Below are 118,008 nucleotides of genomic sequence, written 5' to 3' on the forward strand. Positions count from 1 at the left end.
GATTTGGGATGCAGGTGGTGATGCTCCCCAGGGAGGTCGAAGAGCTCCTACGAACCCCCCAAGGGTGGTGCAGTGACCCTGAGGAGACCTCTGGAAACCAAGCGCTACGCCTTCTCAGAATGACCCCACGGTGCTAGTACCCCACCTACCTGAAGGGCAGCCCGGCGCCTGGGAGCAGCACCACGTAGAAATGAAGCTGATTATGAAGACCCCTCTGAAGCTACCCCACTTTGACGTAACGGGCCCCCTGGAACCCAACCTGACCCAGGTCCGCCTGGGTCTGGACTACCTGAGCTAGGTCCTGGAGTGTGTGGGGACCACGCAAGAGCTGACCTGGGAACATCAGGACACGGTCAAGGGCCTTCCAGCCTGGGGACCCGGTTTGGGTGTACCGTCCCATCAAGAAGAAGGGGGTGGTCATCCAAGCCGGTCTGCCACTAGAGGGGCCCCAAGGAGGTCCTGGAGTGAATCTCTCAGATGATGTACAGGGTGCAGATGCCAGAGCGGCGCAGGACTGTCATGCTGCATCGCGACTGCCTGGCTCCATACCAGCCTCTGGCCACTTGGAGCAGCCATTGCTGGGACCTGGAGTGAGTGCCCCAGCAGCTGGGACTGAGCAGGATGGTGTATATGCTGGGAGTGCATGGTACAGATGCAATAAACCACCATGTGGTTAAAACTCTAACTCTAACAAACAACATGGCCCATCTGCCCATTGCAATACTGTCAATGGATAAATAATGAACAGCATCTGTGCACCTAGTTTTATTATTCTCTATAATTCCATCTAAGATTTCAATCATCATCATCATCCTCATTTTCCTGCTGCTGCTTCTGGTGATGGTCATACTGAGCAGGTCAGCCCAGAGCTCTCGTTCTGTGGCCGCAGACTCTAGCTCATTTTCTCCCCTGTTCTAATCTTCATTTATGTGTGTTATTTTATCACTTTTATAAACATAACTTCTGGCAGGTCACAATTTCTGTGGACGGAGAACACCATATACCATTCTGTATTTGACTTACCATTGTGCACTGTTTTTCCTTTTTTTAAAATTTTTTTTAAAAGAAAGTATATCTCCTGTGCCACTTCCATTCTGGAGTATTCTCAGCCTCCAACCATTTCCCCACCATTGTCTCTGGTGTTCTCTGTCTTTAACCCCATCTGTGCTCTTTTGGTATAAAGTCAAGTTAGGTCACATTCCTGTGTAACACTAACCATAGGAGTAATGGCCTTTTTTCACATGTGTGTACCACTTTATTAGGTACACTTGTTCAGCTTCTTATTGAAGAAAGTATCTCACCAACCAATCATATGTCAGCAACACAATGCAAAATATCATGCAAAAATAGGTCAGACGCTTCAGTAAATCTTCACAACAAACACCGGAATGGGGAAGAAAGGTGATTTAAGTGACTTTGAACGTGGCAGGAGTGTTGGTGCCAGACAGGCTGGTATGAGTATTTCAGAAACTGCTGATCTACTGGGATTTTCACACACAGCCATCTCCAGGCTTTACAGAGAATGGGCCAAGAAGGGAAAAAACATGCAGAGGAAGAAAATGCTGGAAGAAAATGCCTTGTTGATGGCAGAGGTCAGGCAGGAACAGGCAGAGTGGTTGAAGCTGATAGAAAGACAACAGTAACTGAAATAGCCACTTGTTACAGGCAAGGTATGCAGAAGAGCATCTCTGAATGCACAACATGTCAAACCTTGAAGCAGATGGGCTACAGCAACAGAAGACCACACCAGGTGCCACTGCTGTCAGCCAAGGACAGGAAACTGGGGCTCACCAAAAGTGGACAATGGGAGATTGGAGAAACATTTCCTGGTCAGATGAGTTTTGATTTCTGCTGCAATATTCAGTTGGTAGGTTCAGAATTTGGTGTGAACAACATGGATCCATCCTGCCTTGTTTAACAACTGAAGGTGATGGTGTCATGGTGGGGGGATGTTTCCTTGGCAGACTTTGGCCCAATACCAACTGAGCATGGTTTGTAAAAATAAAAAAAGGGTCGGATTTAGCAGCACTCAGTTTAAACAGCCATGGTCACGTCAAAAGTTCACCACCTGCTCTGGCCAATACTCTACAGTTGGTGCCCATGTCAGAAGATGGGCTGACTTTGTCTTTTAATAGAAAGTTGTTTATTTATATATTTACAATACTTTAGGCACCTTTCTCCACTATGTTTCATAAACATTTTCTTTAAGATGTGAATTTAGATATAGATCACTCTGTATAGATTGATTCTGGATTATTTAATTTATTTTTTTGAGTGAAATTTAAGTTAGACTACAATTTAATGTAGTTTTTCCAACGTATTATACGTGCATACATATTGTTCGTGGAAAGAGCAACAAGTCAGAGACGTAAGATACAAAAACACACAATACAGTACGTGGGGGTAACTTTCACTGAACTACCCTCTTTGGCGACGTCCAATGAAAACGCACCCCTTTCATGTCCGCGTTTCTGATTTGCTGCTCTTTCTTGTTCGTGTTCTGAATGACAGTCCCTGTGAAAGTTTTTTCCCCTTTCTTTTATTATTTCCAAGATCTTTCAAAGTCTATGCAGACAGAGGGCATCACTTCTGATGGTAGATTCAGAGTAGTGTAGATCGGAAGATCCGTAAGAAGGGAAAGAGCGTGGAAGAGAAAGAGAGGGTGCCCTATGAACTAGCCCTCGGAGGAAACTTGGCTACGAACTTATGGCTGTATGAAAAACTAACGTGCTTTTTAAACTCTGGGATCTTCTCTACGAGTTTTCTTCTGATCTAATATCCAACGTTGTGTTATTTCTTTCAATCCACATTTGTTGTGGATGTCAATGGTGATCATGGATACTCATATAAGATGGAAAATAAAACGGAGGATAAGGAACATGCACCTTGCCTTAGTAATAATTCTTTTTTTTGTAAGTTCACGAGCGAGTTCAGGTAAGTGCTTCTACAATCACGTAACACCTTTGAAGCAGACATGCCTGCAAACTTTTGCGTTTTGTGATGAATTGACAAAATATGGTTGTTTTTTTTTCAGTTTAGAGGGGCGTGATCCACACCGTTTTATCTACATGCAACTATGATTTGCGTTCTAGCGGTCCCCTTTAAATACTTTAAATTCTTCTTGTCTTTGCTAACCAGATTTCCACGCCCTATTTCAGATTTAGGGTAAAACCTCCAGTATTTCTTTTCTTTAGTCAATTATTATTATTATTATTATTATTATTATTATTATTATTATTATTATTATTATTATTATATTGCTCATGGTTGTTGAATGTGTATATAATATATATGCATATGCATATATAAAATTCAGCATCAAAGGTAGAGTGAATTGTGCTGAGATTTTCAAAAGGTTTCAGCGTGAGTTTTGCTTCTTCAGTGAAATCGTGTTGCCTCCACGCGTCTTTCCCCTTTACTATTAGAGTTAGCATCCTAGCTGCGTCATCTATTGTATTTCATTATTCTCTGTGCACAGGAAACGAACCGCTATCGACGCTCCTGTCAAAAAAGATACGCGCTTCGTAGCCCACAGACCTTCTGTTTTTGATTGTTATATATAACCCGCATGGCATGGAATTTTAATAGGATCAGCAAATTGTGAAACTATTAGAAACTTTGTTTTATAAATATATGGAAAGGTATTTCTAAGTGTCAGATGGAAACATGTTCGGGGTATTGTCTGTAACAGCTGGTTGGAGTTGCTGGAGTTGTTCGAACTTTTGCTCAGTGATGGGCGTAATGGCTTAATATTACCAGTTTTGTATTTCATTAGATGAATGAAATTGAAAAAAGACAGATTTTGAATTCCGAAAAGACTTCCATACAAATAGATACATGATGACTAGATTGGCATCAATTTAACAGTACAGTATTCGTCCCACTATGCGACATATTTGAGTAACCCCACATGCGACGCATAAGCATTTTAAGACAGTTTATGCATTCGTTACATTTTCAGACGAGACTTAATCTTTTTGTGTCACGTGACAAGACTGTACGGCGCTGAGCCAAAATATGGTATGAATTATTACTATAAACATCATGAGTTGAATGACTAAAAAAATCTAACCATTTTATGCGGTCTACGAATGTTAAATACTTAAATTATAATTTTCAATGCAAAGTTCGGTGAAAAAGCCTCTTCAGTCCTATCATTCTGTTCAGCTTTGCCGTCGTTCCAGTTAGTACATATATGGTGAAATAACCAAGAACTGCTTAAGTATGACTTTAATGATGTTTAAGATGCAACGCAGCGGGGTTTCCTGCCCTGCCTCTTCTACACCTTTAAAGTAGTGAAAGGTTCACGCATTCTATGAGTTCTGTTTTAATAATAATAGTTAAAAAAATTGTATAGGCCTACCCCAATATTATTGTGTATTGAAATCGCATTTTTGTTAAGGGATAAATTTACAGTTTTGAGTCCATGTAATTGTTTTTGCGTTTTGGTTCCATCCAAGATTCAGGGTTGGTTGGCTGCAAGAAGCATGATGACTACAAGCAGATATCTCGATAAGTGTCTGGTGAAGTTTTTGTAACATAATACATGGTCTCATCCACAGCCCAATTCAGAACACGCACAGCACCCATCCTACAATGTCTGTTTTCTGTTGTTTTCAATATGTTTCCAAAGCTAGAATGAAAGGAACAGAGCCAGTGCAGATTATTACGGAACCAGATCCAGACATAAAATACCCATTGGGTTTCAAATATTGGCTGATTTAGTCTTCAAAACAAGGAGATAAATATAGAACGCTGGTGTCCTAACCCATTAAGTCCTATTGCAAGAGAAAATGTTTGTGTTTCTTATATGATTTTTTCCTGTGTCCCAGCTCAGCATTGTACTTCCATGTAATCCTTTTAGACCAAACCTTCTTCTCTGATAAGCAGCTAGGGTTTAATAACCACTAGTGACGTTATTTCCTTTTGATAATCAGTGGTTTTCAACCCAGAGAATATGGAGTCTCCTGCATTGCTCTTTAAGTCTTCAAATAGGGCTATCTTTCACGATTGGTGCTGGCTGTAACCCCTTGGATAGCCATTTGATTTAAACAGCCTATGGGGGGAAATTGAGAGGAATACCTTTTCATCAGGGCTTTGGTCTGCAAACGCAATTAGTTACTTGCCTGGCTGAGTTGGTGGTCTGTTTTTCCTACAAGCAGCTGTTAAGCACAGCCTCTAGCAGCAAAACCCCCACTTTCCCATTGTCCATTTTTAGGGCAGGGGCTATAATGGCATTTTGGAGTCAAAGAAAGAATGATTTAGGATACATTATATCAGTGTAACACACACACACACACACACACACACACACAATTGGAGAAGATTGCTATAGTGCAATATCAGCAACAAGGATTTCAGAACCATGCAGATAAATGAGAACTATTAGGAAAATTCCTTTATACTACAAGGAGTGGAAGAATTTTAAAATTTAATAACAACAAACAGCTATCCGGATGAAATTTTAGAGGGGAAAAACTTTATCCATTGCATTATGTTTCTTTTTTTCCATGGAAATGTTTGTTGTTTCCTAAAACAAATGACTTTCAGTCTATGACTTGTGGCTGTCAGTCTATTAATGAACACATCTCTCATGGAGGAAGACTAGGACTGTACTGTACTCATCCAATGACATGAATGGCCTCCGTCAGAATGAGACTCAGAAACTCTTCCACCTACCTTCAATCATTAATTAAAACTGTCCTGGTGCGAATATATTGGAATATCTTTCTTGCTACTATGCCACATTGATGCTTATGCAGTAAGTATAAATGATTTATGGGTAGGCTTTAATGATGTTATTAGCATGTTTCTATTAATGACAAAAAAACAACATTTTAATGGTACGCAAATCAACCTCTAGTCATAAAATAACTGAATAGCAAGAACAGAATTGTAAAATATTTTAGTGTAATGTATTTTTAAATGCATTGTTGAATAAATATGGCTTTGTGGTCTCCAAAAGCTATACGTGATCCAGACCAGTTACCCAGATTTTGTAAGACATGTTATTTTTTTAATGAAGAGCAAATATAAAAGTATTGGTCCATCTCCATGGCGATATTTTTCAGTGTCCATGAACACATATGGAACCAATGAGTTCCAGATGTTTTTGTTCCACTCGTGGTAGGACAGCAACTGTGAAATAAAATACGGTTTCATTAAAAAAGAAAATACTCTAGTCTTATATTGTACAGGAGATTGCTCAAAAATACTTTATGGATGCTTTTGGTATACTCTAGAAGGATGCATGCTTCAAAAACACAATTAATTCTGACCAGGTATGTTTGTCCATACAGTTTGTCCAGAATTTCCATGTGCAAATATATGTTTTGCATGCAAATTCTGGACAAACTGTATTATTTGATCACCTTGATTTTGTCCTAGAAGCCTTTTGGTATTTGTGGCGGGAGAGGTGTGTGCGTGTGTGTTTATGTGTGTGTGCGTGTGTGCGTGCGTGAGTGTGTGTGTGTGTGAGTGTATAAATCTTTGATGGGCACTTTGACAAGCATAACAGCATAGTTTTACACCAACATAAAGATCACTTAAACATCATTTTCTTTGGCTACCTAAGACTTCTACACAGTCTTGTACACACACACAGACACACACACACACACGCACACACACACATATTATATATATATTCTATAAGTGCTGAGGGATACCCTTCTTTCCCTTATTTTAACCAATTAAAAATTAATAGCTTAAAACTTTAATATTTCTGCAAATGAGACACACCCTTGCTACAAAGTTTTTGTTTCATATAAAGTTTCCTTTAACTGAGCAGGGTAACATGTTATTGCATTAGAAAGCAAAATATATTAAACTGAAGTGTAAGAAAAAAAAAAAATGCCAGTGCATGTCTTAATGACAACACGAGACCATGGAGCCATGACAGTTAAAGACAAAAGTGGTGTGAAGTGTAACGTTTGCAGTGCATGGTAGGAAATGAAATCAACTCATACTTCAAAGGGCAGCAGTGCCTGTAATTTCAACTGAGTTGAGCTGTTATCAGAGTAATAGCTCAACAGCTGCCTAATGTAGGACTAACTCATTCATTCCAGACATTTTACCACATCAAGTCCAATCTATCTTTCATTGTTTGTCTGATTTAAAAAATGGACTTTTCATCCAATTGTATTATACATCACCTCTCTAAAGTCCCCCTTATGTTTAAAGTTTAGTAAACTGCTATGTTTAACAGAGACAGATGTTTGTGAGCCATAAGCATTGCCTGTAATGACTCTGGTATTTCTGAGAGTCTGTGTAGACACTGTCTACACATGAAAAATCTATAACGTCATCATTATTTTGCTCTTCTGTGTAGTATATATTAACATAGCTGTAATTGAATGTGGCAAAAATCTATGGTAATTGGCATGGAACTGTCATTGGATGTGATGCAGCGTGGATCATAGAATAGGCAGTGTTTTTAGGGAGAGGTTCATGGTATTGCAGACTTACCATATGGATGAAATAATGTCCTTTTTCTTTAAATTCAGAATTGAAATTCAGCGTTTGCAGCACATAACCACATGGAACAATGATGTCAGATGCCTCAGTTATGTGCTTTCCATTTATTGGTAGAGAATTGCAGAATTTTCCTGTGTGGACTGCCAGCTCTGCTTGAGGTCATTTTATTTGGTGAACAACCTATGCATTAAAATAACTCCCTAATAGCTGTGCTAAACAACTAAGTAATCTGGCATTTGCTACATTAATGACAGCTTCAAACATAAATACTTACAAATTTCTTGTTTTCAGCATTCTGTCCTAAAATTTTCTTGATCAAGCAGATGTAAGAAAGTGGTGTTATGGCTTAAAATCATATTTAGTGCATGAAAATGATATTATGCAAAGCCAATAACAAGAAGATTCCCTGGGATATATACAACTAGTACTAGTCTAATTCATAAACCTTTACCAAAGTATTTCATGGATTGTGTTTCATAACCTGACATTTTTGATGCTGTCTGACCAGAAGAATACTATTTATTTATGCCTCCTGGGATATATTCTCTCGTCAGGCACTTAAGTAAAAAAAAAAGCACTTAAAAAGTTATGCTGCCTTGGAGTTAAGGCTGAGGCTCATTCCCACCCTCCTTTTAGCTGTCTGAAGTCGAAAGTTTATGAAGCTGACGAGGGATTGACCGAGTGAGTGAGCGAGGAAGGTAGAATGGACAAAAAACAGTATCTGGACACACTTAATTCCTCGATAAGTTACCATGCTCCACCTGTATGTATGTCATAGGCTTTCAAAGGCTCCTTCAAATGCGTCACAGCTGTGCCACAAGGCCGTCCCATTTCTAAGGCTCCTTCAAATGCATCACAGCCGTGCCACAAGGCCGTCCCATTTCTAAGGCTCCTTCAAATGCGTCACAGCCGTGCCACAAGGCCGTCCCATTTCTAAGGCTCCTTCAAATGCGTCACAGCTGTGCCACAAGGCCGTCTCATTTCAGAGGCTCCTTCAAATGCGTCACAGCCATGCCACAAGGCCGTCCCATTTCAAAGGCTACTTCAAATGCGTCAGAGTGGTGCCACAAGGCCGTCCCATTTCAGAGGCTCCTTCAAATGCGTCACAGCTGTGCCACAAGGCCGTCCCATTTCAAAGGCTCCTTCAAATGCGCCGTAGCGATGCCACAAGGCCGTCCCATTTCAAAGGCTCCTTCAAATGCGTCAGAGTGGTGCCACAAGGCCGTCCCATTTCAAAGGCTCCTTCAAATGCGCCGTAGCGATGCCACAAGGCCGTCCCATTTCTAAGGCTCCTTCAAATGCGTCAGAGTGGTGCCACAAGGCCGTCCCATTTCAAAGGCTCCTTCAAATGCGTCACAGCTGTGCCACAAGGCCGTCCCATTTCAAAGGCTCCTTCAAATGCGTCAGAGTGGTGCCAGAAGGCCGTCCCATTTCAGAGGCTCCTTCAAATGCGCCGTAGCGATGCCACAAGGCCGTCCCATTTCAAAGGCTCCTTCAAATGCGCCGTAGCGATGCCACAAGGCCGTCCCATTTCTAAGGCTCCTTCAAATGCGTCAGAGTGGTGCCACAAGGCCGTCCCATTTCAGAGGCTCCTTCAAATGCGCCGTAGCGATGCCACAAGGCCGTCCCATTTCTAAGGCTCCTTCAAATGCGTCAGAGTGGTGCCACAAGGCCGTCCCATTTCAGAGGCTTCTTCAAATGCGCCGTAGCGATGCCACAAGGCTGACCCATTTCAAAGGCTCCTTCAAATGCGCCGTAGCGATGCCACAAGGCTGTCCCATTTCAAAGGCTCCTTCAAATGCGTCACAGCTGTGCCACAAGGCCGTCCCATTTCTAAGGCTCCTTCAAATGCGTCAGAGTGGTGCCACAAGGCTGACCCATTTCAAAGGCTCCTTCAAATGCGTCACAGCTGTGCCACAAGGCCATCCCATTTCTAAGGCTCCTTCAAATGCGTCAGAGTGGTGCCACAAGGCCGTCCCATTTCTAAGGCTCCTTCAAATGCGCCGTAGCGATGCCACAAGGCCGTCCCATTTCAAAGGCTCCTTCAAATGCGCCGTAGCGATGCCACAAGGCTGACCCATTTCAAAGGCTCCTTCAAATGCGTCACAGCTGTGCCACAAGGCCGTCCCATTTCTAAGGCTCCTTCAAATGCGTCAGAGTGGTGCCACAAGGCCGCCCCATTTCAGAGGCTCCTTCAAATGCGCTGTAGCGATGCCACAAGGCCGTCCCATTTCTAAGGCTCCTTCAAATGCATCAGAGTGGTGCCACAAGGCCGTCCCATTTCAGAGGCTCCTTCAAATGCGCCGTAGCGATGCCACAAGGCCGTCCCATTTCTAAGGCTCCTTCAAATGCGTCAGAGTGGTGCCACAAGGCCGTCCCATTTCAAAGGCTCCTTCAAATGCGCCGTAGCGATGCCACAAGGCTGACCCATTTCAAAGGCTCCTTCAAATGCGTTACAGCTGTACCACAAGGCCATCCCATTTCTAAGGCTCCTTCAAATGCGTCACAGCCGTGCCACAAGGCCGTCCCATTTCTAAGGCTCCTTCAAATGCGTCAGAGTGGTGCCACAAGGCTGACCCATTTCAAAGGCTCATTCAAATGCGTCGCAGCTGTGCCACAAGGCCGTCCCATTTCTAAGGCTCCTTCAAATGCGTCAGAGTGGTGCCACAAGGCCGTCCCATTTCAGAGGCTCCTTCAAATGCGTCACAGCTGTGCCACAAGGCCGTCCCATTTCAGAGGCTCCTTCAAATGCGCCGTAGCGATGCCACAAGGCCGTCCCATTTCTAAGGCTCCTTCAAATGCATCAGAGTGGTGCCACAAGGCCGTCCCATTTCAAAGGCTCCTTCAAATTCGATCTAGAAATGCATACTTTTTTTCCGCTACATGAACGATGCACCATAAGTACAAAGACTGTGTCTGAATTCAGGGGCTGCTTCCTTTGAAGGACTCTATGAAAGTGCAGCCTTTATAGGCTACATTCTTTGAAGGTCGAACAGAAAGCACTTGGCCTACGGATAATTTCCTATTTGCGGCACCTGCTGATCCTGCTCTTACTCCAAAGCAAAACTCATGTCACCTAGCCAGGACACACCCACTGTGTAATGAATCTTGGGATATGTTCCATTGTGTGGATCCTTCACGACTCAGCAAAAGAAGGACATACTCTATATCTAGACTGCATTTGAAGGAGCCTTTGAAATGGGACAGCCTTGTCGCACCTCTTTGCTACATTCGGTTTTCGCATGCAGCCTTAGCAGGTTTAATGTGACCTATGCATATTCTCCCTCCGTCAGCGCAGTCACGGCCACTGCACTTGGAAACTGAAAAGGTGCAGCCATGAAAGAAATATAGTTAATTCAAGCAGGAAAAGACAGGCCATCAATGATAATGGCAGCAAACAAAACATGGATCATGAAATATATCATTTACATTGTGAACCTAATAGAAATTCGCAGAAACGGTTTCATTTTGAAAATGATAGAATGCTGTAGCTTACTATGCTTATATTTGGTCATTTTCATGAACGTGAGAATCATTCAACAAAAATGAAATGTAACAGTGAAATACAGTGTTTTAATTTTGCGCAGAGCAATTGACATTACTTTAATTATTAGGTAGGCTATATTAAAATTATGTAATTTTAAACTGATTCTTCAACCATCTTCCCCAAATTGGCACTACTGTTGCAGTTTTAAAATTAAATAACACAAAACTAGATAAAATGTTTTTAATCTTTCAGCTTTATTGCATGTAACCCACAAAAGCCAATCAATTAGTATAGTAAGATGTACTGTCATTTTTTCCGTTGTTTTGTATTGTCACTTGTGTTACTCCACAGACTGTTATCCGTATCCGATCTGGCTTTGGACCGATATGCAAGCAGATTCAGACCAGCATTCATTTTACGGATCTGCACTATAGATATTGTTAACTCTGAAACGTATATGGAGAGGTGTCCGTTAGCTACCAGGGTAACTATCCCTCAAATTCGACACTTGAGATAGTAATATAATGTGAGTCTGTCACTGAGCTAATTTAAAAAATTAGAGAAAACTGATGTTACGGTGATGAGTTCATGAGAATGGCCCATATTGTGTTTAAGAATGAATCCATATGCCTCCATTTTTCCCTGTTTATTAAGGACAATTATGTAAACAAGCAAGTATACCTAACCAATAGATATGGTGTACATGTTTGTATTATTAGTTGCATAGACTGAAAGTTTAGAATGCCTTGCTGATAAAATAATGCAACCATATGCATGGCCCAAACAAGCTTATATGCTACAGCTAATTTTGCAAGAAATTATTCCACACTGACTGCTAATCAATGCCACTAAAATCCCACACATCTACTCCATTAAGCATAGAATGGTTACCAATTAGGCGAGTGTCCTGGTCAGGTAGTTCTGTTGTGGACTCCTGACATAGTGTATGTAGTGCAGGATACCCCTTACTGCAGGTCCTGTATGTATGAAGTGTATGGATATGTACGAAAACAAATGGCAAATGGCACCCCGCCCCGGTATGGGTTCAAAACAGATGGTTTCATGATCCACCTGGAAACAAGCGATGAAATGAATTTGCATGTGTTTTGGATTGTAACATTTGTTTCTAAATACAGTGGTACCTTAGAACTCGAATTTAATCCGTTCAGAACTCTGTATTTTATCCGCATTTCAGTTTCCCCAGTCTGGCCATTGTATTGTCCGTCTGCGGTTTGCCTGCCTTACCTGTAATTAAACCCCGTATTCCCCGATACCCTGACGTCTGCGCCTTTGTCTCTGTTCCGTCCCCGATCGGCACAACAATATTATTATAATTAAACGTATTAATGGGTTATTATTAATATTAAAATAATGAATAAGAAATGTTCATTTTAAAATGTATTTTATTATCGTCGTTGTCTAAATGTATTTTTACTGTCTAAATATATGTATTCAGCTAGTGTAAACATGCACGTTGCTATCACAGCGAATGCGAGGCTGAGAATGAAGCTTTACCCTTTGTTTCCACTGAGAGAAGTGCCGCGTGACTCATTTCCCCACGCGAACAAGTTAACTGTGAAAACTGTGATATTGCATTTGTTCATGTAAAGACACATGACTTAATACAGTCCTTCTTTGCATGTAGGGAAAAATGCCATTAAAAGTGTTTAAGTCAGTGGCAAAATGCACACAAGGGCTATTTACAATACATGCGACACGCCCATATTTTGCCGTTTCTCCACTCAAATGTGCATTTGTAGCCTTGTGCATGGGAGAATCAGCCCCCATTGTGAAAATACATGCAAGTCTTTAGTGTTTTGAGTAAGTTTCTGCTTCTTCTGTTGTCTGAGTATAGCATTAATGCTAACAGTTTAGATCTAATGGTATCTTCATAACCTATTGTTTGTCACCGAAGTTAATCAAGCTAAAAGCAGGAAATTGCGTGTCTGAACCTCTGTAGTTTTTTTTGAAGCCTTCTTGTAAACTAAGTGTTAAAACCCGCTCCCAAAATCAGTCTTTCACATTTTAACTTGTGTTCTTTGGATTCCAATTTGTCTTTCCTGGAGAGACAGTGAAGTAAAATAGTCCTCTTGCAGGGATCACGGGGAGAATAGAAATCAAAGTGAGAACAAAAGGTTGATCCGATCTTTAAAAAAGTTTATAACCCTGAGACACATTTTCTCCAGCGTTTGGAATTTGATTGTATTATGGTGTTAGGGCAATTCCAATAAGTAAATAGAGAGATGAGAAGAACAGAATTTACAGAAGAAACTAAATTAGAAATTTTGTTATAAGAATAATAATAATTATATATATATATATATATATATATATATATATATATATATATATATATATATATATATATATATGTATATATAAAATTTGTAAGGCCAGAAAGCCAGTATGGCATGATTATACAAAGGTTACAAGAAAAATTATACTTTTGTTTGATTTGCCTCCATGGTTTGGTACGGGAACTTACACTGCCAGCATTCCTCTGGTCATGCTTATACAAGTGCAGTGATGCAGTGATACTTAGCTATACATATATTTATAAGTTCCTTATTTTTTCTGTGCATTATGAACTAAAGAAATTAATAAAAGTGTCTGCATGAAATGGAAGACGTTACATTTCATTTTAACCAGAGGGAAGATAAAAACAATTTTTGATAATCAGCCGTAAGCCTATAGTTACTCCCTAAACTCTCTACAGAGCTGATCCATAGAGTAAAACCGGCTAAATAGTTCCAGATTTTCGGTGCATAAAAACAGAATGCAGCTTCACCACTCTTCTGTAATTGACTTTTTACTATTTGCAGAAGATCAGCCCTAGCAGATTTAAGAGCATGCAATGGGACTTTTACAGACAAACATTTAGCTATACAGTATGTGTGTGTACTATGCATTCTTAAGGGTTAATTAATGCTATAGATGGTTAGCTTGGTGATAAAGACTCATGGCATTTTAAGATTATAATGATCATAAAGATTCTGAGCTGAAGGACAGGAGGATTTGAGAATTCACTCTGCAGTTTTCTGGAGTGTGTATTTGGTGATCGCCCAGGGAACATTGTACTCCAATAGCCAGAATCCAATAGAGGAAATTTCTAGAGGTGCATCATTTTGCATGAAGCATTTTACTAGCATGATCTGGGCCTGCTGTTCAATAGGTTAACTTCTTTAGTTCTTTTTGTGATTCCCATGAGTGATCATTTCTCTCTCCTTGGATGGAAGAAATCTCCATTCCATGTAGCACTTTGTCCAAGTTTTGAGGAACACTGAGGGAATTTTCATAGTCCTCCTTAATCCCAATGACCATCAGAAACCTCTGGAATCTCTGGAAGGCACTTTTTGCCTTCCTTAAAGCAGCATGAAATTGACACATTTCTTATGAATTTAGATTACTTTTCCAGATCTTTGTTGATCTTGTATTTCATGGCTACAATTAATGCCATTTTTTCCTGGCTACACATTGTGGTCTAGTGACCTTGTTTGCTGATAATGCTGATATATGCCTGATACTGCACTTGCTTTGTCTACTGCATGGTTACTGTGTTGCTGCTACCTTTGCTGTCTTTGCAAATATTCTGGCCCTTAAGAGCGGAGGTGCATCAACATGGTCACTGGGCCCAGGGTGATTTGACGTGAGAGAGCCCCCTACAATTTTCTGTGATATTTTAGCTCTTTCTGCTGTTAGTCTTTTATGTGTATTACCAATTATGTCAAATTAATATGGAAATTTAATGTAATTTTCCACTTTCATATCACATAAAGACAACAACATTTACCTTCGCCACCTGGACCCGGGTCAATAACTGCACTATAGTCAAGAAGGTTATGGGTTGAGCCACTCTGAAGCTATACCTCAACATTATATAACATAATTTTAACTTCAGAACACTGTCAAAATAGTTTATCCCTCATGAAAGTGATTGTCATTGTTGACACACCACAGCACACGATGCACAACAACAAAACGTGTCCTCTGTATTTTACCCGTACATGACTTATCAGTGGGCAACTGTTCATTTAGTACCCAGGGAACTTGCTCAAAGAGCACCCCCCCCCCCACCTTAGTGAAATGCAAGAATAGTGTATAATTAACAATGTTAAAATATTTGAATTGTGATATCGTCATTTCATTCAATCATAGTCACTGTGTGGAAACAGAAGTACTGAGTGGTGTGTGGTTTATCTGAAAATGATGTACTGCACTGGAAATGTGGTTATGGAAGATGGATGAATAAAAATATGTCATCTGATCCAGTCCTTGAAAAGCTTTTTATTTAAAAATTCCAGACCATTTTACAGGACAATGAATTTTATGCAGCAAAGGTTTTGACTATAATGTAGCAGTAGAAGTTAGTCCAGTGATAACACACCATGGACTGAGTTTGATCCAGCTGCTCTGTGTTTCATAGATGGGAAATTCAAAAAAAGAAAAATGAATATACAGTTCAGCACAAAACAAAATGCAGCCGTCTTTTATCTACAACATTGTTTCCCAACCCAGTCCTTGGGGAACCCCGGACAGTCCACGTTTTTACTCCCTCCCAGCTCCCAGCCATTCAGGAACACTGAATACCTGGTACAGCTGAGAGGACTGGATTGGGAAACACTGATCTACAAATATGAATTTCAGATTGGCCTCTTCGTGAGTGAAAATCACCTGAAAATATTTTTGGATTTTTTTAAACATTTGGTGTGATTAACAAGTTCCAGTTCAACAGTAAAGACAGAATGAATGCTAAAACATACTTATGGTTTTCATGATATAGTAGTTATCCATTCTTAGTGGTACAGTATAGTAGCTTACCAGTTTAGCTCATTCTAATGTTGTCGTGTTAAATATTATTCAGTATTCACCATTAATTGTTACAATGTCAGAATAATTTGTGATTTAACTGGATAGAGACATGCATTTTTTGAGAGATGGAAATTAATTTGAGTATTCAGTGCAACACAAGGTACAAGGTACCAATATACTATGAAATAATATTTGCAGTTTTAGGTAACAATGATGTTAATGTGTGAGATATGTTAAGCATTAAATCTCGGTTATAAAAAAGGTTGATTTGCTTCCACATTTTTCTTGACCATGGAAAAATGTGTTTTAACATTTTAAATCCATGGCTGATCCTGGAGGAAGGGAAGACTTTAAGTAGATGGGAGCGTGACATCATGCTTTCAACACCATGTTGGTTTTGACTTAGATGACTAGGGGCTCTTTAGTAGACATTATGGCCGGTTTGAGGCTTCTGCACTGTAATCAGTGCTCTGCCGCGGGGCCTGTGTGGTTGTTTTCATATCGCTATATGTTTTGATGTAGGGCTGTGATTCAGCGCCTCTGCTAGTGGTAAAGAGCTTGCCATTAACAACTGGCAAAAGGCAGGGGGGAGGAAGCTTGTGTTGTGGTCACCTGATAGACTGTGACTTTGTAATGTAGAGGAAAGAAAAAGAGTGAGAGAATGAGTTAAATGAGTTTTTGGAGAATGAAAGGAAATATGGTCATAAAATTGCTTCTACTCAGTGTGATCCTATATAATAAGGAAGGCAGCATTTGTTTTGTAGGGCAACATAACCGTAAATGAACAGAAAATGGTGCTTGGAGTTGTGAAGCTAGCTAGCTGCAGATTATCTATCTGTCTGCCTGTCCATTTGTCCATCTGTTTTTAATTTTTCTGCAAATAACACCACAGAACAAGGGGGGGAAGCATCTTTCATGCAGTTCTAAGGGGCCTGTGTAGCCTAGTGTTTGTCTACTTTTTTATTCTAATGAGGGAGAATGAGGCAGAACTTCTGCACAAAGGCAGTAATGTTTTTACACGCTGGGTTGCTCCCTTGTAATAGAAATTGCATTAAGTATGAAAACAACAAGAAAGTGGGAAAGCAAGACTGTGTTTGAGGATGGGATCCCTGGAGATGCACATTGAGGAAAGTCAGTCCTGTGTGATACACGTGAAATGTATGTATGTAATATAGAGAGAGTAATAAGATTAGACTGCTAGAGTACAAAGCACGCCAGCAAATGTTATAAATGTATACTAGCATTATTTGTGATCCAACAAGAGCATTCTTTGCATTTGTGAACATCAGAGCTGGAGTATGTGACCCCAGTACCCACCATGATTTGGCCAGCAGCCTGTGATCTGTTCAGCTCCAGCTTGATTCATGTTAAACTCTGGTTGCTCATGTATTTCATTTTGGTTTCTTACTGCCGGTTGACACAGTTGAAATGGTTTTTGCTGATATCTGCCAGACCTTGGTTTTCCACACATAGAAGACTTTTTATAACTTGTTCCTAAGTTGTAGCAGCAGATTTCTGTTTGGTTCTAGTGGCAGGGTTCTCTTTTCATCACTGCTTTCTCAGTGTAGTGCCACTGAGAGCTGCAGCCCTGCCACAGTTTCCTCCCAGCATGTCACTAACCAGACTGCTCAAATCAGCAGTTTCCCCAATGGAGGATGACCTTGCCACCTTTACGGTGTCATAGCATCAAAGTTACATCTCTGTGCATTTTTTAAAAAGCACTACTGTTGTTGATGATGATGCTGATGATAGTAATATTATTATTAGAGGTGTATCGATCCGAAATCCGGATCGACATCGGCACTGATCCATATCTATTAAATGGATCCGTTTTCGGCCATTTGCAATGATCCACTTACGTATTTGGTTTTCGGCAGTCTGTAAAAAGATAGCTCCTATTTTGCATTAAATCAATTTGTACAGTCAATCACACTACAGCTCTTTATTATTTTCGTTGTTTGTTGCGGCATTCAAGCTGAACACTAACGCTGCCACTCATTCTATTTCTACTCAGTGAGTGTGAGCGCAGTGACTTCCGCCCGCTGTGACGTCATGCGCATACCCTTTGCAGCAGGGGGAGCGTAAGAACATTAGAGAGGAGGGTAATGATCTGCGAATATTTTACGTTTTTAAAAGCAACTAGTAGCGATTTGCAGTCTTTGTAAAAACTAAGTTTTGAGAGGTGGAAGTAGCTTTTAGTGGAAAATCCCACGTGATTGTTCGAGACGCGAGTAATATGAAAAAAGCCAGCTTGGGCTGTTTTGCGCACTCGATACAGCTCGTGATACAGTATACGAGGGGCTGCGGTCGCAGTGAAGTGTGACGATGTGGGAGAAACATTGTGAGTCATTTTAAGCATTCGCCACTTGTGTATCCTCGCTTGGATGAAGTTCTAATTGAACTGCAAAATGACTCAAAAACGCTTAAAACAAGATGTACAAACCAGGTGAAACATCATGTTATGTATGTTTCTAGTACAGACACTCCTCTGCTTATGACATTTTGACTTACGAACTTTCAGACAGAAGAGGACTGTAAGTCCAAATTGTGCTCATTGGGCTCCCGTTTCCTGTCCGCAACATCAATTTTTTTTTCTGCCCGTCAGTTGGGTAGTATGATTTCTGGCCGCTACTCCCACCGCGCAGCAGTGTAGCGTGCGTACTCTCAGCATCCTAGTTCTTTGTACTTGCGTATACCCTTAAAATGATAGAATAACGACTTACGAACATTTCAAGTTACGAACGGCCGTTCGGAACGTATTTCAGTCGTAAGTAGAGGAGCATCTGTAGTCTAAATATTTTTTGGCATATGTGTATTTACTAGTTTAGAGATATCTATAATATCTGAAATATAAATATGTATATATTATATATTAGTAAATAAAGTTCTTGTATCAGAATCTGTATCGGTATCGGCAGTTCTGCATCTGAATTGGACCGGAACTGAAAAAATGTGGATCGGCCCATCCTTAATTATTATTATTCTTCCACTCAAAGCTTTTTATATTTTGCATGAGAGGTTTAATACATCTGTTCTTATTTCTATCTCATTTAGATACACCGGCCACAGGGAATTCTATGTAATCCCTGTTTTACTCTCCTCTGAATCACACTTATCTGAGCAAAGCAATACCCGGGAAACTTAGAAAATTTGAGCAAACACATCATGCCGTTAAACAGATGCATACTTAAAGACAAACATGTTCAGTCACACATTCACATATCGTTTATTAGTGGAGTGGGAGATGTTAAAATATATGTATATATAGTGCTCACAGAAAGTCTTGGGGGGCTTATGGGGCTCAATTCTGTAAAAATGTTGCAAATGTACTGGTTTGACAAACAATTTTAAACATCTGCACATCTTACGCACAGACATGTTCTTTTCATTTAATGTCAGAAAAGTTCTGTTCTTGCCTTTGTGCTATTAATTGCAATTGTAGTCAATCGCTCCCAAAAGGTTACTAAACACTATCCATCCATCTATTTTTTTGAAACCGCTTGTCCTATTCAGGGTCGCTGGGGGTCTGGAGCCTATCCCAGAGGCTATGGGTGCAAGACAGAGAACAACCCAGGATGGGGCGCCAATTCATTACAGGGCTCACTCACACATCATTCACTTGTACAAGCACCCCTGTGGGCAATTTGGCAACTCCAGTCAACCTCAGCATGTTTTTGGACTGTGAGGGAAAACTGGAGTATCTGGAGGAAACTCCACGATGACACGGGAAGAACATGCAAACTCCACACACAGAACCCTGGTCCCAGACGTGTGAGACAATTTTAACTCAAGAACAGCTCTTTTAGAGATATAATATGGGTTTCAGTTTGCTACTTAATTTTTGACTAATGTGATATATATTTTATTTAAAGCAATGAATAAACTAATGAATTTTGTTATAAAACCAATACATTTGCAATATTTTTACTGAATTAAGCGATAGTCTCAAGACTATCTGTGAGCAATTTTTATCCCATGATATGATGCCAGAATGTGCATTCTGTACACACATACTTCATTATTGCTAATAACTCTCCATGAGCACCACACTTATAGGCAAATATCCTTTCAGGGCAATAGCGTGTCATAGTCATTCTAAGCAGGGAACAGAGGGAACAGTTGTGCACACAGCCCTGGTTTACATGAGGTTAGGCTGAGAAAGGGGCAACTGAGCAATCATCAAGCAGCTAGAATCAAAGAAACTTGGCATTTACTACTGGGGATGTCAACACTGCACTTTTCTGGGGTCCAGCTGTAAAAGAACAAGAGAGATGGTGAAACAGAGGGGGGGGGGGGGCAGCATTGTGGGGTGGGCAAGGGGGGCAGGGAATTAAGTTACGGGTTTGTTTCTGACCAGTCAGATTTTCTCTGAGAAACACTGATAAAATGCGCATCTTGTCATAAAGTCACTGTGTGAAATGGGTGTGAAGTGAAGCACCGCAGACAGGGGTGGCACATTTAAACAGACCTTGCATTAAGATAGAGTAAAGAAATGCATGAAATTAACCAGGGGAGACGCAGCGTAAACCAACAGAAAGGAGCCCAGCCGCCTGACTCTCCCTGCTGCAGTCGCCACATCCCTCCCCTGTTCACACAGTTACTTTTGCGATGTTGTCTCATGCACGGTGTCTGTCTTTCCGGTCCTAACACAGATCTTTCAACATGAGTTCACCAAATCTTTCTAAGTATGCCACATTCATTGTATTTTTATAACCCAGACGTATTTATTGCACATCAATATTATGTGGAAAAATCTTTGCTTGATTTACAGACTAGCTAGCATTCATCAGCACAGGAGGGTGGCATTAATGTAGAAGAATGCCTTGGGAGAGTTTGATGCAGGTTAGAGTTATCATCTGAGTGTGGTCTGTGGAAGATTCACTGATGTGAATCACCAAAGAATGGTCCCAGACAGCCATCTGGACAAAATGTTCTCAGGAGCATTGAGAATCCACAAACCACTGAATAAGTTTTTGCAGAGCTGGAGATTTGCACAGTGTAATGACAAGCACTTAATTATACACGGCCAATTATATGCTGTCAATTATCAGGCTCCACATTCATTCTGCGGTAATTGACCCATCCCTAAACTGCAACTGAAGTTCCTGTGTGAGATAAAGGGAATATATACTTTTTGTTTCACTTAAGTGATGCTGTATAATTACAAAATGCTGCTTTACTGCCAGTATTTTCAGCCCTCAATAGCTGCACTTAATGTCAGACATTGTGAGACAACACCTGTTGTCAAGATTAATTAGAATTTATAGCAGTGGAAGGCATTCTGGGCTGGCTGAAAAATACTTGTCTTCTTGAAAGACTGCTTGCAGAACTGTGCCCTCTATGTGAGGCAAGGATAGGGAATAAAACTTCCCTGCTGCCCTCAGGGCCTTTGCGGTGCCTTCCCTGCTGCCCTCAGGGCCTTTGCGGTGCCTTCCCTGCTGCCCTCAGGGCCTTTGCGGTGCCTTCCCTGTTGCCCTCAGGGCCTTTGCGGTGCCTTCCCTGCTGCCCTCAGGGCCTTTGCGGTGCCTTCCCTGTTGCCCTCAGGGCCTTTGCGGTGCCTTCCCTGCTGCCCTCAGGGCCTTTGCGGTGCCTTTCTGGTTGCCCTAAGGGCCTTTGCGGTGCCTTCCCTGCAGCCTCGAGAGGTCACATGGCCCAAACGGGATGTTTGTCCCCACTCGCGTTTAATGAGTAACACAGAAGATACCAATAAGTCTAGTTCAAGGCAGGCAGTTTAGCAAACTCAATCAAACTCATTAACTGAGCAAGTTCTCTTGGGCAGAACCATTAGGTCTGGAATTTATTAAAATCTGCTGTTATTTCCAGGCATTCAGAGTAATTCATCCAAAGATTTTGTTCCCTGTTATTTTCCTCAGTATGTATGCATCTCATTGTTACAGCCAAAGTTTTGCTGTTACAGTTAGCTTGTACTTTGTAACTAATATGGGTAGTAGTAAAGCACACGATGTAGCATGCTAGGCATTTCAGTTAAAATAAGGTTTATCTTCTATATTACTGCTGTGTGATGCATGTTGCATTCTTTCAAACTTTTCCCCCCAAACCAAAAGGCTATGCTTTACGCAAATGTATATGAATTCCTTATGATGATGGTGCCTGAAGTACTGGAGATGAACAACACTCCATCTTGCATCCACCTTTGCTGGCCTGCAGTTTTGGCTGCTGCTGGAAAGCCTGTCTGTTGTCAGACACCTCAGGAAAGCATATTCTTGTTTAGATTGTTTTCATATCCAGAGCAGGTCTCTGAGCGCCACACATTGCTGCGGCACCTTGACGCTAATTTCAAAGCGCTGCTGAAGTCACAGTCACTGATCTGCCAAGTATATGGTGAAGAACGGACCATGAGTAACTACCCATAAAGAAGAGGCATCTCATATTACAAGCATGCTTAGTGGTGACAATGCAGTCTGCTATCGATCTGATGTCGGTATGACTTCAGTAATGTCTGTATGGTGCCTGGACCTTTCATGCTTACTGTGGTCGGTGCAATGAGGATTTTTCAAGACATGGAAGATTGGGGTAAACATTGCGGTCACGTAGTGTAGACGCTGAGATGGACTTCAAAGGCACGTTGGCACAGGAATCGCGGCATGGAGAGTAATCAGACAATCATATAAACCTGGTTTTGGACATGAAATATGTACTTTTCTTGACATAGTAACTAAAGTTGTTATCCATACCCATAGCTAATAGTGTGTTAAAATATTCAAATTGTAAATTAATGAAATAATAACTATTATATCCTGTTCTAATGCTCAACACTGTACTTATTAGACAAGACAAACAGTGATTCAGTAATAAAGTACAACGTCCATTCATTTGTTACTAAAATAGCAACTGGAAGGCCGGATTCGTGGACCCAGTAAGAGAACAGCCTGCATTCTTTCTCTAAAATCTAAATCCATGCTAGGCTAATGATGGCTATAAAGTTTGTCCAATTAAACGGAGATGTACAAAAATGTACAATTTAATTTGGAATCCGTAGATCTTTTATTCTGACAAATGTATTGCTAGCCATATTGAATAATGTAGAAACCTTCACAGAGCATGGCTCATCCAGTTTAGAATAATATAACTTTAGATTGGTAATCTGATTGCTTTGCTGTATTAGTCTGTATTGATATGTTGATTTGGTAGCTTGTATTACCTAATGTACTATTTTGTTACTAATTGCTTCCACATTAGCATGAGTGTCGATCCAGATGGACTCTCAGTGAAAGAAACCCTGTGTCCAGTGCTTGGGGAGTGTTTTTTTTTATTATTCACACGGTGTGGGGTCTTGCTTTTTGGACATCCGATCCCTCTTACCTGCATCTGTGACTATGGGAATGCCACAATGCCCTAGCTTTTCCCATTTTTATTTATTTCATTTTCTTTTTTTTTAATAAGAACTCAGACTAACGCTGAAGAAAGCTGCTTGCATTAAGCTGATGCTAGACACTGATAGACAGGGAATGTCACAGTATACAGAGAGGTTTTCCAAGGGGAGAAACCTTAGGCTCCCCTGGACCTTGTGCTGTAACTGCAGAAACACTTCATGGTCTAAGGTCGACTTTGGCGTGAGGTTTCAAGTCAAAATTTTTGTATGATCAGATTCAGACCTTAATCTCTGTGTATTGAGTTTTGCTGCTTTTATTCATTGCTTATAGAAAGAAATCTAAACATAAATCAGTAAATCATGTACCTATGCTAAATTGGTTCACGCTTAATATTTTTTTCTTTTTCTTTTTCTTTTTCTACAGAACCTGCAGATCTACTTAAGATATTAGACTTTCACAGTTTACCCGAAGGCGTAACAAAAGTAACAGGTTTTTGTGCACAAAGAAAGTCGTCGTCAGGACCTGATGTAGCTTACAGAGTAGCCAAAGATGCTCAACTCAGCGCTCCTACCAAACAGCTCTATCCTGGTGAGTATTTCGTCATGGTGGAATACCACAGTGCAGTGACTCATATCTAAAGAACATTTCCTACATGTCTCACTTCCCAAGACGACTGCCATTAATAGAAAGCCTTGACTTCAGTTCTCCTACATCAGCCCAGTCAGATAACAGTTTTAATTCTGACTTTCTGGGACTTAAAAATTATAGATCCTGTGCTTTATTCCTGGAATATTTGCAAAAAATGCTACTGCATGTGTCAGAAATATATCAGATGGACTGCATTTTAGCTACATGCTAGCTACAAAGTTATATAATTAATTTGTTTTAAGTTTGACCAGATTGCATGCCAAAATAATATGCACAAACATATGTTGTTTACAGTTACACTGATAAAGATAATACTTTTTAAAGTTTTATGAAATATTTTACTTTAGAGTGTAGTTTTGCTATACTGATTGAAACACATAATGGGGTAACCCATTTTGGTAGTATAACATTATCCATTAACTTCAATTAAAATGGAGGTATCTGGGAAATTCAACCTTACCTAAGCTATGTTTAAAGTTTGAACTTTTAGCCTTTACCACCTTGCTGTTTGTCAATGATATGCATGACCGCTAGATCAACTAAAAAATCACTCCGTCATTTATGGCAGTAACATCAGTGTTTCTGTGCCAGAACAGCTGTTCTGTCCCCCTCTGGAAAACGCGAGAATTCTCTTTCAGACTAAAAGCTTTACTTAAGTTAACTATTAGCCAATTCCCATCTCTTGAATGATTATACTTTGCCATCTTTAAAAGTTATAATGCTTAGAAAAGAAGCTTTAGTGTAGCCTCAGCTCTCCGGCAGACTGGGAATCCCCCCAAAAGGCAGCCTTCCTCTAACATGAGTCACGCTTATTCTGTTGCTCACCCAGACTCCAAAAAAAAAGATGCAGATGAGAAGCAGACCAATGATTCCCCTTTTGGATATTGAGCAGACGTTTGCTTGCTGTGAATGACGTGTCAGTGGAGAGCAGAGGGGGTGTGGCAGCTCTGTAGGGGGTATCAGCCATGCTGACGTGGCAGTTAACCTCCTGTTTCTCATTTCTCTGCTGCTCAATCAACTCATTCCTATTTTCTATGTTACTCAATTTTTTTTTACAAAATGGTGCAATCTTGGCAGTATTCGTGTTTCTTTAAAAAAAACATTATTTTCATTCCTTCAAAATGCAAGCTTTAAGAACACAGCTAATAAAATCTCTTACAATCTATAAAAAAAGGCTGTACCAGTAAATGTATTTTTTCACTTGGTGTCCGTATTTCATCTACAATGTATACTTTACATGTATTTATTAATCAGACACTTTTATCCAGAGCAGCATACAAGTGAGAAAGCAGGTCAGCTGGAGTTAAGGGCCTTGTTTAATTTAAGGTCAAGTGGTGAAATCACTCTGCTAGCCATAGGGTTGGAACCAACAACCTTTTATGTATAAACTGTGTAGAATAAGCATATGCATTGCTGATAAGTTTTCAAAAGACATGGGCCTAGTGCATCTGACATGCATTATTGATGTGACTGTCTTATTCACACTTATTTAGTCAGTACATCAGTCTTTCTTGCATGAAGACTGCATGCTGTATGACCTGCATGGATCGTTGAAAGTATGAATCAACAATTATTACATGCACAGCTGCTTCCAATTCCCTCTGTCCTGGAACTCCACAGGTAGGCAGCTCTGCAAACTGGTGAGGACCTGCTAGACCTTTCTAGCAGATTGGATGTTGGATCTGTTTTAACAAAATGTATAGTTAATGTTTTCCAGAAGGCAGAAAGTGAGATCATTTATTGCAGTTTGGTATTTTCTTTTCTATGCCACTCAGTATTGATTCAGGCCAAGTCTCTGGTTTTAATTATTGCCACAACTGTCTTACTTCAACTGCTATGGTAGAAAATGGATTTTTATAATGTCCCTAGATTGCAAAATTAGGGATATTGTACTCTACTGTAACACCAAATGAAAAGACAGAATTGATCCTTGCATAGATTAGTTTGTTGTGTCAGAAGGCGGCCTTGTTCCCACATTTGAAAAACTTAAAAAATGACTACTGATTTCTTTATTTCAATAATCCAAAGATGTTTTCAGGTGGGGGCGTGGGGAATAAAATTTAAGTGAAAGCTTAAATTTAGACATTACTTGAATGGTTGTTGTAACTGTAAGCTAAAAATGTGGATTCTAGAATATTCACATGCACGGCCCCTAGGAACCGCTTAAGGTTCTTGTTCAGAGTCAAAACCGCAACCGGCTGTATTCCGCTGAGCTGGTTCTTTACAGTGAAGAGAAACTCTTGCGGCGTGTACTGGAGACTGTCCATTACATGCCCCCCCTCCCCCCAGCTGCCCTCCCAAGAACACGCTCCGTTGCTGTGCACTTTCAGTCCTCTCTGCACTGCTGGGATGGATTCCCCTTGGATGAGAACAGTCTTGTCACATAGCCCTCTCACATGTGTGTGTTGGGGCGGTTGGTGGGGGCAGGATGGGTGATAGGCAGCAGGAGCACAGCCCTCACCCCAAGCTGTCAGAGCCTGGCTCCATCTTCTCCACGCCATGCAGAGTCGGCAAGAGGGGCTTCAAGCCTGTAAAAACACTGCATGGGGAAAAAGTGATACACTGTGTTCAAAACGCACAAGCCTGTAATTATCATCATCATCATCATTATTATTATTATTATTATTATGTGCTGTAACACAACAGTCAAAATGTCACAGTAGATAAGTATCTTTCATAGGTTTTAGCTCTTCCTTAATCTGGCTTCTCCCTAAAAATAGATCTGAGACCTATTTTACTGATTTCACAGTTGTCATCCCCCTCAGCCACCCTTTTTCCCGCGGCTGACATGACATCCATCATTCTCTTATCTTCCTTGTGAGTAGGATTCCCCCTTCCTTGGGGTCTGACTGAGTTCTCTAAGCCTCTGGCAGTTTTTCCGGAATGTTCCTTGTCCCATTACAAGAATATTTTAAATCTGAGATGACAGGTATGTTGTTATCACAGAACACTCATGAACGCTACCTGCTTGACTTAATGAAATGTTAGGAGAGGATGCTCTGTCTTCTAGCTGTATATGCAATCCTGCTCTTGTCCATTTGAAATCGTCTGCCTACTCGAGTGGAAAACCAGCCGGCCACATGTTTTAGGTTGTGAAATGCCCATGGAGTGAAATTGGATATTCGCTACCATTCGTAGCTTCTTTTTCTGCAGCAGTTTTCTTGAAATGCTACTCCTGTCTTTTAAAGGGAGCTTAAGTTATATATAATGCAATTTTATATGTTCTTACAGTGGAGCGGTCTGTGGACTAATAAAACAGGCAGCAACAGGACTTTTCCTGAAAGAAGTGCGATTAACGCATTCAGCTTTTATCAGACTATTAAAATGAGGTGATGGTTGTGTTTTACCAGGGACAATAGTAGAGATTTTAGACCCCATGAAAGTGCATGATATTGGTTCCGTAACCCAGACCAATCCAATTATGTTCCAAAATGTTTTGGGTTCCCCCCACTTACGGCACTCCCAGTGATTATCTCAAAGCCTTTGCAAAGACTGCAGGGATTTTCAGACCATATTCTACTCCAAGGGCATTAGCACACTTTGCCAGAGAACTGACTGTAAGCTGATTAACCAGGTTGGAATGAACATGGACACGAACACCTGCCCAGATTATTGTCTTAATGATGAATCATTAGGAATTTTCTCAGGTGTATTTTCTCATGCCAGTGTGTTTGATGTGTATTAACACGTGTGTGTGTGTATATATGTGTATTAACACGTGTGTGTGTGTGTATATATACATGTTTGTATGTATATGTGTGTGTGTGGAGGGGGGGGGGGGGATCCAGAACACCCTGAAGAATGGTCCCCACAGCGTCAAAATAACTGATTTTTTATTACCTTGTGGAGGAACATTTGGTCCCACACACACACACACACACACACACGCACACACACACGCACACAGACATGATCTGGCATTTTAATACAATCTGAAGAAACTTGTAACCCAAGCTGAATTCCACTTTAGCCACTGGAAAGGCATGTTCCACAATGAAGCGGATTGGTTTATTATTTAATGTGTATTATTTAATGTGTATTTGACAGTAATAGGAAAGAAAAGACGGGGTGCTGGAAGGGGGTGGAGGCCATCCCACCCTCCAGAACCGCCCCTCCCCCACCGTGCACACGCTCCTCGACACCCACGCAGAAACACAGAAAAGCCAGCAGCAGGGGAATCGCTTATGGAAGCTGGAAGATATTCAGGCTTCCTGGCACCCTGGCCTCTTCTCCAGTCCTGTATAGAGTCGGGTGTCGCCCTTAGCAGGCTGTTTTGACACGAAAGCACTTCCTCATTACGCTGTCCAGGAGTAGAGATGTCAGATTATTAAGTGACATTCTGAAGAGTTTACACCGTCAGTGCCATAAAGGGAGAATGGCGATTAACCGGCACTCAATGGAATCTCCAGGTCATCTGTTCTCCATATGTCTGTCAGGAAATAATAGGAAACATTGAAAATGGCAGAAATGTGAAAGTGCCAGGGATAGCAGATGGATTGACTGAGGATGGGAGTGCTTTTTAAGGCAAGACCGTGACCTTTACCCTGTTTTTTTCAGGGTGTACAATGCATCTACCGTGGAAAGTCTCATGACTTTTACCTTTTGGCACGGTCTTGTACTTGAAATCTGAAACCAGACCTGATATTTTCCAGTGTTACGAAGAGTGTTACATCTATTTGTATAATTTCTTCAACTATGCATCATAATTATATGGCCAATTTCTTTCAATTCTGAAGTGCTGTAGTAAAATGTAAAGTGTGCATTCAGTCATACAGACGTGCTTATTGTGGAGGAATCTTTGACTCTGCGAAACGTAGCGAGTGAAGCAAACCCCAAAGAGAAACAAACTGGGAACTGACACTCCAGCACCTCCCAGCTGGCCCTCTCCCAGTGCGTGCTGCCAGACCACCACAGCTAAATGGAAAAGCCATTGCCCACGTGCGCTTTGGCCAAAACAAACCCAGGCTCCTCCTTTCCTTGCATCCCCACCACTGGCTGGCGGTGGCTCAGTTCCACTCGGGGCAGAGAGAAAATACTCCTACAAACTCAGGTTGGCTGATAACCTTCTCTGTCCTCAGCTTCATGGTCCTGCTCCATGTTCTCCTTTTGTTAGGTCAGTCCGGCCTGGCTCCTCATTTCTTGTCAGATTGTGGCAAATTGAACTACTGGCCGCTAATAAAAAAAGATCCATAATTTTTCAGATTCCAAGATGAACGTGCCGTCGCAACAAACAACGAGCCTCTCTGCAGTGGTATAGCTCGTTTCGTAGTCTCCTTATTAGTCTATGATTTACTAGTCTATTATTGGTTAACAGTCAACAAGATTGCAAAGTATTTCAGTAATAACACAGGATTGTGACCCCAAGTGAAATGCTTTAAGGCCTTGAAAATAACATGGTGTCATTTTCCTGTTTTTGTTTTTTTAACATTGTAATTTTCCTTTAATTTCCTCGCATATTCCTCCCCGGCAGCCTCGGCGTTTCCTGAAGATTTCTCTATCCTGGCCACGGTAAAGCCGAAGAAGGGCAGCCAGGCCTTTCTGATGTCCATCTACAATGAGCAGGGCATTCAGCAGCTGGGCATGGAGGTGGGGCGCTCACCTGTCTTCCTGTACGAGGATCACACAGGCAAGCCAAGTCCTGAAGACTACCCGCTTTTTAGTGGCCTCAACTTAGCGGATGGGAAGTAAGTCCTGCTCAGTCGCTCACTCACGTCACCCGTCTGCTGCTTAGTCCCAATGCAATGCAATAGCTTCATGCTCAGATTGTATGAGTTGAAGTAGACTGGACTTTGAAATTCCAGTCAGAGACATAAAAAAAGAAAGGAAAAACTGCGAAGTCCTTTGGATCCATTTTCCCAGGAAGGGGACGGAATGCACATTGATAGTTTTAACATTGCATCTATCCCAAGGCTCCAGAAACTGTAAAATAATCTTGAGAGAAATAAAGGCTGAAACCCCTCATTCTTTATTGACTTTGTCCTCTTCCAAATGATCACTGTATTGTTTTCCATTGGGTTAAACCAGGCAGTGACTGACAAAACAGTATATGGGAGGTAGGACACTGCCTGTGGGGAAAATACTAACATTCTTAAAACTGTAAATCACACTACAGTTGTGCATATCTGCTATGTGTCTTCTGTTCATTAGAAGCCTTGGTGGATAAACAGTGTTGTAAGAATCCAGATTTTCCTTCTGACTTATGATGTACTTATTCAGAGGACAGAGACACAGGACTGAATGTAGTTTTTCTATGGGAAAAACCTTAAGCCCAACAATGTCTTAACCACTACCCAGCCCTAACCATAACCATAAGTAACTAAACAAAATACAAGACTTTTCGTTTTTTGTTTTTTGATTGCAGTCATGGATTTTTATAAAATTGAGTTTCCCCCTCTGGGGACTGAAAAGGTGGTCCCCACAACGTAAAAACAACAGGTTTTTATCACATTGTGGGGACAAATTGGTTATTACCTTAGGTGATAATGTTGATTTCAAAGTTTCTAGTTTGATATGGTTTCAAACAATTCTTGCAGTAAATAGATATAAATACATGCCAGTGATGTTCTAGTATCACATATGTTTTTCAAAATGTGAAGACGACCAGCGTCTGTCTTTCAGATGGCATCGCGTGGCTGTTAGTGTACACAAGCAGACCGTCTCCATGATACTGGACTGTAAAAAGAAGATAACGAGGCAGCTGAAAAGGAGCGCACATCCCATCATCGACACTAAAGGAATTGTTGTTTTCGGAACACGGATACTTGATGAGGATGTCTTTGAGGTATGTTTATTTTATTTGTACTCGTATAATTATGTCTTATGAACAGGTTTGCTGTTGTGGTTTTTTCATATTTCCTCAGAGGAATAGATTATATATTCAGAACAATTTGGCTGTTTATGGAATTATATTAGCAACATCGTTGCAGGCATTCCAGTTTTTTTAAATTGTTTTCTGACTTGTCTCAATACTGTTTCCCCCTTTTCAAAAGACTTAATACATTCAAAACCTTTAATACATACTTTTGCATTGCTTTGATACAAAATGCATTCAATCACCACTTCATGAATTCATGAATACCTCTAACAGTCAATGTTCAACACCAGCAAAATTCTGTACAACTGTAACAAATTTTTCAGACATTTACATACTCTGTTCAAAACTTTCAGTTCAAAACCTAACAAATTTCAATCATTGTAGGTGGAAATATGGTAGTTGGAATATATTTTGACAAATTAAACTAATAATTATACATATGCTTGAAATTAGATTATTCTGAATTTAGCAAAGGATTACTCATGTTTTAGCTAGCAGTCGTATTACTGTCTGTACAAAAATTGAAATATTTGCATTGAAATGTGTATGTATGTAGATAAAATGTTGATGCCGTTGTCGCAGAAGAGATTTTTCCACTATTGCTGCTGTATATGTTTAAAATTTGCAATGCAACACCAAACTATGCATAAACAGAAGACATAAAGACACATACTGTAATATATGTATTTCGAGATGCTACTGTACAATTTGTGTTTTTTATTTGATGGTACAATGAATGACACAGTAGTCTTATGTGAGTGAGCATATGCTATAGTTATGGCAGCATCAATCACTTTTGGGTGAAGTATGAAGTGTTTGGTTGGCTGAAGTGCATTTTGCACCAATGGTTGACTGGTGTGCTCAGGTGTGTTTTGTGAATCATACTGTGTGGAGAATTATGATAAAGTGGACATGATTTGCCATTACAGTGCAAAACTATAATGGCTCTTAGGATTTATTTTTTAACATGTTTTTGATATGAAACAGGAGTCACAATAAATTCAGTGCTTCTCAGTAAATTCTCAACAAACTGCAATTTTCTATGCTTAATGAACACAATGAATGAACCTTACAGGTTTCCTGCGGCCTTCAGAAGGCAATTACTCCCATAATGGCCAACAACTTTTTTTTAGTTCCTTTACATTCCTATGTTAATGGACTTGGTGCGGACATGCCTCATGTGTTTGATGTGCTGCCAACTCTCACCTGCATCTGCACTGAGTAGCCATGCACACACAGTCCACCTGCATCTGCACTGAGTAGCCATGCACACACAGTCCACCTGCATCTGCACTGAGTAGCCATGCACACACAGGCCACCTGAGGCTGCACTGAGTAGCCATGCACACACAGTCCACCTGCATCTGCACTGAGTAGCCATGCACTCGCAGGCCACCTGCATCTGCACTGAGTAGCCATGCGCACACAGGCCATCTGCATCTGCACTGAGTAGCCATGCACACACAGGCCACCTGCAGCTGCACTGAGTAGCCATGCGCACGCAGGCTACATTGCATCACAGGATTTCTTTTGGTGCTGGCAAGGATATCTCAGAGTTCGAAGGCCTGATGTATTCTGTGAGCAAAATGCTGAATTTGTGAGCAAAATGTGCAACCAAAGTCATTTCATATCTTTTGAAGTTTGTCTTTGGCAGATAGGAATTAAACAGTATGCTTTGGGTGTTATGTTTCTTTTTTGCCTAGGAACATTTCAGTTTTTTATTTATATAATGCCTTTTAAATGAGTATGCTTGACGCACAGTCTAAAAATGCACTTTAGATCAGTAGTCTCTATCACATTATATGCTTAAAAACACAGATGGGATTGAATTGATGATTTTACTGTCACAGCAGAGTGTGATATCGTGGGAAATGGCAGAGCTGTTCTGGAAAATATAAACTATTCCTTATGTTATTCCAGCACCAGCTGGAAATGATGGGAGGGCTGTCCTTGTTGTTCATAATGGAAAACAGGCCACATATTTTCCAAATTACGGGGTGGGGGGGGGGGGCGGAATAGAATGAGAGGTTGAATAATTGATTGATTTATTGGGTAAACTCAAGGATTCAAGTCTTCAAAATTCCCAGAACAGAATAAAAAGATCGATCTCTCAACATCAGCTGAAACAGGTATTCTACACAATCAAGACTGGGAATATTACATATCACACCAAACAAGCCCAGAAAATTAATACTGAGAGGAAAGAGAGCAGATCTCTTCAGGATGAGCTCCAGCAGAGCTCTAAACTTCATGGCTTGGATGCCTGGGAGATCTGCTGCCAAGGTTTGTTAAGTCTGGGGATGTTCTGAAGAGTTATCTCTAATACAGAACAGTGAGAGGACATGAAAAGCTCTTCCGATTTCTCGTGCAGTAATTATCTTTCAGTTCTCTTTTGCTTTAACCTGTATGTGTCTGTGTGGTGGGTATCTTTGTTCTTGACCGTTTTTGACTTTGCTGTTCACTTTGCCAGAAATGTACAATCGGGTATGGAATAGAACAGCACCATTATCTAGCGGAACTCTGAGCATGAAGCTGATCACAAAATAGTCATTTAGCAGACTTTCTCAAGTCTCTAGCCAATTGCTCATCTTCTACACCACGCAAGAGATGATTTCATATTTTATTAATTGATGTTCTTTTCACTTTAGAGCAAGTTCTGTTTCTGTTGCTTTTAATGATTTTAGCTTGAGGTAATCTTCTTTAAGAATTACCCACGTTGTCTTTTTTCTCTCTGAAAAGCAACTTAAAAAAAACAACTTGATTCAAGTTAAGTCAAAGTAAGGACAGAAGCAGAAAAAAGTACATTCTGAAAGAATTAGACAAGCATGTTGCAGTTGTACAGATTTTGAAATCCAGAAGGAATGTGGCTATGATAGAGGAGGCTTCTGCTTCATTTAGGGGGGTTTATGTTTTCAAGCTTTGCCACTCAGCAGAAGCTCTCCTCTCTAGAACTAGCCATGTAAATGCAGAAATGGAAAAGTAAATTTGTCACTCATACACAATGTAAGAGGACCTTTGTACACGTGTCTGCTAGGGCAATCCATAATACGGTTCCTGAAACTGATGTACCAACCTGCAGGGAGGAAATGGGAAAACAAGGCCGTGTGCTTAGAGGGAGGCTCACGATTTATGTATCTGTCGGGCTCTAACGATGGAATCAGCCGACGGAATCCAGCAGCTGCCGGGCCCCAGCATTGGGGTGTACCTCTGAGCCCTCAGGCAGGAGGGAACGAGCAGATACAGAGGTGAACAGCAGCTTGATCTGGGACCTGGAAAGTATGAGGCGCTCTTCCCATAGACATTGATGTCAGCTTTGGAAGGGCGACTATGTTTGGATGACATCATGGTGAAGATTTTTCAGAGGGAGTGCCTGATAGGTAGAGTGAAAGAATGGGAGGTCCCACAGAGTGCAAAGAACAGGGGATTACTACGGGCAAGTGTAAACACTGCGCTGCTTTGCCAGCACAGGGAGCCAGGAAAAAGCTGTAAAACACAATGTTGACTATGTTGTGGAAATCTCACCACTAAAAGAATTTTATTTAGAATGATCCTTATCATTAGTCCTTCTATATTCTCCCTCACTTGCCAATTTCCTTTCTCCCCACCTTTCCTCTGTTACTAATTTGCTACTCTTCATAGATACCAGTTCAGAGTGATACATTTATGAAAAACCATTTCATTACAACTGAAAATGAATAGACTTGCAATTATGTTCATAATTTAAAAAATTAAAAAATCAGCTGAACTTTTATGTGAAAGTTAATCTCTGCAGGGTGTGTAAACAAGCAGTCAACAACTGACAGGTGTCACGGGCACTGAGTAGGACCTTATGTTGTACAGTTTCTCTGTGAGTCCTGGAACCTACCTGTGGCAGGTAGAGAGACTGCAACTTGGAGGTCATATCGGCCAAAGAGGGGGGCAAACACCCATGCTGGTGAGGGCCAAGCATTTCCTAAGAAAGGACGTTTATCTAAATCCCATTGCCTTTCCTCCCTCTGTCTGATTTCAGCACCAAAAGTTCGTGACACCAAATTTGTATTATGTGAACCAGTGTTATGCTAATTAGTCAAACATCTGGAATTAATTTTAAACATCCTTTAGCTTGCTTTGTGTTGAGGACCCTATCATGGGAAGATGTCACTGGACATGATGGAAAATAGGCTGTGCATTCCAAAAAAACAAAAAAGGTATAAACAGTACAGCTTGAAGCTAGTGCCAGGGGCTAGGTAATCCTTCAGTATGGTTTGAAATGTGGGTTTCTATCATTTGATCCATGTACAGATATCCAGTTTGCTGGATTAAGTTTTGGGGACTACAAGCACCACTGGAATGGAAATCATATGTCTTTTTTGAAGCATGGCTTAACAAGGAAAAGGAAGATGGTGAAAACCTGCAGATTTACTTGTGCCACATGGTTGTAAGGTAAAAAATCCCACCTTCCGGTACCCCCGGAGAAGGATGAGGTTACTCCTGTATAAACAGAGACATTTCCTTAATTCATCACAGATGTCTTCTGTTCAGGTCTTAATTGTCATAGCAGGCCCCAAAGTGCTCCCTCAGCACTATTTTTTATTATTTTATTTCATTTTATGTGTGGGTTTCATCAAAATGCCAAGTACAACATTCCCAGCATGCAGTTCGTCTATATGTCTACACTCTGTTCCATCAGCTAAAAAGCAGGAAAAAGAAGCTGGATCTGAATGGAGCCTTCCACGGGCATTGCTTGTGGTCTCATGGGGTTTGCCACTTGGGGGAGGAGAGGGGAGAGGGGTGGCTTTCATTGTTTCTTTTGGTGGCCTTGGAAGGAACACAAAGAATATTTATGGTCACTGTGCTAGTCAGTCTGTACAGTGTGTTATTTGGTCATATGGCTGGGTTTGAAACACCTCTGCTTTAGCTGCACCAGTGTTTAAGGTTTAACTTTGAGAAACTCTAAAAATATGCTTTTCGTAATGGCTTGACATTGGCCTTTTGGACACCACATTTCAGAGCCTTTAAACTCTCCGACGAATGAGAAACTACAGGCTAAAAATCATTGCATTACTTATATGAACTATTTTCCCACTGACTTCACAACTGCAGTACAAAGTTACTTTATGAGGAAAAAAAAAATCTTGTGTGACTGACAGATGAGCAAGTAACAACCATCCTGGAGAGCAGGGTTACGTTCTCCTCGTTCAGCATGTCTTTTGAATTTTGTAGCACTCAGTGGGCTACTCCATAAAATTAGCTCAAGGCAAATAAACTATAGAGCTAACAGGATGTCTGCTGAAATCAAATCTTACCCACCATGAAAAGAAGTGGCAATCTTCTGCTTTCTCACTAATGGCTAAGTAGTATCATCGATAAGAATTGTTAAAATTTTTTTCATATTTTCCACTCCAACTTCCCTGCTGCTCTCTTTGGCTGAAGCTGTTTCACTAAAGCTTCTCCTGTAGCTGCATACCATATGCTACACCCTATGCTGTATCCTACACCTGACATACACAGAAATGTAACTATAGGCTTTAGGTATGGCGTTGGGTATGGCATAGAGTATGGCGTAAGGTACGGCATTAGGTACAGCATTGGGTACGGCATAGGGTACGCTGTTGGGTATGGCATAGAGTATGGCGTAAGGTACGGCATTAGGTACAGCATTGGGTACGGCATAGGGTACGGCGTTGGGTATGGTGTTGGTAACAGAATATTGTACGACGCTGGGTATGGCGTAGGGGACCGCTTAGAGTACGGCATAGGGTACGGTGTTGAGTACGGCGTAGGGTACGGCATTGGGTACAGCATAGGGTACGGTGTAGGGTGTGGCATTGAATATGGCGTAGGCCACGGCATTGGGTATGGCATAGGGTATGGTGTTGGGTACGGCATTGAGTATGGCGTAGCGTATGGCATAGAGTACGGTGTTGGGTACAGCACAGGGTACAGCAGAGCCCTGCACTGGGTCGGGTACCCGTGGGTACCCAACGGGTACCCGCAGATAGTTGCTGCAACGGGCGGATTTTAGTATTCTGGAATTTTACAGGTGGGTATGCGGGCCGGTAATTCATTACACACAGGCGGGTAGCAGGTCAATCAAAACGGTATTGTAGCCTGCAAAAATAACATAAGCGAAAATATCTATGTATTAGACTATCATGTACAAATTGTCATCATCACAGTGTGTTCAGTATGTCAGGGCTACCTTATGGTGCTTTTTCTTTTTAATTCAAAATTATATTATTTGTCTCCAAGTCGGCATTCGGATGAAAACGTCATGAAACGTCACTTCCCGTCGGAAACATGCCTCTTTTATGACGTTGATATCGGACAAGATTTTGTTGTCCAAGTTGCCCCTGTGATGTAATTTCAACATGGCGGCTTACACACTCAATAGTAATTCTATTTTATAAATCTTTAAAAATGTTTATTAATAGTTATAAATGTAACTGCACGTGTTCGATTTAGAGAATACCATATCATGACCGTAAACAGTATCCTATCATGCAATATCAGATTTTTACCAGACTTGTTAGTGTCTTCGGTTTGTTTGTAGTTTGTTTGCCTCTCGAAAAAAGAATATTGCTATGAATGTGCTAAAATATTTTATAAAGCTTTTAATGTGGTTTGACTAGTTCGTGTTTCTTGTTTGTTTGTCTCGGAAAAAATAATCTCATTCCAAATCTGCTAAAATATAAAGCAACAACACACAGCAGCGTGTTCATGGAGGCAGCCATGTTTGTTCCGAGATGTGGTAGCTCGAACGGGAGATTGTCGGACCTGATGTCACTCAACTCGGAATTTCCGAGTTCCGAGAGAAAAACAAACGCACCATTAGATAACCGCCTCGACAAACATTCACATCTGAATCCTTGCTGAAGCGTGTCGTCGTGTTCTCTCTTTCACGCTCGTTACAGTATGGATAGCTTAGATCTATCTGATTTCATTTTGTGTTAAACAGACTTTTTCGTTTCAATTCAAAATTCATGTAGGCCTAGCGCTTGTCCCATTGAGAGGTGCATAGAAAAAATAATTGTGTATAATTTATCACGGGTACGGGCGGAATGTTAACGGGCCCGGGGGGTGCGGATTTAACTTTGAAATTATCACGGGTGCACGGGCGGGTGTGGTGCTGTACTGTGCAGGCACGGGTCTCCAAAAGTGGACCCGTGCAGGACTCTGGGGTACGGCTTTGGGTATGGCGTAGGGTGCAACATTGGGTACGATGTAGGGTACACCGTAGGGTACAGCATAAAGTACGGCATTTTGTATGCCCTTTAAATCAGCCTTTATTCTACTTTTGCTTATTTGTTTCAGCAAAAAGAGTGAAAGAACAACTGTAACTATTGAATCTTATTTTCAAGCCAAAACATCACACAGGTACGCTTTTACCAAAGGGCCTCCACTCTTCTCTATTTATGCACCAGGTGAACTCTTTACTGTCTCTCCTGTTATGAGCTCACAGGTGCAGGCCTGTTTCTTTGTAAAGCTCAATAGTCATTTGTTGGGACAAAGATCCTGTTGCCTTAGCAGAGGGGGCACCAGGAGTTCCAAAATCATATACAAATGACAGGACTGAATGTTTTTGGTCTCTTTGCCATCTCAGAGTGTGCCTCATTGCAATAGTTTGTGGAGTGATGTAACATTTCGTCTGTGCAATTTGTTTGAGTTATGAAATTTAAATTTAACCCAAAAAAGATCTAGAGTAGAGATGTAATTAGAAATAGTTTACGTTTAGAGTAAACTTGGGACTACAGTAAGTCCATCGGTTAATGTCCAACTTACAGAAAACTGCTACTTAAGAACTGACTGCCATAAAGCATGTTATATTACAATTTGAGTTAAATGCAGTGGTTCATGGTGTGGCATGGTGGTGCAGTGGGTAGCACTCTCTCCTCACACTGCTGAGACCAAGGTTTGAGTTTCTGCCATGGCTCCAACATGCTGGGGTTAATTGGAGTTGCCAAATTGCCTGTAGGTGTATATGTGTGAGTGAATGATGTGTGAGTGTGTCCGGTGATAGGTTGTTCCCACCCTTGCATCTGTAGGCTCTGGACCCCCCACCCCCCCATGACCCTGGATAGGTGGATGGACAATGGTTCATAATAATGAACACACTATCATGAAAACATTACATGGCTTCAGCAGTTCATCAGTTCATGAATATAGATACACACACACACACACACACACACACAGTTATTGGATTATTGGGATTTACTCATGCCACACCCCAGCAGACACACTTGTGCTATAGATTATTATATTGTACATGTAGTAATCCAACTTTACCTGACTGTTGGAAGTATATATGGCCTATAAGTGGTTATACGTGTATGGTACAGTAGTAACCTTGACCTCATTGTTTACTGCATCCCTCCAGCTGTGAGCGTCGTCTGCGAATCAGTGTTGCCTGTTGTTACGCCATGCCTACAGATGTGATTTAAAGACTCAGGAATAAATCTTGTTTGTAACCTGGGGACTGCCTGTAATCATGCAACAAAAATTGTATGAGAACTATGAGGACAAAAAGAAGGTTTGTTCGGACATAAACAGAACGGTGTTTCTACACATGCAGTCTGCTGTGGTCTCAATGTCTACTTTGTCTTATGGCAATTGCTCTTTCTTTGGTACTGAGAAAAACTGTTTCACTATAAAGAGAATCTTTAATTTAGAAAGTAATTTAAAGGATCATCCTAGCTATATTTGAGAACCCAACAAAAAGTTTGTTGATTGTATTTAGAAAGAGCTACTTAAAATGGCATTTGGGAAATGTGGGTTTGCCTTAAAATTGTGTATCATGGGGTAAGTCACAACTGAAGTAAATTCATCCATCAGAATGAAAAAACACGTGGGAGCGTTTGGCCACTATACTAAACATACTCCCATTCACGCTTCACCGAGAGTTGATAGTGGAGAAGGTGTTGTTGTGGAGATATGGTTTCTAAATGATATGCTGATGTCCTACATGGCCTCAAAATTGAATCTCAGTAGTCAACCATAATTTCAGATGACAGGCTTTGTCTGTGATTGCAGATGATTGAGATGAAAAAGAGAAAGTGCCGGGTGCATCTGTTATATATTGTAATTAAAGGACCTTTTTCAGTTTGCTATTTCTGCCTGCATTCCAGGCCTTTCCACACAAAGCTACAAATGCACAGTGATAAATTGCTTATCTCAAGCTCAATTTTGAATGAAGACAACACATTTATTTTCATTTTTTGGAAGAGAGTAGTACAAATCCAAACTGGCTATCCTAAACCATTCTGTGTCCAGCAGAGTGTCCATATTCCACTTTCTTACCCAGTACTAGATCCAGGAGCATTTCCCTTTTCCTTTACAGTAAATTCTGAGGAAGGTACCTACAATATATCACGGTTTAATGGAATCTTTTGGTAATGGGTAATATACCTAATTAGAAATGTTAGTCACCATGAATGTTAAAAGAAGAATTGTGTTTGTGTAAAGAATTAGTACCATTAATATGGTGCAGTGACAGCATTAATACTGCTCATTACTCCTCAGCCTGGCTTCTTACTTTGACAGAATTAGTACCATTAGTATGGTGCAGTGACAGCATTAATACTGCTCATTACTCCTCAGCCTGGCTTCTTGGTTTGACAGAAATAGAATCATTAGCTTGATTTTTCCTAAAGGTGCTTGAAATTTTTTTCATTTTCCTGTTGAACAGACAGAGACAATTATTCTTGTGCCATCTTGTTTTCTTTGGAAAACAATACTTATCACTGAAAACAAGAGAATAAATTAGTCAAAATCAGGGACAATGTCATGTCAGTGAAAAAGGGATCATAGCAATAATTGATTGAACACTTGCTTGTTATTAATACCAAATCTTCTATAATTGAATATCCCACAGCATTTAAGAAAAACAAAAGACAATGCAGTACATGATGAAGATTTCTTTCTTGTGCGGCCTTTTCTGGCAGTACTTCAGTGTCCATTAACCTTAAATTATTGGCAGCCAAATACAGATTGCAATAAAAGTGAGATAGCCTTGGGCTTTGGCACAAACAGGGAAGTGAGGTATTGGAATATATAACATGCACAAGCATATACTGTAGAAATGTTTCGTATGACAGAACCTCTTTGGTAAGTGTTTAAGAAAAGTTAGTTAGTTAGTTAGTGGTGGTGTTCTCATTTCCGTAGCAGTGTCTGTACTGCATGAACTATGATAAATGGGTCCGAAAAAGCTGGGATAAATTAGCATTAATAGCTACAAGCTACAGAGTTCGGCTACATTTATCTTACTCTTCCTGGAGGGTCACTGTCTTACTGCACATCTTTGGCATACTGCTAGCATACTGTGTCTGCTGTGTCCTCATGCTGTGGGAATGAGTCATTTACCATCTGGGTTTTAAAAAATGAGTATTAGAAATCCCCAAAGACTGAAAGGATGTATTTCTAGGTTCAGCAACTAATATCCATCAGAATTAGTTGGGCAAATACCCTTTAATGTTGCATTTGAACCTAATCTCTTCTCTTGAAGAATAAGCCATGAGCTATTATATATGTCTGATTGTTAGTTTTGCAGTTTTCTGTCATTACCATTTTAAGCCACAAGATTAGCTACATTATTACAGAATCAGGTTTCATATTTCTTTTTAAACCTGAAAACACAAAAAGTCTCTGAACATGCCTTTGCTTATTGAACATCTGATACACCTATAATGTATATTTATTGCAAATATTTGTTTCTAAATGTTTAATTTTGATTGGAGAGTTTGAACAGAGTCATTTTTAAAACCCACTCGGACACAGCTTTTCTTTATCTTGCATACCAGAAATACATAGATGTAGGAATGAATACAAAACAATTATACATGCTAGTGATGCTGTTCTTTTTAAATTTGTGATTACGCAGTTGTTATGTAGCTGCTGTGTAAAAAGGACAGCTGTGTCTGTAGCTGTGTCTTTCTGTATTTATGGGACAATGGTTAAACTAGTACTGAGTCATTAGCCTCACTCTCTATCAGCAGAGTTTACTTCATTTGTGGTCTGAGGTTAAGACACCGTCACCCTGCCTGCAGAGGTTTATATATGCTGCTTTGTTATAAAAGTGCCTATTTCAAAAGCAACTTGACAATGTGTACAGACGTGCATGGTCTTCATTTTAATAGGACTGAAGGAATTCAGATTATGCACCTTGCTGCAGAGTTTAGTAAAGCAGCCCTTCTTGGGTCCCTTTGATAACACCTTCTCCTGTCTGCACTGCCCTGACTACACTGCTGGCTCCCTGGCATTCAGTGCTGAGATCGCGAGAGACTCCTCAGTGCGTGACTCAGAGCAGAGCACGTGCACCCTGCTCCCCATGTAGCCTGCAGGGCCTGCAGCTGAAAGACAAAAGCCTGCAAAGTCACAGCCCCAACTTTCTCTTTTTCATGCTTTTGCCTGCTAGTTTGTTCACTTGCGTAAATGAACACCGATTCATTGGTCGGTTGCCTTTAAATGTATGACATTAACCACAAAATGATGCTGATTTTTATTATCGCTGTTGAAACTTACATTGTGTGCTTTGCTTTAACGTCATGGCAATGAGAAGGGGCTATGCGAACACAAGCAGGCACTAATACGCAAAGTCTCATCTCCAGATTTGCTGCTAATTTACTTTTTGTCTTGCTTGTGTTTCTCTATGGGCTATAGAGTCTGTGTTGATTGGTTAATATTCCATCAGTGTGAAAAAAAAAGTATCAGGAGAGCTTTTCTGTAACAAAAATGAGGAGAGGGTATATTTGTGTTCTGTTCCTGCTTTGAGATGTTTGTTTGTCTGCTCTTGTTCTTCCCAGGGAGATATCCAACAGTTGATGATTGTAGCAGACCACCGAGCCGCCTTTGACTACTGCGAGCATTACAGTCCTGACTGCGACATGGCTGTTCCAGATACGCCCCAGAACCAAGATCCCAACCCCAATGAGAAGGTGAGCGCCTCCTAAAAGCTTTGCCTTCATTGATAGAATGCGACAGACTAGTGCCTCTTTGCCCAGTACCCAGTTCAGTGGCAGGTTATGTTAGGTTCCAAAGTTTTATTTCATTCCGTGGCACTCCGCTGGGGATTTTTCGTCAGCCGGATAAATCCGAATAAATTGGGCGCTGAGAATGGAAGGGATTTGATCGAGAGCCACAGGCAGTGGGAAATGCTGACTTTCATTTCTGAGTGAGATGACGCATTGGAAGCACTCAGTTAAAAGCCTGTTAAAGCCTGCATCCCAAGGCCCCCTCTCGTAAGTGGGGCTGTGTTTTCGCGTTCTGCGTCCTGCTATATCCTAATTAAGTCACGGTGCCTCAGCTAGTCAGCGGCCTTGACATGAAACACACTCCCCGCAAAGCGCAGCTGCTTCCACCGTGCCACACTTTTTTCCGCCCACTGCTGTCCCGAAGATGACCTCACCGCTCCTTTAATCCAGTCTAGACTAGTTTGGAGGAATCCAGGTTCAGTGTAGCAGGATACATTTTTCGCAGTATGTTAGTCTTTAGTGAATTACAGCGCTATAACTCATCAGAGGGTTAATGATCAGACATACATCAATTATTTGCTAGATTTATGTACAGATAAATGCACAGTTCTTCCCTTACAGAAGACCAGTTTTACTATTAAGTCTTGCGAGGAAGTGATTTTTTTTCTAATGTCTGTTTAGACAGCTACAGTTCGACTTCAAAGTAGTTTTGTCTCGATTTGCCAGTATTTGAAAATGCTGCTTGTTTCGATACATGTTTGTGGCCTTAAGATGAACAGAAAAAAATTAGGGTTTATGATTGGAAAATATTATTATTACTGTATGAGGGATTTAAAGTTTTGTATTTTGGGGGGTTTTATGCTCTTTAGGATATTTTGAAGTTTTGAACCTGGGTCTGGGTTCCTAATTTCCATTGATAAGTACATGCCCTGCAGTGGGTTGGCACCCCATCCTGGGTTATTCCTTGCCTTGTGTCTGTAGCTTCCAGGATACATAATGGGGCTTCACAACCCTGCATAGGTCAAGCGGGTACAGAAAATGGATAGATGGATGGATGGATGGATCAACACGTGTTTGTGGATGGTGAACAAAAATTGCATTTTATCCTTATGCTCTCAGAACCCCGAGAACAACTATTACTACGAGTATCCTTATGAGTACTACGAAAAGGAATCTGAGGAGGTGTCCTCCCTCAATCCAGACGTAACAGGGACTGTAACGGAGGACAGCGAGGTATGCATGTTTTGGGTTGCCTATAGTTCTGTGTCTGCCACGTTTGCTACTCGTTTTTTGTCTTTGTCGCGTTATTGTCCGAATGCATTTGGTTGCTTGTTTCAGGTAGAATTTACAGCTCCAGATGGCGGCCAGGAGCTTCCATCGACTGTAAGGGAGGTACCAGGGGAGGCAACAGGAACTGAGGAGCACACCACAGATATCGGAGACTATGGCACCGAGGATTCTTACGTCTACTACGACGAACATATGTCGACTCCCAAGCCATCTAGGAGGATCACGATTAGCGGCAGTGTGGACCACGGGATGTCTACTGATACTGAAGTGGATCTGGGACTCGGGAGCAGGATTGACTTGGGCTTTGGAGGAGAGCTAGAGAAGAAGGTCATCACAGGAGATGGGCACACGACAGTCACCATCACACAGAACAGCACCCATGTTAGTACCAACCTTAGTTCATCAGCATGAAAGCAAAGAGTGGAAGTAGTGAATAGATCGGGGTTATGTTGTTGATGAACTTTACCTATGACATTTCCTAGTTGTGTCTGGGTAATATATTGTTATATCCTTTGCTCCCATCAGCAGGTTGACAATTATGACTACTACAAGTACGACTACGAGGAGTACAATCCTGAAGGTGGCATTTCAACCAGCAGCAGTGGTGGTTCGGTCAGCACTGGAGGCAGTTCTGTCAGCATCGGAGGTGGTTCTGCTGAAGGTGGTTCTGTCAGTATCGGAGGTGGTTCTGCTGGTGGTTCTGTCAGCATCGGAGGTGGTTCCGCTGGTGGTTCTGTCAGAGTCGGAGGTGGCTCCGCTGGTGGTTCTGTCAGCATCGGAGGTGGTTCTGCTGGGGGTAGTTCTGTCAGCATTGGAGGTGGTTCCACCAGTGGTTCTGCCAGTGTTGGAGGCGGCTCGTCAAGCGCCGGTGGCAGTTCCAGGAGAGCAGGGAGCGCTGCCAGTGGCCAGGGGGGCACCGGGCATGAAAATTACGAAGATTTCACGGAAGAAGCCATAACAACTGAGGATTTAAACACGTCCTACGATGACGTTGATGATTATACCTATGAGCTACCTGCAGTCACTGATGAGCAACATGGCCAGGCAGGTTCCTCAGCAGCTCGCTTGAATGTAGACTGTTTCGTAGAGCCATTTATTCATTCAATAAAAAAGAACACAAGAACAAGTCTGTGAATGAAGAAATGTCAAATGAAAAGCAGATTGATATTTAATCTCTACATTTTTTCAAGGACAATAAATATAGTACAGTAAACGTGCAGGGCTACATTAAAAATACTATAGAGTGATATCTCATTTTTGTGTTTCCTGTATAAGGTTGATGGAATGAGAGGAGAAAAGGGTCAGAAGGGAGAGCCAGCCATCATTGAGCCGGTAAGTATCCATCCTAAAACACATGCAGAGACAAAGAGAGCACAGACAGAGAGGCCGTTGCCTCACACATACATAAAGCAGCGGTGCTAAAATCTAAACATTTAAAATGTGACTTCGTTAGAGGATTTTTCATGCCAAAACAGACAGACGTTTGAATAAACACAGCCAGGAGTAAACTATGGAATGGCTGACATCAAAAATACCTCAAAGGCTTTATATGGTTCACAGACAATTGGTTTATAAAGGAACTGCAAGGTTCCGTGTGAAAAAAGAACGGCCAGGCACATGATGCTGTACATGTATAAATAACGTCTGTCCATATCCTAACCTATTCTTTTTGTATAATCGACTGATGTGAATCATTTTAATCTTTTTCCTTAATTATATTTTATTGTATATTCAGCTTTGATTTTTATTGTGAAGGAATATTACATTACCTTTCAAGCAAAGACACTTTTCCTAGCAGCAGGGTACTAGGCGTGCTGCTTTTATTTGTAACTACTGTATGCAGCATTTGCTGTACTGTAAGCAAGTCAGAGCTGCATTGGGCTGACGTTTCTCTATAAAAAGGACCACTGAGCTCGGCAGCTATTTCCCACCTTCCATTAAAGACCAATTGGTTCAAAAGAATCCAGTCAAATGACAGCGGAACAGGCCTCTGCAATTGTCCATAGATGATCTGCTTGTGAGTAGGTTTGCTTATTGATGGCTGGTTCACAGGCTAAAGCTGATGTGTGCTGATCTTACCTGGAATGGATTTTCTGTACAAGAGAATTTCAAATGTCTTATTGTTTCTTGACCACATGCTTCCTTTTATAGTTCTGTATTCATAACACCACCCAGTGAATATCCAGCTTAATACCCTCCTCATCATTTGCAACTTTATAGCAAAAAAACTAGCAAATAAATAGAACCATTTCAGACCGCCCACAATCAATATTCCCACTCAGAAACTTTATTTTAGAGACAGTGAAGATGCCACAGTAATATCTCAGTAGCGTTTGAAAGAGCTTATATTAGATAACATGACACACACACACTTTTATGTTGGAGGCGTAACTACATGCGGTTGGGTGGAGATTTACTGGTCATACTGCTCTACCTGGAGCCGCTCATTTTTCCTGGAAATGCACCACCTTGTTGTGCATACAAATGAATAACAATAAAAACTATATGTATGTTTATGTATATGTGCAGATGCACTTTCAGTATCCAAGGCTTATTCATCTTAGTACTTCCCGTCTATTGTCCTATGATGCTAGCTGTGCTGCAAGATGGGAAAAGAGTCATAGCTTTTCACCGAGCATTTCCAGTTAGCATTCCCAGTTAGCATTTACAGTTAGAATTTCCAGTTAGCTATGCTGAATGGTCAGAAATGTGTCAGGTTTTTTCCAAGATGATGCTGAATAGATCAGAGGTTAAATAAAACCACAGGTAAAAGAGACTCAAAGGGGAAGAGAACTGTCGCTCGGAGGAGGGGTGAAGTGACAGATCAGCTGCCACTTGCATAGTGTCTTGAGGCACCACCTCCCCCCCCTCCCCCAACATACTCTCAAGGGACTTCATAACTTGTGGCTAATTGGTTTCAAATCAGAAGTAGAAATTGTACTATTGTACCTTTAGGTTACAGTAAGCTAACATTAATTGTTATGTGTAACATTAAGGTAAAAAATATGGGTACATCAATTTGGATGACATATGCTATGGGGTACTTAGCAATTATTAGCTAATATATCTTTGCACCTTTTTACTTTCACCATTTATATAGTAAAAAAAGACTAGGCAGCTATGCAGAAATGTAAGTGTGGTTTGTCTTCTAGAACTGATGCAAATTCTCTGGTTGTTTGCCCTTTGCTGTCTTCCTCAAAAATGAAATAAAAATGGCTGGTTTCTTTTGCTTTGTTTTGCAGGGTATGCTTGTAGAGGGGCCCCCCGGTCCCGAAGGGCCCATAGTAAGTGGTCCTCTCAACAGCTCCTGATAACTGTTCCCCCAGCTGTGACACCCACCCCCCTGCTTCAGTCCTGCACATTGTTAGACACATTCATGCTTCATTTCCGCAGTGACCATGGTCTGTCAAAACACTCTGATTGAACTTTATAAACAGTGACATATGGGATAGAATAATTTTTTATCATCTAATCTACAACAGAGGCACTGCGGAAACCGTGGATGAAAGTTATGTGAGTGGCATTCTGCTGAGAATGTTTGAGGATGTCTGGATTTTCAGAATTATTTACTGCAAACTCTTGTCATACATTTGACCCAAGTGGTCCTGGGGAATATGGATCCTAGCAGCAATAGCTAAAAAAACTCATAGTAAAGTAGAATGGGACGGTTCCACAGTTATTTCTGCTGTAATAAATACTGTAGCCCTGTGGTTATTCCCACATAGAATGTCCCTTGGAAGTGGGATTAGCTTGCTTTCATGGATATGTTGAGTATGATGAGAATTTGAGAGTCTCGTTGTCAACTGTCCGAATTGTTTGAGAGCTTGCATTAATGTGATGGCAGTAATCCTCAGTGTTAAGTAAGACATTCCATTTCTGCCTTAATTAGAGAAGGTATTATCTATGTTAAAAATGGCTGTTTAACACCTAACCCTTGTGTTGCACATGTAAGTAGTCCATGTCATGCAACAGCAGTTGATGTGGTTTTCAGGGACTGCCAGGCTCCCCAGGATCATCTGGCCCCCCAGGCAGCCCCGGAGATCCCGGGGAGAGGGTAGGGGCTCTTTATTATTATACTCTTATTAGAACACAAACAAAAGATAGTTGATCACCATCCGATATATCAGACAACATTTCAATGCATTGTTTGGCACTCTGGACAGTGAGGTCCAGGGTATACCATGACAATATAGACAATTTATTTACATTTTCATGAAATACAAACACCACTTATTATTTGATGTAGATAAATGTTTACTAAAGACATAGGCAACAAGTAAATGCAATAATCTCCTATTTCAACATATGAGAACAGTCTTAAAAATATTATTGTTAAATTCTAAATTGTTGATTAACTTGTTATATAACTTTAGGATATAAATTGTATCCTTTTCCTGTCGTTTCTGTATGTGTGGGTTTTGTGCTGTAGGGTCCTTCTGGCAGACCAGGCTTGCCAGGTGCTGACGGTCTCCCAGGCCCCCCAGGGACCGTCTTGATGCTGCCTGTAAGTAAATAGATATCACGCCAATCTTGTATCACGCCAATCTTGTATCACGCCAACACATTGCTCATGATCTGGCTGTATAAATTTTCCGTGCCCTTATTTATTTTTTAAATGTATTTTCTACTGACATAATAGTGTTAAGTACTCTAGCTTGCTTAGAAGTGTGATTGGGTGCATGTATAGACACGCACAAACAATCACACAATTTTACATTATGTATACAACCTATATTTAAAAAATATACATATGTACACACACACACCCACACACACTGTGGGGAATCTCCATTCATTTCTATGGGAAAAACTCTAACCCTAACATGATGACCTGAACCCCAAACCCTGCCTTAACCTTCACCATAAGTAACCAGACAAAATACCAGACTTTTTGGCAAGTTTTTATTTTCTTTAGCACCACCTGGTGGATAATTTCCTTATGCATTGCAGAAATGTATATTATTAAACACAGCAATGTTTTTAAGGGTCTTGGCTTGCCAGGTTCCTCATGCAGAAATATCGAAGGAATTGGATTCTATGGGTAAACATGTGGAATAGGAATTCTTCTTTTGTCCCTGGATTTTTTTTGTTTTTTTGTTTTGCCGTTAAGAATTCTTCCTTTCCCAATGTGCCACAAAGGAAGTGTTGACTGCATAACACAAAAAAAGCCCCGTGTGTAATATGAGGAAGCATTGGTTATCCACAAAATTAAACATTAGAACTTTTGGCTCATCTTCAAAAAGACTTCAGAAGTTGCCTCTGAAGATATCATTCATGAAATCAAAGTGGGAGCTTAGTCATTTTAAAATGTGCTGAAGGGTATCACATTACCTACTGATATTAATGCATCAGGATCAATTAACAGGAGCTCCAGGCTCACTGCTGTTTCTGCCAGGTACAGCCTTGACTTATGTCAGTAGTTCCCAAATCATTTAGTGTAAGAATTACCGTACAGCTTTTTTAATTATTCCAGGTAGGACCAAGAAAATACTATACATACAATATCATTCATCATTGGCAGTATTTTCAGCTAGTCGTGGCTTCGACTCTGTAATACATAACCTTCTGTAAAGTTTTGACAATATCATGCTTTGTATAGTTATAATGTTCAATTCCAGCAAATAAAGTAAAGTCTGATAAAAAAAAAAAATTGTCTGTCCCTCTGGGGTGACCATTAACAAAATCACAGGACTTGAAACCATTCCTAAATGTCAGGAACTATGCTGGGATTTCAGTGAAACATTGTTCAGTGATTCTCACAACACGTGAGTTCAATAGCAAAATAAATTTAGGCTCGGTTACCTCTATGGCAAAAAAGCTTTGCTTACCCTCATTCTGCAGAGCTCACTATGGTGATGTCATCGGTAAAAATGCCACTAATATCCCCTTTACATACCCTTCAGCAGTTTTAATGACCTCCAGCCCAGAACTGTCACACGTGTCATCAGTTCCCTATAATGCCATTATTACATTCTGTACTCCATTAACCTGCTTCTGGATAAGATGCTAAGTGTATGGACCAGTCTTCATTAGATCTGACACCTCTATACAAAACAAAGCTCCTTCTTAAAGCTCCTTCTTAAAGCTCCTTCTTAAAGCTCCTTCTTAAAGCTCCTTCTTAAAGCTCCTTCCTCAGCTTACAGCAGCACATTTGATAAATGTGTTCGGCTCAAATTCCACCTCCTGTAAATGTCATGTGATACTGGGACGCTATAAGTGGGACAACTGGGTCCACCATAGATGATTTTTGTCAGCCTGCCATGTCATTCTCACTCAGGGCATGATGTGGCACAGTGTGGAGTCGTACCGTATGAAAAAGGCATAAACAGATGCCCGGCAGTTCCTTTTTTACAACTGAAATGGCCAGTGGCAATGTGTTATGATATTGAGCCATGACAGAAACTGGAGAGAGGCCAGACTGTTCGGTTTGTTTTGTTCCTCCTGAGAGAGAGAATGCTGGCAGGAGAAGGCCTGTAGATTGAGTCCTTCAATATGTTTCCATCGGCTTCCTCCTGCTAGAGCCTGGTTCCATCAGGAGAGGTAACCACCTCCTAAATATACACTATATGGACAGTATTGGGACACACCTCTTAGTCGATTAAGTCAGGTGTTTCATTCAGAACCCTTGTGACAAGTGTATAAAATCAATCTTTGCAGTCAGGTTTTCAAACATTTCTGAAAGAATGGGTTGTTCTGAAGAGTTCAGTGAATTCAAATACGGTTCTGTCATTGGATGCCACCTTTGCAATTAGTTCGTTCATGAAATTTATTCCTAGCTAGATATTCCACGGAATGGGCTTCCATGGCTGAGCAGCTGCATGCAAGCCTCACATCAGCACTCACAATGCCAAGTGTTGGATGGAGTGATGTAAAGCATGCCATCATGGGACTCTGGAGCAGAGGAAATGTGTTCTGTGGAGTGACGAATCATACTTCTCTGCCTGGTAGTACAGTGGATGAGTCTGGGTTTGGCGGATGCCAGAAGAATGTTACCTACCTGACTGCATTGTGCCAGCTGTGAGGTTTGGAGTTATTTTTCAGGTGTTGGGCTCGGCCCCTTAGTTCCAGTGAAGGGAATTCTTAATGCTTCATCACGCCAAGACATTTTGGACAAATTCTGTTCCATCAGCTTTTTGGGAGCAGTTTGGGGAAGGCCCTTTTCTGTTCCAGCGTGACTGTGCCCCAGTGCATAAAGCAAGGTCCATAAAGACATGGTTGGGTGAATCTGGTGTGGAAGAACTTTACTGACCTGCACAGAGCCCTGACCTCAACCCCATCGGACACCTTTGGGATCAACTAGAACAGAATTTGCAGGCTTTGCCTTCACCTACAACATCAGTGCCTGACCTGACAAATGCTTTTCTGGATGAATGGGCAAATATTCCCACAGAAACCCTCCAAAATCTCGTAGAAAGCCTTCCCTGAAGAGTGGCAGCTGTTATAGCTGCAAAGTGGGGCCAACTCCATATTGAGGCCTATGGATTTAGAATGGGGCGTCACAAAGGTCCCTTTAGGTGTAATGGGCAGGTGTCCCAATACTTTGGTCCATGTAGCTCATATAGGAGGTGTGATGGCACGTTGGGTGGCACTGTGGCCTCGCCCCTAGGGTTTGGAGCTCATTTCCTGCTCTTGGCTCTCTGTGTTTGCATATTCTCACCTTGTTGCATTCCAGTTTCCCACCACATTTCCAGAATATGGTCAACTAGCATTGCTATATTACCCATAACAAGGGATTATGGATGCCCTGCATTCAGGCTATTTCCTTGTCTGATACCCGTCATACAGTATGTCTAGTGTTTTATAGAATCCAGGAAAGGTTAGAGTAATTGTTTTGATTTGATCCTGAATCTCCCATTTAAAGCTGAATATTCTCATAGCCTGATATATACTCCCATTTTTGCCAGTATACTGTTGCCATGCTAACATTTCACGCATTTCACCTGTGTCAGTATTTTCTAGCTCGATGGCTTGAAATGGTTCCAGTATGTATAAAAAGAGCTGCACTGTAGTAATGCTCGCTAGCCTCCAGGTGGTAGCAAAAGCCTAAAGGCAATGTGTCTGAAGCGCGACAGGGAGCCTGAGGTGCTATCAGACATCGGTATATCTATTAATAATTTACTTAAAGGGCTTGTTTTGGGAAAAAAAGGTTTAAAAATCTGTTTACCTTACGTTTATACACGATTTAATTACTGTAATACTTAATTTTTTAATGAAACATGGTACGGAAATGAATATACATTTCATCAATTATATCAGAGTATGTATGAGCATGAACAAATGTTTGTTCTTGATTTATATATGATTTGTTTGCATATAAATAATTATGTTTTTGTCCTGTATTAAAACAATATCCATTGATATATAATATCAGATTTAAATGCATGCAGTAAATGACCTGCTGAGGCCTCCTGCAATGTTAAACATTTCATCTGTAATTAATATCTACAAACGATGTATTATGCATGATTTATTGTACTGTTCTTTCCTCTTCAATAAGAACACAGGTAGAATGTTACAGTGAATGGATCTATAACAACATTAGGCTGCAAAGGGGATCTCTGTGTAGCTTCACTCCTTCATTGAGAATTTATTCCTTCATGTTCCTGGTATAATTAGTATGTTTTTCCCACTGACCTTCTCTGCCAGTTCCGGTTCAGTGCTGGAGGAGATTCTGGCCAGAAGGGACCTGCTGTGTCGGCACAGGAAGCCCAGATGCAGGCTATGATGCAGCAGGCCAGGGTGAGTGTGTGGCATATATACATGACCCATCCACACACACACACACACACACACACACCGAGACTCACACACTCACATGCACACCTGTTTGTATTCATATCTTTGTGGGCACCGTCTCTTCATTTCTGTGGGAAGAACTTCGCTCCCAACAATGATAACCTTAACCCTTAGCCCTAACCTTTAACATGAGTAACTAAATAAAATGTTTAGACATTTTTAGATTTTTGATTGCAGTCACAGATTTTTATAAAAATGTTTAGAAAAAATGGTCACCCCAGCGTCAAATTAACAGGTTTCCATCACATTGTGTCTGACTGGAACACAGACACACACACACACACACACACATGTAGGGCAATATCCAGCTATAGGTTCTTTTGAGATTATACAGTACAAATAGACAAAATACTTATCTAAAATCATCAGTGTTTGGTGCAGATGCATGTTGCCGGTGTCCTCAGATGTGTCGCCTGACTTGCTTCCACAGCTGGCGATGAGAGGTCCCACTGGTCCCATGGGTCTGACTGGAAGGCCTGGTCCTTTGGTACGTAGCTCTCTGCTCACCCCTCTCTATCTCCCAGTGTAACTTGGCTGTTATAGCCAGGCGTTTCCTCCACATTAAATGCCGCCAACCTGTAATGCTTGAGATAATTACCCTGTTTATGTGTTTATAACTGTTTCCTTAGAAACAGGAAAAGTAACTGGAGTGTCAGTGGTGCTACATGATGCCACTTAAGCCGTTTAGGGTTTGTTTCTTGGGGTAATATTGGTGCTGCATGTAACTTGGTGATACTGAGAATCAGGGTGGACAGTGACATTGCAGTCTGTTTCCTTTGCAGGGCCCTCCAGGCGTAAATGGACTGAAAGGAGAGTCTGGAGACTCTGGCCCCCAGGTACAGGCTTTTCAGTTAGCATTTGGACCCCTAGTGGTCAGGATGTGTAATGATCTGAAGTTTTGTTGGCACTATTTATGTGTTGAAAAGTGAAGTAGAGGTGAATTCAACAGGACTATCTACACCGCCATCATCATTAGATTGCTTTCATTTTATTAGTATCTATTGAAATTTTTATCTAAGGGTTATGCAGCTAATCGCGAACTCAGAATACCATGTACAGTAAACATGGTAATGCACAAAAGCAACGTGGATTTTGGCTTTAAGTCAGTGTTTTGCTTTTTTCTTGCTCTGTTTTTTAGGGACCACGTGGCACTCCGGGGACCTCTGGCCCACCCGGCAAGTCCGGCAGAAGGGTGAGTCACTGTTTGGGTTTGCATGATTGCATGGCGAAGAGCCATCTCTCAGGCTACAGGGAGAGCACATGGAGGAATGCCAGCAGGGAGGCAGGCCAGACGGCCTGCTAACACGTCCTGCTAGGAGGGAGGTAGGCCGGACGGCCTGCTAACACGTCCTGCCAGGAGGGTGGCAGGCCGGACGGCTTGTTAACACGTCCTGCCAGAAGGGAGGCAGGCCGGATGGCCTACTAACACGTCCTGCCAGAAGGGAGGCAGGCCGGATGGCCTACTAATACGTCCTGCCTGCCCCGTCAGCGACAGGGAACACAAAGCTCTACCTGCGTCCCTTATGTCGAAAGAAGAAGCACTCTACAAAAACTACAGCCAAAATGTTTTGAAATTGTATTGTTTAAAATATGTCATTTACAGATGCAATAGTTCTCCCACTAACCTCTCTAACTCATAATTTCCAGCTAAGAATGAAATATAAGACTACAAATAATATATGTTTAGGATCTGAATGAACATGTAGAGGCTTAGCAGTGGTGATATGCTCACCTATTCAATTTATTAAGGAGAATAATAATTAATAAAAATAGGGAATATACAGTACATACACTAACACATTGGGGAGCTAGGTTTAGCCACACAGTATAACAGATACGGTGGTGACTAGAAATAGCAAGTACTACTAATAAATAGATGTGACAATACAACAGATGTGGCACAGATGTAGGAAACGGTGCAGTGTTGGGCAGTGTCCACTGGGTCTGGTGGCTAGTGCTGGTGGTAAGGCAGCTTTATAACGGCACCAATAAACAGTTCAGAGTTCTAACAGCTTTGGGGAAGAAGCCATTGCAGAGCCTGGCAGAGGATGCCTGGATGCTCCTGTACATTCTGCCAGATGGGAGGGGGACAGAGAGGGGGCGGAAGGGGGCTTCCACAATGCTGTGGACAGTGCTCAAGGAAGATGTCCGCAGTGAAGGGTAGAGGGATCCCAATGATCTTTCCAGCTGTGTTCACTATCCACTGTGGGGTCTGGCAGTCAGAGATGTCGCAGTTCCCAAGTCAGACAGTGATACAGCCAATCAGGACACTGTCAAGGGTTCCCCTGTAAAACATGGTCAGGAAGAGGGTGGGGGGGGGGAGGTTGAGGGTCCGGGTGAGGTCAGCTGCCAAGCGTACTCCAAGGAATAAGGTCCTGTTGACCAGCTCTACTACAGAGCCATCAATGTGCAGTGGAGATGGACAGCATGGGCCTTATTGGATGAGGAGGTGGTGTTCAGGGTCCAGGTGAGGTCAGCTGCCAAGTGTACTCCAAGGAATAAGGTGGTGCTGACCAACTCCATCACAGAGCCCTTGAGGTGCAGTAGGGGTGACAGTGTGGGCCTTCCAGAAGTCAACAATCGTCAGATCTGAAATATGTCTTATAATTTGCCAATGTTAAGCTTTTCCTGGGGACATGTATTAAATTAGGTAAACTTTATTAATCCCATGAAGGGAAATTTCTTTTGTTACCAAAGCAGATTATGTGGTTCAGTAGGGAGATATGGCAAATAAACATTATGTGAGGTATGGCGCATAAACATTATGTGAGATATGGCGCATAAATGTTATGTGAGGTATGCCGCATAAACGTTATGTGAGGTATGCCGCATAAACGTTATGTGAGATATGCCGCATAAACGTTATGTGAGGTATGGCGCATAAACGTTATGTGAGGTATGGCGCATAAATGTTATGTGAGGTATGCCGCATAAATGTTATGTTAGGTATGCCGCATAAACGTTATGCGAGGTATGCCGCATAAACGTTATGTGAGAGATGCCGCATAAACGTTATGTGAGGTATGCCGCATAAACGTTATATGAGGTATGGCGCATAAATGTTATGTGAGGTATGCCGCATAAACGTTATGTGAGGTATGCCGCATAAATGTTATGTTGGGTATGCCACATAAACGTTATGTGAAGTATGCTGCATAAACGTTATTAATCCCATGAAGGGAAATTTCTTTTGTTACCAAAGCAGATTATGTGGTTCAGTAGGGAGATATGGCAAATAAACATTATGTGAGGTATGGCGCATAAACATTATGTGAGATATGGCGCATAAATGTTATGTGAGGTATGCCGCATAAACGTTATGTGAGGTATGGTGCATAAATGTTATGTAAGGTATGGCGCATAAACGTTATGTAAGGTATGGCGCATAAACGTTATGTGAGGTATGCCGCATAAACGTTATGTGAGATATGGCGCATAAACGTTATGTGAGGTATGGCGCATAAACGTTATGTGGGGTATGGCGCATAAACATTATGTGAGGCATGCCGCATAAATGTTATGTGAGGTATGGCGCATAGTTATGTGAGGTATGGCGCATAAACATTATGTGAGATATGGCATATTTAAGGACTGTCTCTCTTGTTCTAGGGTCGCGCTGGAGCAGATGGGGCAAGGGGGATGCCAGGACAGACCGGGGGAAAGGTAATGCGTGCAATCCATTTGCCATGAGCAATTAGTATAAGACTTTAACCAGAGATGCTTTTCTTCATATCCTGACTTAGACCTAATGGACAATATGCTTTTAGGATCTGGTGAAAAAGAACAGTGCTGTTTTGGTGGTATATTCACTTATGTAAAGTTGAGTTATCTGCTGTCTCCTTTTTGTATGGAGTATTCTAATGTATTTTCATTATCATAATTACGACCAAGACTTCTGTCTCTGGAACAGGGTGAGAGAGGGTTTGATGGATTGGCCGGCTTGCCTGGTGAAAAGGGCCACAGAGTAAGAATTTGTTTCCTTTCCTTGTTTCTTTCTGAAATTCGTATTGTCTTTTGTGAAAGCCACACCCCATTCTGTAATGTTTGAAGAATCACAGATTATTCTATTGGTATAACAATACCTAATAAAAATGTTAATCTGAATTCTATCGATAGGCCTTTAATCTGAGAAGCTGTGTGCAGGCCAAGGTTACTGAGAGAAGGAAAAATGGTCAATCTTTTATTGAATCATTATCATGAATATTTTCCCTCTGTCAGCTGAAAGCTACACTAAAATAATCAACAAAAGAGCGTGTGGCAATTTGTACGAGATATTCTGTTAGCTAAGCTAGCTATCCTTTTCTCATTCATTATGTTTCCATTTTTTGTCATTCTCCAACAATTACTCATTTTCAAGATAAAGCCTATGCTCACCTTTGTGGTATGTAGTCCAGTAGGAACGAAACTACAGAGCATTCAAGACTGAACGAGGCTGACGTGCTGCCTAAGATATGGGGACTGTCTGCTATAAAGACTTTGATAACTTTAATTTCGAAATCCCTACAGAACTTGAAATAACTGTCATAGTTTTAAAGCTACAGTGGTCTGTTGTTTCTGCCCTTATGATTGATGACAGGGGGTCGCCTCACAGCTGCAGTAATGAACATCATTCACAGCCTTGATTTTATAATGAGAGAGGAGAAACAGAATGTTATTGAGATTTGTCTTGTCCACATAATCACTATTTCTCTATCCGGAATGAGGTGATGTTTGTTGTAGTGCGTGCAGACTTATAGAGGTCTAATGGCGGTCTCTGTGTCTGTATTTGCACTGTAGGGCGAGTCAGGTCCACAAGGCCCCCCCGGACCTTCAGGAGAGGATGGTGAAAGGGTTAGAGCCCCCCCCCCTTTCTTCATGCATCATTGTCTCCAAAATGCTGTTTCTTCCGCTGTTTTCTCGTTTTAACTTTCCCTGGCAATGCTTTTTGCTTTTTAAACTCCCTGTTCTTCTTAACAGTTCTTTTCCTATTTGCCTACTTTTCTTTTCCTATAATTGTTCCCATAATCTTCATTGCTTGTCATTATTGTACTACCTGCCCCTGCCTTTCCCTAGACTCTAGACCATGATCAGTATCTTTAAGTGTTTCACTTAACTGTGATAATGATATAATATATCGTATACAGATTACTATTATACTGCATTACTTACATGCAGTAAGCATTACTTTATAATAATTAGCGATTCCCACCTTTTGCAGGGTGATGACGGTGAGATTGGACCAAGAGGGCTGCCAGGTGATCCTGTGAGTGACTATTATTCAAAAAAGCTTCTTCTCAGATCTTTCACTCAACTTTGGTTATGTCTGCCATTGCATCTGATTAACAACTGCAGCCTTTGATCTTAAAGTAATTACACAGCATCATAAGCTTCTTGCACTTAAATTTGTTGGTATTTAAATTCTAAACATTTCAATTTTCACATTTCTGAAGCTTAGAATCTTTCTGGCCCAGAGAAACTTGTTAAATATGCATAAGAGACTATTCTTGAATGCCCTTGTTTATACCCATATTTTATGGATTTTCATTGCCTTTGTGATGGTGATATAAATTCCACAAAATCACACAGGAAGGTTCATACATATAAAGCCCAGTAATGGACTTATCAATGTTAAATCCATTCTTTGATTTCTATCATAGGCACGAGATATATTCTTATAAGATTATATGCATGAATGCTTTTGGCATGTTTTGTTTTTCTGATTGTTTATGCTTGATTGGAATTGTCTAGAAAGGGAAGTGACAGAGGAAGCTTCCTAAGGAGAGGCTGCCCCTGTGGTCACATTGATAAAAGGCAGAAATTTCCCTTTGCAGTACCAGCAAATATCCATCTGAGGGCAGACTATGTTTTGTTTAAACTGTAATCACTGTATAATATAATAGACAGACCTCTGTCTTGGTTCTTTTTAACATGAAACTAACATGAAGAGTTTTTATGGCTGTGACTTCATCCTTGCAGCAGGGTGGTGATGTGGGTTGGATGTGGAGAAGGCAGGGAGGAGGGTGATGGTGCTCCGCTTGGAATAGGAAATTACAGCTGCCCAGATGTTCAGCTCGCTTTTCTAAATGTACTTTTCAGGGGCCTCGTGGGTTACTGGGACCAAAAGGACCCCAAGGACCTTCTGGATCTCCAGTAAGTATTTCTTTAATTCTAAATGCAGTTCTTCCAATAAATAAATAATAACACTGGATTCCTTTATCACATGAATATATACTGTGGAAATTGCTAAACTGGGACGATTTTTGAAATTGTACTTTCTCACTTTAAAATATGATACTATTTATAAATACACATTACAACATAAAAGTATTGTCGAAAGCTCAAGAACTGAGCTTAAGTTAATAGAGGACAGTGGTGTACAGATACAGTGAATCAAACATGTGTCCTACTTTACCCTTTGTTCCACTTAACCAATATTCACCCTATAAAATAACATACATATACGTTATATTTCTGTATTTACTTTAACATCATAGTTGATGAAGTGAGAACTTCCTGCTTGGAGTGTCCCTTATTACAAGGAATCGATTCCGTTCCGCAGAGGTATCTGAAACCTTGGTATATATGAAATACCATAGTCTGCATTTTATTTGCTGTCTATTTCAGGGTGTATCTGGAATGGATGGTCATCCGGGACCCAAAGGAGGCATAGTAAGTGTGGCTTTAACAGAAAGTTACCTTTAACACAGCATGTGTAAACAGTCATGCACAGAGCATAGACATGCACAGAGCATAGACTGGCAACGTTCTCAGCGCATGCACATACAAATAGGAAGCCGTGCTCTAATTGAGAGTGTAGTCATAGTACACATTATAAAAAGGACTTACATTTTACTTACTGTGCCATGCATCAAGGTTTAGTGGAGGATGGATGGATGGATGGATGGATATCTATATCATTTCCATGCCTAACCTTATAATCGACTTTTAGTTACAGGGTCATCCTTACATGCATTATCTATACTGACAAGGATTTTTCTTTGTCATTGTGCAAAAGGATTATTCAAGTACAAAGAAATGTAATAGCTGTCTCTGTAATGTCATAAATACTATACACAGAGACATACATGCATATGTGCTTAATCAACCCAGTATTAAATGAGTATTAAACAATTGGACATGGGAATATACATGGCATCAGTAGTGGCAGGTGGAGTTCTGCCTTGCACGAGCTTTGGGCTGAGTCTGGCTGAGCCGGCATGTATGTTACTCCATCTTTTAACTGATGGCAAAAGACTGAATAGGTGATGTCCAGGGTGTGTGTGGTCTGAGGCAGTGATGTCCAGGGTGTGTGGGGTCTGAGGCAGTGTTGTCCAGGGTGTGTGGGGTCTGAGGCAATGATGCCCAGGGTGTGTGGGGTCTGAGGCAGTGATGTCCAGGGTGGGTGGGGTCTGAGGCAGTGATGTCCAGGGTGGGTGGGGTCTGAGGCAGTGATGTCCAGGGTGAGTGGGGTCTGAGGCAGTGATGTCCAGGGTGGGTGGGGTCTGAGGCAGTGATGTCCAGGGTGGGTGGGGTCTGAGGCAGTGATGTCCAGGGTGAGTGGGGTCTGAGGCAGTGATGTCCAGGGTGAGTGGGGTCTGAGGCAGTGATGTCCAGGGTGGGTGGGGTCTGAGGCAGTGATGTCCAGAGTGAGTGGGGTCTGAGGCAGTGATGTCCAGAGTGAGTGGGGTCTGAGGCAGTGATGTCCAGGGTGTGTGGGGTCTGAGGCAGTGTTGTCCAGGGTGGGTGGGGTCTGAGGCAGTGATGTCCAGGGTGTGTGGGGTCTGAGGCAGTGATGTCCAGGGTGTGTGGGGTCTGAGGCAGTGATGTCCAGGGTGTGTGGGGTCTGAGGCAGTGATGTCCAGGGTGAGTGGGGTCTGAGGCAGTGATGTCCAGGGTGAGTGGGGTCTGAGGCAGTGTTGTCCAGGGTGGGTGGGGTCTGAGGCAGTGATGTCCAGAGTGAGTGGGGTCTGAGGCAGTGATGTCCAGGGTGTGTGGGGTCTGAGGCAGTGTTGTCCAGGGTGGGTGGGGTCTGAGGCAGTGATGTCCAGGGTGTGTGGGGTCTGAGGCAGTGATGTCCAGGGTGGGTGGGGTCTGAGGCAGTGATGTCCAGGGTGTGTGGGGTCTGAGGCAGTGTTGTCCAGGGTGGGTGGGGTCTGAGGCAGTGATGTCCAGGGTGTGTGGGGTCTGAGGCAGTGATGTCCAGGGTGGGTGGGGTCTGAGGCAGTGATGTCCAGGGTGTGTGGGGTCTGAGGCAGTGATGTCCAGGGTGAGTGGGGTCTGAGGCAGTGATGTCCAGGGTGTGTGGGGTCTGAGGCAGTGTTGTCCAGGGTGGGTGGGGTCTGAGGCAGTGATGTCCAGGGTGAGTGGGGTCTGAGGCAGTGATGTCCAGGGTGAGTGGGGTCTGAGGCAGTGTTGTCCAGGGTGAGTGGGGTCTGAGGCAGTGATGTCCAGGTTGAGTGGGGTCTGAGGCAGTGATGTCCAGGGTGAGTGGGGTCTGAGGCAGTGATGTCCAGGGTGAGTGGGGTCTGAGGCAGTGATGTCCAGGTTGAGTGGGGTCTGAGGCAGTGATGTCCAGGGTGAGTGGGGTCTGAGGCAGTGATGTCCAGGTTGAGTGGGGTCTGAGGCAGTGATGTCCAGGGTGTGTGGGGTCTGAGGCAGTGATGTCCAGGGTGTGTGGGGTCTGAGGCAGTGATGTCCAGGGTGAGTGGGGTCTGAGGCAGTGATGTCCAGGTTGAGTGGGGTCTGAGGCAGTGATGTCCAGGGTGAGTGGGGTCTGAGGCAGTGATGTCCAGGTTGAGTGGGGTCTGAGGCAGTGATGTCCAGGGTGTGTGGGGTCTGAGGCAGTGATGTCCAGGGTGAGTGGGGTCTGAGGCAGTGTTGTAGGTCCTCCAGAAGCAGAGGTCATGGTGAATGCAGTTGCCTGAAATTAAACTGAATAATCTTCCATTGATACATATGTGTCCACTTTGTAATAATAATATTATTATTAGTAATAACACACAAATATCAATTACATTTACCCATCAGAATAATTACCAGCCCCTCTGTTCTTAAGACCCATGTCAGGCATACCAAAAATAAGCTCTGCTTGTATCCGAGGCCACAGTGCAATGCCTTTGCGGCCCTGTCAATAGCAAACATAATCTTGTAGACTCAGTGCAAATTGTTGAGAGATGAGCATGAGAAAGGGCCATGTTTATGTCTGACAAAGGTGAGTGTAATGGGATTATCTTGTTTTAAGGGTCCACAAGGAGAACCCGGACCCCCGGGACAGCAAGGAAACCCAGGGGCTCAGGTAAGGTTATATTTGTCCAAGTTTAATCCAGAGCTGTCTCCTCGCCCCAGCAGGCGACTTACTGATCAGAATGACCGCTTATCTCAGTGTGTATTTTACCCAGAGTGCACTGGGCAGCCAGTCTTGCATCCCTTGGCAAGCAGAAAAAGCAGTAGAGGAGATAAGTGCTTCTGGATAAGTGCTTTCTGGCGCAGTGTATTTTACGGCTTCCCGCCGCTTCCCTTTACAGGGTCTTCCGGGTCCCCAGGGACCCATCGGTCCTCACGGAGAGAAGGTAGGCCAAGTCCCGCTAGATAAAATGATAAAAATATACGGCTCATAATAAGATGAACATTTTTGTTAATAATATACCAATTTAATTATAATTACAGGTTAACGCAGACTGTCAAATTTCAAGTTAATCACAAACGCTATGCTATTCTCTCACCCTAGGATGATATGTGGCTACTTATTGCTCATCTTCGGCATTACAGATTTTTATGAGATACTTTTCATGTTTGTTTTGCCTCTGGAATAGTCATGGGGTAGATGACAATGGCAGTGCATGTCTGGCATGAACAGCTCTATATAAAAGCTTAATTGTGCCAGATGAATACCAAGTTAATCGTATTTTTTACCGAATGACCTGGGTACATAGTAAACAACCTTCCAGTCAAAATTCTAGAAAATATATTTTTATAGTAAGACTTTATACCTGTGTCTTGGAATAGTCTGTGCATTGTGCTATTGTTCTTTATAGACATGTTATCCTGGGCTCTTGTAAAAAGCACTATTTTAATTTATTATATTTTTTGCTGCAAGATTATATAACGCATTTGTGGTCTCCCGCAAGTTGATTCCCCCTTGGAAATCTGTGATAGTGTAACCATTTGCTGTCTTTGATTGAGTAGTACAGCTCTGGAATTAATTAAGAGAGCACAGCAACATTTTTAGTTTCACATATCTCTCAATTTATGGCTGTGCTTCTGTGTAAAATATAATTTTTTTCTTGCAAACTGCAGCCTGGTTCTTCTCTGTTTCTCATTAATGAAGGGCTTCTTCTTTGCTTTATGGGACTTCAGTCCTGCTTCTAGGAGCCTGATATGAACTGTCCTAGCAGTGCACTTCACACCTGCACTTAATGTTTCCCATTACTTTTGAAGGTCACTTGTGGTCATCTTCCGAATCCTGAGGCACTGTTGGATACTTTGACAGTCATCTCTAGAATTAGAAAGTTGCTTCTGCCTTCTGCCTAGTTTTTGGTCATTCTCAGTGTTTCCTGCTTGACATTGTTCTTGTGTACTGCAGTGTTACATATTTTGAGCTTGGAAGCAATCTGCCGCTCAGTGTAGCTTTCTGCCAGCAGAACCAGGATTAATTCAGGATTTAACAATGCAGATTCTTAAAAAATATGGAGCGGCCCCTTAATTTTTCTCCAGAGCTGCATGTGTTACTGATAGTGGTTTTCTGCTCTGCACAGGGTCCAACAGGGAAGCCGGGCCTTCCGGGGATGCCCGGTGCGGACGGGCCAGCGGTGAGTTTCTGCCTTCCGCATGCGCCCGATGTACCTGGTGATTGGCAGGTGTGCCACGCTCCCCTGCAGAGGCAAACGGCGTGCGGTCGGAGGAGTACCAGTGCAGAGACACAGAGCACGAACCTGCTGCGCTTCGATTTGCAGGAAGGCTTTGCTTCCTGTGGAACACTATGTTGCAGCTATGGAGCAGCTGTCCATACCAGGTCTAGCTGGCAGTCATGGCGACTCGCATCCCAGTCCATGTTCTGCTCCTTCCACTTATGCCGCGGATGTCGACCTCTCCTAATTAAACGACTTTGACTCCTACCATTGATCATGCTCAAGTGAGCAACGCAGCCCAGGAGAGAGCATCGAAACAGATGGTGCTAACATATTCGCGGCAGCTCAGGAGGAAACTAGTTCCTTTTGAGGACCTCTTTCATGTCTATTCCACACCTGGTTCTCTTCTCAGGGACTGACAGACAAGTCGGCGAATCACTGATAACCCCCCCCCCCCCGCCCCCCACCCCACAAGGAAGTCATTATTGATAGCGTTTACTACCACACTGCAACATAGCAATGGCGAGTAATGAGCAAGCTATGCTCAACCACATGTCTCAGAGGAGTAGAATTCATTTCCTCCACCCCTGAGACATCAAGGGGTCACACTGTGCATATTAACCAGGGTTTAGTGGCTTTCGGAGGAGTAGGGTTATTGTATCATAATTAATAAAAATCCCAGAACCACATACTGCTAAGAATCTTTTGTTAGTCTTCTTAATGACTGTTTAATGTTTTTGTAGCTTGCTGTATTTAGAGTATTAGGGAAAGGATTTCTCAGTTTGAAGCTTTAATCCTGAGATCCTGGCATTGTTTTCTAAAGCTATCCAGCCCTACCTGTCATCCTTTGTAAGATATTTATATGTAATGAATGTAATTGCATAACAAGAGCTCCTTGTTTAATAATTTATAGGGTCACCCTGGAAAAGAAGGACCTAATGGTGAAAAAGGACACTTGGTAATTTAGTTACTATAAACCTTTTATTAGAATTTTAAATAATAAGAATGGCAACATGAAAAATGAGTCTTCATTTATGTTCCTTTATGTTTCTCCCCAAGGGTCCTGCTGGTTCTCAAGGTCCAATTGGGTATCCTGGATCAAGAGGAGTAAAGGTTAGTTTGTTCTGCTGTGCCAGAGGTGAAACATACCTGATTAATTCCTTGAATGCTTCAGAAAATATCCTTGGGACAAAACTGCTGCTTTTATAATACAATAACCTGAGTGTGATCTTCTTATAGGGAGCTGAGGGAGTCCGAGGCTTGAAAGGAACCAAAGGTGAAAAGGTAATTAATGAGCATTATTTACCAGCATCTTTTCTCATCAAACATTGCTATTTCTGACAGGGTGCTTATGTCTACAAGGTTCTAGATTAATTTATACACATTACAAGATAGAAAATCAAATGTCCCGTGTGTGAGGGCCAGAGTGATAGATGTTATGTCTAATTCGCCTATTTTATAATCTCAGCCGATGTGAATATTAAAATGCATTTATATTCCTGACATGCCACTTAAACCATTGAGTTGATCTTAGATATTTGGGTATTTTTCTTACTGTTTCTTATTGTTTCTTCTCTCCCAGGGTGAAGATGGATTTCCCGGACCTAAGGGGGATATGGGGATCAAGGGTGACCGAGTAAGACCTTTCGTCTTTTTCTGTGTAATATAAATATTAGGATATGCACAGTATGAGTCATATGTAAATAATTGCTGTCAGGATTATTGAAGTCTGAAGGTATTGGATCCCATCTGCTTAACTGCAGTCACTAAACAATGTTATACTTCAGAATGGAGTCTCGTTACATTGATTACATTAGTAGGTTCTTGATCCATATAGGAAGACAACTGACAGTTATGTCATAGGATACATTGAAAATATTTACTACTTCTTGATTGCTTATTCATTCAACAGCAATGCCTCATGAAATAAAGACCTTGCCTGGAGTTATGGTCTTGATAGTCTAGGAAATGGATGCATATTTCGACGGTAATGTAACATTCACAGGGAGAGCTAGGTGCTGCTGGGCCCAGAGGTGAGGATGGTCCAGAGGGCCCCAAAGGTCGGGGTGGTCTTCCTGGGGACGCCGGTCCAAATGGTCCAACTGGAGAAAAGGTTAGGCCGGCATGTTCATCACATTTATCTGATTCCTTTTAGCAGATTTTCAGTTTTAAAAACAATATTCCGTCTCCCCTTTATTCTTTGTATTAAGGTATAAAGAAGAAATTGAAAACTGTGTTTTATATATAATATCCACATTGTTGCCATATTGTTTAATTCAACACAATGATGAGCACTGAAAAATAGTTCAGACGGAATTATTTTCAAAAGTGCACATACTCCGATAAAAGGAAATTTGCTGAAATAAAATTTAATAAATAGCATCCGTAGTTTATCCATCGCAAATATTTTTTCAATTACTTTACTGAAATATATGTTGAAGGTCTTTTGCTAATGTTATTATTCAAAGGGAAAGCTGGGTGTTCCCGGGTTGCCTGGCTACCCAGGACGGCAGGGCCCGAAGGTAAGCAGCCTCTTTTAGTGCTGAATATGTCATTACACCGTCAAAGGTGGCTTTTTGTCTGTTGAAGGCCAGAGTCATAATGTTATCAGGTACTTACACTTAAATGCACCAGTGTAGGTAGTGAGTATGCTATTGAAGGTCGCTGATTAAACATGGCAGTTTGGGGGTTTCTGCTAGACCCGTGGTTCTCTTTTGACAGCTCAAACTTTGAAGTTAATGCTGCGTAGGTTTGGGCTCTTGATCAAAGCCTGTTTCTGTATGCTGTGTGGTGTCTGTTGAGCTCCTAGTACACTTTACTTTCCCCCAAGTACTTTATGCTACTTTGTCTTTGCAGGGTTTGTAATTAAATCTCTTCCTTGTTTATGACTATTTTAGGGTTCTCAGGGGTTCCAAGGATTTCCAGGGGCAAATGGCGAGAAAGGAACAAGGGTATGTCAAATAAGATAAGCTTGTAAGCTTTCAAAAGTTAAATAACTGAAATACAAAATACGAGACTTAAGAATTACTCTTATGTTGTGTACAGCGTAGTTATATTATATTACCTTAAATTATAAGGTTTACCATATAGTTTTTAAGCTTAGCATACTTGTTGATTTATTGCTACAGTATATTGTAGTTTCCTATATACTTATTTACGTATGTATTACCATGACAGTTAGAGTTAGCTTTGACCTTGAATGGCTACAAAGTAACTCTTCAGTTGTTCCGTTTATCATAGGTGTCAATAGAAACATTATGATTTGCACTATGCCCAGTATTTTATAACGAGTGTAGAGAGTTTAAGTAAATTTCTGTAGCTATATGTTTTGATATCCTTCTGCACATAACATAACAACATTACATAACATAACATAACATATCCAAGAAAAAGCATCTAAATGTCTTGTGTTATAATATGTCAGGGAACAGCAGGAAAACCAGGCCCCCGTGGACAGAGAGGACCAACAGTGAGTATTCCTATGGCAATACAGACATGGCCTGTTTATTAGGTATACACCTGCTTGGCAAAGCAAACATCCGTCCCTACTAAGCAACAAATCATGTGGCTGCAGCTAAATGCATCCAGGTATAGAAAGGTTTGGTTACTGTTTGGCTTTGCATTAGAATGGCTAAGATGAGGACCAAAGCATTTTTGAATGTGCTATGATTGTTGGTGCATGATGTTGTCATTTCCGCATCTCAGAAACAACCACCTTCCTGGGATTTTACCACAGCACAGAGTTTATAAAGAATGGTGATATCCAGTCAGCAACAGTTATGCAGGACAAGGCATCTTGTTAATAAGAGATATCAGGGGGAATAGCCAGAATCAGTAAAGCTACCAAAAAGACCATAACAGCTCAGTGCAGCAGTGGTGAGCAGAAGGGCTGTTTAGAATGTATTACTCACCTGTCATTGAAGAGGCTCTAATAAAGAGGCCACTCAGCGTATGTTTAAAGGGGGACATTATTATTATTATTATTGTTATTGAACATTGCTGTTGACTAACAGCAGGTTATAATTATTACAGCAGTAACAGTAACAAGTAGGTAATGATTTTGATGTATATTCCATCTCTTACCCTTTCTCCTGCTTCCAAGGGCCCTCGAGGAGAAAGGGGTGCAAGGGGTCCAACAGGAAAGGCAGGGCCAAAGGTAGCGTATTCTGAGCGGTAACAGCAGTTCCGTGAGACATACTGATTAAAGACTGACTGCAGTAAGACCTTCCCTATTCCCGATCCACAGGGTGCTTCAGGCAGTGATGGACCCCCAGGTCCAGCTGGTGAAAGGGTATGAGCTCTTACTTAATATAATAGCAGTAAAGCACACTATACCAGGTCAAAATAGCCAGCAGTTCATCCCTAATATCAATGTTTTCTTTTTCAGGGCCTTCCAGGACCTCAGGGTCCAACTGGATTCCCTGGACCAAAGGGCCCACCTGTAAGTTCAGAAGTATATAGCGAATTACCTCTTGCATTTTTTGTCAGCATTTTCAAGCATATTTTCCATTCTTGTTCCCCTTTAAGGGTCCAGCCGGGAAAGATGGATTGCCAGGGCATCCTGGGCAGAGGGGTGAAACGGTCAGTGCTACATTCTATCAGAAATTGGCTGCTTATGCCTGAGTCTAGATGCCCTTACTTCTCTTTGGTGGGGAGATGTTAGATCCCTACTTATGCCTCAGTACAGATATCCTTACTGTTATTTTGGATGGTTCTTCTCTTTCCACAGGGCTTCCAAGGCAAGACGGGACCTCCTGGTCCTCCTGGTGTGGTGGGCCCTCAGGTCAGTTACATATATATGACTCCTACATTGCCGTGGATCTTAACAATGAGATTCTTTTAAATGCATACATTTTCAAACAAACAAATATTGCCCCCCATGAATAAAGGGATAAAATACATTATATGTATGGCTTGATTTGCAAATAAAATTCAATAATATTAGTTTTTAGTTTCCTGGGTATCTCGTATTTTGATTTAATGCACTACCTTGAATGGACTACCTTGAATTGGATGGACTACCTTGAATTCCTTTCAGTATTGTTATTGGTGTATTGCATGTACAATAAATCTATTCTTTTATCACTAATAAAACACGATAAACATATGTCACAGACAAGTAGCACATATTGAGTATTGACTAACCTTTTTGGACTAAATTCCATTTAAAAGCTTCATTGTTTTGCATTTTCAAATTGCAAATGCAGGGTCCTACAGGAGAGACTGGGCCAATGGGAGAACGTGGCCATCCGGGGCCTCCGGGTCCGCCTGGAGAACAGGGCCTACCTGGAGCCGCCGGCAAAGAGGGGGCCAAGGTGAGCTGACATCGTTTTAGTCGAGTCCTCTGGCACATCTGCCATGTTGTGAGGTGCCGTATTGGGGCTCATCTCTTATGGAGGTTTCTTCGGCTCCGTAGGGTGACCCCGGCCCGGCAGGCCCTGCTGGTAAAGATGGTCCACCGGGCCTGCGAGGATTTCCAGGAGAGCGAGGCCATCCTGGTCCTGTCGTAAGTACATTTTTATTTTTATTTGTAAAGTTATTTTAAAGTTTATTTTTAATGCTACATTTATTTAAAAATACAATAACAAAGTATATCGATTAGTAAATAGATGTGAATGAATATAGGACCTCATGTGTCCTTTTTAATGGGAATTCATAATCTCCTTTCGGAAAGAAAGGTGATCTTCCAGACTTAGCCATTCACCAGGTTCCTCGGTGTAATGCACTACAGCACATATCTGTAACCAGTGAGGCTCCTATGTGAGGCTGTGTATGGACGAAATAGATTTTAAGTGCTTATTTTCCCTCCCATTGCAGGGAGCTCCTGGTTTGAAGGGCACTGAAGGCCCCCATGGCCCGCCTGGACCTGCTGTATGTACACACCGATGCTTCCCCTCCCCTGTCTCACGCATGCTCTATACATGTCCAGCTTGACAGTGCTTTTTTTGTGCAGGGTTCCCCAGGTGAACGAGGTCCTGCTGGCTCCGCTGGACCGACTGGCCTCCCGGGACGTCCAGGACCACAAGGCCCCCCAGGTCCGGCTGGAGAGAAAGGTGGACCTGTGGGTATTGGTTCTGCTTCAGTACAAAGTCTAAATCTCACTTGAATAGTGTGATGTCTGATCTTATATATTTTTTCTAGCACCTAAATACATTTTATGTTTTTCCAAGTTAAATTGTGCACATTGTAATGCCTGTAATGTACAAATTTTATTTTTAGACTTGGATAACACTCCCCGCGGCACCTTTATACTCTATCCAATATGTCCATCTAATTTCCATCACAGCAGGAGGGAGTCGTATCTGAGATACCTGTTCTCTCTTACAGGGAGAGAAAGGACCTCAAGGTCCAGCTGGGAGAGATGGTATCCAGGGTCCCGTGGGCCTGCCAGGCCCCGCTGGTCCTGTTGGGCCTCCTGGAGAAGATGGGGACAAGGTACCCTAAGAATGGTTGTGACTGAGTGGGCTGTGCACAGTCACCTGAGTAAATGATAAATCACAACACCTTCCTTAGTTCTCTAACTTATTGTTTGACAACGACATAAAAACAAAACGCCTATCGCCTATTTAAGTAATACATCTAACATAAATTTTATCTTCATTTTGAATACATACTGTATAAGAATGTCATTTATATCAGGTAAAATTTAAAATTGTTCCGGAGACCCAGATATACAGTAATATTGCATCATTCTGTTTCATCTGCACTCCTGGGCAAAAAAAATGGGCCAAACCCAACAACTGCGAATTATCTAGCTTCTGTGGTCTCACAGCGAACAGCCAGAAGATATTTTGGAAAATTTGTTAGTTTGAGTTTTATATCAAACATTTAAATCTTTTCATGATTTTATCTCTGCATACAAGGAGACCGTGTAAGTGAATTTTACTGTTTCCAACTTCTCCCACAGCAGTTCACTGCAGAGGCAAGCAGTGACGGGCCAATGGCTCCACAGGTCTCGGGAGTGCAGTCTTTTAGTTCTCCCACAGCAGTTCACTGCAGCAGCAAGCAGTGACGGGCCAGTGGCTCCACAGGTCTCGGGAGTGCAGTCTTTTAGTTCTCCCACAGCAGTTCACTGCAGCAGCAAGCAGTGACGGGCCAGTGGCTCCACAGGTCTCGGGAGTGCAGTCTTTTAGTTCTTGCTCATTATCTGACCAATGATTTGTTTTTAAGACCTTTAAAAGCTTAATTTTTGGCAGTTTTTGATTTGCTGCTTTTTTTTGCCGATGAGTGTAAGAATAAGAGCAGCGCATCACTTTCCATGCGGCCCTTAGTGTGATGGTGCATGATGCATGCAGGGGGATGGAGATATGAGCGCAACTCTTAACAGCCTTGGTTCCCTGTAGAAAATGTATCCTTATGGATGTAATATAAAAGCATATCTCCCAAATTACATATAAACGCATTAGACCTTAAATGTAAGATTATGACTTGGTCATTAATAATATTCATTTTTATGTCCTTCTTTACATAATATTACTTAGCAGTAGGATCACTTGTTAGCTGTCCTATTAAATCATGTACATAATTTATATTCATTGCAAATATTGTCATTTGTCCCGTAGACATCTTTGAAAATGAGTCATGATATTATTAAAAATTCACATTTTATGTTCCTCTAGCAGGAGAATAAGCATAAAAAGTCAATCTGTTACTCCTGTAATGGGTGACTAGCCTGTACATTAAATTTCCACTAGGGGGAAATTGGTGAGCCTGGACAGAAAGGAGGTAAAGGCGACAAAGGAGAATATGTGAGTGTGTTTCGTTTCATTGGAAATGTTGTGTTTCATTCGCCACTAAGTGCTGTTCAGGCTGACATGACCCTGGTCTGGTTCTCACATTCAGGGTCCTCCTGGCCCCATTGGACCTCAAGGCCCCATAGGACAACCCGGACCTCCTGTAAGTTTCTCTGATGATCACCGACTGTGTGAAACCCAATCCGCTCCTACCTGCTGGCCATCGCTCCCTTTCTCTGCGCCCTTCATGCCGGTCCGTTTGCTTTTCAGGGAGCTGACGGCGAGCCTGGGCCGCGAGGACAGCAGGGACTCTTTGGCCAGAAGGGAGATGAGGGACCCAGAGGATTCCCGGGGCCTCCAGGGCCGGTCGGCCTGCAGGTCAGTAGATCCTACAACTAGCAGTATGTTTTGGATTAAATACACAATATTATATTTAAAAAAAATATGTACATTATTTGTGTGTGGAAGGAAATGCTTGTAATGAAAAAATTCATCTTGTAAAAACAGGGCCTACCTGGGCCCCCAGGTGAAAAGGGTGAAACTGGAGATGTTGGTCAATTGGTAAGATTCACTTTGGTGTTTTTAGTCATAGTTGGATATAACTTCTTAACCTTAAGGCCGAAAGCCACCCCAAAAATCTGATCTATGCACTATCCCTGCCAGGGTCCACCAGGACCACCGGGCCCGAGAGGCCCTTCAGGACCCCCAGGAGCAGACGGCTCCCAGGGCCCCCCCGGTGGCATCGGCAACCCGGGACCTGTAGGAGAAAAAGTGAGTATGCGTCTAAAACTCACGCTTTCCACACAAATCCCCAGCCAGCATTAATATCTGCAATTAAGCCGTAAGGGCTAGAGTCTGTAGGAGCTTATGTGAGCTTGAGATTTGAAAGTCTGTATGCAGCTAGCATGCAAAGTCACTTTTAAAGAAAATATTCCTACCGGTGTGGCTATTATTTGCAGAGAAACTGTGGTTTAATTCCCCCTTTCCATTCTAAACCACTGAGATGACATAACATCTGCACAGGTGAATAACTACAGGAGAATAACATCATATTAACATTTTTTAATACCACCATTTACTAATAATTGTTGTGTGTATAATTATTAAATCATTCATCATTAAATGTTCAGTTGTTTAGCAAGTCAGTAGAGTAAGATTAATAAATTTTGCTCATTTGATACTATGTACACTGGACCATGAATCAATCAATTAATTAGATGACTAGCTGGTTTAAACAAGACATTTACACAAACCAAGACTGAGTCACCATATTGTAGCATCACGTTACATCATATAATGTAATACTCATTCATTGTCTTTCACTATTACTGTGTGTGTGTGTGTGTGTGTGCGTGCATGTGTGGCCGCCATGTTGTCATTACAAATAGTATTTTTCTTATTAAGTATTTAAAAAGACAAAATCAAAAGGATATCAAATGAGCGTGACGTTAGCTTCACGGACAGTTAGTCCTAAGTGCACTAAAAATGTGCTTAAAACATCTTTTTACGGCACCCCTGACAGAAACCAATTTATGTGACAGTGAAAAATGCAGGGTGCCAAATGCAAGCCCTGGATAAATGCAGCAGCAAAAGATTTATGTTGCTGGGCCAAGTCCATAAAGGTGACATTTTATTTCTGTGCAGGAGCACCCTGAAACCTCTTGTAGCTTTTTATTTTTTATTTTTGAAGGGACATGGATAACATTGAGTCTTTGTGATTGGATGTCCTGTCCTATCGTATATGCTGAGTGACTGTGCTGAGTTAATTTATGCATACAAGACGTACAATCATATTCCCTCTGCCTTTTTCACAGGGGGAGGCTGGTGAAGCAGGAGAGCCTGGACTTCCAGGGGATAATGGGCCACCAGTACGACAACATCTCAGAATAATCTATTTCATTTTTGGATTCTGACATAGCGGGGCCAACACTGTCTTCTGTTAGCATATAGCCCAAAAGAATTTTTACACCTAGAAACCAAGACATCAAGGTGTAATATAGGGGTAGGGATACAACCCAGACATGATTTCAAAAAAGCACATGGTGGCAGCACATCAAGGTCACATACATTAAGCATTTTTTTAGTTACATTTGCATCTCAGCAGCATTTGCTACTAGCTAGAAACTGTTACCAGTTTAATATCCATCCACCTTCAGAAATGAAGAGAACGTTCAAACTCTACACACAGCAGCAGTGTTACTTGAACCGCCAGCTTCGGAAGTGTGAGGCAACAGCACTAATCACTGCGCCTGCATGTCACCCATCATAGTTTAACACATATAAAATTTGTACTTGTGCTACATTAGGGAATTTAAGTAAAAACGAAAAACCCAAAATACTGAAGCTAAGCTGTCAGTGAAGGCAACCTAAAGCACCACTAACAGTGACATATTTGAGGAAGCTTAGTAACAATATGCGAGGAAGCTTAGTAACGTTATGTGAGGAAGCTTAGTAACGTTATGTGAGGAAGCTTAGTAACGTTATGTGAGGAAGCTTAGAAACGATATGTGAGGATGCTTAGTAAAGCTTTGTGAGGAAGCTTAGTAACGTTATGTGAGGAAGCTTAGTAACGTTATGTGAGGAAGCTTAGTAACGATATTTGAGGAAGCCTAATAACATTATGTGAGGAAGCTTAGTAACGATATCTGAGGAAGCTTAGTCATTATGTGAGAAAGCTTAGTAACGATATTTGAGGAAGCTTAATAACATTATGTGAGGAAGCTTAGTAATGAGAGTGATGTTTCACAGTGATCTCAGCAGGGACCAGATTTATTTGGGGGTTTCCTTTACTGGAGTAGTAATGAAATAGGCCAACAAAAGCTGACTAAACAGGCATAAAAATGCAATCTAGGCAAACCATTATGATTGATTCCTCTCCATCCTGAGATGTTCTCACGGTGTCATAGTCTTTGTGGTCCCAGTACAGTATATGGTAATATCATTATCACTTTGTAAACGGTACTTTTGAGGACTGAGAATGCATCTGTCTTAGGGCCCTAGAGGTGAGCGAGGAGAGAAGGGTGAAGCTGGCCCTGCTGGTTCTCCTGGACCTTCAGGTCCTAAAGGTCCTCCTGGAGATGATGGTCCCAAAGGTAGCCCTGTAAGTACAAGGCCAATTATAAACAAAGTCATAGTAGTCAGATGGTTTCTTGGCCCTAACTATGTGTATTGGTTTAATGAGAAGACAATATGTGCATATTTATGGACATGTATTGGTTTAATGAGAAGATGATATCTACATATCTATGGACATGCATTGGTTTAATGAGAAGATGATATCTACATGTCTATGGACATGCATTGGTTTAATGAGAAGATGATATCTACATATCTATGGACATGTATTGGTTTAATGAGAAGGTGATATCTACATATCTATGGACATGTATTGGTTTAATGAGAAGGTGATATCTATCTATCTGCCGGCCCCTGGAGGATGGGCTCCCCCTTTGGGTCTGGTTCCTCCCAAGGTTTCTTCCTCTTAGGGAGTTTTTCCTTGCCACCGTTGCCTTTGGCTTACTCACTGGGGGGTCCTTACGAGGCAGAAATGTAAAGCGCATTGAGGCAATGTAATGTTGTGATAATGCGCTATATAAATAAAATTGAATTGAATTGAATTGAAAATCAACATATCTATGGACATGTATTGGTTGAATGAGAAGATGATATCTACATATCTATGGACATGTATTGGTTTAATGAGAAGGTGATATCTACATATCTATGGACATGTATTGGTTGAATGAGAAGATGATATCTACATATTTATGGACATGTATTGGTTTAATGAGAAGGTGATATCTACATATCTATGGACATGTATTGGTTTAATGAGAAGGTGATATCTACATGTCTATGGACATGCATTGGTTTAATGAGAAGGTGATTTCTACATATTTATGGACATGTATTGGTTTAATGAGAAGGTGATATCTACATATTTATGGACATGCCACAGGCGGCAGGTATATTGGGTCATTTTTGTGCTTAATAAATTGTATTATAAGTGTTGAACAAGTAGAAAAATGCTATCAACCAAACTAAAACCATTTTAGTTACACTGTCAATTTATTAATAGCGAAAATAGGAGAGATACAAGTCCATCTATAATTTATTTTTTTAGGGTCCAACTGGTTTCCCTGGAGATCCTGGTCCCCCTGGAGAACCTGGTATTCCTGTGAGTTTATATTCAATAAGACAAAACTGGCATTATTGCCAGACAATATTCATCTGTTAAATACTGTACAAACTATATACTGTGGTTATACTGTGCATCTTTGTCACATTTCCTGTGACCTTTCAACCCCAGGGACAAGATGGCCCCGCTGGAGATAAAGGAGACGACGGGGAGGCTGGTCAGCCAGTAAGGATGCTTCAAAGTCTTGTCTGAGACCCAGTTTATGTATTTTTTAAGACTAAATATTATTTCCTTGTTCATTAGGGCTCTCCTGGGCCTACCGGCGAATCTGGACCTACTGGTCCGCCTGGGAAAAGAGTAAGTCCTTTCATAGTATTGTTTTTACTCCTTCTTCTCCCCTGTGTCATTGAGGGCTTTACAAACTAAACTGCACCCTGGCCTTCCCTCGCAGGGTCCCCCCGGGGCTATTGGACCTGAGGGAAGACAAGGCGAAAAAGGAGCCAAGGTAAGTGAAGCAGGCCCATCTGCAAACACCTTACTTCACTGGCATCTCCCACGCTGCCACCATGTGTCCTAAAAGTGTCAGAGCATTCTTTGCCTCAGTAACAAAGTATTGTGATGTTTTTGCACAGGGTGAGTCTGGTCTGGAAGGCCCACAAGGCAAGACAGGCCCAGTAGGTCCACAAGGAGCTCCTGGCAAACCGGGATCTGAAGGTCTTCGGGGAAATCCTGGCCCAGTTGTAAGTATTCTTTTTATTGGTAACTGTCTGTGTAATATGGTGAATATGCTTTTATGGTTTCATATATACAGTGGTACCTCAGTTCTCAAACTCATTAGAACTTGAATTTCTTAAAAGTCAAACCAACCAGTTTGAAAAAAAAATTACCTAGAGCTCGATCTGAATCTCAGAAGTCAAACCGTGAACGCCGACCTAAGATAACTCGTACGCGCGGGGAAATGAGTCACGCGGCACGTCTCCCAGCGGAAACAAAGGGTAACGCTTCAGTCTCAGCCTCGCATTCGCTGTGACAGCATCATGCATGTTTACACTAGCTGAATACATATATTTAGACAGTAAAAATACATTTAGACAACGATAGACAGTAACAGTAATTACTATATAATAAAATACATTTAAAAATAAAGATTTCTTATTCATTATTTTAATATTAATAATAAACCATTAATACATTTAATTATAATAATATTGTTGTGCCGAGCGGGGACGGAATGGAGACAAAGGCGCAGACGTCAGGGTATCGGGGAATACGGGGTTTAATTACAGGTATGGCAGGCATAACGCAATACAATGACCAAACTGAAACGCGGACGAAATACAGAGAGCTAATGAAAACAACCAGAAACAGCTGATTACACGGGGATTCCACACGGGGATAATGAGGGGGCGTGGCACACGGAAGCAGTGGACAATCGGGGCAGGACACATTGTTTGGATACATTTATTTTCTTACTTTACAAATTACTGTTTTAATAAATGTGCTTAGATGTGTTTAGTACAGTACATGTTCTTCTTGTTTTATCCGGTTCATATTGTGTTTAAATGCTAAAAAAACATATTTAGGTGTAATTTTTTGGGGTTGGGAACCAATTAATTGGTTTTCCATTATTTCTTATTGGGAAAATTCGATCAGAACTCGAACTTTTTAGGATTTGATCCGGAGTTCTGAATGGATTAAATTCGAGTTAGGTACCACTGTATATAGATAATATTTTCATACTGAGCTTAAAAAAAATAATTAATTGGTCTTTTCTAGGGAGAGCAAGGTCTTCCAGGCTCAACTGGACCAGCGGGACCACCTGGACCCATGGTACGGAGAATTACCCTTAAACTTAATTAAACTAGTTTGTCATGGTTACATTTGCTGAGATTACATTCTCTTTAATTGTATATCCTTAGGGACCCCCTGGATTACCTGGTTTGAAAGGTGACTCTGGTGTTAAAGGTGAAAAGGTAGGGCAAGCTGATATTCCCAGCATTATGTTTGTTATAATTAATAATCATTAAAAAGAATCCAAAACTGGGGCATTCACTGGAAGCTTGGCCAGCCTAGCCGCACTGAAGCCTAGCCACTGTTTGTAGTGTGCTATCAGTCTAACTAGTTGCGAAAGAGTTAAACATGTAAATATGTAAAATGGACATGTAAATATATAAATGAACCCTTAACCATTTCCTTAAATGTAATTTACAGCGTTGAGTACATTCCTGAAAAGGGTGTTGTAAGACTGTGCTTGTTATTTGATTTTCTAATGTAGGGTCATCCTGGTCTGATTGGCCTGATCGGGCCCCCAGGAGAGCAGGGAGAGAAAGGCGATCGGGGCCTTCCTGGTCCTCAGGGAACAGCGGGTCTGAAAGGCGACACTGTATGTCATCCATTTTTCACGAATGTATATTATGGTGTAAAACAGCATGTGCAGCTCTCACTGTAACAGCTTTAACCTGCTCTTCTCACAGGGTATCGCTGGTCCCTCTGGGCCTCTTGGCCCCATTGGACCGCCAGGATTACCGGTAAGTGTACCATATAGATGTGATATGTGTTATATGTACTTGTAGTCAGCTAGACCTGCCACCCAATATCTTTCTGCACCATTTCTATTTATAGAAAGAAATTAAGCACAATAAATGTCTCTGTAAACCTAGAAGAATAAATCATACTGACATGAGTTTTACTACAACCGAAATGCTGAGAGCTACAAGTCTTTGACAAACTGGGAAGCATCCAAGCAATCCAAACCTTATACATCATTCCATCTGCACCAGATCTGACATAACATTACATTCATCCCTTCACAATGTAAGATAAGGGTGGATAGAGCCGAAGCCAAGAGATAAGATTAAGTTCATTGTTTTCTTCCACCATTGATTTTTCTTTTTTATATATATATATATATATATATATATATATATATATATTAGCCCAGTTTTGTTGAATGTCCATCCTGTTATATCAACTTAATTCTTTTAATGAAAGAAAAAATAACCAATAGTAATAGTAAAGAAACAATTGCAGATGATCAAATGACACTGGAAGTTTGCAACAGACTTGTCAATAAAAATTAATATTCAGCTTCAAAATGACATGATGTATTATTTGTTTTTCGATTACAGGGGCCCGCAGGTCCAAAAGGTGCCAAGGGTTCGACTGTACGTACCGCACTAACAAAGTGGTGATAAATCAAACACTAAGGAGAGCCAGCAGTTTTTAGCTATAATGTAGATGTTTTTGTTTAATTAGTGTTTATATGTTTTTTCAAAGCATTTGCAAAGTTCCAGTCTAAGGATCCTTTTGTTTTTTCCTTTGTTTAGGGTCAAACTGGTCCTAAAGGTGAAAGTGGTACTCCTGGACCACCAGGCCCTCCAGTAAGTCAGTGATAATGTGTGGACATTTTTTTTTAGCATGAAGTTGAAGTAAACATCTGCCTCCATTAAGCTTCCCGGTATGGTCACCGCATTGTGACTGAAACCTCATTAAAGAAGATAGTTGGAATGTGTATCTTTCCCCATTCATTTTTACATAAAAAAAAAACTGCTATTCCTTCGTACAGGGCCCTCCCGGAGATGTCATCCACCCCCTGCCCATCCAGTCCAGCCCCAAGAGAAGCAGGAGGAATATTGATGGCAGCCAGCTGATGGACGACCCCAAAGCTGACGGATACAAAGACTATGATGACGGCATGGAGGAGATCTTCGGCTCTCTCAACTCACTCAAGCTGGAGATTGAGCAGATGAAGCACCCACTGGGCACGCAGAATAATCCCGCCCGGACCTGTAAAGACCTGCAGTTGTGCCATCCTGATTTCCCTGATGGTGTGTTATGATCTTAACACCACTATGCTTTGCCATTTTCTGCGCGCAGTTTATTTAACTCACATTAAGCCACTGCACTCCCTGCGTGATGGTTAGGAGCTGCAAACAGCCTATGCCAGTCCATATTTTTTCTTAATTTAGAAGTACTTTTATACCTGTTTCTTTGATGTTGTCAAATGTACTTTCACGTATGTGAATAACAGAAGTCACTGGATTTTGGGGTCTGTCATTTCAGGGGAATACTGGATTGACCCGAATCAGGGCTGCGCTCGTGATGCTTTCAAGGTTTATTGCAATTTCACAGCTGGTGGAGAAAGCTGCATCTATCCAGACAAGAAGTCTGAAGGAGTAAGTCATTGTGGCATATGTGGGGGAGGGAGGGGGGGCACTGATAGGCATAGCTTAATGTACGGCTGTAATCTGAAGTGTGGGGGCACTGGCACCACAGATACCCCAACATGCATAGAACTTCACAGCGTGTCAGCATGAAGAAGCACACATGGCCCAAACTCTTCACTACAACACCAGCATTCATCTATAACTCTGCTGGCCGGCTGATGGGGCCCATCACTGTTTGGTCACATCCGATTTCCATGTCGCACTCGACTGACTGCAGAGTCTCTCCTTCTCTTTGAAGGCAGGCTGCTCTCATCCATTACACTCCCCGCTAGGCCCAGTGGTCTCTTTACTCAGTACAGGTCCATAGTATCTGCATCACAGGTCCTGGTCACCGGAGGAAAAGCACACAAAAGCTCACTGACGGCAAGCAGCAGCTTGGCGCCGTGGCAGTTCTGAAGCAGCCGGGCCAGATAAGCCGGAGGCTTTACCACAAGCTTCCTAGAATGAGGAAATAATATACTCTACATTTCAGCATAGCAGAGTGTCCAGCCCTAAGGACAGAGCCCAGACTGAGACCATGCAGTACTGCCGGCTCACGCAGGGGAGGCGTGTCCACAATAAGCGGGACAAAGACGTCTGCTCTTAACGATCATTATATCGATAGTCGTCCATCTATTTTCTAACCACAGGGTCAAGGAGACACGCACACAATCATATAATGCAGGCAGGTTAGAAATGTCCAGTAACCTAGCCGAATGTCTTTGACTGTAATCATAATTTACAAACCAACCAAAAAGAAACATCAACAGCTGTGTATTAAAATATTATGGTTAATGACAAATTTAAATCTAATGACAGAAATGAATCTGAAATAGTTCATTCTGACAAATTGCATGAAAGTATTTCCATTAAGTGTATCACAGTCTCTTTATATTCTCTTTTTGCCTCAACATTGATATTACTTTTTATTTTTTTACAAATTGCTAAGCCACAGATTCTGAATATGTGTTTTGAAGTGTACAAAATCTTGCAAGGAGACAACATTTAAATCATGAAGCACCATAGCAATTAGCTCTGACTCTGTGTTTCAGCATTTTTCTTACATCTGACAGCAGAGCAGTAACACTCAAAATAACGAGAGCTAGATCTCAGCTTGTGGTATATTTATGGTCTTATGAAGCTGAAGCTCAATGGGGACTGACGAGTACTATCCTCATAACTCGTAAACGATGTGGCCCCTTTTGGGGGTGGAGAATGAGCTGTACTTGATGCTCGATCTGAGCGGGATGAAACACGCTGGGTGCATCGCGAGGGCGTATCATTTGTATTTGTCATGCCTCTGCTGGGCATTCAGATTTGGAAAATGAGGCCTAAGTTACTTCTTACAAAATCCCCAGGCTCCCTCTAAAGTGAGCTTGCGTCTCTATTGGATGCGTAGCTTGTCTGGTATATTCATAGACGGTGTCCCCAGCACGTGTCTCTCTGCTGTAAATGGTCTTACCCTTAAGCTCCACAGCCCCTTGAGGACGTTACTGTTTTTAACAAGCGTTCTTTCCCTTTCTGTCCCGCCCCATATGCCAGGCTAGGCTCACTTCCTGGGCAAAGGAGGTTCCCGGGTCCTGGTTCAGTGAATTCAAACGTGGTAAACTGGTAAGCCCTTCCTTGCTCATTTCTTACCCTTTATTTAACAGCCTTTATATTTTACAGAGTAAAATGGCCCGTTGGCCCAAAGACACGCCAGGCACTTGGTATAGTCGGTACAAGCGAGGCTCCCTGGTAAGTTGCACGCCATGGCCGGGGGGCGGACCCAGGCCTTCAGCACTGCACGCCGCTGACGCCTGCGCTGCTCCTGCCAGAAAGATCTCACCGCCGCTCGCCTGCAGTCAAACAGCAAAGCTGTGTCTTCCACTAAAATGAAAAGTGGGAACAGAGCATTCAAATCCACATTGGCAGGGGACAACTTACAGAAACTCAGGCCCTGTTTACCCTTGGTTTTAAATGCATGCCGGGCGATCAGATCACAAGTAAACAATAGTGTAAACACCTGCCATGACGCATTGTGATCGGATCGATCAACCCGCATTTGACCCCATATCTTCTGTAGCGTAAATGCTAATGCATCTGGATGCGTCCCCAACAAGGACGTCACAATAACTGCACACAAGAGCACTAAAGAAACCTGAACACAGGTGGTCAGCTGGACACCTTGGAGACACAAGTTAGACACAGGTATAAACGGCGCTGAGTCTCAGCTGTCCACTTGTCATCCGATCACCCAAGATGCATTTTAACGCCGAGTTTAAACAGGGCCTCAGAAACCAGGATTTCAGACATTTCTTTTCTGTCCCTGAGTTCAGACTTGACCTAAATTAATGTTTTCTAAGGCTTTTTTGGTGTTTCAGTAAACTGTCCATTTGAATGCGACTGATTAACCACGATTCATAGGAGAAGACATTACCTGAAAGTGACTCAGTGCCTGTTTTAGTACCGCCCTTGTGAATTAACATTAACATTCACCTTTTATCTACATCAGTAGCCAAAATTGTGGATGCCAATTTTTAGAGATTGCAGAACTTTATTCCAGTTACTCCAATTACTTATTTAATCGTCCAGTGTGTGATATTCGTAAACACTCTTTGATTGTTTATAAACATTACCACCAATATTCGTGTAGTAGTATTGCCAAAAGTGCTTGGTGTTTCCACAATTTTGGCCACAAGTGTAGGTCATTCTTAGTGAATAGCACAGTCCTCTGGCTACAGTCTCCAGGAAAGGTGAAATAAAACATCAAGATGTGACAACCAAGCCATTTAAATGCAGTCAGGCTATGTGAAAATCGAGGCAATCGAATGGCATACTTTTACTCTGTTATCAAAGGCACTCAATCACTGAACAGGGGCTTTTGGGTTCTTAGTCACACTTGCGGCTGAACTGGAGAGGTAATGTGTCCTTTGACATGACGTTGGTCATGGGTTTGGCTGATGGCAGGAAGCTCAGGCTTTGGGCCTCTCTCCATTGCCTGTGCATCATGGCTTACTGGAGGGCACCACTGCTCCGCACCACTGTACAGACAAGGCAAATGGACAACAGGCACAAATGGATAATTCCAGTGTAACTTTAACCAGCACTGTCAATGCATTCAGGCCAAGCAGTTTATAGTATAATTTGACATGAGTTCTCCATTTGGGTGTCTGTCCATGGTATTTAGCTCTTGTATGTCCTATCAGCAGAAATGCATGCGCTTATGTCTCAGTAAGTCCTGTTTTTCTGAAAGAAGAAAAGCCTTTGGAACTGAAGACACCAGACTGGTTGGTATAGATACTGATTTCCCTGATACAGATATAACATTTCGTACACAGGGTATAAAAAAGCGTTTGGCAAATCTAAATGCTGACGCTCATGCAGATCATGAGAAGAAGTTCTTATATTCAGTATTCAATAAAAATGTAGAGTATTAAAATAAATTCATCAGAAGTGCGTTTATATTGGTTATCTTTTAAATGCTTTTACATACCACTGTATGTCAATACAGAGTAGCCACAAACTCCCAGGGCGCTCACAGAGTATTAGCAGGCGCCAGATTTATCTGTATAAATTTTACTGTAAAAATCTTGTTAAAAAAGTAATGTTTAAATTCCTGCTGTTTTCATCCACTATACATTTTGTTTATTATTTTTCAAATTTGTTAGACAGCGATCTCGTTAATATAAAAGTAGCCATTTTTTCTCAAGCACAGTATTTCTCAGTACAATGACTTCAAAACTTATTAATATTAATAAATATTAATGTCGTATTTAAAAAGAATGAAAACAATCATTCCATGTCTTTTTCCATAAAAATCGTCACTACGAATTTCAGTAAAATTTAACCCCAACCAGAGGGAATATACCCCTGATATGTGTTGCCAAAGTCTGACTGGCAGTTTGTCACAGGATAGGGAAGCCTTGGTGTCCCTAACCTCACAATCGTCCCCCTCTAGACTCTTTTTCTGCCATGTATATCGTTAAACAGCTATCCTACGCCGATGCGGAGGGCAACCCCATCGGGGTCGTCCAGATGACCTTCCTGCGGCTGCTGAGTGCCGCTGCTCGGCAGAACCTCACCTACAACTGCTACCAGTCGGTGGCCTGGCACGACTCGGAGCTCCACAGCTACGATAAGGCCATCCGCTTCCTGGGCTCGAACGACGAGGAGATGTCGCATGACAACAACCCCTACATCCGTGCCGTGGTGGACGGCTGCACAGTGAGTATCCAAAACACAATGGTGCTTCCATTGGTAAGGAACAATCCCAGCAAGCAACCATCAGTTATACATTAAATCCAGCATAATGTGTACTATACAGTTAAGAGTATAAAGTTTTAATCTGCTAGTCTGTCTTGGTTATAATAATGATGGAATAAAATAAAAAAATAAAGAATAGTATCCAGAGACCCAAAGGAGAATTTTACTTTTTGTTTTTTTGGTGTAAAATATATGCTATAGTTCAGTAGCTAGCAGCCTGGATGAGATATTTTTTGGTGTGTTCTCGAGAGCTTCGTTCTCCAGACACCAGAGCTCATTCGTTTCATGAGTTGCAAGTAACCATCGGTCCCTTCTTCCTGTCTTTCTGTTTTTCCAGTTGAAAAAGGGTTATGAAAAGACTGTACTTGAGATCAACACGCCAAAGGTGGAACAGGTGCCATTTGTTGACATCATGTTCAGTGATTTTGGTGGAGCCTCACAGAAGTTTGGATTTGAAGTGGGTCCTGTCTGCTTCATCGGATGAGACACTGTTCCAGGAAATTCTATATATATAATTAAAACAAATTGACTAAACTAAAGTGAACAGCACGACATCTCACATCTGTAAAACATTGTCTCCAAAAAAAAAAAACATCAAGACAAGGAAATAAATATTCAATAAAAGAATAAAAACAGCAACCTTGCAACCTCAGTCTGCCTTCTCCATCACACACAGGTTTTGAAACTGAAGGAGTCAGTTGTTCGCTAACCACTTGATTCCCTGTGCCCTGCCTTCCTTTCTGTGCCTGTGTCTCTGCCTGTGTCTCGGCAAACTCTGTGGTACCGCTCAGGTTGCTCTGAAGCATTAAGAAAACTCTGGTGTGACTGGGACTCTCACTAATCTCTATCTTAACATTCCGGTTTTCCTTCTGATTTCAGTTTCCATGCTTCATTTTGTCCATATGGCTGCCTGTTCTTTGCAATGGTGCTTACATATAAAATATTATATAGAAATATAATAAATTTTGTTTGGTATGTTTGTAAGTACGTTTTGTATATTTTTTTCCTGGAAATGTATATTGATTCTAGCTTCAAAACATGCATGTGGGTACCTTTTACTAAGCGTGAGATAACGACAAAACAGAAAATGAAAGGGACGGCTTTTGATGTATAAAAAGCAGGGTGCCTAGCAAAACTTTATCTGAAAAACGCCAAAGCTCACAAAGTACACAATGCTGTAGTCTGAGCATTGATTTCCTATTTAAATGAAAAGAAGTTTGGGTTTGTTTTCCTCTGTGATTTTTTTTTTTAATTTCAATTGGTTGTAGAATTCAGTTAAAACTTCCCCTTTTCCAGCACATCCATATTTATCCTCTGAAAATATTCATAAGGCGAGATTGCATCAAAATGGCATTAAAAAGGGATACCGGTGCTATTTTAATGTTTGTTTAAAGGTGCTCAGTATTTACACTTTAATTCTGAAGTAAAACACTGCTGATCAGTCTCCTAAAAAGCTTTCAGATCTTATCCCCGTAATAATGGCATTTCTTGCATTTATAAAATCTTTGATTATTGTATCATGCATAATAACAGTGTTCTTTCATCCATCCATCCATCCATTCATCCATCCATCTTCTGACCGCTTATCCTGAGCAAGGTCACAGGGGGACATGAAGCCCATCATAGGCAGCACAGGGCACAGAACAGGGGTACTGTACATCCTGGATGGGATGCCAGTAGAAAAATGTATGTACTTTTTAATGAACCCTTTAATGAAAAGGCGTCTGAAATTGCAATATTGGACCATGGGGGGAAAAAAGCAGATCAGAAAAGTGTCCTGAATATGGTGCTAATTTATGTTACAGTTGGGGGCAAATGAGATATGTTTTCTGTATCGTGATTTTGTATGTTATGAGTTTTTTTGTATATGGATCTCAGTGAGAACTGTGTATGCAAAGATCTATCTACACACACAGGTGTCCAGCGTAGGCGAGTCTATGGGTCATTACTTTCACTTGAAGTTTTAAAACACTGCTGGAAACTTCACATGTGAGTTTTCTGTTCTGTGACAATCGGCTAGAATTCCAAAGTAGCTGGCAGAAAAAGATGAAGTCAATTGCTTGTAAACAGAAATCCTTGCTTGACATAACTAGTGATCTAAATAGCTGTGCTTTGAGGAATTTGAGAACATAGATGGTGATCTTTCCATCAGTTTACAAACAAGGGCTGCATGCAATCTCTCATTTTGCAGGTATTGGGTTCAGTGGCGTGTTTTGATTTTTCCTGGCTTAAAGTTGTACAAATAATAATAAATTATCGGGTATGTATATTACTTAATAAGATTGGGATTCCTAAATTACATTGTAGACTAGCCAGACAAAATAACACCTCTTTTTAAAAAATTAAAAAATAAAATAGTAAATAAAAACTTGCCTGGGGCACGTAATTCTTTTTTATTATTTTTACATTTTTTCATTATTTTGGCCGTTGCTGTAGTGGATTGACATGAGTTTCACTGACAGCAAATCTTGTACTTTCCTTAGACCACTTAGTCTCTACTACATACATGCTTTACTGTTCATGATAAATTACTCTTTTTTTTCTATTTGAATATATGTGACTTGAACCATTTCTATTAAAATACGTTTGTATTAAAACTATGGAATATGTGTATTTTCATGCAGTATGTCATGTTCATTGTTTTCCTGTCAGTAAATTTCTTTTTGAAATCATCACCCATGCTGCCATTTTTAAAACTGTTTCTTTGTTTTTATGGTCTAGTTAAACCTGTGTAAGCACAGAAGAAATTTAGCAGTTTGTCAATAAATTCAAAGTTACTGTGCCCCTTCCACTTTACCGTGTTCCGCTTTTTGTATGTTTATCAAAGCATTAAAATCTGTATGCATGAACTGTAAGTTTTTTTTTTCTTTTCTTGTATTTTGGAATAACATAAAGGAACTATTTTTAAATATTCTAAATGTTTTGAGCTGCTATTTGAGCGAATAAGCATGTTAATTGTGAAAAGTAGCGAGGAAGATATTGTAAGTTGAACCAAACAACTTTTTACTTTGTAGTATATTTATTGTATTATTTAAGAAAATAAATGTAAATTTACAAGAGTAATATTACTGAGAGACCCCCTCTTTATCTGTGACATTTAGAAACTATGCAGTTACCCAAGAGTGTAAGAGTCTTAACTGTAACATTAAGCCAGTGCGTTTTATTGATTATTTCATTGATCACAATTACCCTTTTTGTCTGACTATAACCTGCATAGGACAAATGAGTATGGAAAATGAATGAACGAATGAATTGTTCATTTTTAGCTGTGTGTAATTTTAAGAATTTGAACCTTTAACTAAACTGATTAAACTTAAACTGATTACATTATACATAATACTACATTATTTTATAATTACTGCATGTCATGTAGCCTCATAATATAGAATGACACAGAGGAAAGCACTATGCAGTCCCTGTTCATCCAAAGGTTAGGTAATCTTCTTTATCATCTACAACACATATAGGAAATTTATACACCCTTTAATATTTTGTGAAGTTTGTCTCATTTACATTCTGATATTGAAACATATTGCATCAGATTGCCTGGTGACAAAGGCAATCAACAATAGCCACTGTTAATAAGGTGTGAGGAATTGCATTTATGTTGATGCAAGAGGCTAATTAGCCTCTAGCTGTTTTCACTTGTAATGGCTGTGACTGGAGAATTAAGGGAGTTATGCCTATAAGCTGTCGTTGCTTGGTAATTTGTGGACTGTGACAAGTTTTGGAGCAAAGTTATTGAACACTACAGACCAGGAGATAACTAAGTTTCCATGGCATTGAATAACATTTGGAGCACTCTCAAGATCATCATTAAGAAGCAGAGGCCACATGGAACCACTAAGATCTTGCCTGGCTCATATTCCAATGCCTGGATGAACGATCAGAAGGCTGATCAGAGTGGCCACCAAGAATCCAGTGGCCACACTGAAAGCTGCACCCTTTCATCAGACAATGTTCAGTTTGTTACAGCAATATGGGGAGCTTGTGCAAATCTGGGATCTATGGGTCATTGTTGATAAGAAAGACCTCTCCTCCAAAAAGGCCATATTGAAGGTCCTGTAAGATATATATATATATATATAAACAACGTAACATAGTGCTTTTTGTTCTCAGTGTAAAAAAGTATGAATAACACAACATCCTTACTGTAACTCTTGGTTGTGTCAGAATCAGTTATTTATGTGGATGTTTCTCTTCAAAAGGTGCCAGAAGGAGTAGCTGAGAGGGTAGAAGTGAACTTGGATTATGCCGAAAACAGAGATGTGTGGAACTGGCCAAGTTAATGCTCTGACCCCAGTCTGGATAAAAAACTGTGGAATGGGCCACCAATGATACACCTTAAATGTAACTAAAGCTTAAAAGTACTGTAAAAATAAATGCAGAAATCATCTAGCTGAGACACCGGTATGCTAGGTTGAGTGGAAATCGAGTATTTCAAGCAAACAAACTGATGACAAGTATTAACTAAAGTGTCCCTGCCGGTTATGTGTGTTACAGTTCGCTTTTACCTCAGGGATATGTGCCCGTTATGTGTATTACGGTTCATTTTTAACTCTGGTGTATGTGCCCGTTATGCGTGTATTACGTTTTCCTTCTAACTCGGGTGTACAGTATGTGCCCGTTATGTGTGTTACGGTTCGTTTTTACCTTGGTTGTATGTGCCGTTATGTGTATTATGGTTCATTTTTAACTCGGGTGTATGTGCCCGTTATGTATATTACGTTTTCCTTCTAACTTGGGTGTATTTGCCCGCTATGTGTGTTACGTTTTCCTTTTAACTCGGATGTATGTGCCCGTTATGTGTGTTACATTTTCCTTTTAACTCGGGTGTATGTGCCCACTATGTGTGTTACGGTTTGTTTTTAACTTGGGTGTAGGTGCCGTTATGTATGTTACGTTTCCCATCTAACTCAGGTGTATGTGCACGTTATGTGTGGGTGTATGTGCCCGTTATGTATGTTACGGTTTGTTTTTAACTTGGGTGTATGTGCCCGTTATGTATGTTATGTTTTCCTTTTAACTCGGATGTATGTGCCTGTTACAGTATGTGTGTTACGGTTTGTTTTTAACTTGGGTGTATGTGCCCGTTATGTATGTTACATTTCCATCTAACTTAGGTGTATGTGCCCGTTGTGTGTGTTATGTTTTCCTTCTAACTCGGGTGTATGTGCTGGTTACTGTATGTGTGTTACATTTTCTTTTTAATTCGGGTATATGTGCCCACTATGTGTGTTACGGTTTGTTTTAACTTGGGTGTATGTGCCCGTTATGTATGTTACATTTCCATCTAACTTAGGTGTATGTGCCCGTTGTGTGTGTTATGTTTTCCTTCTAACTCGGGTGTATGTGTCCGTTATGCGTGTTACCGTTTGTCTTTAACTCGGGTGTATGTGCCCGTTATGTGGGCTACATTTTCTTTTCTTTCAGAGAACTGCAGCATTTGTTTTTCAGTTAAAGGTTGGCAGTTATAAAAATAAAGGTGGTAGAAAATTTCATTTGTATTGATTTTGGGGGTGTTATAATTTAAAAATTTTGTTGAGGCACTGTATGTTACCATGTGCAGGGATGAATTTCTTAGTAAAATAACATAAATCTACACTTTTTAATTTCGCCTGAAGGTGGATGTACAGTTTTCGAATGTGGCACCTCAGTTTCACAGGGTGTTTAGAAATACCAGATGTTTCACAATAATATGGAAAATGTGAGTTTTTTTATTCCCTCTCGAAGTGTTTCCAAACACCAACTGTTATTGAATTTGCAGTGCAAATGCCAAGAGAATCAGAGTTTCAAAACGTTTTCTTTAAATGGTGCCAAGGAAAATGGAGATACTGAAAGCCACTTTTAGTAGTAATGCTGTTTACTCACATTGATAAAGGTTATGGTGTTTATTACACATTGACTGAACTACAGTGGGAGGCTAGTTGTCACCATAGAAAGGAGCATTGTCAGCATTCGGGGTGACGTAACAAAAAACAGGCCAAGAATTTGCTATTTTGCCTTCAACTACTCGATTTGTGTGGTTGGGGGATGCTTTGCATTTTCTCCTCTCTTAATGTATTACAAGAACCAATTATTCCTCTTTTGTTCACATAATGCACTCATCACACCTCTTGAGATACAGTCATGGCTCTATGGTGGTGTTTTAGGTTGCACTGTACTAGGTATTTTGATGGTACACAAGAACACAAAATTTGGACTAAATGAGGTATTGATGATTTACTGGAGGATGGATAATTTATTGTAAATGGGTGAAAAATCAGCTAAAATCACATGCAATGCAGAGTTCCTTAACATATATGGTAAGCGAGTTGACATGTACCTGATGGTATCCTACAGTACGCTGAGATAACCTCTCACAAAGTAATTTAACCTAACCTAACTTAACATTAGCATACATACATGCATCACATAATTGAATTATAATTATTAACATATAGTAATACTACATTGCACATTGGGTTCAGTGTCCAGCGTAATTCCTGATCTTGACAGAATACTTCGCCTACCGAAGATGGATGCAGCAGAGACCCATCAGCAGCTCCGGCACCAAGTAAACCAGCTTACCACCTTGGTAACCCAGATCCTGGAAGGGCAAGCTTCCCGAACCATCATGCTGACTTCCCCTCCATGAGCTGCTGCATCTGTTCCTCTCACTCTCCCGGAGAAGTATGACAGTAACCCAAATCCGCTCATTTTGATGCAGTGCGGTCCTTTCAAAGACAAATACCCAATCGCTGTCTAGATGACTCTGCATGAGTGCGCTTCATCTTTTCCCTACTTACTGGAAGGGCACGGGAATGGGCCACTGCACTGTGGACTGATGACTGTCCTCTGCTTGATTCTGCACATGAGTTTCAGCTCGCGTTCCGCAAAGTGTTTGATCACCCAGTTGTAGGGCGCAGCTTGGGAGAACGGCTTTGTGATCTAAAACAGGGCACAAAATCAGCTGCGGAGTTTTCTTTAGAATTCTGCACAGCTGAATTGCGGTGGCCAGACAATTGTTTTAAAATTCTTTACCACTGTGCCCTAATCCCCGATCTTCAGCTTGCCTCGTGAGGTGAAGCCCACTCCTTTGAGGATTATGTCAAACTGTCCATTACCCTTGATAACACAGTACGGGATCACTATCACCACGAAGCAAAGTCTGAAGCTCAGCAAGTCTCTACCTCTGCTCCTACTAAGAGGTCTGAACCCATGCAGTTTGGGCACTGTTGAGGAAAAACACTGATGGTACAAACAGTGACTCTGCCTATGCTGTTGGGAGCCTCGGCACTTGCTGCAGAATTGCCTGGTGTGCCCCACTTGTCCTGAAGACACAATGAAGGTAGGACTGTCCATCATCTAGGGAATCTCTCCTACTCAAGTGTGATGATCCTCTCAGCACTGGAGCAACTTCGAGAGACTGTAATCTTCACTAAGTTGGATCTGTGCAGTGCCTATACTCTCATTCAAATCAAAAAAGGAGACGAGTGGAAAACCTGCTTTATTACGAACGCTGGTCAATATGAAGGTCATGCCTTATGTATTAGCAAACAGCCCTTCCATTTTTCAGTCGTTCATGTATGAGGTGTTGGGTGGCATGTTTAATCGATTCGTCATTGTGTACATTGATGATATTCTGATTTTTTTCCTCCTCTCCTGAGCAGCATATATTGCATGTCTGACAGGTCTTGCAGAGACATCGTGAGCATCACCTCTATGTAAAAGGTGATGTGTCAGTTCCACCATTTCTCCCTGAAGTTCCTCAGTTACCTCATCCAGCCAGGGGCCATGACTATGGATGAGGGAAAAGTTGAGGTAATTAAGGAATACCCGCACCCAAGAACGGTAAAAGAGCTTCAATGATTTCTGAGTTTTGCTCATTTTTATTGCAGGTTCATTAGAAATTTCAACCACGTGACAGCTCCACTGACCACCCTCACTGGGGTCCAAGACCTCCCTCCAATGGAGATCTGAGGTCACTGGCACCTTCCGGAAGCTCCAGCAACCAAACCTGGAGCTCCCGTTTGAGGTATAGGTAGATGCCTCTGAGACAGGGGTGGGAGCAGTCATCATGAAGCAACACCAGTCGATACTTGTGCGCCTACTTCTCAAAAAAGCTCTCCCCAGCCAAGCGCAGTTACGACATGGGAAACTTTTGAACTTCTGGTGATCAAGCTGGTGTCACTGGCTGGAGGGAACTAAACACCCTTTTACTGTGTATACCAACCACTGTAATCAGGAATACCACCAGATTGCTAAATATCTGAATTCCCAACAAGCTGGCTGGTCTCTGTTTTTTTTATCCGTTTTGATTTTTAGGTGACCTACCTCACAGGGAAGATGAATACTAAGGTTGATGCCCTGTCCCAGCAATTCGATCCTCCAGAGGGGGTGGATCAAACCTGTCTCCATCCTGCTTCATAGCTACGATAATCTAGACGATGGGTGAGTCCATCCAGACTGCCAATGAACAATGTGCTCCCCCAGTTGAATGCCCACCAAGCAAACTGTATGTGCCTGTACAATTCTGTTCAGCCACCTTACAATGGGTACACATGTGCAGAAGCTCAGGGCAACCAGGAGATTCTGTTACCCTTTATTGGTGGCCCTGGTGGTGTGCCGACATGGAAAGGTACATCTCTTGATATCCCAACTGTGCTCACCTGAAATTCTTGAGCTTAACACCCTCCGGACTTCTCCAACCCTTACCAGTGGCCTCTCAACCTTGGTCTCATCTGGCGCAGGATTTTATGACTAATCTTCCCCCATAATACAATGATACTTACTGTGGTGGAATGGTTCTCCAAAATGTGCTATCTCATTATTCTGCCCAAGCTTCCTTCTGCTCAGGAGTTGTGACCTGGATCTTTAGAAATTACAGCATTCCCGTACACAAAGTTTCAGATCGGGGACCGCAGTTTACTTCCCAAGTCATGAAAGCCTTCTGTAAGAAACTTAACATTGCTCTCAATCTTTCCACCAGCTATCACCCCCAGATCAAAGGGATAGCTGAAAGGACCAACCAAGAGGTATCCAAAGCCCTGCATTTACTGCACTGAGATCAACCTACAGAATGGGCTGTGCATCTTCCCTGGGAAGAGTACGCTAGGAACGCCAGGAGTAACTCCACTACACAACTACTTTACAGTGTGTTCTAGGGTATCAGCCACTGCTCTTCCCATGGGTCCTACTCATTGAAAAATGGTATAATGGGAGTAAAGAGGTATGGTTCCACTGTCAGCAAGTCCTGAAAAAGTACACGCACTCCTGGACTCGCATCACCGTGGAAGGATGTTATCGTACCTGGTGGACAGTGAGGGCTTCGGGCTGGAGGAACAGTCATGGGTACCCGTGAGGGACTTCCAGGACCACGACCTGGTGACAGCCTTTCATTACGACCACCCCTCTAAACCAGCTCCTGGCCTCAATGTGGCCTCCAGGAGGCAGCCATCGGGGGGGGATTCTGTCATGCCCACCCAGGCGGAGCACACCAGCTGAAACTAATCCACACCTGTCTACCCCATGATAAAAGGCGAACGTGACTTTGTGAACCTCGTGAAGAATTGTTGCCATTTTTAGAGCCATACTGAGCATTTCTCTTTTCTTGTCTGCCCTATACTGCCTGCCTCACCTGTCCTGAATGCCCTACTTTGCCCCCACTCACTGATTCCTGCCCATCTCTGCCTCCTATGTCTCCCACTCCTCTTACTGGTGTGTCTACGTAGGACTGACTCTCCCTGCTGCTGAAACCATTGGACTGTCTGTGATCCTGCTCTCTGCCCAGCATATTGGCTTTGTCTGCTCCCAGCTTGTGAATAAACTCGTGGTCTCTTACACATTGGGTTTAGTGTCCAGCATGATTCCTGATCTTGACAGTAATGTACTGTACTTACCAAATGCATCATAGAGCTGATCTTCTATTGTCTTGTGAAGTGAGACAAAGGGGTTGTTTAAGACATTGCAAAACCATCACAACAGAGTAGAGCCCTGCATTAGGAGCGGGATCCCGCGGGACCCAACGCAAATCTCACGGGATTGGGCGGGTTTTAGATTGTCGTGGGCGGGAGCGGGCGGGAGTGACAGAGACAGCGGGCGGGATTGGGCGGGAATCGTCAGAAATTCAGCGGGAGTGGGCGGTAATGGTCAGAAATTCAGCGGGAGTGGGCGGGAGCGGGATTAAAAAAATAGTCCCGCGCAAGGCTCTACAACAGAGGATGCCTTCAAAATCATTTAAATTTATTTTATATAGTACTGTATAATTTCTTTTCACATTTTCATATTTTTAATTTGATTCAGTGAAATTTTATTTATCTAGCACATTTTCACAACATTACATCGTCTCAAAGCACATTATCCACACCCAAAGCCCCCAGTGAGTAAGCCAGATGGGACAGTGGCAAAAAAAACTCCCCAGAAGGAAGAAATCAGGAGGAATCAGAATCAAAGTGGAAGCCCATCCTCCAGGGTCCGGCAGAGGAAATCAAGGATGGCAACATCCCAATTTACACAGACCAAATTTTAAGATTTGAGTCTCAATGTGGAGGGCAGGCAGGAGCTGGTGCTGCTTTCAATGGCAGGATGAACTGTGGTACGGCAGCAGGGCAGGCACTAGAGATGTCACAGTAAAATATTGATATAAATTGAATTTTTTTTATTATTTTTAATTTGATAAGGGCTTTATGACCACTTGGGATGGCAGTTTGACACTATTTGATTTCAGCTATTATATTTCCAAGGAAGCTCCATCATCAAAGCATGGATTCCTTCATCAGGACATCGGATCATGTCTGCATAATTTATGGTATTTATCTTGTAAGCAGCTATTGCATTATATACCCACATTTTAAGTGGAATATTTTCTCTTGTGGGTAGCCTCACACCTTAGCATTGGGATTCTAACCCTTCTCCTCGTTTTGTGTGTGTGTACTGTATTATGTATACCCTTTCCTTTGAATATTATGGGCTTGCATGTCAGATGACTGGGAGACTTTGAATTACTCAGGTTGTGTGGGAGCATTGTGACGACTGGGCAGTTTTAAAGTAATATACCTGTGTGTGATATTTATGAGTTGACAGACAGACATGTACAGTGGCTGCTCAGATATGCAGTGTTCCCTTTATTTCTCATAGTGTAACTGTAATCTTTTGGGAAACATCTGTACTGAGAACACATTTGATCAATCGCAGGAATGTGAGAACTGTTTTCCCCAAATTAAATTTAAATAATTTTTAAGTTAACAGCATAAATGTCTATAAGACACCACAAGTAACAGTGTTAGATCCAGGGAAACCTCAAATGGCCTATAATATATTTTGTTAATAAACTTACGGGACCAACACAAAAAACCTTTTCTCTTTTCAAAGGAATTGACTTCGTTTCCAGTTTCAACGCAATAAAGTTACGTGGTCATGAAACAAAATTTTGAATAAAATGACAAATGCCAAAAATATCAAATGAATTATACAGATTTCCTGCTAATTGCTCTTCCACCTGACGATGCATTCGTCTCTGACAGATGAGCCTCTGGGTTTTCAGTACTGACTGCACTGGAGCAGCAGAGGGGGCTAAGCAGGACTTAAATGATGGGTAGCAACTGGTATCACCGAAGATGAGGTGATAGAACTAATAATAACAGTAACTGATCATTTATAGATCCCCATGGGGAACCTCTCTTTTCACCTCATCCCTCTTGCTCTCCATGAACCCCAAGACATGCTAAGACCCACAGAAAAGCTAAGGCCAGCTCAGAACTGGATACCTTCCAATCACAAGCATAGAGGCTTAGCCCACTGAGTCACATGCTGCCCACGTGGTCAGGCTATACAGTATGCGCTAAGCCAAATCCAAATTGCAGAGCTAGCTAGAAGCACACAAACAGATTTGAAACCAGAAAGCCAGACTGAGAGACTCAAACACCAAGACTGAGCGGGAAATGACCACAAACCCAAGATGGAGTAAGAGAGCATTTCTGAGAATGAGCTTAAATAGCAGATGAACTGACTGCATTCATTCATTCATTCATGTGTGGATAATTACAGACTGAAAACATCTGGAAGTGGGTGACGCTGTGGAGGATGACCACACCTGGGTTCTGGACTAGATAGGGAGCCATCATGTCTCCCTTCTGCTTCACCCTTTACATCTCGAACTTCCAGTACAACACCAGCTTTTGCCATCTGCACAAGTTGTAAGATGAGTCCTGCATTAGCATTGGGGATGAGTCCAAGTACAGAGGACTAGTAGAGGACTTTGTCTTGTGGTGTAGGGAAAACAACCAGCAGCTCCATCAAGAGACTGACCCTGAACCCACTGGAAGCAGTAGCAGAAAAGATCATGAACAACGCTGCCCATCCAATAAGTGGGGCACGATCTTGGAGCACCTGTAGCCACCAGATCATTGCACCACAGTGCGCTAAGAAGTGCTAATGGAGATCCTGCTGCCTTTGGCCACCATAACACCTCGTTCACACGCGCAACTCCACACACCCAGTCAAAACACGCCATGGAAACAATCCATCTTTGCAACAGGAAATGTTTGGCGCTGTTTTTTAAATGCACATTTTGATTGCACATTACCATCTGATATCTTATCATTATCTTATCATGAGCAGAAATGTTTGATGTTTTATGTTATTTCAAAGATGTTACTAATTACAAAGCACCCAATGATGCTTGTCAATGATTTTTTAATTTCGGGACAGCTCTTTAAGAACTCTAATTTGGGTTTCAATTTACTACTTCTTCAAATTAATGTTTTACTTTGAAACTTCTAGGGATTTCTAGTGTGATACATATATTTTTTGTAAATGAATAAAGTAATGATTTGTGTTATAAAACCAGAGCCATAGCCAGAAGGGCAGAAGTGTTATCCCTTCCTAGGTGCCCCGTAAGGGACTGTGGGTATTGGAGCTGCATAAAAAATACTGAGGACTTGTATTAAAATGAATAAATTTGCAATATTTTTACTGAATTAAGCAGGCACCCCAAAACTTTCTGTGAGCACTGTATTTCATTAATACCCCATAATATTCTTTTTTTCAGGATTCTGTGTGTGTACTTTTTAATTTGCTTGCACTACATTTACTTGTTTGCACTACAGTACTGTATGTGTGCTGTCTTTGCATCTGGCCTGTTTTGCACTAAACGTATATCCATCTGTGCTCTACACACTTGCTGCTATATGCACAAGAATTTGTCTTTGGGATTGATAAAGTCCATCTAATCTTATGTCAGAGGCTTAACATCATACAGTGTTCCTTGAAACATATAATTCTGTTTTTAATCACAAAATATTTTGTATTACTGAGACACTTGAGTTGTGTTTATTACAATACCAACAAGAGTTCATAATCTAGTTCATATATGCTGCAATATAGAACTATTCTATTGTAAATAGAGATGTGATGCAATCATTCTATTGTGTCATACTTATCCACACAGTATTGCCATATTAATGTTTATATGACGCTAGATCTTATTAAGACACAAAAGAAAATAAATAGGCCATGTGGAATTATTCTATATTCCAGAAAGATATTTCATTTACAGAAATCTATATCGTTTATATAATCAGTTACCTACACTACTGCATTGCTGCATCGTCTACCACAGTATTCATGGGGTAATTTGAATTTATGTTGGTAGATCTCTAAAGATGAGATCAAGGGTTGAATCTTGTATGATGGGCAGCCAGCACCCCCAATGAGACCTCCACAGCAATCCGCAGACACCAAGCTGAGAGAGCGTGCTTCAATCCCCTAACAGTGTATGAGACAGATGGTACACACAGTCAGATCCTGGCTACAAAGCACCTGCTGGAATCTAGCAGACCACTGCATGACCTGCATTGGGTGGCACTCTCTGTGAATACGCCCACATCCTGCAAGTCAATGTCCGCCAATGCTTTGATGATAAAGACATAAAATGCAAGATTATTTTTTTTATTGTGCATGTATTAAATCATTTGATTGAGAAATGTTTTTGCAACATTGGCACTATGGAAATTGTTACCTCTTCCTTCTTTACCACCCCCCATAGTTTCCCAGTTCCCAGATGATGGGAACTGGGAAACGAACCAGGGGGTGGGAACCGGCCACAAGACGGGAACTGGGAAATGAAGCAGGGGACGGAAACCGACCAGAACACGGAAACCGGGGAAGCAACCAGGAGATGGGAACCGACCAGAAGATGGGAACTGGGAAAAGAAGCAGGGGACGGGAACCGACCAAAACACAGAAACCGGGAACCCAACCGGGTGTGGGAACCGACCAGAAGATGGGAACCCGGAAACTCACCAGGGGTCAGACCCGGACCTAGACTGAAGTTGGGGGGGCAATTAGAAATTTGTGGGCAGTATTTCACACAATGGACTATGCTACAGCGCAGTAGCGGCTTGTACCCAGAGAAACAGGTGGGGCACATGGGCATATTCATAAATAAGAGCAGAACATGTAACATATGAACAGTATTATAGTGGAAGGAGGCTCGTCAAAGAGAAAAAGCATTAAAAGGTAATTACCAAACCATACACAAGCTGACTTTGCAAACAAAGGTGGAAGCGACCTGCACTGCGCTGGTGCGAAGTGGACAGGGAAGGTGTAACATCACTGCCTGACCTGCCCGCAGTAACAGCCCACAGGGAAGGTGTAACATCACTGTCTGAACCGCCCGCAGTAACATCCCACAGGGAAGGTGTAACATCACTGCCTGACCTGCCCGCAGTAACAGCCCACAGGGAAGGTGTAACATCACTGTCTGAACCGCCCGCAGTAACATCCCACAGGGAAGGTGTAACATCACTGCCTGACCTGCCCGCAGTAACAGCCCACAGGGAAGGTGTAACATCACTGCCTGACCTGCCCGCAGTAACATCCCACAGGGAAGGTGTAACATCACTGCCTGACCTGCCCGCAGTAACATCCAACAGGGAAGGTGTAACATCACTGTCTGAACTGCCCGCAGTAACATCCAACAGGGAAGGTGTAACATCACTGTCTGAACTGCCCGCAGTAACAGCCCACAGGGAAGGTGTAACATCACTGTCTGACCTGCCCGCAGTAACATCCCACAGGGAAGGTGTAACATCACTGTCTGACCTGCCCGCAGCAGCAGCCCACTTGGTTATTCAAGCTAAAAGCAGCTGTAATTGAACTACCGTACTGGTAGCAAGCTTTGATTTGGGAACCAAAATTTGTTGTGTGTTGTTTATTGATATCTATGACTAATTTAAGTGAATTATAGTACGTAATATATCTAACCAGGTAACTTTATTTGTACTGGGCGCTGGTGGGGTTGCCATCTCTCACGCATCAGGCGTGACACTCACGGTTTCAGTTACTCATGGCTGAAATTTTATGGCAAATGTATACTGTATTATTGTATTATAAACCTAAAATTAGCTGCATCAAAATCTTTGGTGTAGTTCGCCTATAAATATTTACTATTGTTGGTATTTATTAAGATAATAAAACTGTTACATACATGTAAATGCGTAATCACGTGTGTGCAGACTTGTCTCAATTGTAAAGTCTTACTCCAGCCAGCTGAACAAAGCTGGCAACCCAGCGCTGATATCAATGTTAGCAAACTGTCATGTTAAATACAGTAGTCCGCCTTTATCCACGGGGATGTGGTCCAAGACCTACCGTGGAAATCTGATACAGTGGATATAGTAGCAAACACTATACATGACTTGTTTTCCATGTACATACCTATGATAAAGTTTCATTTATAAATTACACTGAGACCGCTGTTACAAAATCAGCAGATAGGGGGGTTCTACTGTTCTGTACCAATTACCAATAGTAATCTTAGCTAGCTAGCTAACTGTCTAAAAGTTAACTAAACCACTACTAGAAAGATCCTTATTCAACACAACATTACAGCAAACTGTAGCGACAAAAGATACATTTTAACAAGAAGGAGCTTTAATAAGAATAAGGTAACATTGCTCCTCCACTTGCACAGGCAACTACAAATGCTCCAAAGAAGAATATCTGAAATAAACGTGATTGGCAGATTCAGATAGTGTAGGCTGAAGGTGACCAATTGGGTGAGCTTATAGATGTGGTCGTGCCGGAGGAGGGAACTGACCAGATGATGGGAACCAGGAATCCACACAGGAAAAGAGAATCAGGGGATTAGGTAATGGAACCAGGATATTAAAGGGCACAGAAATTTTGTTCTCTTTTGATTGGACCAGATTTCCTATTTTATATGAAAATCAGATATCCATGAATCATGTCTACAAAGCATGAAAGCCACTGATGCATTAAGAGGATATAGGTGATCTACCATACATTATGCTTTAGGTGCAATGAAAAAGATTTATTGTACAAGAGAGGAACATCAAAGTACAAAATTGCTTGGGGAGCAAAACACTCTGGGTCATTAAACAAAGGCTTTGCATCATTCTACAACCTAAGTCACTCTTACAGTACCACATCACTCTAACAAATAAAATATCCACTTTAATTCTTGCTTTGTCACTTTTCTTTCTCGTTATGTCATTTATAAAGCTGACTTTGGGTCATATTGTGGCGACGAGTGACCGAGGCATCGCGGGAGCAGAGAGACATGGATACTCGCTTGCCGGGGAGAACACGCACTTTATTAGTAATCCTTACAAGAACTACATCAGGAACCCAACGAGCACCAAAACCAATTACACATAAGAAACACAGGGTTGTCAGATGCCGAATTGTAAGACGCATACACAGCGGGGGGATTTATGGAAGCTAATTACACACGAGGATCAGACTGGGTACACATAAGATACGGGTAAACACACGTGCAACAATAAGGAATTAACCATTAACAATAACAGCAACAACACAACAAGGGCTATTTACAACTGCACGCGGGGCATGCTGGGACTTGCGCAAATAGGCCAGACGGCGTTTGGCTTACCAATGCCACAATATAATTTGTGTATAATCTGGTAACAATCAAGTTATTAGGCCTTACAGTTAGCTGAAGAAAAACAGGCTACAGATTCAATAAATGCTTGAGGTTCATGTACAAACTCTTATTTTCCCCAAAAATATTTACAGGTGCAGAATCATTTTTGTCTCATCTTGAATTCTTCTATTTGAATAAGTGTGACTTTTTAATCACACTGAGCTGAGAACTGTACTTGAACGTCTTTTTTTCATTTTGTGAAGCCTGCCAAAATCATCAACAAGTATTTAACAAGTGGTGCAGATTCTGCCTTTCTGCCTCTCTGAAACACTGTTCGAATAACCTGATCCCTGCATGTTTTGAAGACACTACCTTTATCCCAGTACCCCAAAACAGCACAAAAATCACAGTTCTAAATGACTATAGACCAGTTCCCCGGACCTCTGCAATCATGAAGACCTTTGAAAGACTATCTAATATATTATGTTGACTTCTTTACCTCAGAACAATCACAGACTCCCTTCTATATAAATAATGGGCCACTAAGTATGCAGGTGACTCAAACAACATAAGCCTTCACTACAACACAGAGTACCTAGATCACCTAGGATCCTACATATCTGCCATGTTTGCTTCTGTGTATTGTTGCTTACTGCCTGGTCCAGTTCGCAGCCGAGTGTGAAGCGGCTGGGATGAGAATCAGCACCTCCAAATCCGAGACCATGGTCCTCAGCCGGAAAAGGGTAGAATGCTCTCTCCGGGTCGGGGATGGGATCCTTCCCCAAGTGGAGGAGTTTAAGTATCTCGGGGTCTTGTTCACGAGTGGGGGGACGATGGAGCGGGAGGTCGATAGGCGGATCGGTGCGGCGTCCGCAGTGATGCGGGCGCTGCATCGGTCTGTCATGGTGAAGAAGGAGCTGAGCCAAAAGGCGAAGCTCTCGATTTACCAGTCGATCTACGTTCCTACCCTCACCTATGGTCACGAGCTGTGGGTAGTGACCGAAAGAACGAGATCGCGAGTGCAAGCGGCCGAAATGAGTTTCCTCCGCAGGGTGGCTGGGCTCTCCCTTAGAGATAGGGTGAGGAGCTCGGTCATTCGGGAGGGACTCAGAGTAGAGCCGCTGCTCCTCCGCATTGAGAGGAGTCAGATGAGGTGGCTCGGGCATCTGATTAGGATGCCTCCTGGGCGCCTCCCTGGTGAGGTGTTCCGGGCATGTCCCACTGGGAGGAGGCCCCGGGGAAGACCCAGGACACGCTGGAGGGACTATGTCTCTCGGCTGGCCTGGGAACGCCTCGGGATTCCCCCAGAGGAGCTGGAGGAAGTGGCCGGGGAGAGGGAAGTCTGGGTTTCCCTGCTGAGACTGCTGCCCCCGCGACCCGACCTCGGATAAGCGGGAGAAAATGGATGGATGGATGGATGCCTGGTCCTTTTAAGGACTATACATTAAAAAGCAATTTCATGAGAAACCTCCCATCTTTCGCTACCACTGCCACGCTTGCCTCGGTCAGCCAAGCATCACGATATTGATTCTGTTAAGGAAGCATAACATGTGCTGCCGCACATGCAGAAATGCCAGCTTGCGCAGACCACAATGGCACAATTCTACACTGCCATCATCATTCTCACATCATCACTTTCTGTCTTGTCTGGGTCAGGACTAGACTACACGTGGTTAAGTCTGCTGATCGAATGAGACGTTCTCTCTCCAGGGCCTTATCAACTCTAGGGACGAAAAGCAGGCAGGCAGGATCATCATGAGATGATCATCATGGACCTGTCACACCCTATTTACTGCATATTTCAGTCTGATCCCTCACAGGTTCAGAATAAAAACCAGAAGTCAAAAGCAGCCTCTTTCCCTGAACAGTGGCCCTCCTGAAAAAACACACATTAATTGATTTATTTTAACTTTAAAAATATTGACTGTGGTCTGTGAGATATTTTTTGTTTCACTGTTCTTTCTATCTATACTGTGTTATCTGGTTGTTATATATCCTGCAAGCACCATATAAGACAAATTTCAAGTAAATATCAATTTGCATGGCCAATAAACCTCATTCTGAATCTGAAAACCCATTTTTTATTATTTCATTTGGGTTTAATAATCATTAATTAGTAAACTTAGATGCACCATAATGGAACCATAATTACAAAGAAGTGGGGTGGGTGATTGTACAAACAACACAATTTTAATAAATATAGAATAAATATTATTAAAACTTTGCCTGTCAACTGGGAAGTGATGCAGAAAATTGATAGAAGTCTCCAACACAGCATAGATAGCGAGTTTCCCTGCGAATCCTCCCTCACCATCTCATTTGGCTCTGTGGGAGCTATCTGTGAAATGGCTGCCATCGTGGTCACGGAGCCATCTGACGGTTCCACAGCAGTCCCAGTCATCCTAGCCTACAGGCGGCCAAAAAGATACCAGGGTAGCTCTCTGTGGCTCTGCTCCTCTCACCCCTGAAACCCCTCCTGACAGGTTTAACAGTCCCCAGTGGTCTGCAGTGCTAAACAGAGTTTATTTTGTTTTATATTGTGAACCTGGATGTTAAAATTTCTGATATATTTCACCTGTACAACATTTCAGAGTTGACTAAGTGTGAAAAATATGTAGCACAATTGGGTAAAATATTTCTCCAATGCAGGTGTCATTAATTTAGCACAAGTTGCATAGTTTCATTTGGAAAAAATGAGAAACTGATGTATCTAAGTATTGCATCTGTCATCACTGGTTACAAATAATACGTGTATTCTTATTGGCTGTGCATAACTTGCCAGTGTGTTTCCATTGCTGACTACAATTGGGTGGTCATATGTCTTTGCATGGTTGGCATTCTTGATCTGACCTCCTACTTTTTGTACTGACCCGGACATATTTCTTTGAATGCCATACTGTTTGGGATATGGAACCATTCTACAGTGGGAGACAAGCCTCATCTATCATGACAATGAAATAGTGCTCGGGTGAAAAGCTGCAGGAATGTAAAAGCAGTTTGATTGATTGAGCGACACCAACCTTAACCCAAAGCCATATATATGCTGTCTGTTGCTCCCCAAGGTTATCCAGGTTGGGCATGTTGTGTCAAAAAATCGAATATCCACAGAAGGTGGGGAGAACTCACACCTGGACCAAAGCATGTTTCAGAGGTGAAGAGTTTTGTTGACATGGAGTCTTATTACAACCTTGACAGTATGTGAAGGATTTTGGTGTTGTTGTTCAGCCTTTAAAACACATTTACCAAGACATATAAATGGTTCTCCTGGGATGGTAATTGCTAGGCTACTTTTAACAAACTCAAAAAGAGGCCGTTCTCCACTCCTGTTTTGTAGCACTCCAGAGATTATGGTGAGTTGATACCTGACACTAATTTCAGGAATTCCACTATAGCTATAGCACTTTTACAGACAAGGGAGGACAATACTAGGCTTTACCAGACAGAAGGTGGCACAGGTGAGATTTATTGTAGCAGAAGGCCAGAGCTTCGGGCAGCACACAGAATATGGTCCAGTACAGATGAAACCTCATGCTAATGGACATGAACAGGACACATGCCCCTCAAGGACTCTGCGTGTGGGCAGCGCCGCCAAAGGACTCGTCTTACGTCTGATTTATGTGTGGATTGTTATACAGTTTTACAAAGTAGATGCAGGCTTTATCACTGCATTTCAAGGACACCTTTGAAGAGATGACAGCTCCTAATAAGATGAGGTACCGCCGGAATAGAGACTTACAAAGCTACCAAGCACAGGTCTAATGAGATTAGCATAGGATTAGCCACTATGTAACGGGACAATGGCCAGAAAGTGCAGGTGCATTGAGTGTCATATGCGGGTAGCTTAGTGAGGTCTCTGAGTATACCAAGAGCGTACCAGAAGGCACTGTGACAAAACAGTATGCTAGTTTCAATACTAGGTTGGAGATGCTGTGGGCATGAAGTGTATAAAAAACTGACCTAGTTTATCAACCCAAGGCAAACTTTTATGGAATGAGTTCCAACACCAATATTCTAAATCTCTAAACATGTATGAAAATTCTGTATAGCTAAGCATATGAAGGGCAAATATTGTTTTTGTCTGATACTATAATACCCCTGCCTAGGGCAATGTGATTCACTTTGAAAGTGCCTGTGAGATTCACAAGGGTGGGCATGGGAATGTAATCAGCATAGGAGAATACAGAAGTGGTCAGAAACTGGACCAGCATATGAGGGATGATGGATGTGAATGAAAAGCAAAAACAAATGACATTTCAGCAGCACATAGAAAAGGGGGGGATCTCAAGAAGCAGTTCTGTGGAAGTAAGAGAACAGAATAAGTCAGAGGATGGGAATAGAGCTCAGTTTACTGAGGGGGAGAGATTCATAGCTGTTAAAACAAGGGACATGCAAAATGAATCAAAACAATACCCAATCATCTGCTGTTCTGGTAAATTAAATGTAGTTAAAAGAATCCCAAAGATACATAGTACTGAATACACCTGGCATGTGCAATTATTAGAAAGGAAAACAAAGTATTATTCTGTTTGTGAAAAAGGGTACAGATTACCTTCAATCTGTCACACTGACTTTTAATTATTCTCAGTGTAGAGAAGTTTCTGCTGTAATGAATCATGAGAAAGACCATCACTAGCAGACCCTGGGTTGAAAATGTTCAAAATATGCTCAAAGAAGTTGCTGTCAAGGAAAATTCTGTCTGCAATGATATGGGCAAGCAAGCCCGTGTTGCTTTTAATCAAATAGTTTGCACTGCCTATCTGAACAAATTCTGACCTCTCCAAGGATACATGCAAAAATATGGGAAGCAGAGCGAAATGTAAAGGAACTATGTGAAATATCAGAGCTTAGTTAATCATCACATCTCTAATGAATTCTGTGGAAGACAGCAGTGAAGGTCAATGTGTCTGTTTAATGGTACGCTCTGCAGACTGACGTGGGAAGTAATTTAACAAATGGCAGTAAAATCACTATAAGATCAGCACTGCCATTAGCAATTCCTTTTCCTGGAACTGCGACCCCAGCAGTGAACTTCACAGAAGGATAATAAAGAAGCATATCCACTACCGTCATTATCGTATAACACAGATGACAGTACCATTTGCTGAAATGATTATTATTGTTGTTTAATTTTGTTTTAATGAGGTAACCTGATTGACAATCAATGAAATCAGTAATCACCAACCAGTCATCATCAACCTTACCCAGAAGGAATTTCAAACCTTTTAATATCAAGTTGTGCTTCTGGATTAGTGACATATGAATACATGTACCCAGCCCTGGTCAATCCTTTAGGCAACATACATGATCGTCTAGAGCACTAGTGACTGAGCCAGCTGATTACTCGTTTGCAGTGTGTACTGTCAGATAGAAAGTAAAACGGGCTTGTTGCACCCCGAGCAGTGCTTGCACACTCTGTGCTGACAAAGGACATTTATGTGGTGTGGGGCACCAATTTCTGTAGGAATCCCAAGAAGGACCGATGCCCCAAGGAGGAGTCGAGAGGCAGTACAGATGCATGATGTGAGGTGCCAGCTTATGGGGGTGGGGGTGGGGGGGATTTCACTTTGTCTAGGACAATGAGAGTCGCACTGGGGAGAGGGAAGAGGTGTCCAGGCCACTGTTAAGTCCAGCCTGAGCAAAGAAAGCAGTGTAAGGAAAGTGGTACTGTAAGAAGAAGGCCTATATTTCAAACTGAAGAAACAAAAGCTGTAAAGGAAAAGGGAAGAAGAGGAGTGGCAGGCTGAGCACAAAGTAAACAAACTGGTGTGTTTTACTGGTACTTAATAATGGAGGTAGGCTATGAACTACCTGCTTTCTTGCTCAGGTATATGCTTTTATCAGAGAAGTTCGGTAGTGGTCAGAAATCAGCTGACACTCCACCCCCCACTGTATAATGTCTGACCTGATCATATTAGTTATTGCTATAAGTACTACGCCTCTGTAATATTACGCATGTCTTCGATTAGTCCTCACTAGGGTTGTCATGTTTGATTTGAAGACATAACGGCAATCACCCTTTTTCCCCAGGTCCACGACAATAACATTTGTGGGGGATGATCGATCTTGTGGTATAAAAATACAAGACGAATCCCGTCCCTTATTGGTTAATAACACAAAACAGCATTTTACTTAACCACATAATATATGGGACAGGTGCAAACTCTAATCCTTACATGAACAACTGGACTGACATGCTCCTTTTATACAAAAAATAAATAAAATTTTACTGCAACTTATTTACAGTGACGTATGTTCACATGATTAGTTACAATAAACAAGAACAGTATTTACAAATCTGTATGTAAATGTAGATGCACCATGTATATGTATATAAATAGTTTTTAACTTTACTCAGAGATGACACTTCCTACACCACCTCCAAAGTTTTAAATATTATATTTCATTTTGATATGTAACATTTGTTTAACGTACCACTGTTTTTAGGCAATCTACTTACGCAGCTGCAGTTATCCATCATCCATTTTTGCTCCAACTGCTTATCCAATACAGGGTTGCAGGGAGCATGGAGCCAATTTTAGGAAGCATAGGGCTCAAGCTGGGAAACAGCCGGAATGGGACGCCTGTCCATTGCAGGGCATTTTCCAGCATCGTTACCTTTTGCTTTTTCTATTTCGGGGCTGCCTCCGTGCTCCGCGGCTGCCGTCTCGCTCCTACACCACTGGCGCCTGCTGTGTATGTGTGCAGTTTGTATGTTCCACCTGTTTCACAGATTTCCTCCAGCTACTCCGGGTTTTCTCCACAGGTACGCCAGTGCCTCTCCCACGCCGTTCCCCTGCCTTGCGCTTCAGGATACACTGCAGGCCCCCTGTGAGCACACACTGGAGAAGTAACTGCAGGTGGATGGATGCTTTTATTTAGCTTTAATACAGCCAGTTCTGCATCTAATGGCAACCTCTGCTTGATTCTCATTCCCTAATCTCAGCAAAGCAGCTATTCTAGTTCCTCATACACAGGGTCCCTTTACCTTCAGCCAGGGCATCATGTGCTCATCTGTTCTGGTGCCAGGCAGCCCGATGAAAGTGGCTCTTTCAGAAGTGGCAGATGCAGGGGAAACATCAGCGTATGTCACTCATTTGCTAATTATGTTGCTGTACATTAACATTTATACTGTAGTAATCCCGCTGTTTGTTACCAGCATGCAGAGTTGCCCCCCTAAAAGATGCCCTTCCTGTTTAATTCAAATGATTACAGGTACAAAAGAAACTGACCAATCAAAACCACTAATATATTAATATACAATTAATATATACACACATACTAAAATATATATATATATATATATATATACACACACACACACACACACACACACACACACACACACACACACATACCAAAACACTAATATATGTTGTATATACTGAATGTTGTATGTATGTATATATATATATATATATATATATATATATATGAACAGTATTATTGTATTTTTATGTTTACACATAGAAAAATAGAAAATACGGTAATTAAATAAAAATCGAAAATTTGTGTGCATCACCCAAGCAAACACCTGCAGTCTTTGCTTCACAAAAGCAGAAATGCATTACATTTCATAGCTAATTGTAAACTGTAATAGTAAATTGTATTTGCCGAGCATGGATTGTAAGGTAGAGTTCTGCAGCAACTCTGTCTCTTGCTGGAGCTCCCGCTGTGTTTATATGAAAGTGTCCTCTAATTGAGTGAACAGACTGCACTACCCAGGGCCGACTGTGCGGTAAGAACCGAATCAGGTCCCAGGGAGACCCACTGTCAGTCCACATGACGGCTTTTCCCACTGCAGGACACAGGCAGGGAAAACACCGGCACTAATGCTGACAAGAGCCTCTGTGTTTGCATCATGTCCCTTTGTCTTCACTATGCTGACCGCAGAGAGGATAAGTACAAACCCCCATGGGTCTGATACACACGGGCCACACAGTCTCTGTCACCCCAGCAAAAGATTCAGCTGTAGAGGAGACTTCAGACATCCTGGGAATGATGTCCACACTCTATCTGCTATCTATTACCACGGAGACTTGCAGAAGATGTTTCACGGATAAGAATAGTTCCAGTCCAACGGAAGCTAAATTTGCTGTGTCAGTCTGCTCTACACTTGAAGCTGTTCAAAGCCATAAGTGGGAATGCATCAGTGTACTTACATTTCCTCTTCATGCTTCAATAGCCACATGCACCACAGGTATTTGGAGGAACTCAAAGCTCAGCCATTGTTGATTTTGTAATGTTACGGTAAGAGCAGCATATGTCCAATGGTCTATTTTAAGCCCGTCTTAGATTAATTGCCATTGTTTCATCTCTTCTTACAGCATGTTTTGTAGCTGCTTTTTAATGTTCTGGTAATATAATAATGCTGCTCTCTGCGGAGAGGGTCATGTGATTGGTCCACATAACACAAATAGAGTCAGAGAAATGTTTTATTTACCACCACATTGCAGAGAGCTCCCGTTCTCGTCCCACTCACTGTATCCAGCTGACACTGTGGGGAGAATGATCAGGCTGAAGATTATTTCCAGCGACAATTAAGCAAACCGATAAAGTGAATTCAAAAGGTTTTTTTTTTTTATTTCAAATTTATTTAGAAAGATTTTACATTAATCAGTCACAAACAAAAATAAAATAGATTGTTCTCTCTTCAGAATCAATGGAAATAGTACAAACGGAATTTTGGTTATTAAACCTATTTACAGAATAACAATACGGTATTGGCCACTCTATACAATCCTACTTTTTATTTTAATTTTCTGTATAATCATCTAAAATTTATTCACAATGACCACATAGGCTTGCTATCCAAAGAATCAGTTAAGTTTGTGATTTGATGACATCACTATTAGCTGAGGCAGCCAGGACAGCTGCTCAGATGTCTGTTCTGAGGTGTGTACTGCTTGTCATACTATAGTTAAGCCCATTAGTTCTCACCGGGGTTTGAGTTAGGTGATAAAGGGGGGCCAGGTCATTTGTTCACCTTTCAAACTATTCTTGGCCAGTCAATCTATGGAATACTTTGATGTTTGGGAAGGAGTATTGTCCTGCATGAATATCATAGCCTTTTTGAAAGCTGCTGACTTCTTGAACCGCTGTTTGAAGAAGGTGTCCTCTAAAAATTAATGGTAGTTCTGCGTCTTTTTACACCATCTGCAAGTCAGAAAGGTTATATGAGGTTCCACATCATTGATAATTGTAGCCCTTAGCAGCACTCCTTCATGGTGCTGGCACTCCAATCAAAAGAGTTTATTATGTCTGTTACTAATCCAGCCACAGGCCCATTCATCTGCTTCATCAACAGTCACTCTCATTTAATCTCTCCACACGATGCATAAAATCAGTCACAATAGCGCAAAACAAATCCTGTCGTCTTCACAGCACCGAGCGAAAGTGGCCGTGGTATAGGATGTGATGTTTTGTTTCAAGACAGTGTTGGTGCAGTGATGTTAATAAGCATCTATTTTGCCTTAAAAATATATTTGAAAACTACTTATTACATCTTTTTTTCATACTTTGCTAGTCAGTATTAGTGAAATTAGTGGCACGCAGTGCAATAAATGCATATTGTAATATAGTATTAGCCTTCTAGCCTGCTAAGCTACGTGTGACACATACTAATTAGTGATATTATAAAATGCACCGTAATATGCTTTCTACCTTCAAGGCCCGTTTGAATGCTCACTGCCAGTCATGCAGCTTTTCTCCTGTTTACAAATTTAGTTTCTGGCAGTTGACAGTTAAACAGAACTGGTTGCTCCAATTCTAATTCCAATACAAAAAACAGAAGAATAGAGGACGGTAAAAATCCTCGGATGTTGCTGTTGCCCTACCCCAAATATCAAGGAGACTTTGGTTGCATCCTTGCCAAACGAGACCAATCCCATGTTTCATTGTGCCCCAAGTTGGTTCTTGGGAAGCAAGTTAGCAATACCGATTTTGCCAAGACCACAAGTACGATCTTTGCGTTCTTGGTACTGAGAAACACCCTCAGTGCAAAATCGCTTCACTACCAGAAGTAAGGAATCTGATTTTCTCATAGTGCAGGTATAATGTACAGCCCAGAGAGGACACGCATCATTTGCACCTCCAGCTCTGGTGGTGCGAGGCCACCATGTCACAAAACCAATAAAAGAAATTCATGCTGATGTGATCTCAGTATGATACACACTCTAATATGCTGAGCATGAGGGAACAGGTGAGCAAGTGAATAAAAAAATGCTAATCTTAGATTTGCTGTTCTGGGTGTTCATGTTTAATTTATTGTGGGAGTATTGGTGGTCTGCAATATTTACTTTGTGAGTGACTGAGCCCTGGGACTGTGTACTATTTGCATGTACAGGTATGTTGTTGGTGTGCATTTCGGCCATATGACATGAGCAGTAAAGATGCATGATGATGTTCTGGGAGTTCATTTTTACACCATCTGAAATCAGAAATGTTCTACACGGTTATACATCACTGATAATTGTAGCCCTCTGCACCATTCCTTCATGTTGTTGGCACTGGAATCAAAATAATTCAGTGAATCAAAAAACATTCATTATGAATTCAGCCACATACCCATTCATCTGGTAAAGAACAGCTTGTTCGGAATGCACGGGTACAGAAAGCTAACTAAAGCGCTAAAGCCTGGTAATGATAACCACTGACTTTATAAGCCAGGCTTGAACTCGATAAGTTGCATCACAATGGAATTCTATTTAATACTAATATTGTTTAACACTTATACAAAACTATTTAAATACCACCCAACTGGAATCGACTCAGCATAATTCCCCCAAATGTACCCAGAAGACTGTGTTCATTCTAAACAAGATAATAATTGTGATCAAATTCACAAATGAGATTCATTATCCTTGTCATGTGTAGGTACTGAGCTGGTTATCAATGGCTGTGGTAATACTAACCTACCCAAACTCCTCTCTGGCCAATGCTGTCATTGCTGATGATGCACTAGTACTTATTCTGCAAAAAATCAAAGCGACTAAATTTGCTTAGGGAACTCCTCTTGAACCAAGTGATGAAATATTTATGAGACTATAAGGAAGTATGTGCTTTTACATATCAGATATGTTTTTGCTGGAGTGTTTTTTTTTTTTATTTCTTGCTTTTGTTTTCTCTAAAAATAGATATAGATATAGCCTCCCTGTGGAATACATGCATGTAATTTTGTCCGATATGAGTATATTCTGTATTTTTTTTGCATATTATTCACATATACATAATAGGTATTGATATTATTTGCATATTTGAGGTTCACTATCTTCCACTGAATAATGCCTATGAAAAAAATGAGTAGTTTTAATAAAAGAATGTTTTCTCTTTGTAATTGTAAAATGTGCATTCAATATATGTCACATGCAGTTTCATTGCCAAAACAACACAATGTCGTTCCCAAAACCCCAAAACAACTTCATGTCATTTGTCATAACACATCAACAAATACTGCCATGACATTTTGTAAAATAATGTTATGCAATTAAAAGTAAAATTTAGTTTTCTATGATTAAAAATTTATTTCTGTGATTAATCGCACCTTGTATTAAAACTTATAATCATAAATAATTAACTTAGCAAACAATGGTGATTAATCGCATATACAATCATGTTGCAATACAAAAAAGGATGATACACTTTGTATATTGAGTATTGAAATGTATTAATTCTAAACATAAGTATCAAAATAAAGTCAAAAATCAATTGTGCCTGCATCGGAGTTGAATGGGTCAAATAAAACAAATTAGTAAAAAAATTTTTTTTGAATATTTCATGATTTTGTGAATCTCATTCAGTTATATTAATTTGTACCTCTGTCTGGAAGATCATGGTTTCAGATCCTGTACCTGGCAAAGTAATCATCTCAACACCGAGCCCTAGCCTAAGCTACACCAGGATTATGTCGCTTTGGTCAAAAGCAACTGCTAAATCAATATAATGAACCTGCATCTTAATATGTGCTGCATGTACTCAACTTAAGCAAGATACACTCCTCTTGCTCTTGCCTTCACTTCCCAGGTACATAGACATGTATACAGGGAGACACTGAGTACCAACACATACTGTAAGTGAAGGCAAGAGCCCAGGTACATAGACATGTATACAGGCGAACACTGAGTACCAACACATAAGTGAAGGCAAGATCCAAGGTACATAGACATGTATACAGGGAAACACTGAGTACCAACACATAAGTGAAGGCAAGAGCCAAGGTACATAGACATGTATACAGGGAAACACTGAGTACCAACACATAAGTGAAGGCAAGAGCCCAGGTACATAGACATGTATACAGGGAAACACTGAGTACCAACACATAAGTGAAGGCAAGAGCCCAGGTACATAGACATGTATACAGGGAAACACTGAGTACCAACACATAAGTGAAGGCAAGAGCCCAGGTACAAAGACATGTATACAGGCAAACACTGAGTACCAACACATAGATATGTATACAGGTAAACAATTCATCCCCACCAGTAGAGGGTGATCCTCCCTTTTCTGGTCGAGAACCATGGCCTCAGACTTGGAGGTGCTGATCCTCATCCTGGCCGCCTCACACTCAGCTGCAAACCGCCCCAGCTCATGCCACAAATCACAGCCCAATCTTGTCAATGGGACACATCATTTGCACAAACCAAAGACGCAAACTGGCCTCCCGAACCCACTCCGCCTCCTAGATAAGCCTAGAAATTCTGTCATATATGTTATGAACAGAACTGGTGACAAAGAACAGCCCTGGCAGAGTCCAACACCCACTGGAAATGAATCTGATGTTCTGCTGGCAATGCAAACCAAAGTCTTGCTCTGTTTATACAGGGACCTCATGATCTGCAACAGCGGTTCACGCACCCCATACCCTGGAAGAACTCCCCACAGGACCCCCTGAGGGACATGATCGTATGGCTTTCCAGAACGAGTACCCACCTCTCCAGTACCTCGGCATAGACTTCCCCAGGGAGGCTGTGGAGTGTCATTCCCCAGAAGTTGAAACACATCCTGTGGTACCCTTTCTTAAAGATTGGGGCCACCACCCCAGTTTGCCAATCCAAAGCCTCTGTGTCCAACAACCATGAAATGCTAAAGAGGTGTGTCAGCCAAGACAGCGCAACCAACAACATCAAGCGCTTTCAAGAACTCAGGATGGACCTCATCCACCCACGAAGCCTTACCGCTGAAGAGTTTTTTGATTGCTTCAGTGACCTCAGTCCTAGAGATGGACAAATCCTCCTCTTCCAGCTCTACTTTCTCCAAGGAAGGTGTATCAGTGAGATTCGGAAGGTCCTCAAAATATTCTTTCCACTCTCTGACTATATCCCCTTTGAGGTCAACAGTTCTCCAAATAGTTCTGCAAACAGCATGGGTGAAGCTCTGTTTCCCCCTCTTGAGTGGCCTATCGACTGAAACCCCTTCTCCATGGCCTTACTAAACTCCCCTTACACCAGATGTTTTGCTTCAGCAACTGCCAAAGCTACTTTCTGCTTGGCCTGCTGGTACGTGCCAGCTACTACACAAAATGGATCAATGGATGGATTTGGATGATTCAATAATCTAATAACACTCCATTAGTGAGCTTGTACTAATTTGGGGCATCTTTTGCCATAGAGCCTAGTGTTCAAAAGACCCCTCAATCAGAAGATGTGACATGAATGCTTGCAGCCTCTTCAGTGTTGTAGTTGTATTCCAGCTCGATGACTGAAAAGAGTTTCACCTGGTAATGGGTGACAAAAAGACTGACCTTCGGATAACTGCATACGTGATTTCCTTGTGCAGTTTGGGGTAACAGAAACCATATTTATCAGCATCACGCAGCCTTCCTATAAGAAATGCTGCTTGCACATTTTTGTTATTGTCTAGACTTCAGCTTGCTGTATAGACAGATGCAAGTTTCCACGTAGTGTTACCTCAGTGTTACTGGCCTTATAATTTCTCTTTGGTCCTTTTCGAAATCTCAGTTCTCCCCCTGCCTTTAGCACAGACTGTAGCATATTTAAGTCAGCTGCTCTTGCCAATTAATATGCATCAGGACAATAGAGGAATAATCCCGTAGATTTCAGTCCCAGCTCCTCCACATCCTTTGAATGCCTTCTGCCCTCAAATGGTTACACAGATGTAGTATAATTACTATCCTTGATTTATCGAGGGATAAAACACATGGGCTTATCTGGATTTAAAGTATTTGATAACAGATAGAAGTAAAATTGGCTTCAATTGCCTTCATCTCTTATTATACGAAAAAAAATGCAGCACTTGAAGGAAAATATTGAGCAAGGTTTCTGATTCTTATAAAAGTATGAGAGGGTGACTGGATGACAAGAAGACAAAAAAAATAATTGAAAAGTAACATTTTAAGTTTCTTGATAGCTCAGTTTGCAGGAATATAACTCCTGCTGAGCAAGATCTTTCTATCCAAGTGTTGAAGTAAGATACTAATTACTAATACTGATTTCAGCCCTGTGATGGGTTGGTACCCCATCCTGAGTTATTTCCTGCCTTGCGCCTGTAGCTTATTGGACAGGTTCCAGAGTCCTGCGACCTTGCATAAGACAAGCAGATAACAAAAATGGATGGATGGATGGATAATACTGATTTCAGTGAAATAACGCCTAGTTGATTTGAATAAAATTGTCTGCATTGCTTCTGAAAATCTGGTTACTCCCCATGTACCCTAGCTTTTAAAATCAGATTTTTCTATGTATGTGTGAAATGTCACAAAAATTAAACAATGAAGAGGATTTGGTGTCACATCAACAACAACTTTCTAGCATTGATTTTTATCCCTTTAGCTTGCATAGACTCTTTGATGAAAAATGAATCAGGTTTAAAGAAAAATATTTCCTTAGCTAAACAGGTATATATATATATTTTATTTTCTTTGGCTAAAATTGTATTTAAGATTGCAAAGATTGGCTTGGGTGACACATGGACCCACATGGAACAGGGGGCTTTATTATTGTTCTGAGAGTTCAGCCAATGATGGAGAGCGATAAAGATAGCTGTTCCAGCTTTAGTACCTGGGGGAAAAAAGAGAACAAAGATGAGGATGGAATTTGGGGAAGTGTTGCCAAGTCTGGGCTGTTTGGCTCCAGACATCAGATTATCAGATAAAGTACACAAAAAAAACACTAAACAGACGTTAGAAGCAGGATTTTCTCAGGCTATTTTGTAATGTTATTCAGTGAGAAACCATTTGAAGGCGAATGATTTAGAGATCTCCATAATCATGTCATCAGGCTGCGCGCTGCCCATCCTTTTCCCTTAAATTGCCTCTCCATCACATATTTAGGAGGTGCTGAGAAAACGGCTCTTCCTGATGCAACACAGTGGTAATGGACAAACACCAACCTGAGCTTTTTTTACCCACTGCCTGCCTTCACAGGTTGTAGCCAGCATCAGCAGCGCTGCTTCATCTTCCTGTCAGTCTGCAGATGGGCCTGCTCCGCCAGCCCCAGCCATCACTCACAGATCCTCTTTCATTATCCCTCTACACCACACTGTCAGCCCTTGAACCACTTCCCCTCCCATGCAGGCGAAAACCTCGTTCCTCTAAAACAGGAAACGAAGCCGATAATAAACTGATGAGCTGTCTGTGGGGAGAGCAGTGGCAGAACAAAGTCTGGGGCAGAACTTGGGTTTGTGCAAAGAGGGAGGCAAGAAAAGGCCGAACGAGCGGCAGCAGCTGGTCTTACGCGCGACTGTCATTGCGTTGTGTGGTCTGACTGCTCTGCTTGATTTAGCATTGTAGGGCTGTCACATTGTAATGTGAAATAACTGCTTTAAAGAGCACAGCTGTTCTGCTATTACGGTTGTTTACCTAAATGAATGCAAATGAATCTCAAAAATAGAGAAAAACTGGGCTCTTTCACAGGTATCGATGAAAAATAGAATTGCTCAAATTTCCTTCTGTCAATCCATCCATCTATCCACATTCTCACCCACCCTATCCATCCATCCATCCATCCATCCATCCATCAATCAATCCATCCATCTCTTGTCCGGGACTGCAGTGAGCTACGCACCAATCCCTGGCAGCATAGGACACAAGACAGTGGAAATTAATGATCCCTCTATTTTCCCAAATTAATTTATAATCCTGTCCAGGGTGTTGTTTTGGTCCCTTTGTTCCTCCACACCACTGTCTAGGATAAGTGGCTGGAGGTGGATGGATGGGTGAGGTCTTTAACGCTCCATAAAGAGTGTTTCCTCAGCAGGCAGTTAGAAACACACAAGGACGTCTGACAATAAACTCTAACGGATGGAGTCTGTCTCTCCACAGCTGCACAGCTGACCTTCTATAGTTTTACCTTTAGTTGGGGAGGCGGGAGCCGGCCGTGCGTAATTAGAGACAGGTGTGCAGGCAGCAGGCTACAGCTTTTTGACAGATGAAGAAATGTGCAGCACTGACTTTCAATTATCCAGCCGCATCATGCGCTGTGTCTGCATGGGTTCTATGATGGATTTTTTGGCCATTAAAACTTTATTTTTCGTTTATAACGATACTGAGGCAAATAATAAAAAGATTTAAAGAAAAATTATGAGTTACAGTATTGATTTGTTATCATATAAATGCTATAATGAGATTTTTGTACAAATAAATTTTAAAGTTTAGAAAATTGCAATAATACGCATCAAGTCAACAATAAACGTGCCAAATGAGTGAAAGGTATGTGTTAATAAGTCAAGACGTTTATAAAAAGATTGGTGAAGGAAAAAAGTATGATGTCAATATTGTTTCATGAAGCTGTTTTCTTCCAGAAATTACATATGATTTTGACATATGAATTTATGAAAGGTATACTCTTTTAGCTTGAATTTACTAGGAGACGTATATTAATAACTGCCATTTTTAAAAAAAACTATTGTTTAATAAATCTTGCTTTGCTCAACAATCGACTTGAAATGATTTTGTCTGCATACCATTTGGGAAGTGGGTCATTTAGCTGAACGATGGCCAAGGTCTCCTCGCTTGGCAACAACTCATCAGTGCAAGGTTAAGCCTGAACCTGGGTTCAAACCCTGTCATGCTGCATCAGACATCTGCGTCAGAACACAGCCAGTCTTGGGAACCTTTATGTAGGTCAGACACAGAGGTTCCCCTGCCTCTCCTAGCATTGCAGTGATGTTTGCTGTCAGCTGGGGGCCGCAGAGCTTCTTACTTCACTAGATGAAGCAGGCAGCCAGCAGAGTGGAAAGGGGGGGGGCTGACATGACTGGGAGGGAGTTTTTGCAGAGTGAGATTTGCGATTCAGTATAATTATGTGCTATTGAGAGCTTCACCTCTGATGAATATGGGGCAAATTTTTAAAACAAAAAGGATAATATGCACCAATATTGCCATGTTGATTTAAGCTGAAGCAGTTAGGAGGAAATG

The 118,008-nt window shown here is 41.5% G+C and overlaps 1 protein-coding gene across 4 annotated transcripts; it reads left to right on the top strand.

Annotated features, from left to right (window-relative positions):
* Nucleotides 1-2,506: 2,506 nt before the first annotated feature.
* Nucleotides 2,507-86,817, top strand: col5a1 (procollagen, type V, alpha 1). Of its 4 annotated transcripts, none has more exons than XM_023818001.2 (66): nt 2,507-2,934; nt 23,530-23,694; nt 29,225-29,438; nt 30,373-30,535; nt 42,349-42,480; nt 43,636-43,749; nt 43,855-44,187; nt 44,332-44,850; nt 45,082-45,138; nt 47,049-47,090; nt 47,798-47,860; nt 48,236-48,310; nt 52,453-52,545; nt 53,033-53,089; nt 53,385-53,438; nt 53,741-53,794; nt 56,212-56,265; nt 56,513-56,566; nt 57,379-57,432; nt 57,800-57,844; nt 58,678-58,731; nt 59,206-59,250; nt 61,823-61,876; nt 62,106-62,150; nt 63,336-63,389; nt 64,342-64,386; nt 64,488-64,541; nt 64,668-64,712; nt 65,011-65,064; nt 65,434-65,541; nt 65,897-65,950; nt 66,326-66,379; nt 66,853-66,897; nt 67,531-67,584; nt 67,675-67,719; nt 67,816-67,869; nt 67,956-68,009; nt 68,158-68,211; nt 68,636-68,743; nt 68,845-68,934; nt 69,246-69,299; nt 69,382-69,489; nt 69,756-69,863; nt 71,123-71,176; nt 71,271-71,324; nt 71,432-71,539; nt 71,669-71,722; nt 71,825-71,932; nt 72,976-73,029; nt 74,154-74,261; nt 75,285-75,338; nt 75,471-75,524; nt 75,603-75,656; nt 75,751-75,804; nt 75,932-76,039; nt 77,076-77,129; nt 77,219-77,272; nt 77,575-77,682; nt 77,774-77,827; nt 78,428-78,463; nt 78,626-78,679; nt 78,865-79,126; nt 79,362-79,474; nt 81,047-81,115; nt 83,477-83,710; nt 84,087-86,817. In XM_023818001.2, exons 1-66 carry the CDS (start codon nt 2,820-2,822, stop codon nt 84,231-84,233), a joined length of 5,946 nt encoding a protein of 1,981 aa, XP_023673769.1. In that variant the 5' UTR covers nt 2,507-2,819; the 3' UTR covers nt 84,234-86,817. The 4 variants fall into 4 exon arrangements, with proteins under 4 accessions (XP_023673769.1, XP_023673770.1, XP_023673771.1 ...); XM_023818002.2 differs by lacking the exon at nt 81,047-81,115 and adding an exon at nt 81,173-81,241; XM_023818003.2 differs by having other exon boundaries at nt 44,335-44,850.
* The last annotated feature ends 31,191 nt before the right edge of the window (nt 86,818-118,008 follow it).

Source organism: Paramormyrops kingsleyae, chromosome 7 (genome assembly GCF_048594095.1).
Source record: "Paramormyrops kingsleyae isolate MSU_618 chromosome 7, PKINGS_0.4, whole genome shotgun sequence".
NCBI lineage: Eukaryota > Metazoa > Chordata > Actinopteri > Osteoglossiformes > Mormyridae > Paramormyrops > Paramormyrops kingsleyae.

Coding starts and splice junctions, on each gene's coding strand:
- col5a1 (XM_023818001.2), top strand. CDS start 2,820: ATGTCAATGGTGATCATGGATACTCATATAAGATGGAAAATAAAACGG. Junction 56,266..56,512: donor CAGGACAGACCGGGGGAAAG/GTAATGCGTGCA, acceptor TCTCTGGAACAG/GGTGAGAGAGGGTTTGATGG. Junction 65,065..65,433: donor TGGGGATCAAGGGTGACCGA/GTAAGACCTTTC, acceptor TAACATTCACAG/GGAGAGCTAGGTGCTGCTGG.